Source organism: Cucumis sativus, chromosome 2 (genome assembly GCF_000004075.3).
Source record: "Cucumis sativus cultivar 9930 chromosome 2, Cucumber_9930_V3, whole genome shotgun sequence".
Lineage (NCBI taxonomy): Eukaryota > Viridiplantae > Streptophyta > Magnoliopsida > Cucurbitales > Cucurbitaceae > Cucumis > Cucumis sativus.
Window position 1 is genome coordinate 22,875,192 of NC_026656.2, and position 123,611 is coordinate 22,998,802.

At 31.5% G+C, this 123,611-nt stretch overlaps 10 protein-coding genes and 1 long non-coding RNA gene across 16 annotated transcripts; 4 read left to right on the forward strand and 7 right to left on the reverse strand.

The window, feature by feature from the left end:
- Positions 1 to 3,997: 3,997 nt before the first annotated feature.
- Positions 3,998 to 4,450, reverse strand: GRX6 (glutaredoxin-C9-like). Its single transcript, NM_001287209.1, has one exon. The coding sequence runs from the start codon at positions 4,448 to 4,450 to the stop codon at positions 3,998 to 4,000; it is 453 nt and encodes a 150-aa protein (NP_001274138.1).
- A 21,248-nt stretch (positions 4,451 to 25,698) lies between these two features.
- Positions 25,699 to 26,942, forward strand: LOC116402025. Its single transcript, XR_004214381.1, has 3 exons — positions 25,699 to 25,973; positions 26,053 to 26,099; positions 26,879 to 26,942. It is a non-coding gene; the product is annotated as an uncharacterized LOC116402025 (long non-coding RNA).
- An 8,597-nt stretch (positions 26,943 to 35,539) lies between these two features.
- On the forward strand, positions 35,540 to 37,435 carry LOC116402038. Its single transcript, XM_031880734.1, has 3 exons — positions 35,540 to 35,948; positions 36,934 to 37,066; positions 37,287 to 37,435. The coding sequence occupies exons 1-3, from the start codon at positions 35,701 to 35,703 to the stop codon at positions 37,368 to 37,370; spliced, it is 465 nt and encodes a 154-aa protein (XP_031736594.1). The 5' UTR covers positions 35,540 to 35,700; the 3' UTR covers positions 37,371 to 37,435.
- Positions 37,436 to 54,498: 17,063 nt separating this feature from the next.
- LOC101211712 (MLO-like protein 12) lies at positions 54,499 to 62,362 on the reverse strand. Of its 3 annotated transcripts, none has more exons than XM_011651909.2 (14): positions 62,220 to 62,362; positions 62,079 to 62,136; positions 61,764 to 61,999; positions 61,540 to 61,656; positions 61,044 to 61,104; positions 60,736 to 60,824; positions 60,552 to 60,626; positions 60,377 to 60,465; positions 60,230 to 60,279; positions 59,186 to 59,226; positions 58,436 to 58,609; positions 55,963 to 55,998; positions 55,732 to 55,860; positions 54,499 to 54,969 (listed from the first exon to the last, which is right to left on the reverse strand). In XM_011651909.2, exons 1-14 carry the CDS (start codon positions 62,352 to 62,354, stop codon positions 54,622 to 54,624), a joined length of 1,638 nt encoding a protein of 545 aa, XP_011650211.2. In that variant the 5' UTR covers positions 62,355 to 62,362; the 3' UTR covers positions 54,499 to 54,621. The 3 variants fall into 3 exon arrangements, 1 of the variants encoding a protein (XP_011650211.2); XR_004214377.1 differs by lacking the exon at positions 54,499 to 54,969 and adding an exon at positions 58,217 to 58,269 and having other exon boundaries at positions 55,787 to 55,860; XR_004214378.1 differs by lacking the exon at positions 54,499 to 54,969 and adding an exon at positions 58,217 to 58,269 and having other exon boundaries at positions 55,837 to 55,860; positions 55,947 to 55,998.
- A 4,128-nt stretch (positions 62,363 to 66,490) lies between these two features.
- Positions 66,491 to 68,624, reverse strand: LOC101220869 (trans-resveratrol di-O-methyltransferase). The gene is made up of 2 exons (XM_004151858.3): positions 67,775 to 68,624; positions 66,491 to 66,907 (listed from the first exon to the last, which is right to left on the reverse strand). Exons 1-2 carry the CDS (start codon positions 68,558 to 68,560, stop codon positions 66,602 to 66,604), a joined length of 1,092 nt encoding a protein of 363 aa, XP_004151906.1. The 5' UTR covers positions 68,561 to 68,624; the 3' UTR covers positions 66,491 to 66,601.
- Positions 68,625 to 80,652: 12,028 nt separating this feature from the next.
- LOC101211467 (transcription factor VOZ1) lies at positions 80,653 to 84,531 on the forward strand. Of its 4 annotated transcripts, none has more exons than XM_031880765.1 (6): positions 81,101 to 81,269; positions 81,534 to 81,636; positions 81,710 to 81,975; positions 82,071 to 82,220; positions 82,902 to 83,490; positions 83,658 to 84,531. In XM_031880765.1, the coding sequence occupies exons 3-6, from the start codon at positions 81,751 to 81,753 to the stop codon at positions 84,089 to 84,091; spliced, it is 1,398 nt and encodes a 465-aa protein (XP_031736625.1). In that variant the 5' UTR covers positions 81,101 to 81,269; positions 81,534 to 81,636; positions 81,710 to 81,750; the 3' UTR covers positions 84,092 to 84,531. The 4 variants fall into 4 exon arrangements, with proteins under 4 accessions (XP_011649983.2, XP_031736625.1, XP_031736626.1 ...); XM_031880766.1 differs by having other exon boundaries at positions 81,534 to 81,595; XM_011651681.2 differs by lacking the exons at positions 81,101 to 81,269; positions 81,534 to 81,636 and adding an exon at positions 80,653 to 81,094.
- A 151-nt stretch (positions 84,532 to 84,682) lies between these two features.
- On the reverse strand, positions 84,683 to 89,365 carry LOC101220632 (acyl-coenzyme A oxidase 3, peroxisomal). The gene is made up of 13 exons (XM_004151857.3): positions 88,673 to 89,365; positions 88,187 to 88,304; positions 87,951 to 88,058; positions 87,679 to 87,851; positions 87,478 to 87,577; positions 87,227 to 87,301; positions 86,978 to 87,108; positions 86,252 to 86,387; positions 86,050 to 86,169; positions 85,708 to 85,854; positions 85,527 to 85,631; positions 85,336 to 85,437; positions 84,683 to 85,209 (listed from the first exon to the last, which is right to left on the reverse strand). The coding sequence occupies exons 1-13, from the start codon at positions 89,125 to 89,127 to the stop codon at positions 84,934 to 84,936; spliced, it is 2,046 nt and encodes a 681-aa protein (XP_004151905.1). The 5' UTR covers positions 89,128 to 89,365; the 3' UTR covers positions 84,683 to 84,933.
- An 832-nt stretch (positions 89,366 to 90,197) lies between these two features.
- Positions 90,198 to 92,659, reverse strand: LOC101220401 (ras-related protein RABA1f). The gene is made up of 2 exons (XM_031880767.1): positions 92,081 to 92,659; positions 90,198 to 91,023 (listed from the first exon to the last, which is right to left on the reverse strand). The coding sequence occupies exons 1-2, from the start codon at positions 92,299 to 92,301 to the stop codon at positions 90,591 to 90,593; spliced, it is 654 nt and encodes a 217-aa protein (XP_031736627.1). The 5' UTR covers positions 92,302 to 92,659; the 3' UTR covers positions 90,198 to 90,590.
- Positions 92,660 to 96,789: 4,130 nt separating this feature from the next.
- On the reverse strand, positions 96,790 to 99,225 carry LOC101220160 (rac-like GTP-binding protein RAC2). Its single transcript, XM_004151855.3, has 7 exons — positions 98,679 to 99,225; positions 98,506 to 98,593; positions 97,842 to 97,951; positions 97,672 to 97,735; positions 97,491 to 97,555; positions 97,335 to 97,400; positions 96,790 to 97,095 (listed from the first exon to the last, which is right to left on the reverse strand). The coding sequence occupies exons 1-7, from the start codon at positions 98,775 to 98,777 to the stop codon at positions 96,997 to 96,999; spliced, it is 591 nt and encodes a 196-aa protein (XP_004151903.1). The 5' UTR covers positions 98,778 to 99,225; the 3' UTR covers positions 96,790 to 96,996.
- An 8,614-nt stretch (positions 99,226 to 107,839) lies between these two features.
- Positions 107,840 to 108,934, reverse strand: LOC101211216 (LOB domain-containing protein 2). Its single transcript, XM_031881340.1, has one exon. It carries the CDS (start codon positions 108,677 to 108,679, stop codon positions 107,972 to 107,974), a length of 708 nt encoding a protein of 235 aa, XP_031737200.1. The 5' UTR covers positions 108,680 to 108,934; the 3' UTR covers positions 107,840 to 107,971.
- A 7,317-nt stretch (positions 108,935 to 116,251) lies between these two features.
- On the forward strand, positions 116,252 to 118,400 carry LOC105434687 (basic leucine zipper 34). The gene is made up of 4 exons (XM_011651682.2): positions 116,252 to 116,786; positions 116,915 to 117,005; positions 117,129 to 117,255; positions 118,055 to 118,400. The coding sequence occupies exons 1-4, from the start codon at positions 116,329 to 116,331 to the stop codon at positions 118,204 to 118,206; spliced, it is 828 nt and encodes a 275-aa protein (XP_011649984.1). The 5' UTR covers positions 116,252 to 116,328; the 3' UTR covers positions 118,207 to 118,400.
- The last annotated feature ends 5,211 nt before the right edge of the window (positions 118,401 to 123,611 follow it).

The window sequence follows — 123,611 nt, forward strand, 5'->3', positions numbered from 1 at the left end:
GATAAGGTTTACATCTTGAAAGAATGTCTAATAGTCAGGTGACTGTTGGCTTACGTGTCAAGTTGGTTTTGGCTGAATGGTGCGGCAAGGTGGTAAGACAACATGTGTAAAGTTATAATTGGGACAGGTGGGAAAAAAAAGTAATCGATCCAAAGGATTAGTATAAATAGGGGTGAAGGCCTAATTAAGAGAAGTGTTTTTATTTGGAGTTTTTGCTCAAAGAGTGTAATAAGGAGTTGAGTTGCCGCTGAGAAACTTCTAGGCTAGGAGAGACGTTCAGGGAAGAAGGAGATTAGACATTGCGTGAGTGATTTTAATAACCTAAACACATCTGCAGACTGTGTGAGTGACTTTCCTAAACTAAACACTCCTGTGAAGGTGGTTTGTAAACTCAATGTTTTCTAATGTGTTCTAAATTGATTCATTCTGAATCTGAGTTATGCATAACGCGTTCTATATCTTTTCGTGTTGTCATTATTGTGTTATTGCTTGAAAAGAGAAAACTACTACTTTCTATGTGTCACATCCCGTCCTGAGCACCTGCTTGCTTGGCCCGAGACATGGTGGAAAGCCAATCGATATCACCCACTTCAAGAATGACACCAACTGACCTTTAACTTAACCTTAACCTTAACCCATAAAATAATGAACAACAGTGAAAGTTATAACATGTAACTTATAAACAAAACTGAAAGGAACTTTTCTTAAGTTTATACAAACAACATGAAACCTTATTTACATAACAAAACCCAACATCAAAAACCCAACCTAAAATTGAAGACTAACAATAGCATTATACATAACACATACGATAACGACTAAACACTTCAGCAGACGGATAAAAGTGATTCAAGCTTTGAAGACATGGTCTCTACCTGGAAAGTGAGAAAACATTTTGTAAACAGTGAATCGTAAACTGAAAGATTTAAACCTTAAAACATTTAGAATCAATTACACGAATCCTTGTTTTTCCTACACGAAATCCAATTAGTATCTCTGTTGTTTGGTTACTATTTGACGATGGTTGCTATCTAATTATTATTTTATTGTTATTTTCTATTGGTTAACATTGATACATTCGCTTACTATCTAATTATTGTAAAATGATTATCCATCCTATAGTTATCTTATCAACATTTGATGCTAATTATGAATGATATTTAAGTATATCACTTATCCATCCTTAAGCAATAGTAAAAAATTTATATACCTAATTAAAAGTAAATCAATATTATCATTAGTAACATCTTTTGAAGAAAGAAAATAACAAGAAAAGAAAATAAAACCTCATAAATTAAGCCAAAAAAGAAAGGCAAAAAGAAGAAAGGAAAAGAAAAATAAAGCTTATTAAGTCATAGTTTTCAATTATAGAGTTAGTTTTTAATTGACCGATCACCATAGTTAGAAGATAACTACTCGGTCCATTTGCTTCTTATAATTTTCTCAAAAGACAAAGCATCACTTTTTTTTGCAAGAAAAAGATAAATAAAGGAACATGTATTGTGATTTAAGAGAAATCATAAACAATTTTACTAGAAAAAAAAAAAAAAAGAGAAGGAAGTAGAGCCTATCGAATAATTAAGAGAAATCCTTGTTATTTGCACGCTAATGAGGCGAATAATTTACATTTTCGTCTTTTAACTTATGTAACCTTAATGCCAAGTTGTAATTAATGGTAAATTTTCTTTATATTTTTCTCGAGACTTAGTATAGGGTTTGATCGGTGAACGTTGTACTCAAATCTTTTCATCATTTGATAGCTACAACCACAAAATTCAATTTTCTTCTAGTGAGTGAATTATATTTTCTACTACATGCTCATTTATTTATTATCTCAACATATATCTTCGTTTCATTCATAATGTTGGCTTATAATTTGAAATTGATCAAACGATTCATTATCATCTAGAGTCGAGCCTTCTTGACTCGATCTACTTTAATCCTTTATAAGTATTTTTCAAACTTTTTCATGTCTAAATTGGAGCAGTTGCTCTATAAATCTTTTCAAAGTTCGAATGACCAATAGGGCTTTTTGGTCTTTATTTATTGTATTTTGTAAAGGTTTTTGTTTAGTTTGATTCAAAATTACTGTATTACTTTCTTGTTCTTCGTACCATTAACAACAATGTATTTTTAATTTAAAATACTCAAGTATTCTTCTCCACACACTTGTTTGCTTTAAACAAACAAAAACAATCCTTATTTATAGGATTATCAGTGGATAGTGCTAGATCCATTGTTGAAAATAACTTTGAATATAATATAAACTGAAAAATAAACAAACAAACAGATTACACCACAATTGGAAACAAATACGCTTAAGCTAGATGATATAATAAGAATTAGATATGAAAACAATCAAATCTTGAAAGAACCTCTAAGCCTTTATATAATCAAACTGTAGTTGAGGCAACTTCCGATAATTAGCATTGTTCTGATGACAATTATTCGCTCTATACGAGCTTACAACCATACTACAAACGCGAGATACAACAAATAATTCTAGTAGAACTGTATGCTTGAACTAGTTAAATATGAGAGGACTCTTCTATATTTGCTCTCAAACTCAACTCAAAAACAAATTTGAAAGAAAGAAGGAAGAAATAAGAGAACATTTCAATTTTGGAATGCAAAATGCTATTCATTTGCTAGCAACTTAGTAATTAATTAAAGTAAAAAAATAAATTCAAATAAATACAAAAATTGAAATATATGTGAAATGATTAAAATCAAATAACATAACTCATTCATGCAAATTAAAGAAACTATAAATTTAACTTTCTTTCTGAAATATCATCTTAATTTGATGATTTTTAATTCAATATTTGAAGTTTGTAACAAATGAATTTAATTTACATAATTAAATCAAAATTTATATTTCAATATTCACCAATTTTCACTTTCTTTCACTATATGTTGCACATATATATAACAACTAACACCCATTACCTTCACACTAAATACATGAACTCATGTTAACTTCCATATTTTAAATTCATGACAGTATATACTGAATTAACTCTCGTGCATACGTTACATAATTAATTCATATCCTTTAATTCATTTATAACACATCGAGCAAATTTTTATTGATGAAATAAGAGCAACAAAAAAAAAAAAAAAAGATAGTTGTCACCACAAACTTAGTTTAATGACACTTGTTTGAACATATACATATAGATAAAAGGTCTTGTGTTTAAATCATCTACCTCCAAGTTGTCTACGTAACCATTTGAAAAAAAAAATTAAGCGTTTAATCAACGAAGTTATCTTATAATCAAAATATTAACCATCACGTCAAACATTCCATTACATCAATTATTGGTTAACTAAAGCTAAATCTTTATGAACCAAACATACTAACCATTTCAATATACCAAAAGTATATTTTACTCCAAAATTCTTAGGTGTTTTTTTTTTTCAATGAAAGAAAATTATCTTCTAATGTTAATTTCCATGATTTTCCCCACTCAAATTTGAATGGGCGTTAACAAGTTTTTTCTTCCTCCATTTCCCTCTCTCTCTCTCTGAGTGACAGAACATCACAATATTATTTAATAACAATTTACTAAAAAAACAAATAAATTTTACTTATTTTTATTTTAGTAGGAGCAATTCAGTCAATTAATTTCAACAACTTTCCAAATTAGATTAATCTTCCTCTACAATAAGCTTACCTTTTTTAATATGCGAGAAACATTGACTTCACAAGACTGCACAAACAAATTAAAACAAGAAAAGAAAGAAAAAAAAAAAAAAGAAAACCAATTTGATATATGTAGTATTAACAAATATTTTCATCAATAGTTGAGGATTCCATTTACGAACTCTAACAAGAAAAAAAAAATCCCCTCATTGACAAACAGGAAAACAGATGCCACAACCAAAATTGATAGCAACAAAAAACATCCCTGTTTGATAGAAGGAAAAAATAATAAAACGAAAATTGAGGATTGAGGATTGAGGATTGAGGATTCATATAAAGAAAAAAGGAAAATTAAAGCCACAAGGCTCCAGCCTGTTTCAAAATAGGAACCAAATCCCCAGAAATATGAGTAGCCATGACTCTATCCAAACCCCCAAACAAGGTGCCTCCGATAAAGACAGCCGGCAATTGCAAATTAACATTAGAAGATTTAGCAAAAGCCTCCAATTCCTTGAGCACTCCAGATTCTTGTTCTTCATCCACTTCATACACCGCCGGATTGGCTCCCAGTCCTAATAGAAGACGCTTTACCACATGGCTCATACAGCATCCTCTTCTAGCAAACACTATCGCCGCACTCTCGGAAACTGACGCAACGACGTCCCTTCTTCTTCCTCCACCCTCGGAGGGCATGGACGCTGCTGATCCACCGACGACGGTGGCGGCCCATGGTGGTCTCATTGATAATGTGGTTTGTTTTGTGTCAATTGATTGCCATGATCGGTAAGGGATTGCTTGGTGCATGATTGTAGATTTGTAAAGAGTACAGGTGTCGTTTGGAGTAAATTGAATTTGGGGAAAATGGTGGGGTATTAAATGGAAGAAGAGATAGGGGAGGGGGTGGGGCGTCAACGGCAGTTAGGCAACAATGGAAGGTTACGCGGAGTCTCACTACTGTGGGCTCCACATTACGTTTATTATGACTCATTATTTTCTTTCTTTTTTTTCCCTTGTGTTTGGTTATGTGTATGTCTGACGTCTCTTTTGCCTCTTTTGCCTCTTTTTTCTTTTTTCTTTTTTTCATTTTGACTTTTATTATTACTTATTTTTCTTAATGCTTACTCTCTCCATTCCCAACTCTCCGACCCTCTTTTTAGTGCGAATGTACACCTTTACCCTTTCAGTTTTTTTTTTCTTTTCTTTTTCTATCATTTCAAATTGCTTCTAAATTATCAAATCTAATTAATTCCATTTCAAGGGGCGCCATTTAAGAATACATAAAACAAAAATTGTAAAAATAAAATAAAATTATTTAATCAAATACTTACCGCATATAATAAATTTTTTACAATAACTTGTATATATTTTAATTTATTTTATCATGCTTCCACTTAAAATTTAGATTTGGTAACTAATAAACCAATTATTATTAACTTTTGAAAATTTAATAATTTTAAGTCAAGTTTTGGTTATTTATTATATCGAAAACTATTGGATATAAAATTAAAAAATTTAAGTATATATTAAATAGGTTAATTTACTTTTAAAAATTCATCAAATTAATAAAATATTTTCATAATTTTATAATATTTTATTACAAATAATTCATCCTTTCTCTTTCTTTTCTTTTTTCTATGTAATTTCTCCTCTATATATAGAGGTATTTTTTGTATAGAGGACTATACGATTGTATATCATAATCAAGATGACAGTTTCTCATGATCTAGACGATCCTAGATCATTCATTTAGGATTGTAGTACACGATCGTTTAGAAATATTACTTGTGCATGTATAGATTGAAGTATTTTTTGTATTTTTTTTATTGTAGACCTATCTATGAGATTTTTCCATTTTACAGTGTATAAATATTTTAGGGTTTGTTATTTTATAAAAAAACCAAATTAAATACTTAAAAACAACTATGTATTAAATATGATGAGTGGCAAGAAATTATGATTTTTGGCTAGTTATTTGACTGTTGCTCCATGCAATTTCAAACCGTGTTTTCCTTAACTTTATTTATCATTTTCAATTAAAAGAGAATATTATATTATTTTAAGATACAAGAAAAACAAAGCGCAATAAAATAATGAGAGGAAGCAGTTAACAAGAAATTTACATATGGAAAATTGCGTTCTAGATCAACAAACAAACAAATTTCCTTGATTTATTTAAATAATAAAAAATTATTTGGTAGAACACAATAGTTTATAGCATAATAATTTGAAGACAAAGTCCTTCAACATGGTAGTCCAAAATCAATGTTTGCATTTCAACATTATCTTTAATTTGGAAATCATTTTGTAAATATAAAGTTTTCATTGTTTCCTACACACCATTTTTTACTTTGGTTGTGTTACAAATCCACCGATGATGCATTTAGATATTTGTGAAAAGAAGGATGAGAAATATATTATTATTAAAAAGGAGGAAGAGAAGAAAGAAAAGGACAAGAAAACGTGAAGATGAGGAGATGGGTTGTCAGTATTGAGCAGGGGCCCGCCACGTGGAAGGCAAAGAGGTCGTATTTATCATCTGTAGTAGTCGTCGTCGGCGGAGCAACATCAGCCACCCACTCCTATTTTTTTTGTTCGCCGTGTCCAAAGGATAACGATATACGTGTTTCCTATGACCTCACTATGACGCCACTTTTTTTTTCTAATTTTGATTATTTATTAAAGTCGGCCGCGTCACCGTATGCGCCTCTTCATTTTCCAAGTTGCAAAGAATTTTGATTTGCAGCCTCAGCCCTCGTGTTTTTTCCCCCACGCTTCCAACGGTTTCCTCGTGCTTCCTTTTCTTTTTTTAACGCACACTACTTGCCGACCACACTTTCCATTCCACTTCAAATCCATTTTCATTTTCCTTCCAACTTTCTACATCTAATATTCATCTCTCTCCCATAAACTTACCTTTTGCTTTTTGCTTTGCAAATTATCAAATTCATGTTTTCTTGTTCATTTTAACTTTACTTTTTTTTTTTTATTACAATTTGTTCCATTCATAGTATATATGTACATCTATCATATAAGACTACATTTTTACTCTTCTTTCTCTTCGTCAATCATTCAAGATAACCATTCAAGCTAGAGTTATACTTTACATTATTTTTACCACATTCACGAGTGACGAATCACCATTAACAAATTTTGTTGGAAGTAAATAACAATCACAAATCGAATCTATTAAAGTTCTAAGGAACATTTGAGTTTTGAAATAGTGATAAATGTAAGTAATTGAGGGGTATAAAATAATATTTTTTTGTAGTAAGAGATGATTAGTGGTAGAGCTACAATGAAGCCAGGAGACACGTGTCGATCCTCGACTTTTTGCTAGCTTTTTACAGTTTTGTATAAACTTTAAGTACATTTTAAAACCAAACACTTTCAAATACGAATTGTGAGAGCATTGTAGTGGTAGGTGCATGTTGGTATTAGGGGTGTAATCGGGTTGAGTTGGGTTTAGGGTTATTGCTTTTTTTTTTTTTTTTTTTAATTTCTAGAGATTTGAGATCGAAGACAAAGAGAGTCAAATACGACGAATAATTTTTATGCTTGACTAAGACGGAGAAGATCAGTGATTAGAGATGTCTAAGATTGGATGAGATGGAGGAGATGTTGAAGGAAATGGAGGAGATTTGAGATCAAATGAGACGGAGGAACTAAGATCTGAGATCGGCCTAACAGAGGAGAGACAGAGGAGATGTGGGAGGAGAGACTACAAAGACGAAGGAGGAGTGAGGGAGCTGAGACGAAGGAAACATCGAAGACGTTGCAGTGTGCAAGGGAAAGCTAGAGGTGAATTGCATGACAACGTGAGGATAAGATTTTCGTGTGACAACGTGTGAATCGTGTGGGCAAGTGAAACTGAGAAGTGAGAAAACCTAATCTAATTTCCTTTCTTATTATATAAACATTATATATATATATTATAATATTAATTCAGGTTAGGTTGGGTTGAACCGAACTTTTCAATCCCCAACCCGAGACCCAACCCAACCCAAAAAAATCTATTTTTTTAATCCAACTCAACCCACATTTTAACTTAACTCAACCTAACCCTTATAATATTGATTGGATAGTTCGAGGTATTAGGATTCAACTCATATTCTTACATCTCTAGTTGGTATTGTGTAGGCATGAGATTTAATCCTAGACCTAAAGTTTAAATTTCAATTTATTTTATAAATGATCCGTGTCAAATGGTGTGTGAACTCATCTACTTAAGAAAATATAATATTTAAATAAAATAAATAAACAATAATTTTTTTAAAAAAATTCACTAGTGTAACTTACAAAATCCACCAAATGTGATTACATATATGACCACAACAGTTGTTTAGTACAAATGTACTATTGAATGTTGAGGGCGTAATGACACTACAAATAATCATGTGCATCTATTTTACTAATATCTATAATTCCCTTATATGCCAATTGCATATATGAAATATGTCTTATTAAAACAAAAAAATCCAGTGAAGAAAAAAAAATACATATTTCATATAATTTATACACTTACATAAATAAAATTTATTTACCCTTAACTGAAAACATCTTGAAATCTCTAAGTTCACCGCATTTCAATGTTGAGCAACAATTTTTAAAAGGTTGTGGTTGGTAATAATTTTGTAAATAGGTTTGTCTAAAATTTGTTGTAAAGTGATTTCATCATTTTCTTCAAGAATGTAAAGAAGTTTTGGTGAAACAAGTTTTGTTTCAAATAAAAATTTAAAGCATTTCTCTGGCTAGCTTCTAATATCTTTGAAGACTGTTCTAAATTCCTTCAAAACTACCTCCTTATCTTTTCTTCAACGATTCATCTTTTTTCTCAATTCTCTCTTTTTTTTAGCAGCTTTCACTAAAAAACAACACTCCTTAAACTTTCATTCAAGACTGAAATCACTCAAATCACATGAAGGAGTTGAGATATTTTCTCGTCTAAAATTGGACTTAAATAGACTCTTTTGCATGAAAAAATCTTGGCACCTTCAACTTGCATGATGTTGATGTTAAATCTTAATAATCCTTTTTCAAGTCAATAAACTGACATATACACCCATTGTTCCCTTAAGCCTACCTGCTCACTTTGAGCGCCTAGTCTTACAAACCAAGCTCATTTAGACCCCTTTTGAGCATGTCACATAGGCCTCAACACATGGATATGTCGCCTAGCCATTATTCTTAATGCCTAGCTAACCTTCCTTGATGCTACCTAGACTGGCACTTGATATATGTTGGTTGGCTACATCTCTTTCTCAAGTTTTGGTCGCCTAAGACACTTTGCTCGCCTACACTTACAACAAAATTTTCTTCCATTTTTCCTTGGTCACCTATAACCACTCAAGTGGCCTAACCTTGCCACCTCACTCACACACCACCTTGATCGCCTAGAGGTTATCTTTGGCTTGTCAGAGCATGTACATAGCCACCTAACACAACATTTAGCCAAATTTGTCTTTCTTTTCTTTTGGCCAGCTAACAAAACACCTTAGGACCCTTAAATTAAACTTAGTTTAGGATACCTACCTAAAGCCAAATACACTTTTTGGTCACATACTTAACACCATAACTAAAAGTCAAATTGGGAGTGTTTGAAGTGAGGAGTGACTTATAATAGTTTAAATATTATAATAGCCTGTGTTCGGAGTATAAACTATTATAGTCTGTGTTATTATAGCCTGCGTTTGGGGTGTAGGCTTGAGGGAAGTGGAGTGGACTATTTTAGTCTAACTCCACGTATGGGACATGAATTAAGAAAAATTGGAATTAGTATTTTTTTACTCCCTTTATTTTACGCTGAAATCCTTTGCCACACACTGTTCTATTCTCTCTGCCAAGTGCATCTTATAATAATTGGAAATTTTGTTTTTCTCAGGGTCCTGAGATTTTTTTAAAATTTTAAAAACTCTTTGGAAGAAACTTCTTGGTCTCTCTTGAGGACATCTCGGGGCAACCTTAGCTTGAGATCATACTACATAATAATGATGTTTTGCTCGGAGTTATCTTGGGGCAACTTTGTAGGTATACTTATCTTGGGACTACGATGGCCCGAAATAGTTAACCTAATTGCTTATGTTTTCAACTCGTGGACTGTTGTGGAAAATTTGACCCGAGAAAAGTTAACCTCAAGTTCAAATTTTTAATAAAAAACGCACTATCTCAGTGACACACTCGTTTAAGAGAGACTGAGAAAATTTCTTCAAGGTTTTAAAAATTTGGGACGAATCTCTTGGTCGATCTCAACCAAGATTGACCCTAAGAAAAACAAAATTTTTCAGTGATCCTGAGATGCACCCGATCGAGAGAATGAAACAGTGCGTGGCAACGAGTAAAATAACTGTAATCTCCCTTTAGCTTAATCCATGCCCTAAATGTTAGCCCACTCCACTTCCGTCAAGTCTGAGGGCCAAACACTCCCTTAGGTTTTTTTCTCACCTCTTGGCCATAAAAAAAAAAAAAAAAAAAAACCCTCTTCCTTCTTTAATAGTTAACTAATCCTACGGGCCGCTACCATAAGTGACATAGCAACAAAAATACTTCAAATAAAGAGATAGCAAAGCTAGAGTTTTACCGTATACATAGTATTGTCGTTGTGCATATTTAAAAGATTGACGGTGTTCTTCCAGCTTGGGCCGTTTTGAGAAGAAAATAATTATTCAAGTTGTGATCATCTCGTGGATTCTACAATATCGACAAGTATATGCCAATTTTATAGTGGAGTTTATCTGTTGTAGATGAAACATACTTGAGATCATACATTGAGTGATCTTTGTACGACACAATTTAGAGCGAATCTAAGTTTTATTAAGTGGAGTCCTCTTCATATGAAGAGGTGGAGCCTAAAGTACCCTTCACTAATACACACACTTAAAGAGAGCCCTAAGATTATTAAGTGAGATTAGTCTCATACTTAGTATTTGGGAGAGGCAAAATATCTATTTTAGAAATTGAGCAATTGAGCTATTTGGGTGTTATTATATATACTTTTTGTGTAACTACAAATAAGTAAAGTTGTAGTCACTTGACAATATATTAGTGAACTTATCATGTCTAGGCACACTAACCACAATGCACAGAGGGGTATTTCACCAAACTTGGTTAACAAATTACGCAGTATGTGTTTATTCTCTTGTCTTCCTTTTGTATTTATATTTGATGTTTAACTCTTTTACTATATCCTAATTAATTTAGAGTATTGATAATGAAATGGATAGGTTGAAAATTGGTATATAATATTAGTGAGATGACATAAAGTATGACAATGGAAAGAATAAAATTTTAGAATGGGAGAGAATATATATGTGATGTAGCATTCTCATTTGTTGTCAAAGGCCCCCAAAACAAGGAAGTAGTCAATGAAATGAGATAGGCAAAAGATTGAGATATTAGGAATAATAGTCTATTCCTAGAGTAAATGGAAAACACACTTGATCATATAATATAGGTATGAAATGTCATGTCAAATTCCATTCAAATTAATCATAGCCCAATATGCCATACAACTAATCTCCAAAAGCCAAACGCCAAATCATAGTCTACTTCTCAAAGTACTAAAATATACAAATAAATTAATGCACATTTATTACTTTGAAAAAGAATTATATAGAAAAATAACACATTAACTTAACATTAAAAGTTTAATAGTTCAATCATAATTCTTTTTTCTGGAATGATTGCAAATTAACATCACATACAAATATTATTCTGTTACCTGTTGTTTATTTTGGTTATGATATGTTTATAATGTTGATTTTGAGTCTTCACATTTTAATTTTAAAAGTGACTATTTCAATTTGTAAGTATTGATTTATAGTTACGATCAAAATTATTGCATTCAAAAAGTTTAAAAACTCCTGCAGACAAAAATTAAAAATAGAAGAAAAAAGAACAAAACTTACGATCAAAACTATTTCGTTCAAAAAGTTTAAAAACTACCGCACACAACAATTAAAAATAGAAGGAAAAAAAACAAAACTTTTAAAAGTATTGTAAAACTTAAAAAAATGTATAGCAATAAAAAGAATATTTAAACAAAAAACATTTAAAATACTTATTTGTTCTTTTACTATAACACAAATGCTTATTTAAGGTGTTAGGTTTGAGTGACACGATGGATGAAGAATTTTTTAAAATAAAAAAGAATGAAGTATGAAGTTAGTATTTTGAAGTTAAAATAATGTGTATTTACGGAAATTTTGTTGAGATGAGATGTACGAACTTAAATAATAAATTGAATTATTTAACACTCAATAAATTATGAAGTTAAGTTATGGTTTTAAGAAAAGAAGAAACATAAAAGTGAACATATGATTTAGAATGAATGAATGATAGATATGTAAGGGTGGAAAGGTCAGAAGGCACGTTGGTTCCACCGTCCAGAGTGAATTTGGAAATATTCAAAAGAGCAAAAGATGGGGGAAGTGATGGTGTTTTAAATTTTAAAATAAGAGATTCAAAGAAAGGACCACGAGGCCAAGATTAAATTAGTTTAATGGAAAAGGGCTGGAAATTAAGGAGGACAATTAATTTCTCAATAATTTAGAGAGAGGGGATGAAGAGGTAAAAGAATACATCATCAATTCCGCCGCGAATGGAACAGTGCCTTTGATTTTTGTCTCATCTTTTTCCTTTTTCTTTCCCACTTTTGTTCACATCATGTTTTTGTTTTCTCCGATATGACATGATATTCCGAGTAGGATGACGTCTCCTTTTTCACTCCCTCTCTCCCCTCTCTCCCCTCACGGAACCATTTAATTCTCTTCCTCCAAAGGCGGTGCTACAAATTTAACGGTGGTGAGAGTATGAACTGAGAACCTGTCATTTCACTTACCCTTTCTACTTCTAAAAATCTTCTCTTTTTTCTCTCTTCCAAACGATAATTTATGTTGCAAATTTTAACTTACCTTCTTTAAGTGAATCTTGTTGGTACACAGCAACATACTCAATTTTTTTATTCACATGGATTTTATAGTTCACTGCAAATAGTTTTTAAAATATTTCAAAAATGTACTGGACTAGTTTACTAATTTTAATATTATTTCAACTTTATATTTATATTATATAAAAAGCATAAACTAATTAGAAGATACTAGAACTTCCCACCTTTACGATATCTGTCGATGTTGGCACTCTCTGTTCCAAAAAATTTCTCTTCTCAAGCTCTATTTTCCATCTAATTTTAGTAATTCTTTTATAACTTTTGGCCTCAACGTTATAGCAGGTTAAGAGTGTTTGAGATTAATAGTAGAGTGTGTGAGCTTGATATAGTTATGAAACTTGAGGAATAAAAAGTTGATGGTGTTGCAAAATTGAAGTTTTAAGAAGCTGGACCGATAAACTCTTTTTGTGCTGAACAATAAATGAAGTTCATAACTTCAATTCTCTTAACTCTCTCTTTCATTATCCTTAATATTTTGTGGCAAGGCTCCTTGACAAGTCTATTTAAGTCACTTTTTTACTCTATTTTAGTACAATAATTAGGTGGGAGAAAGATTTGAATATTTAATCTCTTGTTGAAGAGTGTAGATAATCTCTTGATGAAGAGGGTAGATATCGTACCAGTTAAAATATATTTATGTTAGTATAATTATATATTAAGCTAGGTGCATAAGAAGTAATACATTTGTAGATACATTTTAGATACATGCATTTCTAGGTACATGTAACTATGTAAGTGTTCAAGTACATGAATATTGTATCTGTAAGTAATGTCTCTCTAATATTATATAAAGGGACCATTTCTAATATTTTTAATAAGTTATAAATCGTTGAAGTAATAAAGAAATTGAGTTTACGGGAAGAGAAAACAATAATTCTTGTAGAGAAAGAACAAGATGTTATCAAAGTTAGTGTTGAGTCTTGTGGCACAAGTGGTTTAGATGTGAAGAGAGGTGGAAAATAGGTTGGATTTTGATTAGATGAGAAGGAACTGGATGCTTTGTTGGACGAGGATGAGAGGTACTGAAAGTCGAGATTTGAGGAAAGAGACAAGCTCATGTGAGAGAATAAAATTAGTAAACGGTTTCACTATAAAGCCTTCCATCGATAGAATTAGATTAATGCAATATCAGGAGGAAACGTCAAGAGGGTTGGGTGGCTATGAAGATGGATATTAGTAAAGCCTACGAATCGAACTGAATGCCCCTTTATTCGTGAAAATTATGGACAAGGTGGACTTGAGGAAGGATTGGATATCTCTCTCTCTCTCTCTTTTTCCTTTCTATGTGTTGGGTGATTTTTTTAAAAAATTGTATGCTTAATCTAGTATTAATGAATACACTAGGTTCTCGCATTTATTTATTTTTCTATGAGTATTTCAAAATTCTAAATTAAAACTGAGTTTTTGGTCTATGGGTATCACCCCTTCAATTAGATCATTTAGATAATTTGTAATTCTTTATAACACTTGTAATTAACAATTATAATGTGGGTCATATTTGTAGTGTTTTTAGAATAAAACACTCAACTTTATTCATATAGTACAAACATTTGGGTCATTGCTTAGACATAATCCACCTTTGTATGTCAACCATATAGATGTTTAAGTTTAAATAAGATAACCACATATCTTAATTTATTGGACTAAGTTGATGTAAAAAATATAAACTAACTCGTTGTTTTATTAAATAAATAATTCACGGGTAAGTTTACAAAATAACGAGAACCACGAGATTTATGAAACCAAACATATCAATTGTTGCATGGTCATCAGAGAGCTCTTAGTTTGGTAGAATTGGTTAGATTTTCAGGATTGGAATGGGAGCCTTCTTCAAGGTGAGTGCATTACTATATCTTATAGTTGGTCCGTCAAAGTCGAAGCAAAAGTCATTGTTGATGGCTTTAAAGCACATTCTGGATGCTTGGAATGAGCCGAATTCATCAATGTTAAGTAGAGTTAGATTATCAAGCTTCTAAATCATAAGATAATTTATGAGTTGTTTATGTATTTTTTAAAGATGCGAGTTTTTTTATCCATTAGATATTGTTTCAGTTTTTGTAAAATTAATACAAAGGAGAACGAAGCTACTCACAGTCTTGTAACTTTGGAATCTTTTAGGTTCGTCTCTTATTTTTCGAAGGATTGTGTTTTTTCCTCCCTATATTTTGTCTCTCATCCTCCGGACAATGTCAATTTAAAGAAGAGTAAGAAGGGCAGGTACTTCACAATTTTATATATAATGTATACAATTAGTTCTCGAGTTACTTCATATAATTAATTTTGGGCTCATAGACAATAACCCTGGTTCTTGCCACTACAATAAATTAGGGTTCTCTCCATACACAAAATTTTGTTGAGGTAAGAGACGTTACGAAAGAACACATACCCCAACATCGTAAGGGAAGTGTCGAAAACCTGAATCTTCCCAACGTTGGACTTCTAACATCGGGTAAAGCCATACCCATTTTCGATGCCATACACATAAACGTCGGGGAAAAGAAAATAATTAAATAATAATTTCCTTTTTCCCGACGCCATGCACATGTACGTCGGAAATGGGTTCACTATGCCCCCATTCATTTAAATAATAATTTCCTTTTCCCCAGATGTCAATTACATGGCGTCAGGAAAATGGATATTTATTCTCGACGCCATTACTAACGCATCAGGAATATGGGTATATATTCTCGACACATTACTAATGGCGTCAAGAATGTGTGGTTCTTTTCGACGTTTTCGTTATGTGTCGAGAGTTCCTGATAATGTGTATAATACTCGTTATTATAACATTTTTTATTAGAATAATGAGATCAAAATGCATAAAAAGAGAATTAAAGCACATGACTTGTGTTGCAAATACAAATATTTAGAAATACACTTACATAAGCATTATGCCTATTTTATGTGATTGACATGTCTAAACGCATAATGAGTAGAAAGAAAGAAACTAGTGAATCAAATGGGACCTCTCACACAAAGGCTACGTGATGAAAACTCATTTGGCGATTAACATCCTAGTCGAGGAGCCATGTCATCACGCGAGGAAGGTTCACTAGAAGAAAAGAATGGTAGTTGGAGTTGATGTGACTTCTAAGATTGCAATCGACACTGACAATCTTAGAAGAATAGAAGTTTCCTGTAGAAAGCTGTCTATAAAAAGACTTCATCCCCACCAAGCAAATTAGGCTTGTATGGGCCAGGAGAAGGTCTGAATAGACCATAAAAGAGAGTTTAGATGAACTACAAGTGTATAGGGTCTTTTTTTTCTTCTTCTTCTAAGGTCATATTATAAGTTGAGAGTTTAGAGTCTGAGTGGTTGAGAACCTAGCCGCCATTCCCCCTAACTTGTAACAGCTATCATTCTCTTTTTACTTTCCACTTTTGTATTCCTTTATAACATATGTGTTCATATTATACAATGGTCTAAGGCCTACATTCTTTGATATATTGCATTATTATACACTTTCAATCCATCTTGTCTTCACTCTCCTTCAGTCAATGTGTTATTTGTAATGTAGATGTGTGATAAGTTCTTGATAAGATGTTTTGCTTATAAGTCTTATCGCGTTAGTTGTGCTATTCTCATCGTCTGACTAGCATCAGTTGCACACTATCCAAGAGAGAAAGTAGCAAGGACCTAACTAACGCGCGAAAGGAAGAATTTCATCTTTCTTTGCGAGATCATTTCCAAAACTTGTATCTTGGAAGGAGAACAATTATGGATAGTAGGCATTGAGAGGATGTTGTCCTTAATAGCGAAGTCCTATAAGGTTTATAAGTGATACCTTCTAGCTATTTCTTGCTAAATCATACTTAGTCATATAGATCTCAAAAAGCGACCTTGTTTGGCGTATAATGACTTCGAGAGAAGCAAACCTTAATTAGAAGTATGATTCAATAAGTTCTATCGCATCAAGGTTATTGCACTACTTAATCGCATGATAATGCATAGACTTTCCTTCCTTTATTTCTCTAATACAAGTTGGTTTGCATTGCCATTTCGCTATATTATTCCCTCTTTACAGACTCTCGCGACTTAGTTTAGTAGTTGAGTTTAGTCTAACATTTCTTATATTTGTTATAATTCTTTAATTATTTTATACCGCCTAGATGATAAGTAATTCCTAGAACTAATGTCTTGAATCAATTTCCTGTGTTCGACCCTGAATCATCCAGGTAAATCTACTATTTTGCTTGCACTCAGGCAAGCAGTAGAAAATTTGTACTAAACAAGGACTCAGTAGTTTCACGATAAAGAAATATATAGTGACTACTACGTATGCAGTGATCATGACTAATGAATTATCACGTAGAATTAATTGTGTAATTAATCATCTCTAAGTTAGAACGAAACTCCACACAATATAGTTTCAACAACCAAGTTTTGGCGCAACTGATGGGAAATTGAATTTTCAGACTTTGATATTAGGCATAGCATGCGGTCTTGGTGAATCATGCGTTCAACTGAAGATTGCATGAAGAGGTTAAGGTACTGAAGTAATATATGATTGCTTGAACCGAGCCCAAGATCAGTCTATCTTTTGGTAAGTAGCCAAGAGGAATCTCAATGGATGTGTTCAATCGCAAATGAAGGTCAGAATCTCTATGAAGGCGGCACGAAAGCGTCCCAACGTAAAAGCTGGTGAGATTAGTATTTCACTTAGCTACGTGATAAGGACCAAGAAAGATCATTTGAACATTGAGATAAATGATTGGGAGCAGAGACTGATTGCAATGAACAATCATGAGGCAGAGAGTCATGATGCAAATGATCTATAGAGTTCAGGAATGGTGCGGTCAAGAAAGCTATGCAAAGCAAAAGCAATGATACCATAGTTCTTCCTCGCCGAAGAACCTAAACGCACATGTATAATTCTTCCATTTTTTTTACTAAGAATTGCATCCCTATACTTGTGTACATACTTATACTTTTATACCTTTGTAATTATTCTTATACTTGTAAATGAGTTTTGTATTCTAGTTTTGTATATCCTTTAGTCTTAAAATGGGGATCATGTGCTAGCTCGCAAAGTCATAGGCCAATAGGATAAGACAAATGCAATGAAGTTAGTCTATGAGAAGGATTGAGTTAAAGCACATCGAGCATTCTGACATCTCGTACGATAGGACTAAGAGAAGGTTTCATTGGGAAGCGTTAGGTTTTTTAGGGAGTTTAAAATGTCTCATTACTCTTTAAAGTTCTTAAACTTCCAAGAAGAAATGAATACGCCGTACCTCGAGCCACAAGTTATTTGTTGGGATAACATACGGTCAATATATTCAATCTCAAGTCTACTTCAAATTATATATATCATAACTGACATCCATTCTCAGTTTATGGATAACATACGGTCAACATATTCTATTTTATAGGTGAGTCCAGTAGTAGAAAATCCCTTACCTTAACTCAAAGTTTTATGCAAACCCCTTGGTCCAACTAACTTCAACAATTACAACCTAGACATAACAACTAGAAATCAACATCTTTCCAAGTAGCTTCAAGTATCTAAATTACCCATATGTGAATTTAGCACTTACCCATTTAGTGGAGGAACGAACCCACTCCAAACTAGAGAGAATTTCAAAGGATTCGCTCGTTGACTTCAATCGGTGCCTTCAACAATTAAGTATTACTCCAAATGATTAAATCCAACAATATCATTCATCAATATCCATGAAAACAACAAAAACCCACAATTCATTCTTACCAAACACAAACCGAATAGTTCACACCAAGGCACATGCGTCTTCGAAGACAATGCGAAAAAGAAAGTGCAATTGATTTGGGCGTGGGTCGAATTGTAACTAGCAGCTAGTAGAGAGTCAGTGCGGCTGGAAGAGAAACACACGCACGACTGCCTCACGGACGAAAATAGGTGCAGACGGCGATGGCTTCACGAACGGGATGAAAATCGTTGGATGCACTTAACGAACGAAGTTCGAACGTGGAAGAAGAACCACGAACGATTGGTAGCTTCGACTGGGCTTTGGTCGAACTCAAAGTGTGAGTGACACAGCGGCTTGAGGTGCAACAGTTGGAGACGAATCACGAACAAAGGATGCGACGGTTGGGTTTCGGCTTCAACGAACAGGAAACACGAAACACGAGCGACCAGTGATGCAGCGCTCGGGATGCGGTGCTTGAGTTGCCGAAGTCTGCAGGTGAATGGAAAAAAGAAAATGGTGGGAGGCGACGGCTGGATAGGGCTGGAAAGATTAAACCATATTAGACGTTGGAATTCAATGTTGATTATGAACTTTTTTCCTTTTTCTGTTACACTAAAACAAAATATTTTATTATTTCTCATTGCTTAGTGTCTGTGCTACATTATTTGCTCAAATGAGACACTCTGTTTTACTTGCTAGGCATAATTCATCTTCTTCTAAATCTTATACTTCAAATCCCACAACTTCAGAATCCATTTTTATTCAAAGGTTTTTTTTGTCTCCGTTTTTACTCTGCGCTATACCATCGTTTGATCATTTTTTTTGCCTCTAGCCAATTGATGCATTAAAGTAATGCTTAAATTTTTTTTATGAGTAATACATTTTAGATATCTTTTATTAATGAGGAGAGAAACCTTTTTACAGGCTGGAAGTTTAAAAAAGTTGTTAGAAGTTAGATTGTTTTAGAACTAAAATTCTCATAGACAATATGTCACACCCCGCCCCACAGACTTGCTTGCTTGTCTTGCAAGACGCGGTGTGACTTGAGCATCCTTGACGCGATCAAATGTCAAAGACACTCATCTTAACTTCCATTAATATGACCATTTTGTACATGCTCTCTAATAAAGTGATGCCTAATATCTATATGCTTAGTTCTAGAATGATGAATAGGATTCTTAGTCAAATTTATGGCACTAGTATTTTCACAAAATATAGGCACATTATCAAATTTTAATCCAAAATCACAAAGAGTTTGTTTCATCCAAAGAATTTGTGCACAACAACTAGCAACCGCAATATATTCCGCTTCGGTAGTGGATAAGGCAACCGAATTTTGCTTTTTACTAAACCAAGATACTAAGGAACTACCAAGAAATTGACAAGTCCCACTAGTACTTTTACGGTCAAGTAAACTACCGGCAAAGTCCGCATCGGAATATCCTACCAAATTAAACTCAACATTTCTAGGATACCATAATCCAACATCAATAGTTCCAAGCAAATATTTAAGTATCCTTTTAACGGCATGGAAATGTGATTCTTTAGGACAAGATTGAAATCTAGCACAAAGACATACACTAAACATGATATCGGGTCTACTAGCGGTCAAATAAAGTAAAGATCCGATCATACCTCGATAAGTCTTTATATCCACACACTTACCTTTTTCATCTTTGTCAAGCTTAGTGGTAGTGCTCATAGGAGTTTTTGCAACTTTACCTTTCATTTAATTTGAATTTCTTGAGCAAATCCCTTGTGTATTTTTCTTGACTTATGAAGATGCCATCCTTGAGTTGTTTGATTTGAAGACCAAGGAAGAAACTAAGTTCTCACATCATACTCATCTCAAACTCATTATGCATACACTTGGAAAATTCTTCACACAAAGATGAATTAGTAGAACCAAATATAATATCATCCACATAAATTTGTACTATAAGCATGTCATTATTTTTAACTTTAATAAATAGAGTATTATCAATTTTTCCCATCTTAAAGTCATTCTCAAGTAAAAACTTGCTAAGTCTATCATACCAAGCTCTTGGAGCTTGTTTTAAGCCATAAAGAGCCTTTTTCAACTTATAAACATGATTAGGTAAATCAAAACTTTCAAAGCCCGGAGGTTGTTCTACGTAAACTTCCTCCACAATATAACCGTTTAAAAAAGCACTTTTTACATCCATTTGATACAAAATGAAATTTTTATAAGAAGCAAAAGCAAGCAACATTCTAATAGCTTCTAATCTAGCAACCGGTGCAAAAGTCTCTTCATAATCTATACCTTCTTCTTGACAATAACCTTGAGCTACAAGTCTAGCTTTATTTCTAATGATATTTCCATTTTCATCCATCTTATTTCTAAAAACCCATTTAGTTCCGATTATAGATGCATTAGAAGGCCTAGGGACTAATTTCCAAACTTTGTTTCTTTCAAATTGATTTAATTCTTCTTGCATAGCTAAAATCCAAAACTCATCACATTCGGCATCTTTAAAACTTCTAGGTTCAATTTGAGACACAAAAGCAAGATTACTAAATAAATTAAGAGAAGAACGAGTTTTGACACCTTGTTCGGGATTGCCAAGAATTAGATCCTTGGGATGGGATAGAGCATATCTCCACTCTTTAGGCAAGGATGAAGAACCCTCTTCTTTCTTTTCTATGATGTTCACATCTTGCATACTTGGAACAATTTCTTTGCCTTTGTCATTAACAAGTAAATCTCCAAAATCTTTTTCTAAATCATCACTACAAATAGACTCATTAGAAACATTATTCCAAGATTCATCAAATACAACATGAATAGATTCCTCAATAACTAAAGTTTTCTTATTGAAAACTCTATAAGCTTTACTAGTAGAGGAATATCCTAGAAAAATACCAACATCCGTCTTAGAATCAAATTTTCCAAGTTTTTCTTTGTTATTCAAAATAAAACATTTACAACCGAAAACTTTGAAATACCCAATATTTGGAATTTTTCCATGCCAAAGTTCATAAGGAGTTTTATCTAAAGAGGGTCTAACTAAAACTCTATTTGAAACATAGCAAGCGGTGTTAACGGCTTCCGCCCAAAAATATTTAGGTAAACCATACTCATTCAACATTGATCTAGCAAATTCTTGCAAAGTACGATTTTTCCTTTCAACTACACCATTTTGTTGAGGAGTTCTTGGAGAGGAAAAATTATGGGAAAAACCATTTTCTTCACAAAAAGCTTTAAAAGCATCATTATCAAATTCTCCTCCGTGATCACTCCTAATTTTGGAAATAAAAAATCCTTTTTCATTTTGTACTCTTTTTGCAAAACTAATAAAACTTTTCAAAGCATCATCCTTATGTTTTATCATCAAAACCCAAGTAAATCTAGAAAAATCATCAACTATCACAAAAGCATAATAATTTCCTCCATAGCTAGCAATTCTAGAAGGGCCAAATAAGTCCATGTGTAATAGTTGTAAGGGTCTAGTAGTAGAGATCACATTTTTAGATTTGAAAGAGGACTTAGTTTGCTTACCCATTTGACAAGCATCACAAACTTTGTCTTTTTCAAATTTAAAACTAGGAAGACCTCTAACCAAACAATTTTTAGAAATATTTGAAATTAAGTGCATGCTAGCATGTCCTAGTCTTCTATGCCATAACCAAGAATCATTATGCAAAACCGAAAGACATTTATCAATAATAGGATAATCATTCAAATCAAGAGTGTACACATTTTCATCCCTATTTCCAACAAACAAAACTTTTCTATCACTAACATTTTCAATTATGCAATTTTTTTTTTTATCAAATATTACTCTAAATCCTTTATCACACAATTGACTAATACTAAGCAAATCATGCTTTAAACCATCAACCAAATGAACATTTTCAATCAAAGTAGATGAATCATTTCCTATATTACCCTTACCAATTATTTTACCTTTCTTGTTGTCACCAAAGGTTACCATGCCTCCATTCTTTTTGGAGAAAGAGATAAGCTTGGATCGGTCTCCCGTCATGTGTCTTGAGCAACCACTATCCAAGTACCATTTGTTTTTCTTGGAGGCTTTCAAACAAACCTAAAAACAACTAATTTCAAGTTTGATCCTTTGGTACCCATACTTGTTTGGGTCCTAGAATGTTAGCATTTACATATTTAGGGATCCATTTCATTTTTTCATAGACATTACAAGCACTAGATCTAGATAGGTAACAAGAATAAGCTTTATGTCCATACTTGCCACAAGAAAAACAAACAACATTATGCAAAGATTTATTTTTCATAACAAATTTATGTACTCTACTTTTATTGGAGAAATTCTTCCTTGGAGCAATGTAAAACTTTGCTCTTTGCGAAAAATTTCTTCTTGAATAAGTATTTTGAGCATACTTCAATTTAAAGCATTTAGGTCTAATGTGACCTTCAACACCACAATTATGACATATGGGTACAAAACTAGATTTAACATGATTAGACACATGATTAGACATGTTAAACTTAGGCACAATAGGTGATGCTTTAACGAATGTAGTTTTAGAACTTGAAGGAGTAGATGATTCATCAATATAGCCTAAACCTCTCTTATCACCATAAGATTTTCCTACTTCAATAATTTTGTCCAATCTTTGAGCACCTATTGTCAACTTTTTAATAGTTTCTTTAGCTTTATCAAGTTCTTGTAAAACACTTAGTTCATTTTCTTTAAGCACTTTAATCAAGTTATCTTTTTCACAACTATCATGCTCAAGAAATCTAACTTTATCAAGCAAAGCATCTTTCTCAATACAAACATGCTTATCACTAGAGACATTCAATTCTTCAATTTGCTCAAAATTTTCATTCTCTTTAAAGCAAGCAATTGTATCAAGTAAAGACTTATTTTCACTAATTAAAACATTGTATTTCTTCTTAAGCACAACATACTTAGAACTAAGTTTTTCTAGGTCATTTTGCATGCTTTCAAAATTTTCAAATAATTCATCAATAGAAAGAGGTTCTAGAGTTATCATCTTCATCATCTTTGTCACTATGAGCCATGAGACCAAGATTTGCCATTTCTTCAACTTCACTTTCACTTTCACTACTATCATCCCATGTAGCCTTCATTGCCTTCTTCTTGGATTTCTTAGATGATTTGAGGAGAGGACAATCCGTTCTTATATGACCCGATCTTTTGCATTCATAACAAATCACCTCATCCTTTTTGCTTTTCTCACCTTTTGACTCTTTTTGGGTTGATAGGTGTTTCTTGAAATATTTCTTTCTTTTTATGAAATTTTTGTACTTACGTGAGAAATAAGCAATGTCATCTTCATCAAGGCCATCCTCATCTTCGGGATCAACTTCCAAGGAGATAGTCTTTAATGCAATGCTCTTCTTCTTTTTGGACTCATCCTCCAAGTGCTCCTTCATGATGATCTCATGAGTCATGAGTGAGCCAATAAGCTCCTCTAGTGGAAGTTTGGTGAGATCCTTTGCTTCTTGAATCGCCGTTACCTTAGCTTCCCAAGTCTTAGGTAGAGACCTTAGAATTTTTCTAACATTTTCGGAAGTTGTATAAACTTTACCAAGACCCTTCAAAGCATTTATGATGTTAGTAAATCTAGTAAACATATCGGTGATAGTCTCATTAGCATCCATCTTAAACAATTCATAATTATGAACAAACATGCTAATTTTAGACTCTTTAACTTGATTTGTTCCTTCATGAGTAATTTCAAGAGTATTCCAAATTTCTTGAGCGGAAGAACACATGGATATTCTATTAAATTCATCTTTACTCAAGGCACAATACAAACAATTAATAGCCTTAGCATTAAAAGAACACTTTTTCATTTCATTTTCATCATACTCTTCTTCTAATTTAGGCGTATCAACACATTATCAACATTTTTCATGTGTACATAAGGACCTTTAGCAACAATTAACCACAAATTATAGTCAATAGATTGCAAATAAATTTTCATTCTAGCTTTCCAATATGCATAATTTGAACCATCAAAATAAGGAGGTCTAGAAGTAGATTGACCTTCAACAATCCCATTTGCCAATAGGTTTGCCATAATGCTCTAACAATAAAGTTTATCAAGAAATTAAAATTTCAAGATGAGCAACCTTGCTCTGATACCAATTGTTGGATCGGTATGACAACCCTAGAGGGGGTGAATAGGGTTTAAATAAACTTTTTTGACAAATAAAAAGTAAAATCAACTAATTAGATATTTTTTAAATTTAAATAAAGAACTTTGTAAACTTTGTTAAATAACAAAGATTGATAAAAAATATATGAATGGAAGTATGCAATCAAACTCAACCAATAAGAACATGTAACTAAAATTAAATTAAAAAATAATTAGAAAAAAGTTAGAGAAGAAGACACCGTAATTTTATAGTGGTTCGGTTAAACTCAACCTACATCCACTTTCCCAAGCACCTATTGGGATTTTGATTGAAAATCTTCTTTGGACTCTTTCCACGGATTTGAGAGAATAACAATGTTGGCTTTTTGCTTGAGGATTGTAAACATTTAATGATCTTGTCTTTTAAAATTTGGGAAAAGTGAAGTATTTAAAAAGAGAGGAAAGATAAATTCAAAATCATTTTGGGTCATTTGATATAAGTAAAAGAAAAATGAATGGTTGAGATTTAAACTTAATTAGTCGTTAGACACAATCCAAATAATAATATAATAATATGTTTTTTCAAAATATTTTGTTTAAAAAGAAACCAATAAAGCAACTTCACTATCTTTCAAAAAAACTAGCCGTTAGACACAAGGAAAAATAATAATATTAAAGTCATTTTCTTTTTGTAACGCCCCAAACTTGAAGGTAAATTATTTTGAGAGAAAGAAGATGTGAAATGTATTAATATAATTAAATATATATATATGTATTTAATTATATTTTATTAATATATTTATTTTACATTTTTATTTAAATAAAAGAAAAGAAAAAGAAAACTTTTTTTTCTTTTTCTTCTTCCTCCCGTGCGTCGCCGACTGTCCCTCTCTTCTCCTTCCGTTCGCCAGCAACCGCCGCCGGCCGTCTCCATTCCTCTTCTCCTTCCGTTCGTGCGCAGCCGCAGCCCAGCCGCCGATCCTTTCTCCTCCGTTTTCTTCCCGCCGCAGCCCAGCCGCCCCATCCGTTCGCACAGCAACCGCCGCCGGCCATCTCCATCTTCTCTTCTCCTCTCCGTTCCGTCCAAACCCAGCCGGACGTCGCTGCAACCATCGGCCAGTTCGCGAGGCAGCCGTACGCTTCACCTTGCGGCCGCCGTACGCGTCACCTTGCGACCGCCGTCCAGATCTGTACCGCAAGACCTTCCGCCGCTGTAGCCGTTGCTCTTCCGCCGCTGCCCAGCCGTCTCAGCCGGTTCTGTCTCCGTCGAAGCCAAGGCCGCCGCGTGAACCAGTAACCGCCACGCTCCCCGCTCACAACTGTCGCCTTCCACCTGCTATCGACGTCGGCCGACTAGTTGCTGTAACCGTTCAGATTTGCTGTAACCGTTCAGAATTGCTGTAACCATTCAGATTCGCGGTCTGTTCGCGACGGTCTCCATCCGTGAAGCCCAGCCGCCACGTCTCATTTGGCCGACCGCTGACCGACCCACACTTAGGATTTTGCCGCGAGTTCGACAGTCGTGCGTTGAGGTGTTGGGAGTAACATTAGGCTCCCTTACATTCACAACCAGATTGTGAATTGTTGAAGGTTCAGTTCGCCATTATATCAGTGAGTTGAAACTTACGTTGAGGAAAATAAGTGGGATATGTATCGTGAAAGTAATTGAATTTTGTGTTGTTATGCTTAGGATTGTTTCGAGGACGTTAGTGATTAAGGAGCTTCCCTAACTTTGAGGTAAGGGATTTTCTACTGGACTCACTTATGATTGTGAATTGTATGTCTGTAGGATTATCTCTGACTGAGTAAAGATGATGAGATGATATATATATATACACGTATGGATGTAGATTCGGTGTTGAATGTATATTGTGGATTGACTGAAAATATATATATGCATATGAATTGAAGTAGACTTAATGTTGAATGCATATTGTGATTGTCATGGAATATATATATGTGTGTGTGGATGTGGACAGGACGAAAATTGTAGATTGTGCTTGTATGAGATGCAGATGCGATCTTGTGATTGTCGTTTAGATTGGGTGTACGTTACGCTAAAGTATGACTGTGTGCTGGTGATCTGAGGGGTGTATTGACTGTATAGTTTTGATTGACTGACGTATTAGTATATTATTCACAGACATATGACTAAAGTGAGATAAGTTGAGAGAAAGAACTCTATGTTTTGAAGTAACTGAAAGATGGATTGAATGGAATGAGGGGATAAATTGTTAGATTGTATTGGGATGTTTACCTTGTAGGTGTCCCACGGGATCACCAATTTATTTTGCACCTTCGGGAGCATTTGACTGATATGTGTTTCTGCAGAACACTAGACTGATATGTACGTCCTCGGGGCGTTAGACTGAGATGTGTATCCTACGGGATCACAAGACTGCGACTGTACAGGGTGTCCCAATAGAACTTTAACAATTTATTTTCCCCTGACGAGACCAGTAGAGGGTCTCTTACTGAGTATTGTTATACTCACCCTTCTTATGTTTAATTTTCAGGCAAAGGAAATAAAGGTGGCAAACCGGCGAGGGACAGGAAGGAAGCGTGATTGCCATAGGGAATGTGTTATTTTGCTTCCGCTTATGATTTCTTTTAAGGTTTAAGATGTACTAAAACTTAGTTTACAAACTTTTATTTGTAAATAGTGTTATTGTTAAGTTTTCTTGAATATTTGAAAATCAGGCCTGACATGTTTTGTTTTTAAATTGACTTATGTTTCAATTTGTATCAACCAAAGTCTTTTATTAAAAATTAATGACCTCGACTTACCTAGAAAAGTTGGGTCGTTACACTTTTTAAATTCATTTTCTTTATAAAAGCCAATAAAACATAACAAAAAGCCACATTTGTTACTCGTTCATGGCTCCAAGTGGCTTTCTCTAATTGGTTCAAATTGAATGCTTGGTCGGCATGTCACCATCTCGGGTATTTTTCCGTTAAGGTTCTTTTAACAATATTTTTTTCATTTGAACTTCGATTTGGGTGATTCAAGAGGCGTTAGAATCATTTTTCCAAGTTCTACGATATGGTCTATTCAAATTAATAAAATTGTCAATAAAAAAAATCAGATTTGTTATAATCAAAACATAAATTAATTGAATAATTAAAATAAATTAATTTGAGATTAAGGGCAAAAAGCCAACAGGATAAGCTTGGTGATAAGAATGAACTACTACATTATTCTCGCCACTTGCTTAGCAAAGTGTATTTCCCACTTATTCATTGATTATGATCTATTCCCTTTCCTTCTTTCGAATAAACAAGGTTAAGAAACGCACGCTTAACTAAAACAAAACTCCTACTGCATTCATTATAACTCTCTAAGTATAAAAAATCATCATTCATTAGTATTTAGCTAACCAACTACGTTGACATGGAAGAGACAAGAAATATGGGAGAATGAAAGAAGAATTGCATTTCTTTCATGAATAACACATTAGGGCTTTCGGCCATGAGGTTTTGCTTACAAAACAATACAATATAGCAATTTAAAAATGGAAATATAACAGATGTGTCACAGCGAAAAGTTTGATCTCTAATACTCTTTTGCTTTGATTTTTGCATATAGATGAGGGGAAAAATGTACGATGTGGAGCTCACTTTTTTGGCCAAATGTGCTCACCTTTGTTCTAGAGTGAGAGACTATTTATATACGAGGAGTGATGTTGACAGGATGACACACGCCATTAAGAGCTCTAAAAAGTTGTAGCTATGTTGCGCAGTCTTTCTTATTTGTCATTTTCTAACATTTCCCCCAACTCTTTTGGTTGTTAGTGTCTTAATTGCCTAACTTGTACTTCTTCACACTAAGAAGGTTGGGTGGGTTTCCTCATATAAAACGTGCTATTCACTGATCTTCACTCTTCTTCGTCTAGAATCATGCGATAAGAGCACTGAAATATAGTAAAATAAGAGTGAAGTTCTTTGGCATTAAGCATTTTACAGTGTAATCAAATCGTCTACTTTTTTTCCCTCTATTTTTCTTATGTATTCATGCAATAAGACTTCATTGTTTTACTTTAAAGTCTACAATAACTTTTATTTCTACAGTTATCACATCCTCAAATGTATCATAATGTTTGTCCTCAAGCATCATCTTAGGATTCTAAACATGATTTCTTTAGTGATCACGCTACTCCTTTTAGAATGCTTTTCTAATCTCGTATGCACACCGATGTTTTTTCTTTTATTCGCCTACTCTAAACTTGAAAATAAATAAATTATTATTGAAAAATGTCTCACTTTTTGTTGTCTCTTTTAGTTTGAATAAACAATACAATAAATCAAGCTTTATGTGTTTATTTCTCTTGAGATTATTATTTTCCTTTTTTCTTATTTATTTATTTTTTCAAAAAAAAAAAAGAAAAAGAAATAAATATCTTGATTATGAATTTAAATATCAATATATTCCACTCCTAAAATAAAACCATCTAAAAAAATTAATAGGAAAAAAATTAATGTTTTTAGTTCTAACTTTACTAGTTTCAAAATTGCTTTGTCGATCGGTTGAATTGAGAAAGTTGGCAAAATATTAACCATTCCATTCAAACGTGTTCTTGTTGACTCATATTCCAAATATATAAACATGTGTGCAATAAGCAGCAAAACGCCTGCTACTAAAATAGTATTTAAATGTGTATAAATATCTTCACCCTTTAAAAGTCTTTGTCAATTGAAACTCTTTCACATTTCAAGTTTGTATAAGTTTTTGTCATAAAGGATGATCATGTCAAAGAGAATGACACTTGTTTTTATTGGGATTCTCTTGGTTAGCTTCGACATGATTATGATCACAAATGCAAGAAAATTCATTGATTACGGGTCTATTGTTGGAGGAGATGTTAGTCCTGGATGTAGCCCAACGCACCTCGAACTTTGTAGAGTAAAGATCGCAAATCCATACCAAAGAGGTTGCAATCAAATCTATCGTTGTAGAGGGGGAAATGATATTATTCATGCTGAAGAAGAACATGTTGAAGGGAATGCATGGATTAGCCCTTCAATAAGCCCTAATTAGAGAATTAAATCTTGATTGAATTGATATGATATAATATTTATTTATATATATCTGAAACAAAATTGTTTATGTCTAGTTATTTGATGAATGATTGAATAATGCAATCATTAGATGTCTGACAGAGCTTGAAAGCCATGTGTGATATGTAATTGGCAAGGTCGCTTAAAGGACAATTATGAAACAATATATGCTAATTTTTTATGGGGAATTGAAAAAATAGTTGCAAATGTAAGTAATTTCGAAAAGGGTAAAGACTGACCAATTCATCTTGACAATAAATTAGTTGTAAAAACCCTTGCATATTACAGTACTGTGGTGGCAAGTGAGGGTGTTGAACCCGGAGGAGTGGAGGTGATTCTTTCTTGAATTCGAACTAGGAAAGATTGTTCGAGAAACTAAGAAAGCGTTGATGGATTAATCAAGAAATTTAAAGAACCATGATGTAACAAGAATCAAAGTGAAGTTCCAAGTTGTTCCAACTCAAGATAATAGAATGTCTGAAAAGAGAGAAAAAAAAACTTAGAACATCCGGGACTTACCAAGTCACTTCTTAAGCTTGCTTTCCCATATTTATGTCACTTAAAATTAATCCTTTGAAGCTCTTGAGAACATCCATGTTCATTAGGGTTCAGAGTTTCAATGAGTGGTTCTAAGTTATAGACTAATAGACGATAAAATAGGCTTATGCGATGAAAGGTGCACTCCTATTCATGTGTTGCTAATATGATAATTAAATTTTGCCGTGCAAGTTTTCCTCTCTATTGTCCAAGTATAAGCGAACAAAGGTTTCCTTGTATGTCCAAGTTCGAAAACATGAAATTTAAGATCCTAATTTTTCTAATCCTTACTAAATCATGCGGTATACACTATGCAATAAAAACATATGAACAATATACTAATTATCCTAACTATTTACACTACTGTGCTTGGCGGTGCAAGGTGGACATGGTGGTATAAGTATTGAAACAGGAACTCAGTATAAATATGGCGAGGAAGGAAAATTGAATTAACCACATAAAACAACTAATGCTTCAATACTTGGAGGCGATACAACAATTTATTAACTAAGAATTGAGGCAAGCACACCCTCTCAATACGATGATATACTTTCTCGACTTTCGAGATGCAAATACACAAGTTAAGGTATGAGTTCTATCTAATCATCTTAAATGTAGAAAAAATAGCTAATATTTAATTAGGACGCATACTTTTTGGTGCTTTCGCCACAAACATTAACCTCTCAGGAGTGTATATAAAGGATAAACTTGGTGATAAGAATGCACTACTACATTCTTCTCTACATTTGCTTAGCTAAGTGTAGTTTTCACTTATTCATTGATTATGATCTATTCCCTTTCCTTCTTTCGAATAAACAAGGTTAAGAAACTCACGCTTAACTTAAACAAAACTCCTACTGCATTCATTATAACTCTCTGAGTATAAAAAAAACATCATTCATTAGTATTTAGCTAACCAACTACGTTGACATGGAAGAGACAAGAAATATGGGAGAATGAAAGAAGAATTGCATTTCTTTCATGAATAACACATTAGGGCTTTCGACCATGAGGTTTTGCTTACAAAATACTACAATATAGCAATTTAAAAATGGAAATATAACAGATGTGTCACGCTGCAGAGTTTGATCTCTCATACTCTTTGGCTTTGATTTTTGCATATAGATGAGGGGGAAAATGTAAGGGAGGAATATCTCTCTCTTTTGTTTTAAGCTCTCACCTAAGATTCAAGGGAATGGAGAAGAATGAACGATGTGAGGAGCTTACTCTTTTGGCCAAATGTGCTCACCTTTAATCTAGAGTGAGAGACTCTATTGTTATACGAGGAGTGATGTTGACAAGATGACACACGCCATTAAGTGCTCTGAAAAGTTGTAGCTATGTTGCGCAATCTTTCTTATTTGTCATTTTCTAACTTTTCCCCTAACCTCTTTTGGTTGTTAGTGTCTTAATTGCCTAACTTGTACTTCTTCACACTAAGAAGGTTGGCTGGGTTTCCTCATATAAAACGTGCTATTCACCTATCTTCACTCTTCTTCGTCTAGAATCATGCGATAAGAGCACTGAAACATAGTAAAATAAGAGTGAAGTTCTTTGGCATTAAGCATTTTGCAGTGTAATCAAATCGTCTACTTTTTTTTTTTCTGTCTATTTTTCTTATGTATTCATGCAATAAGACTTCATTGTTTTACTTCAAAGTCTACAATAACTTTTATTTCTACAAGTCATCACATCCTCAAATGTAACATAATGTTTGTCCTCAAGCATCATCTCAGGATTCTAAACATGATTTGTTTTGTGATCGCGCTAATCCGTTTAGAATGCTTTTCTAATTTCATCTGCACACTAATATTTTTTCTTTTCTTCGCCTACTCTAAACTTGAAAATATTTCTTGCTTCTAAACGTGGAAGCTTAAGTGTCAAAATACTCTTGTCCATTTTTAGAAAGTCTTATTTTTTTTTCTTTTTGGAAAATGGTCGTTGTTTTAAAAGATTCTGAATTCCTTTCTTTTTCTTACAAACATTTTATCAACCACGTCATTTATTTACATTTGGCATTGGTTTTCGACTTTAATTTCTTTAATTGCTCATGTTTAGATTGTGCGGGAAAGATTAAACCATATTAGACGTTGGAGTTCAATGCCGATTCTGAACTTTTTTCCTTTTTCAGTTAAACTAAAACGGAATATTTTGTTATTTCTTATTGCTTTGTGTCTGTGTTACATTATTTGCTCAAATGAGACACTCTGTTTTACTTGTTAGGCATAATTCATCTTCTTCTCAGTCTTATACTTCAAATCCCAGAACTTCAGAATCCATTTTCATTCAAAGGTTGTTTTTCTCTCCTTTTTTACTCTGTGCTATTGCAATTTTTTTGCTTCTAGCCAATTGATGCATTAAAGTAATGCTTAAATTTTTTTTTTTATGAGTAATACTTCTTAGATATCTTTTATTAATGAGGAGAGAAGCCTTTTTACAGGCTGGAAGTTTACAAAAGTTGTTAGAAGTTAGATTGTTTTAGAACTAAAATTCTCATAGACAATATGTCACACCCCGCCCCACAGACTTGTTTCCTTGTCTTGCAAGACGCGGTGTGACTTGAGCATCCTTGACGCGATCAAACGTCAAAGACACTCATCTTAACTTCCTTAACTTACCTCAATCGCCTAAATGCTTAACTTTACAATTATTCTTTAGGCGAAAAAAACATAATGCAGAAAGATAAAAACAACTTAAAACTTTTATTTATTAACAATGCATTTAGTACAATAACATAATGATACAACATTTAAGTAAAAGATAAAAACCAACTATTAAACTTAAACGTCTCTGGCAGCTTCCTCTCCTTTTTGGCCTCAATGTTTAAATCCTGGAAGGTAAATTTTTAAACATAAGTCTAAAAGACTTGGGGTGTGTTTGGTTGAGATTATGGAGTGTTTAATTTTGTCAAAAAACTATTTTGAAAAAAAATGTAGTGTACGGCAAATTAGAATAATACATTTTTTAGAAATTCATTTGAGAGAAAGCATTAAAAACCAAAATTTTAGAAAATGAAGTTTAGGTGATTGATTAGAAAATTGACAATTTTTTCTATCCTTTATGAAAATTACAAAACTGCCCTCCATACTACCATTTTCAATCTTATTAATTTTATGTTGTTGAAATATATAACTTATTATTGAAAAAATATCTCACTTTTTGTTTTCTCTTTTAGTTTGAATCATTACTGAAACAATACAATAAATCAAGATTTATGAGTTTATTTCTCGTGGGATTATTAACTTCCTTTTTTCTTATTTATTTATTTTTTCAAAAGAAAAGAAAAAGAAATAAATATCTTGATTATGAATTTAAATATCAATATACTTCCACTCCTAAAATAAAATTATCTAAAAAAATTAATAGGAAAACAAATTATGTTTTTAGTTCTAACTTTACTAGTTTCATAATTGCTTTGTCGATCGGTTGAATTTAGAAAGTTGGCAAAATATTAACCATTCCATTCAAACGTGTTCTTGTTGAATCATATTCTAAATATATAAACATGTGTGCAACAAAAAATAAAAAGCCTACTACTAAAATAGTATTTAAATATGTATAAATATCTTCACCCTTTAAAGTCTTTGTCAATTGAAACTGTTTCACATTTCAAGTTTGTATCAGTTTTTGTCATAAAGGATGATCATGTCAAAGAGAATGACACTTGTTTTTATTGGGATTCTCTTGGTTAGCTTCGACATGATTATGATCACAAATGCAAGAAAATTCATTGATTACGGTTCTATTGTTGGAGGAGATGTAAGTCCTGGATGTAGCCCAACGCACCTTGAACTTTGTAGAGTAAAGATCGCAAATCCATACCAAAGAGGTTGCAATCAAATCTATCGTTGTAGAGGGGGAAATGATATTATTCATGCTGAAGCAGAACATGTTGAAGCGAATGCATGGATTAGCCCTTCAATAAGCCCTAATTAGATAATTAAATCTTGATTGAATTGATCTGATATAATATTTATTTATATATATTTGAAACAAAATTGTTTATGTCTAGTTATTTGATGAATGATTGAATAATGCAATCATTAGATGTCTGACAGATCTTGAAAGCCATGTGTGATATGTAATTGGTAAGGTCGCTTAAAGGACAATTATGCAACAATATATGCTAATTTTTTATGGAGAATTGAAAAATAGTTGCAAATGTATGTAATTTGGAAAAGGGTAAAGACTGACCAATTCACCTTGACAAAAAATTATTTGTAAAAACTCTTGCTTATTACTGTACTGTGGTGGCAAGTGAAGGTGTTGAACCCGGAGGAGTGGAGGTGATTCTTTCTTGAATTCGAATTAGGAAAGATGGTTCGAGAAACTAAGAAAGCGTTGATGGATTAATTAAGAAATTTAAAGAACCATGATGTAACAAGAATCAAAGTGAAGTTCCAAGTTGTTCCAACTCAAGATAATAGAATGTCTGAAAAGAGAAAAAAAAAAAAACTAAACAATTAACAAAAGTGAGGCAAAATTAATTGGACGCTAAAAAGTTTTCTTTATCATTAGAGATCTAAAAATGCAAGGTAAAAATTGAGAGGCTTTACAGATTCTTGGCCAAATTAATGTTGGGATCAAACTGGTTGAACACCAAAGTTAATTTGTTCAAGACACACTTTTTTACATACCATGATTCAAACAAATATGCATCAAAGAAATTGCTTTATTCACACATCATTTGTTCAACAAAAAACTTTAGAGAACGGGTCTTTATTTGAAGAATTTAACAAAGTAAAGATTGCCCACTACTAGAAAAATGGGCTTTCTTGACGGTTGCTGTTTTCCTTTCTTGACGTTTTTTTCAAAAAACGTCAAGAAAGATTTCATTTTTAATAAAAAACGTCAAGAATTTTTCTGAAACATCATTCTTGACGTTTATTAAACGTCAAGAAGAAATCATTTTTTTCTTGACGTTTTTAAAACATCAAGAAATATCTATTAATTTTTTGACGTTCTTAAAACGTCAAGAAGCGTATAAATTCGACATGCTTGACGTTTCTTAAACGTCAAGAATTTAAAATTTTACTCGACGTTTTAAAAACGTCAAGAAATTTATAAAAAAATCCTTGACGTTTTGAAAAATGTCAAGAAATTTATAAAAAAAATCCTTGACGTTTTAAAAACGTCAAGAATTTAGTACTAAAACGACGTCGTTTCAATTAAGTCAGTTTTCTCTTTTCTAAAACCCTAGGATGAAAACACGTTCCTTCCCTTAATCAAAACGCACGAGGATGCAGAACTTGTCGTCTCAGCCGCTGCACTCTCAATCGCCGTCTCAGTCGTTGCCTTTTCAATTCGCATCTCCATCTCTCTCGGCTACACGCTCAATTTTCATCTCCATCTCTCTTTTGGTTCCTCTCAATCGCCATCTCCATCTCTGCTACACTCTCAATTTTCATCTCCATCTCTCTTTTGGTTCCTCTCAATCGTCATCTCCATCTCTGCTCTCTTATTGTCGCTCCTTCCAAGTCCGTCCATCGGATTTCTTCGACCTCTCGAACTCGGCTGGCGTCAAGGCATTGGAGCTTCGCCTTGGCTAGGGTGAAACCCCACTTGATGGAGATCGGATAATTTCATTTCAAAATCCAATTTAGGGTGATTTGTTCTAGTGGCTAGATTGAGTAATAGAAGGAGCAGAGCAGGAAGGGATGAGTTTTTTTTTTTTTTTTTTATAAATATTTTGTTGACCCTTTTTCTGGGTTTAGAGGCTTTCCAATTGATGAGGAATTAAATTCAGATGATGAAAAACAATCCGAAAAAGAAAGTAGAAATCATAAGAATTCATCCAAAACGCCTCTTGTTAAAAATTGATGCGTTGTTTTCTTACTACTTTACTTTAGGTTGGATCGGTTCTCGTTCGAAAATTCTCTTTTGTTTTCCATGGTTTGTCCATATATTTTTTGCATTCAATTTTTATATCATGCAATTTTTTTCCTGTACAATTTTTCAGGGTGGAGTCATCTTTCAGTATCCATTAAACGAAAGGTATTTTGTTTACTATATTGATATATTTTTGTTTATGATGTTGGGTTGATGAAACTTAACTTCCATTCTACTTCAATATCCATAATCAAACAAACCTATCAAAATGGCCATTACTCTACAGCTCATGGCAAAATGGCCATTACTCTACAGCTCATGGCCAATGTGAGGTATTTTTCTTCTCTCTTACAGAAATTGATCTTTCTCTTCAACTTAGAGTTTCCATTTTTCAAATGTATTTTTTATTGTGACTCAACTTACTGATATTTTGATGTATTTATGTGTTTTTGTTTTCCTTAGTGAACATGGGTTGCTATATTTTTAGAATTCAAGGACACACTAGTACAACATAAACAAATCCTATTCAAGTAAAAGTTGTAAATATAAGTTGTGCTTACAAAAGGTGTTAATTGAGCATCTTTTTTTATTTTTCATTATTTTTGTTTTCTTGTTTCTCATTACTTAGAAGTCAATTTGTTTATTTGTCTTATCCCTTTTCTCTTGTCCGAATTTTCCTTTGTCTTCATTGTACACATGAATCGAAAATCTCAATCGAGGATATTTCTTTGTCAGTTTTCGATGGAAAGTTTTGCAATTGGGATGTGAGTGTAACGTTAGTTCAATTTTGACTTGGTTCTTGATGTCATATTGCCTCATGATGTCTTGGATTGTTGGGTTAGAGTTTGTTTGATAGATAACAAGATTCTTAGGATTAAATGTGATATTAGTGGATGTAAAGAAACAAGACTCGTATGTTTAAGAGAAGTGTATATAATATGTAATTGGTCATTTGGATTACATCTTGTGAACTCTCTCGTATCATTTCTTAGTTGTAGTAGAAAAATGATTTGATGATTTCTATGGGAGCTCAAAAGCGTTGTAAAAGGGTGCTTGTAGTAGAAAAATGATTTGATGATTTCTTTATTTGTTGATTTCCTAACAATTTCTGTTTTGGGTTTGGAAAAATAACACACTAACTATTATGCAGGAGAGAATCTGTATATGGAAAAAGTGCAGGGCCACTTCCTCCTCCTCCTGAAGTCATCAATTATGACAATGCAGTTGCAAACCAAATTTTGGAGAATGCAAAAGCTGAAAAACATAGTTCCTCATCTGAATCGGTAACTTCGCTTTTATTTTATTTATGGAGTTTTCTAAGAATGAGAGAACCAAACATGTGTGGCTTTACAATTACTCTAGGAAAATTTTGTTGAAATCTGGGGTTTAAGATTGATTAAGGCAACAAGTTGTGAGAGCCTTGTCTACTGAAACAAAAGAAATTTCTCTTTCGTTTCATGACTTCATTAATATAAATTATTAATTAAATGTCTCTTGTTCAAGGTCTGCCCCATATGCCTCACAAACCCAAAGGACATGGCTTTTGCATGTGGTCATACAGTAAGTTCTCTACCTTTGAACTTCTAACAGTGCTAATGTTTGCTAATATTTTCTAATGGAATAAAAAATGTTTGAATGGTTTCATATTCGTATTACTTGGCCAAAACACTCATGAATGTTTGAATGGTTTCATATTCGTATTATTTGGTCATACAATAGGTTTTGCTGTTAAAGTATCTTTCTAATGTTTATTTTTCCAATATTCAACTGACCTTAATTATCCACTGATTTGAATTTTTAAGTTTGTTGATTTGATGGTGATTTTTTAGGCTGCTTCAACTATTTCACAAGCATTGCATGCTATTTTATTTTAGTCAGTATACTGAATCCATTTCTTTATGTCAACTTTTCTCTGTTATATGTTTAGAATATGTTGAAAAGAATAAATAGTACCCTAAATTTATCTTTTTGAACTTAATCTTTTAGTTGATATTTTAATGAACATTTATAATTTCACCAAGTGTTGGAGATTTTATTGGTACTTAATTTTATATTTTTATTTTTACAGACTCTGGTCTTATGTGTTTGAAGCTATTTTCTGATCGATCCATTGTAGTGATGAAGCTAAGAAGCAAGTGATTGATGTTTGGTTAGTGACAAGATTTATTGTAATTTTGTTATTCATGACAATATAACCTTGTTGTATTTAGTTTCTTTGTAAAAATATATTACCCACGTTCAGTTTCTATTTTGCTTGTATTTGTCCCTTCGGAAAATTTCAATAGATTTTCTACACTTAGTTTCTTTGTAAAAATGTTATCTATGAAATCTAATGTAAAGCCTATTTCATTATGTATATGTAAAGTCTTGGAATTGAATATATATGGTGAATGGTTTTATTTATATATGTTTGAGATTTGAAACTATATTTGATGAATATCAAATATCTATGAAACTGTTGCTGAACAATTACAGGACAATCATCTTTCCATTACAGCATAATTCAATTACAATTTCTTTTTTTTAAAAAAAAATTAAAAAATGCTTGATGGTTTTAAAATGTCATGAACAATTGCAAGCTTAACGGTTTTAAACTATCATGAACAATTGCATTTTTGACGGTTGACAAATGTCAAGAACAATTACATTCTTGACAGTTTTAAAATGTCATGAATATTAAAATTTTTGACGGGTTTAAAATGTCATAAATCAGTTCATCCTTGACGGTTTTAAAATGTCATAAACAATACAAGTCTTGACGGTTCTAAAACGTCATGAACACAAGTATACTTGACGTTTATAAAACGTCAACGTTCACTATTCTTGACGTTTAATCAACCGTCAAGAACTTTGCCTTTCTTGACGCTGGCTTCAACGACGGTTTTAAAACCGTCAAGAGAGCCTTCTCTTGACAGTTTAAAAACGTCAAGAGATCCTGTTTTTGTAGTAGTGGCCAAACACAATGCAAGACAATATGGCTAAAGAAAAGAAGAGTTCATCATTCAACAAAATTTACTTTAAATTCTCAAAAGAGGCATATTGCATACTTGTAAATCGAAGACAAATTGGGTACAAGAAAAATAATTTGGCCAAGAGAAAGGATATTATTGAACAAAATTTCAACAAAGTCTAAAGTAAATCTAGTCTTCTCAACTACAAATATGAACAAGATTTAACAAAGAATCAACAATTATCAAATATTCAAAAATTCTCAATTCCACCAGCCTCCTTAGATGAGACCTGCATTGATTTGTTCATGGTGGAGTTTCCTTTTTTGTATAGGCATAGTTTAAGTGGGAAATTAATTATACCATGCTGCACATCGGTCCTTGCATATACTGCACATTCGTCGTTGCCTACAAATGTCAACGTAGAAACAAATCATTTTTCTGGTCACTTTTCACCTATCAAGACATGCTTACCAAGTCACTTCTTAAGCTTGCTTTCCCATATTTATGTCACTTAAAATTAATCCTTTGAAGCTCTTGAGAGTATCCATGTACAATAGGGTTCAGGGTTTACATGAGTGGTTTTAAGTTATAGACTAATAGACGACAAAATAGGCTTATGCGATGAAAGGTGCACTCTTATTCACGTGTTGCTAATATGATAATTAAATTTTGTCATGCAAGTTTTCCTCTCTATTGTCCAAGTATAAGCGAACAAAGGTTTCCTCGTATGTCCAAGTTCGAAAACATGGAATTTAAGATCCTAATTTTTATAATCCTTAGTAAATCATGCGGTATACACTATACAATAAAAACATATGAACAATATACTAATTATCCTAACTATTTACACTACTGTGCTTGGTGGTGCAAGGTGGACATGTTGGTATGGAGTAATGAAATAGGAACTCAGTATAAATATGGCGAGGAAGGAAAATTGAATTAACTACATGCAACAACTAATGCTTCAATACTTGGAGGCGATACAACCATTTATTAACTAAGAATTGAGGCAAGCACACCCTCTCAATACGATGATATACTTTCTCGACTTTCGAGATGCAAATACACAAGTCAAGGTATGAGTTCTATCAAATCATTTTAAATGTAGAAACAATAGCTAATCTTTAATTAGAACGCATACTTTTTGGTGCTTTCGCCACAAACATTAACCTCTTAGCAGTGTACATAAAGGATAAACTTGGTGATAAGAATGCACTACTACATTCTTCACGCCACTTGCTTAGCTAAGTGTAGTTCTCACTTATTCATTCATTATGATCTATTCCCTTTCCTTCTTTCGAAAAACAAGGTTAAGAAACTCACGCTTATCTAAAACAAAACTCCTTTTGCATTCATTATAACTCTCTGAGTATAAAAAACCATCATTCATTAGTATTTAGCTAACCAACTACGTTGACATGGAAGAGACAAGAAATATGGCAGAATGAAACAAGAAATGCATTTCTTTCATGAATAACACATTAGGGCTTTCGTTCACGAGGTTTTGCTTACAAAACAATACAATAGAGTAATTTTAAAATGGAAATATAACAGATGTGTCATGCCAAAGAGTTTGATCTCTCATACTCTTTGGCTTTGATTTTTGCATATAGATGAGGGGAAAAATGTAAGGGAGGAATCTCTCTCTCTTTTGTTTTAACCTCTCACCTAAAATTCAAGGGAAGGGAGAAGAATGAACGATGTGAGGAGCTTACTTTTTTGGCCAAATGTGCTCACCTTTGTTCTAGAGTGAGAGACTCTATTTATATACGAGGAGTGATGTTGACAGGATGACACACGCCATTAAGAGCTCTAAAAAGTTGTAGCTATGTTGCGCAGTCTTTCTTATTTTTCCTTTTCTAACATTTCCCCCAACCTCTTTTGGTTGTTAGTGTCTTAATTGCCTAACTTGTACTTCTTCACACTAAGAAGGTTGGCTGGGTTTCCTCATATAAAACGTGCTATTCACCGATCTTCACTCTTCTTCGTCTAGAATCATGCGATAAGAGCACTGAAACATAGTAAAATAAGAGTGAAGTTCTTTGGCATTAAGCATTTTACAGTGTAATCAAATCGTCTACTTTTTTTTCGTCTATTTTTCTTATGTATTCATGCAATAAGACTTCATTGTTTTACTTTAAAGTCTACAATAACTTTTATTTCTACAAGTTATCACATCCTCAAATGTAACATAATGTTTGTCCTCAAGCATCATCTTAGGATTCTAAACATGATTTCTTTAGTGATCACGCTACTCCTTTTAGAATGCTTTTCTAATTTCATATGCACACCGATGTTTTTTATTTTATTCGCCTACTCTAAACTTGAAAATAAATAAATTATTATTGAAAAATATCTCACTTTTTTTTGTCTCTTTTAGTTTGAATAAACAATATAATAAATCAAGCTTTATGTGTTTATTTCTCTTGAGATTATTATTTTCCTTTTTTCTTATTTATTTATTTTTTCAGAAAAAAGAAAAAGAAATAAATATCTTGATTATGAATTTAAATATCAATATACTTCCACTCCTAAAATAAAACCATCTAAAAAAGATAATAGGAAAAAAATTAATGTTTTTAGTTCTAACTTTACTAGTTTCAAAATTGCTTTGTCGATCGGTTGAATTGAGAAAGTTGGCAAAATATTAACCATTCCATTCAAACGTGTTCTTGTTGACTCATATTCTAAATATATAAACATGTGTGCAATAAGCAGCAAAACGCCTGCTACTAAAATAGTATTTAAATGTGTATAAATATCTTCACCCTTTAAAAGTCTTTGTCAATTGAAACTCTTTCACATTTCAAGTTTGTATAAGTTTTTGTCATAAAGGATGATCATGTCAAAGAGAATGACACTTGTTTTTATTGGGATTCTCTTGGTTAGCTTCGACATGATTATGATCACAAATGCAAGAAAATTCATTGATTACGGGTCTATTGTTGGAGGAGATGTTAGTCCTGGATGTAGCCCAACGCACCTTGAACTTTGTAGAGTAAAGATCGCAAATCCATACCAAAGAGGTTGCAATCAAATCTATCGTTGTAGAGGGGGAAATGATATTATTCATGCTGAAGAAGAACATGTTGAAGGGAATGCATGGATTAGCCCTTCAATAAGCCCTAATTAGAGAATTAAATCTTGATTGAATTGATATGATATAATAGTTATTTATATATATCTGAAACAAAATTGTTTATGTCTAGTTATTTGATGAATGATTGAATAATGCAATCATTAGATGTATGACAGAGCTTGAAAGCCATGTGTGATATGTAATTGGTAAGGTCGCTTAAAGGACAATTATGAAACAATTTATGCTAATTTTTTTATGGAGAATTGAAAAAATAGTTGCAAATGTAAGTAATTTCGAAAAGGGTAAAGACTGACAAGTTCATCTTGACAATAAATTAGTTGTAAAAACCCTTGCATATTACAGTACTGTGGTGGCAAGTGAGGGTGTTGAACCCGGAGGAGTGGAGGTGATTCTTTCTTGAATTCGAACTAGGAAAGATTGTTCGAGAAACTAAGAAAGCGTTGATGGATTAATCAAGAAATTTAAAGAACCATGATGTAACAAGAATCAAAGTGAAGTTCCAAGTTGTTCCAACTCAAGATAATAGAATGTCTGAAAAGAGAAAAAAAAAAACTACTCAATTAACAAAAGTGAGGCAAAATTAATTGGACGCTAGAAAGTTTTCTTTATCATTAGAGATCTAAAAATGCAAGGTAAAAATTGAGAGGCTTCACAGATTCTTGGCCAAATTAATGTTGGGATCAAACTGGTTGAACACCAAAGTTAATTTGTTCAAGACTCACACTTTTTTACATACCAAGATTCAAACTAATATGCATCAAAGAAATTGCTTTATTCACACATCATTTGTTCAACAAAAAAGTTTAGAGAACGAGTCTCTATTCCAAAAATTTAACAAAGTAAAGATTGCAAAACACAATGCAAGACAATATGGCTAAAGAAAAGAAGAGTTCATCATTCAACAAAATTTACTTTAAATTCACAAAAGAGGCATATTGCATACTTGTAAATTGAAGACAAACTGGGTACAAGAAAAATAATTTGGCCAAGAGAAAGGATATTATTGAACAAAATTTCAACAAAGTCTAAAGTAAATCTAGTCTTCTCAACTAAAAATATGAACAAGATTTAACAAAGAATCAACAACTATCGAAAATTCAAAAATTCTCAATTCCACCAGCCTCCTTAGATGAGACCCGCACTGATTTGTTCATGGTGGAGATTCCTTTTTTGTATAGGCATAGTTTAAGTGGGAAATTAATTATGCCAGGTTGCACATCGGCCCTTGCATATACTGCACATTTGTCGTTGCCTACAAATGTCAACGTAGAAGCAAACCATTTTTTTGGTCACTTTTCAACTATCAAGACATGCTTACCAAGTCACTTCTTAAGCTTGCTTTCCCATATTTATGTCACTGAAAATTAATCCTTTGAAGCTCTTGGAAAGATCCATGTTCAATAGGGTTCAGAGTTTACATGAGTGGTTCTAAGTTATAGACTAATAGACGACAAAATAGGCTTATGCGATGAAAGGTGCACTCCTATTCATGTGTTGCTAATATGATAATTAAATTTTGTCGTGCAAGTTTTCCTCTCTATTGTCCAAGTACAAGCGAATAAAGGTTTCTTAGTATGTCCAAGTTCGAAAACATGGAATTTAAGATCCTAATTTTTCTAAACCTTACTAAATCATGCGGTATACACTATCCAATAAAAACATATGAACAATATACTAATTATCCTAACTATTTACACTACTGTGCTTGGCGGTGCAAGGTGGACATGGTGGTATGGAGTAATGAAATAGGAACTCAGTAAAAATATGGCAAGGAAGAAAAATTGAATTAACTACATGCAACAACTAATGCTTCAATATCTGGAGGCGATACAACCATTTATTAACTAAGAATTGAGGCAAGCACACCCTCTCAATACGATGATATACTTTTTCGACTTTCGAGATGAAAATACACAAGTTAAGGTATGAGTTCTATCTAATCATCTTAAATGTAGAAACAATGACTAATCTTTAATTAGTACGCATATTTTTTGGTGCTTTTTCACCACAAACATTAACCTCTCAGCAGTGTCTATGCATGAAGGATATGTTGGATCGGTATGACAACCCTAGAGGGGGTGAATAGGGTTTAAATAAACTTTTTTGACAAATAAAAGGTAAAATCAACTAATTAGATATTTTCTAAATTTAAATAAAAAAACTTTGTAAACTTTGTTAAATAACAAAATTGATAAAAAAAAATATATGAATGGAAGTATGCAATCAAACTCAACCAATAAGAATATGTAACTAAAATTAAATTAAAAAATAATTAGAAAAGAGTTAGAGAAGAAGACACCGTAATTTTATAGTGGTTCGGTTAAACTCAACCTACATCCACTTTCCCAAGCACCTCTTGGGATTTTGATTGAAAATCTTCTTTGGACTCTTTCCACGGATTTGAGCCGAACCGATTCTTGCTCCTTCTTCGGGTTCAAGGTTAAACTCGATTCTTTCCACGGGTTAGGATCCAACCGTTACAATATGTTGAAGTTTTTAAATCACACAAAAGAAAACTCTCTAAAAGAGTGAGTATACAATTTGAAGCTCACAAATTTAATCCTCACAATACAATAAGAAGCTCTCAAGAATAAGATGAAAAGAATAAAAATTGGAAGCTTTAGAGAGAATAACAATTTTGGCTTTTTGCACTTTTTGAGGATTGTAAAGATTTAATGATCTTGTCTTTTAAAATTTGGGAAAAGTGAAGTATTTAAAAAGAGAGGAAAGATAAATTCAAAATCATTTTGGATCATTAGATATAAGTAAAAGAAAAATGAATGGTTGAGATTTAAACTTAATTAGCCGTTAGACACAATACAAATAATAATATAATAATATGTCTTTTCAAAATATTTTGTTTAAAAAGAAACCAATAAAGCAACTTCACCATCTTTCAAAAAAACTAGTCGTTAGATACAAGGAAAAATAATAATATTAAAGTCATTTTCTTTTTAAATTCATTTTCTTTTTAAATTCATTTTCTTTATAAAAGTCAATAAAACATAACAAAAAGCCACATTTGTTAATCCTTCATTGCTCCAAGTGGCTTTCTCTAATTGGTTCAAATTGAATGCTTGGTCGACACGTCACCATCTCGGGTATTTTTCCGTTAAGGTTCTTTTAGCAATATTTTTTTCATTTGAACTTCGATTTGGGTGATTCAAGAGGCGTTAGAATCATTTTTCCAAGTTCTACGATATGGTCTATTCAAATTAATAAAATTGTCAATAAAAAAAATCAGATTTGTTATCATCAAAACATAAATTAATTGAATAATTAAAATAAATTAATTTGAGATTAAAGGCCAAAAAGCCAACAGGATAAGCTTGGTGATAAGAATGCACTACTACATTATTCTCGCCACTTGCTTAACTAAGTGTAGTTCCCACTTATTCTTTGATTATGATCTATTCCCTTTCCTTCTTTCGAATAAACAAGGTTAAGAAACGCACGCTTAACTAAAACAAAACTCCTACTGCATTCATTATAACTCTCTGAGTATAAAAAAACCATCATTCATTAGTATTTAGCTAACCAACTACGTTGACATGGAAGAGACAAGAAATATGGGAGAATGAAACAAGAAATGCATTTCTTTCATGAATAACACATTTTACAGTGTAATCAAATCGTCTACTATTTTTCCCTCTATTTTTTTTATGTATTCGTGCAATAAGACTTCATTGTTTTACTTTAAAATCTACAATAACTTTTATTTCTACAAGTTATCACATCCCAAATGTAACATAATGTTTGTCCTCAAGCATCATCTCAGGATTCTAAACATGATTTCTTTTGTGATCGCGCTAATCCTTTTAGAATGCTTTTCTAATTTCATCTGCACACCGATATTTTTTCATTTCTTCGCCTACTCTAAACTTGAAAATAAATAAATTATTATTGAAAAATATCTCACTTTTTGTTTTCTCTTTTAGTTTGAATAAACAATACAATAAATCAACCTTTATGTGTTTATTTCTCGTGGGATTATTAACTTCCTTTTTTCTTATTTATTTATTTTTTCAAAACAAAAGAAAAAGAAATAAATATCTTGATTATGAATTTAAATATCAATATACATCCACTCCTAAAATAAAACTATCTAAAAAAATTAATAGGAAAACAAATTATGTTTTTAGTTCTAACTTTACTAGTTTCATAATTGCTTTGTCGATCGGTTGAATTTAGAAAGTTGGCAAAATATTAACCATTCCATTCAAACGTGTTCTTGTTGACTCATATTCTAAATATATAAACATGTGTGCAACAAACAACAAAACGCCTACTACTAAAATAGTATTTAAATGTGTATAAATATCTTCACCCTTTTAAAGTGTTTGTCAATTGAAATTGTTTCACATTTCAAGTTTGTATAAGTTTTTGTCATACAGGATGATCATGTCAAAGAGAATGACACTTGTTTTTATTGGGATTCTCTTGGTTAGCTTCGACATGATTATGATCACAACTGCAAGAAAATTCATTGATTACGGTTCTATTGTTGGAGGAGATGTTAGTCCTGGATGTAGCCCAACGCACCCTGAACTTTGTAGAGTAAAGATCGCAAATCCATACCAAAGAGGTTGCAATCAAATCTATCGTTGTAGAGGGGGAAATGATATTATTCATGCTGAAGAAGAACATGTTGAAGGGAATGCATGGATTAGCCCTTCAATAAGTCCTAATTAGAGAATTAAATATTGATTGAATTGATATGATATAATATTTATTTATATATATCTGAAACAAAATTGTTTATGTCTAGTTATTTGATGAATGATTGAAAAATGCAATCATTAGATGTCTGACAGAGCTTGAAAGCCATGTGTGATATGTAATTGGTATGGTTGCTTAAAGGACAATTATGAAACAATATATGCTAATTTTTTATGGAGAATTGAAAAATAGTTGCAAATGTAAGTAATTTCGAAAAGGGTAAAGACTGACCAGTTCAACTTGACAAAAAATTAGTTGTAAAAACCCTTGCATATTACAGTACTGTGGTGGCAAGTGAGGGTGTTGAACCCGGAGGAGTGGAGGTGATTCTTTCTTGAATTCGAACTAGGAAAGATTGTTCGAGAAACTAAGAAAGCGTTGATGGATTAATCAAGAAATTTAAAGAACCATGATGTAACAAGAATCAAAGTGAAGTTCCAAGTTGTTCCAACTCAAGATAATAGAATGTCTGAAAAGAGAAAAAAAAAACTACTCAATTAACAAAAGTGAGGCAAAATTAATTGGACGCTAGAAAGTTTTCTTTATCATTAGAGATCTAAAAATACAAGGTAAAAATTGAGAGGCTTTACAGATTCTTGGCCAAATTAATGTTGGGATCAAACTGGTTGAACACCAAAGTTAATTTGTTCAAGACTCACACTTTTTTACATACCAAGATTCAAACAAATATGCATCAAAGAAATTGCTTTATTCACACATCATTTGTTCAACAAAAAAAGTTTAGAGAACGAGTCTTTATTCCAAGAATTTAACAAAGTAAAGATCGCCTAACACAATGCAAGACAATATGGCTAAAGAAGAAAAGAGTTCATCATTTAACAAAATTTACTTTAAATTCTCAAAAGATGCATATTGCATACTTGTAAATTGAAGACAAATTGGGTACAAGAAAAATAATTTTGCCAAGAGAAAGGATATTATTGAACAAAATTTCAACAAAGTCTAAACTAAATCTAGTCTTCTCAAGTAAAAATATGAACAAGATTTAACAAAGAATCAACAATTATCAAATATTATTCCACCAGACTCCTTAGATGAGACCCGCACTTATTTGTTCATGGTGGAGTTTCCGTTTTGTATAGGCATAGTTTAAGTGGGAAATATATTATGCCATGTTGCACATTTGTCCTTGCATATACTGCACATTCGCCGTTGCCTACAAATGTCAACGTAGAAACAAACTATTTTTTGGTCACTTTCCACCTATCAAGACATGCTTACCAAGTCACTTCCTAAGCTAACTTTTCCATATTTATTTCACTTAAAACTAATCCTTCCAAGTTCTTGAGAAGATCCAAGTTCAATAGGGTTCGGGGTTTACATGAGTGGTTCTAATTTATAGACTAATAGACCACGCAATAGGCTTATGCGATGAAAGGTGCACTCCTATTCATGCGTTGCTAACATGATAATTAAATTTTGTCGTGCAAGTTTTCCTCTATATTGCCCAAGTATAAGTGAATAAAGGTTTCCTGGTATGTCCAAGTTTGAGCAGACAAAACTTAAGATCCTAATTTTTCTAATCCTTACTAAATCATGCGGTATACACTATGCAATAAAAATATATGAACAATATACTAATTATCCTAACTATTTACACTACTGTGCTTGGCGGTGCAAGGTCGACACGGTGGTATGAAGTAATGAAAGAGGAACTCAGTATAAATATGGCAAGGAAGGAAAATTGAATTAACTACATGCAACAACTAATGCTTCAATACTTGGAGGCAATACAACCATTTATTAACTAAGAATTGATGCAAACACCCTCTCAATACGATAATATACTTTCTCGCCTTACGAGATGCTAATACACAAGTTAAGGTATGAGTTCTATCTAATCATCTTAAATGTAGTAACAATAGCTAATCCTTAATTAGGACGCATACTTTTTGGTGCTTTTGCCACAAACATTAACATCTCAGGAGTGTATATAAAGGATAAGCTTGGTGATAAGAATGCACTACTACATTCTTCGCGCCACTTGCTTAGCTAAATGTAGTTCTTAGTTATTCATTGATTACGATCTATACCCTTTCCTTCTTTCGAATGAACAAGATTAAGAAACTCATGCTTCACTGAAACCAAACTCCTAATGCATTCATTATAACTCTCTGAGTATAAAAAAACATCATTAATTATTATTTAGCCAACCAACTACGTTGACATGGAAGAGACAAGAAATATGGGAGAATGAAAGAAGAACTGCATTTCTTTCATGAATAACACATTAGGGCTTTCGGCCATGAGGTTTTGCTTACAAAACAATACAATATAGTAATTTAAAAATGGAAATATAATAGATGTGTCACGCCGTAGAGTTTGATCTCTCATACTCTTTGGCTTTGATTTTTGCATATAGATGAGGGAAAAATGTAATGGAGGAATCTCTCTCTCTTTTGTTTTAAGCACTCACCTAAAATTCAAGGGAAGGGAGAAGAATGGACGACGTGACTAGCTTACTTTTTTTGCCAAAAATGTGCTCACCTTTGTTCTAGAGTGAGAGACTCTATTTATATACTAGGGACGTCTCATGAGCCAGGCGTAAGGAGATTAGGCCTTTTGGCGAAGCCAAACTAATGGTTTGAAAACCATTTCATAGAATAGAAATCATAATCACCAAATCAAGCTTCCATATTATAACTCATGCTTGAACACATATAAACAGTTGATAGAAATCTCTTTTTGAAACACTTTCTCATTTGAAATCATCTTTCAAAATAGTAAAGTAGAATCACAAATTTTTTAAGAAGAAAACCACTCACAGATCATAGGTCAAACCCTTGACTAACATGCTTGTCCGATTCTTTCTTGTCGAAAACCTCTTTGATCCAACATGCCACACCCAACAACCTCCATTGCCCATAAACCCATTTTCTGCTAAAACCTTTCTTCAAATTTAGAGCTTAATAACATAAAATTTGAAACTCAAATGAAACTGTTTGCTTCTACAAAGTAGTTTCAACTTGACTTAATATTCTCACCTTAAAATTGCAGCTCCAGGTTCCAACGAATAAACTCTATATCCCTCTGGAAGTCCATACTGTTCAGAATCACACGAATTATGACCTTTCTTTCTTCCTTCAACTCAAACTTAGTCCTCTCTTACTCAATTTAAACCAACAGCTTCAACTTAAGAAATAGACTCAAAATGAAATTTTTTTGGAGTAATTTCATTCAAAATGCGCGAGTGTATTGTTATAAATTCAATATTCAAACTGGCCTAATTTTAAAGCCCATTGCATGAATTTACGTTGATACCTCACCCCTACTTAATGTCACCTTAAACCTTATTAAGACACCTTCTGCATACTTTTACACCTCAAAATTCATGCTAAGTCTTTGACACTTCACTTAATCCTTAAACCGCTTGTCTTAAACCTGTCACATAGTTGTCAAAAACGCATAGCTGGCTTCCAAGACCATCTTGCCTAGTTTCTCTTCCAAACGACATAACTCGACTTAGAAAAGTTATAACTTAAAATTCGTAACTCTTTTTATCAAAATTCATTCTACAAAGTTGCTCAAAAATGAGTTAACTTTCTTTTATCCAAATTTCAAAGGAAGACGCCTAACTAAACGTTTTTTAGCCTTCTGGGAGTGCATCTTACTCAGATTCACTCGCAAACTGACCTTCTTGCCTTCTCTTATTCAAAACGTCAACTTTCTCATATCCAAAATGCTCAGCCACCTTCTTAAAAAACTAGACTCCAATTATGAACTTTTAAGACCAATTTGAGTGCAATTTTCCAAGTGAGTTGTGAGAAACTTCTTTTTGAATTTAGCTAAAATGTCTAACCTCTACGATACTTCTTTCTCGCCAACCTTAATCATTCAAAATGTCTAACGTACTACTCCTTGATACTTAACCAAAAATTATCCTTCTTTCTAACCTCTTAAACTCTTTGGAAAATCTACATTATTTAAAGTTTGGGTCTTACACAATAAAACTCTAACAAAGAAATATTTTTGTACCGTAAACAATATGAACCAACATGAAAATGGCTTCTTGTACCAATGGCTTATTCAACCCCTTTACATGACTCATTACTTTAACTAAAATTCTGCTTCACATACACAAAATACTCATTAATGGCTCTCTGCATAGATCTTTTGAGGTTAATCGGAGAAGGGATGAAAGGGGAGACAAAGATTTTAGGGCTAATCGGAAAAGGGAGGACGACCGATGGAAAGGGCAAACAACTTCGATCACGAGTGGTGAGAGGTGCATTTGGCTGGTCGATGCTTAGTCGTAGAAGTTGTCGGCGTTGTCGATGGAGAGATGGAAAAAACATGGTTGAAATTGAAAAATGGGACTTTGCATTAAGACAACAAGAATGTTATTCTCATTTAGTAAAGGATTTAGTAAAGAATCTAGTGCTTCGTTCAAGAACAAAACATATGAGGGGGATCAAGTATCATTTTATTCAATCAATTGTGTGAAAGATAAATTTTGGTACCTTAAAAAGTTTTAGGAAGTAAGAATCAAACATATATGTTTACCAAAGTAGTTCTTTTTGACAAACTAAAGTTGTGTGCAACTTCAGTTGAACTTCTCTTCATGAGTAAAGAGAAGAGTTTCTACTGTTGTAGCGAAGACATGATAGTTATTCAGTCTCTAAGTGGGAGATTGTTAAGAAAGATAGAGCCCAAAATCAAGATCCATTTCATTTGCTTATTTCTTAACCTATAATCATTATCAAGGTGTAAGAATCCATTTGATTGGTTTGCATGAAGGTTTGTAATTAGTTAAAAAAGAATTAAGTTAATTTGTTGTTAATAGGGGTGGTGGATTTCTCACTACAACAAATTTGACCTTCTTTTATGTACAAAGCACATTAAAAAATGTCTTCCCTTTCGATGTTTTTTTGCCAGATTTTACTTTTCCTTTTTGTTTTCTAATTGGCATCTTCATGATATTGATTCCCTCCTCAATGATTCTTCTACTAAAAATTATAACATTGAAATCCAAATTTATAAACAACGTCTACAAAATTTTAATGTAGGAATGGGGATTGAACTCGATACCTTTTGTCCACGGGTACATACAGGTGTCAGTTGAGATAAACTCATGTTGGCCAACTTCTACAACTTCGACAAATTTTAAAAACCCTAAATAACAAACTTTCAATTCAGCTCAACTAAAGTTGAATACAATAACTAATTTAATTTTGATAAACTCACTTATTTCAATCTAATTATATTTACAATAGTTAACTTTTAAAAAGTCATATTGTATTATTGATGAATAGAAAGTAATAACTAAAAAAAATACTAAAGATTTAAGAATATTATTGATGAATATCGTGTGTTTTGAGCCCGTTAACAAGGGTCTGAATTTCGTGCTTCGTGAAAATAGTTTTTTCTTGATGTGCAATGTCCATCAAAATATCATATTTTTTATAGGTGTTGTTCATGATCTTATCCTAAACCCAAAATTATAAAAAAAAATTCTTGATGGGTAATGTCCATCAAGATATCATTTTTCTTGATGGATCTTGTTCATGATCTTGTTTTGGTCTTTGTCCATCAAGAAACCCTATAATCATAAAAAAAATTCTAAACCCATCAAGAAATCTAAAACAAATATATTAAATTTTTTTCAATGATGGCCATTGCAAATCTAGAAAAATTCATCCATGATGTCCATCAATGAAACCTAACTAACTTGATGGGCATTACCAGTCAATTAATACATTATCTTTGATGTTTATTGTTCATTGAGAAAAAGTTTTATTGACATTTGTGGAGCATCAACAAAACTAAGAAAACTTTGCCCATTAAGGAAATCAAGAATCCACATTTTTTAAATGTTTTTTCGTATTCCTTCAACAAAATAAGAAAACTTTTCTTGACGTACATAACTGTTAAGATAAATATTGTATCAAGAAAAATATTTTTCTTAATGATCTTTTGCCATGACCATCTAGAAATAAAAAATTGCATACATCAAGAATGACCAAATTTTTAGTAGTGTACGTATAAAATTAAACATTTGAAGCAAAATTAAGAGATCGTCATGAATATCAATTTGCAAGGAGAAATGAAAATGGTCGTGAGTTCCACTTGGTGAAAGAAGATATATTTTTTAGTTTATTATTATACCACTAGAAGAAATTTGTCAGCCTTTGGTGTCGATTCGAAACTAACATCTATGCTAGCGTTATTAAAGGTCTTTAATGTCGTTTTTGCTTTGGCATATCAAATGGGCATATAAAATATTAGGTTGACATCAAATCATCCACATAATTAATTATTTTGTTAAGACTTTTTGTAACGTTTTAAAGACTATAATTGAACTAATGTAATTAATTATGTGATGATATAGTAAAGTCATCATTTCGTCCCATTTTGGTTTTCTTGAAATTTCAATAAGTTTCAAATCAACACTCTTTATTTACCATTACATTTACATACCAATATGTTAATATCACGAATTCAGTTAAAAATGTCTCAAAAGTTAATCTTAAATTAAAGTGAGAAAAAGAGAAAAACGAATATTACGTTCCAAATTCCAAACAATACTAAACTAAATCTGTCTCTTTCTCTCATTTGTAGTTACCTTTTATACTTACCATTCACTATTTCATTTCTTCACTCTCTTTTGTACTTTTCTTCTTTACCTTTAAACCCCAATCTCCATTAACCCACTGCCCACTTCATCTTCATATTTTCCCAATCAAGTCTCTATTTACCATTACATTTTCTTACCAAACTAAATCCACAAAGCAGACTAGAGAAATCAAAACCTACTAAAGATTGATTCAATGATCTATTTTGATGCCTCCAAAAAAGAGTTGAAGGCGACTGGAAAAGTTGAAGGCGACTTGAAAAGTTGAAGAGTTGAAGGAAAAGAGTTGCGGCGGAAGCACGAAGAGTTGAAGGCGAAAGTGGCAGTGACTGAAAAAGAGTTGAAGGAAGAGTTCCGGCCACGACGGCGATTGGGATGAGTTCTGGCGCAAAGACGACGGTGAGTTTCAATTAGGTCACTGAATGAGAAGAGAAGGGAGAAGGAAACACTAAATGGGGAGAGAAGAAATTTTGATAGGAAAGGGTAAAGTAAGAGAGAGAGAGGGAAATGTAATTTCTTCGACTTAAAAAAATTAAAAAATAAATTAAAAAGGGAGAAGGTCATTAGTGTCACTTTTCATACAATAACTTTTTTTAAAAGAAATTAAAAATGGATAGATCATTAATGTTAGTTTAAAAAGACATTAAACCATTATCATTCACGTGGTTTAAAATGGACATTAATGATCCACCTTCTCAAAAACGACATTAAAGTCATATTTTCATTTTTTTTCACCTGACACTAAAACCCATATTTGTAATATTGCAATTTTCTTTGAACTTGTTAGCTTATTATTGTGCATTTTCTTTCCACTTTTATCAAGGGTTTTGTAAGTTTTGTTTGAGTAATTTGTGAGAATTTTTCTAAAGAAAGGTGAAAGAAATTTATTCGAACCATTATTCCAAACCTTTTTAGTATAGAAGTTGCATATATTGGTGGTAGAGAACTAAACTTGATTAGAGGACATTGGGTGAACCGATATAAGTCGGGTGTCATCTCTCGTTTCTTAAACTTATTTTTTTTATTGTTCTTGTTCCTAGAGAGCTTAGGTTAAGTTATCTATTCTCTTAAGCTAACGAGTTGCAAATTATATTTTTCACATAATTTGAAATACGAATTTGATCCAAGATTGTTGGATAAATTATCGTATGATTTTGGATGATTAATTTAAGTTGATGTACTATTATCACCCCATCACCTTCCAAATACAAGACATGTGTATAAAAGTTGATCAAGTTAATTACTCTTAAGTACCTCAATAATTCTGAACAAATGAATGAATGTGCAACTTTGCTTCAAAACAACAAAACCATACATTTTTTTCAAATAAAAAAAGGGCATCTTTTTATTTCATTTAATTGTAAAGACTAAGACATGCTTGATTTTTTATTTAACGATGATATATCTAATACATATATTATATACATTTAAGAAAGTAACTATAGAGAGGATTATGAGATTGTTCTCCAACCCAACTCAATTAATCTCTATTTGTTTCCAAGTGCTGGCAAAAGAGATCTCCCCATCATAGTTTGGTTTCATTCCTTCGCTAGGGTTTTCGTTTTGGGTGTTTCTTTGTGAAGTAGAAGAAAACTCACTAACGATGGCTTCATTAGAACCATCGTTCTTACATCCTCCTTGCTTTGATTTATTTGCTTCTTTGTCCTTCATTTGGTAATGACCGTCACCTTGAGAATGAAAATAATAAGTTGATTTTGAAGTGAATGCCTTTTTGGAAAGGCTTCGTTTTGACATTTTTTGCCACTTTTTTAGCCCTTCAACTATGCCGTCTGTGAATACTGTTCTCTTCGGCCTTGTTCCCATCTACCACAAATTATTATTATTCCACACATCAACATGGGATTTTGTATTTTATTTAAAGAAAAAAACCCTTCAAATAATCAGGCAATGTCATCCATTATTTTGTGTATAGTCCATAATGATAGTTTCTGTTTATTAAAACTAATCTAACAACACCAATTTGAAAATAATAATGATTTGATTTGATAAAAGCTATTTCATGGTTTTAGATAAATCCTCGGTGGAAGATTTAGATGTTTGCAACCAATCTAAATAATTGTTCAAACTATCTTTGATTATATATTTCTAAACCATAAAACTAGCTACCATTATCCAAAAACAATAGATTGAATTTAAACTATTATTAATTAATTTATAAACATATTTTACGTTTAAAAAATTATATCATACGATATATCATATAATTTATAATATATTGTATGATACACATTTCAATCCAACACAAAAGAAATGAGTTTAAAACATCAAAAGTGATATTTATTATAAAATAATCTAATTTAATATAATTCTATTTTTTAAAATTTCAAATAAATCTAGATACATTTAAGATGCAGAAATTTTAATGCATATTTGAATTACAAGTTCTAAAACAACTTTAAAAACTAAAATTTAGATTAGTGCTAACGAGCACACATTCGTTGAATTTAATAAATCTAAAAATATATAAAACAACATAATTCAAACTGTGTATTAAATAAGAGGTGGTGTGGGTTCTTGTTGCAAGTTAATAAACATAAGATATAGGGAAGATATATATATGCATACCTGAGTGACAAGAGCATAAAGAGGGAGGGTGACATATCCACAAAGCAACTGAACTCCAATGCCCATTCCAATCCTGATTGCAATATCGCCATTCCTTCTACTGAAGCATGATTTTATCCCAAACTCAAACTGTTCAATCAATATTTTATCATTTTAGAAAGTCATCTCTTTCAAACACTTTAACAAATATATATAACACTTTTGGTATGCTTTACTTTAATTTTTACGTACCCATGTCCACGTGAAAAATGCCACCTGAAATGAGTTCTGCCATTTATAATAAATTTGAGTTATAATTTCATCAGCCAGATGTATTTCTTATCATTTTATATAGATATGATATGCTAAGTTCAAAATGCGTGCCTGACAAGTTCAAGATATCTTTAGATGCAAATCATTTTGGTTTTGGTTTGATAACTACCAAAAATACAATCCATATTTTATTCAAGCATACATATGTAAAATTATTGAGTAAAATTTTTAAAAGGAAAAAATAGGTATAACAAACATATTATTTAAAAAAAAAAATTTAAAATTGCACCATATACCCTATCATATGATCTCAACTCTACACCGCAAACACAAACATATAAACTCATATAAACAACTCTGCACTTCAAAGACAGACATATGAACTCTAGACATCTTATCTCAACTCAGTGTCCCAAACAAATTCATTAACAACATCAGTTTGAGGGTTTAGTAAAAATGTTGTATTTTTCGTCACTTGCACTTTAGCAATCATTCCATCATGATTTTCTCTTATAAAAAAACTATAATCATTTATCGAAATATTATAGTCTTTCTCTAAGAGTTGTCCCAAACTCAAGATATTGTTATTCATATTCGACACATAAAAAACTTTAGAGATAAACTCGTTCTCCCCATTCTTTAACTTGAGCAAAGTATCTTTTTTACAATTGTCTTACCATATCTTGTCATTTCATTTATGACGGTTAGAAATCTTGAAGTACAATCGAAAATCGATTCAGACTCCTTCATATGCAGTGTTTCATAGTCACCTCTCAAATTTTGGAGGCAAACCTTTTTTACTCGATCTACTCCTTTATACGTATTCTCCAAAAGTTTCCATGCTTGATGTATAGTTGCTCCAAAAATCTTCTCAAAATTTGAATCATTAATGACTTGATGAATGATGTCGAGAGCTTTTTGTTTTTTCTTTCTTGTGTTTTGTAATGCTTGACTCAAAGTTGCATCACTTTTTTTATTCTTTTCATAACTATTATAACAAAGCCTCACACATCTTATGAACCAAGTAGAATTTTCATTAGAATAGACACCAATTGCTATAATTTTCTTTTGTAAGTTGACGCATTTGGAAGGGAACTAAATTGTTATTTGCTATTTGCAAAAGCAACTTTTTTCTTAAACTCTAAACTCAAGCTCTGATACCCATTTTTTGGAAGTATCTGATGAACACCCCAAATAAATAAGCACCAAAAAAAATATTTGTGAGAGAAAAAAAGCTTAGTGGAAAGAATCTTAAACTAACTCTCTTTGTGTGTATTGTTTTTCACACTTAAATGCAACATATTGATCCTATTCATAGGATTGTCTAGATCGATAACTTCATGTTATTAAATACATATAACAATTAACTTCCTACTTAATTCATCAATGTATCTAATTTTAAGTAAGCTTGACAACCATTCATCAATTAATATATAACTTTTATATGTCTTAGTTTTATATATAACTTATTTCAATTAAAAAATGCTTTAACTTTTCAACCCCACTTAATTTTAGTTTCTACATTTTGAAATTTAGTATAAAACCTTGCTTCCACCTATAGATTCTTTATTTTGTAGCAATGTGACAATTAAAAGCAAGAGTAGCTTTTAAAATGATCCATAAGTTGAAACGAATGGAATAAAGATAAATTTAATATTAATGACTTGAAACTAAGCACCAAAGTGATTAAAGTATTTCTTTCGTTTACAAAGTTTTTAGAGTAATAAAATTGGGGGAAATTAAACTTGCATTCATTTTAGAAACTAGAAAACTAAAAGTCATATTTGATAAGTATTATTTTTTAAAATTAAGCTGATACATGTGCCATTTCCAACCTATTGCTTTTTTCATCAGACTTTTAATTAAAATAATTTAAAAAACCAAACCAAAATTTGAAAATAGTTGTAAAATCTTGTTTTTGAATTTCTGAGTGTGAATTCATAATGAAAATCATGCTAACAAAAAAAAAAAAAGGTCAGTTCTAATAAACCCAATTTAAAAACAAAAAAAACAAAAGTGAAATGGTTATCTAACAAACTTTTGTTTTTCTTTAAATGATGTTTATAAATACGGTAAACATCATTTTCACCCATTAGATTTGGAATATGATGCAAGTACACTAATAATGTGTTAACTTAATTGAAATATTCAAACACGCCTCTTAATTCCATTGACATCCATTAGTTGTTTTTTAATTAGTAAAGAATTAGAAATTAGAGATGAATAGGTGTACCTAAGGAGTGATAGGGATACACATCCCTAAACGGCTAACACTCTCATCATGTCCTGGTTCAAAAGGATGTAAGAAGATCGGAAAGTACAATGGGTGATAGGAATGTAATTAAAGATATCTCTATCACCCATTAATTATCTTAGGTTAAAATTTAAAAACATAGATCAAATTAATTTAGAGCCAATACTGTTTTATTATGAAAACAAAGAGCATAATTACCTGAATTAGAACGAACTGAATTAGATAGAGAAGCCAGCTGGGTTTACTAAACCAAAATAGTCGATCATGAGGCTTCACTACAAATGCTCCACTGCTCACAGGCTTCCTTTTGCTACTTTCTACACACATTTTTGTTATAATCACTTCCAGCTTTGTTCCCACAGTTACTACAATCTTTTCAAATTTTCACAAAACAATGAGGCCTCAGGTATATAAAAATATAATACGAGCTAGTGATAATTTAAAAACAAAATATCTAAACTGCATCACAAAAATGATCAATATTGTGTAACAACTGTATTTCATATACATCGATAGTCTACCAATTATATTTTAGTACGTAGTGTATCAAATGTATCATGCATGCGTATCAAGTATATTCACACTTTTTTGACATTTCATCGGTTGACATTGAATGCTTATTGTTTATGTTAAAATAATAAATTTGGACTATAAATCTCATTTCTAAAACTCATGTTTTCAAATTTGAAAGAAGCTTACCAAATAATAATGTACTTTTCCATTACCGTTCTAAACGTATTTTCAAAAATAATAAAATATATATTAAAATATTTACAAGCTATTAACAAAATTTTGGATTTTATCATAGAAATAGATAGATTTCTAATAGATATTGAAAATTTTGTATATGTCATAAGTATTTTGTTAAATTGGTTAATTTTGACATTTTACTAATAGCAACTTTCTTTCCTTTCTCTTTTTTCTTCGTTGGGTGAGTTTAGTCCTTACCACTAATGGGATGAAAGGGAGCCAATAATAGTTGTAGAACTCTGCACAAAAATCAAATAAAAGTTTTGAATTATAAGATTGATGATGACATAGACTAATTGTGGTCAACTAATTTGACAGTAATTTTAAAATCCTTGAAATTAAATCACTTCTTCACATGTTTAAAGTCATTACCCTATACAACTTTAATCATTCAAAATTAGTTTGATACTTTTTAATTTAATAGTATTAAAGTTGATTTAAAAGTATAATAAAGCATATTCAAATGTTTTTTTAAATAAAAAACATGTATTTTAACGATTGTAGAATCATCCCTATTCAAATGTTATTAATTATAGAAAAGGCAGTATTATAGAGAGATTTAATTAAACATATACCGCTCTCAACTCTGAACTAAGAATACCATGTAATGTCACCTCTAAACAAAAAAAAAAAAAAAAAGAAAGGAAAACTAGAGTTTGAATTGAAAAACACACACATATATACATATAAACAGAGATAAATAGTTTTCTTTGATTTATTGAAAAATTAACAATACATTAATAGTATAGATTAATTTTTAAGATTTATCAGACAATATATATTTAAACATTGATTTGAAAGTATAAACTATAAAAAGAACAAGTGCCAAATACAAAATAGAAATAATATATATTTCAACATCTAAATCATAGTGAAAAGGACTTGATAATCATGTTAAATTTCCCCTTTAGCAAAAAGCTTAAGTTGATATGTTTGAGGAAAACTCAATCAGTTCGTCAATGTGATCCATTAAAATAAATTCATTGTTATTGAACTAAATAAATACGACGTTGGCCTTCATTCTTTTTCTCTTGAAATTAGATGGTCCAATTTGATTTATATAAAATTATATTTAAACCCACACTTGAAAATCTTTTCTTTTGAATTAATGGATTGATCAATTCATGAAATTTGAGATGAAGGAGAACCATTGAGAGGTTTGCATTATCATTATTATATATTTGCAAAGTCAAATTAACAATAAAGAAAGATGGTGATATAGAGAGTAGGATTTGATCTCACCATGTGCACTGAAGAATATTAACAGTATAGAGAAAATCCATATCCAGAATCTGCAATATCCCATTCATGACAACACAAAATCATGAGAGAAAATCATCCAAGATTTCACAAAAAAGAAAATTTTAATGAAATTTCTAGTAGCTTTACCTGATTTGAATAACTTGCACAAAATCATGATCAAAAGCTCTATGAAGAAACTTTTGGAAATTGAATTCAGATCCTCCAGCAATGTTGGACTGTGAAAAGAAATTAAAACTGAATTAGATTAATAAAATAAAAGGTTTTGAGTGGTGAAGTTTTGTAAGAAAAAACTGGAAATTACCACAATGAAGCCATTGCGTAGAGTGAAATAATCAGATTTTGAAACGGAGCCACTGAATTGCCTTATGAAGCAAACCTTATGAATTATATTATAAACAAAAATTGGATGAAATTAGTTAATGTTGAATAATAAAATAAAGATGAATATGAGAGTGAAGGTGAAGGTGAAGGTGAAGTGAAATTACAGGCCAAATTAGGAGTGGATGAGAGGCATAGAAATTTAGATGTCTTTTTCCAATAGATGTTTGACGTGTGAGTCTAAACCTCCTTGGATCTGCACATTTTCATTTCATTTTTAATCTCAATCCCAGCACTTTTTTTCTTTTTAATATTATATATATATATATATATATATAATATATGGAAATGTCTACAAATATTACTTAATAGTAATAAATGCAGGAAAGAAATTTCTTAGTTTTAACGTCAATTAAGACTTACTCCAACCTTTATACATTTAGAAATTAAAGAAAGAAAAAATAATGAAAGATACCATTGGTAATCTGATAATCAAGAGCTTGAGTCTCCTTCTCCCATGCTTTCCATTTTCTTATCTGCCCATAATGGAGTTTTCTCAATCCAACTATGAACTAATTATTCATAATACTTCAGCTAATTAACATGAAGATTTTTTACCATGATAAGGGTTTAGTCTTAAATTTTTTTTGTTTCAGTATATTATGCTTAATTTCGGAGGAAGAATTTTTTTTTTAAAAAGACGAAACTATATTTTTAGGTTTTCAAAATTTGATCTCAAATTTTGATAAAATTGTTGAAAATATTTATAAGAGTATAATAAAATTTATGAACTTAACAATGATATACACTTACATATAGATATCTACCTATCAATGTGATATAAAAGTCTCTATCAATTCTAGAATATATTTCGGAACGTGATCTAAAATTAAATAAAGCGAAACTAAAAACCATGGTTAAAAAATGATTTTTTTTATTTTTTTTATTTTTGTTATGTATTGAAGTGATACCTTGGCAATCCCTAAACACATTGTGAAGATACAATAGAGAACATGAGACACAGCCGATACAGAAATTAATAAATTCAGCTGCGAAATTCCTTCCCTTGACATCAAAGAGACCATTCCCTAAAACAAAATTTCCAAAAGGGTATCACTATTTTAGTTAACATCACTTTTATGTGATTCAAGAAGGTTCAAAATTAAACTAACCTTATAAATAATAATTGAAGTACCTTTGAGTCACAATGGTCAATTTCCTCTGAATTGAGTAGAGGAAGGTTTGTGGGTGAATCAAAACCTAAACTTTGATTTTTTAAAGTGAAAACAACTGGTTCCATGGACAAGTACTCCATAGCAATATCTTTACAAGGAAGAAATGATTTTGCCACCCTTTTGCTCACACATATATTTGGTATGGATGATTCCAAGAACTCAAGAAGCAACGACATAAACCCCATCTTCATCATTTCTGTAATGATTAAATTTATCATAACTCATAAGCCCTTGTAACTATTAAGCTTAAGTCAAGATTGTTTAATTTCTCTAACCTGTTTTGATCTTTCGCAAACCTTTCTCGAACGATTTGATTCTCTTCCTCGTGAGAAACTGAAGATCATAAACAATTATTCATGATAAATATGAAGAATTTTCATTGTATATAAGAAGTTTCAATGTGGAGTAGTATTTACCTGAGCAAGGTGGTGGAGAGAAGTTTCAATGATAAAAGCTAAGAAAAAGAAGAAGAAAACAAAAGTGGAGATAGCCCAAGTTGGTGTACTTTCAAGTGAACCACCACCGCCACTACTACTACTAATTTCTCCCATTACTTTTGGTGATTAAATCCTTAAATTATTTTGCTTTCGTTGGCTATGTATTCTTATATAGAAATTAGAATGACAAAAACGTAGATATGAAATATATGTGATTGGTCAAAGCAATCAACTATATCCTCAAGTTTGTACTTTCACTAAAAAGATTCGTACAGTACGGAAGAATTCAATTTTGCATTCCCATTGAAATTAAATGTGCTTCTATAGCTCACCAGCTCATATCAATAAAAAAAAATATAATACCCACAAATCAGTTTGCAACAAATTTCCCAACCGAATCAAATGGAAAACTTTCGATGTAAATAAATATAATAGCAAATCCAATCGAACCAAATGCTAGGTTATAAGTAAAAAACCAAATCTTTTGTTCAATTTCGTTTAGTTTGGTTTTGCTAATTACTAAAAATTATATCGGTTTTAATGATCACCCTATTATTAGCTGCCCTATTTTAATTACTACGATATACTATCTATTCAAATTGGCATACCTTTTATGAGTTATATATGTTCCTTTTAGCTTGCTTTGTTGACTTGTGTACATATGTTATCGAGCTCCTCTCTAGCTCACACTTGTATATTTATATTTAACACATGTTGCTTTAAGGAATTGTGAGAGTGTTAGACATGTGTTAATCTAGTAAAAGATAATTTAATGTGCATCCATTAATCTATCATAGTTTACCTCTAATCAAACCAATGGATCATGTTCTAAAAGGATCATTAGACTAGAAGAATAGGAAAAATTCAAATATTTGATTCTACAAAATTAAGAGTGTATATAATTTAATTGGTTAACACCAATAGAATTGACCACTATTTAAATCCAAAAACTTGCTTGGTTATTACACTATATGAATAAATTATTGTTTAGTGCAAGTTGAGGATTTGTATTATATATATATTGAACATTTGATTTAATATATTTGAAGATTATTATTAATACATCCTCAAAAGTGGCACGATCATTTTTTAGAAGAGATCCAAGCAAAATGAGAGAAATTTGAATTCTCCTTATTATCATTATTATAAAATTCAATAGATGAATCAAATGATTGACTTGATCTACATATTATACTCTTTTTAAATTGAGAAATGGAAGTCGATCGATCATTCTATATTTTTGTAGTGAGAAGAAAAAGGAGGGAGCATATAATTACCAATATACTTTCTTGAGAGATTTGTCAATTGATCTTCACTTGATCTCAAACCTTGTCCATACATCAAATAATTAATATTTCAAAAAAAAAGTCCACGATCATATGGTATGTAAGAAGAAAAGAGAATTAATAGATTGGAAGTTGATTGAATAATCATGTGACAAGTGCGGAAAACCTGCCTTCAAATACGACATCGTTGACTGCTAAAAACGCCAATAATCTCTTCACAAATTATTTAAACTCTAAAGTCTTAATGCTCTTATCAACATGATGTGTTTTTTCTTTTTGTTTATTAATTTTGTACGGTTGTTTACGCCATTGATCAGTGCTATATGATACGATCTTAAACCATGTAGGAAATATGCACATTTGTTATATTAATACAGTAAGTGGGTCATAGTATAATAGTGTTTTTCTTTTCCATTAATGCATGTGTTGCTATTTATTATTAAAAGTAGTTAAGAACATGAAGGTTTGAGAGAAAATAAAAGAAACCTAACAAAAAAAACAAGTTAAAGGGGGAGAAACGGGTGAAATTCGCGTTCTGAAGTTGATGAGTACTTGTAAAGAAAGAAGCTATAAAAAAAATAAAAGTATAGAGTGATGTGAAGGATGCGTTCTAGCTAGGGGACACGAGGAAGGGTAGTACACGTAATAAAGCTAGGCGATGCACTATGACAAGATAATGTGATAAGGGATGCATAGTAAACATTTTGAGTTAGACAAGGAAGAGTTAGGCGAAAAGAAAAGTTGAGAAGGTGAAAGGGTGGGGACTTGCTAATCAGGATATCGATTAATCAGTAAGATACGTGTTAAATTTATGTTAAGCATGATTAGAAAAGATATTAAACTTACACGTGTTACTAAGAATAAACTAACAACTTAAGATGAATTTAAGGATGACTAATCCGATATAGGATTAGTATAAATACACCTTGTAAGTTCAAATGAAGTATAAGGAAATTCTAAGTTATGAAACTCTACCAAAAAGACAACAGGCAACGAGGAGAAAAAGAAGGGAGTTAGGAGAAAACGTTTTAGATTTTGTGAGTGGCTCATCCAAAGAAAATAATAGAGGTTTAATTTCTAAAGCTTTTCTTTCAAAGTCATGATATATTATGTTATGTACACTGAAGTACATGTTATATATATATATTATGATTTATAAGAATAGAATGACCGTTTGAAAGTTTGTTTCCAAGTTAAGGTATTCATTTTATGCTATTTGAATATAATACTTATATGCATGTAAACAATTTTGCTAGATGTATTGAGAGGTTCGCATTAGAGTTGACTGCCTGAGCAACTAGAATTGAACATCAATTCTCTAGAGATGCTAATGGTGAAATGAATCATCACAATAGTCTATGCATGGAGTGGAGGGATAAAAGTCCTACACAACGGAAGAATTTAAACCGAACCATTAACTCAAATTAATTAGAAAAATAAAAATATTTTATGATTTGTTTATATACAAAGTATTTTACGATTTGTTTATATTTGTCTCTACTGTTTCTACTCAATGTTCTTCTTGTAGTAGGACAATTACTATATCTTATGATCGAGCCTAGAAAAATATTTTTTTTAAAAAAGTAAAAAGCAACCAATATTGGAAACCAATAAAGGTAAGTGTTAACATTATTATTTGTTAATTAAAAATATACAACATATGGGTTATTTGCACCGTTAAATATTTTGGTAATTTATATATTTATAATGGTCTATGCAAGTTGGAGTTGTTGAATGTGGGTACTATACGATGAGATACATGAGAGATATAATCACTAATGGGAGCATAGTAGTTACAGATTCGGTATGTTGTGTTTAAATGACTGATTGAATTATTTTATACAATTCAAGTAATCAAAGTATTAACTTCAATATTTTGAACTTCATATTAGATTGATATAAGAAGCTCATATAGTCAATTCGAGTTGGATGAAGTGTAAATGCAGCTAGCTAATTTCTTAGGTGGCCACATGTGATTATGGTGATTAGCTAAGTTTTTTTTCTTTTTTGGGTTAGGTAGACATATATATTTATTAGTTTTAGGTAAATCAATGATATTATTGGGTTAGCTTACACATGTATATTTTGTTGATATTGAATATAGGTGAATCTCAATATTGATATGGTACACCTTCGGACTAGACATATATTTTGTTTATATTAGACATAGAGTTAGGTAGAACAATTTCTTCATATAGTTAGAAGTTTGGGCTATTGTAATTAAATATGTAATGACCAAGTATATATGTATGATTTCATTGATATACGCAATTTGTTAAAGTATTAGTTATTTGATGGAAAGTTTGGTTTGATTTAATTGTTCAATTAATGTGTAGTTTAGGCTATTTGTGTAATCTCAAAGGCTTTACTTACGTGTGTCATAGTTGGACTTCAAAAAAAGATACAATATAATTATATAGATATTTTAAATTATACAATTTTTCACTTAAAAAAAAAACCTTGACATGAAAAACGTATCAAGAATTAACTATGTCAAATTTTTAGCATTTAGAAAATATTTATTTCACAGTTAATTCTTGACACTTATTATCTATCAAGAATAAACAAAGTATTGACCTGTAAAATATGTCAACTAATCTCATATACTTAAAAGTTTATAAACGTCAATTACTAAATGCATTGAAAAGTGTCAAGTAAACAAATACTTAACACTTTTCTAAGATTAGTGATCTTGAATAGGTAGAAATCATCAAGTAAAGTCATTTTTAAAGTAATAATCTTGAATAACTAATTATAATAAATAAAATATTAAGATCTTGTTTGGTAATCCAATGTCTTTTAAAATCAAGTCAAAGCTTTAAAAAAATAGTTTTAAAAAGTTATGCTTTGTTTTTTAAATTTAGCTAAGAATTCAACTATTAAAAAATGTAAATCGTTGTAAAGATACAGACATGAGTTAGATTTGATTAAGAAAAAAACTGATTAAAGAAGGAACCTAAAAGATATATTTTAAATGCATAGAACTTTAATATGATAAATAAATAGTAAAATTTTAAGATAATACAAACGGTAAAAGAACAACATTAAGTATATAATGAATGGGTTTAGGGTTAATTAGGCAGGGTAGACCTCAATAAGAGACCTTAAACCCAACTTAGAAATGATCTTGTAACCACTAAAACCTGCTTCCATAAATAGATTCTTCCATTCATTCTCATTTCTTTCCTTCCCATTTAGATTGACCATCATCAAAAGATCAAACAAAAGTTGAGTTTCAGTCGACTCTATGTCTTCCTTTTTTCTTTCCATCACCATGTCTATGATTATCAATTTTCCACCTTCATCTCTGCTTGGAATTGCATCTCTACACTTCTTCAATATCCTAATACTTTGTTCATCGTTCCAATTGTGTAGAATCCACTGGTTATAGTCAAAATCCAAAAATAAAAATCAATTTTAAAAACATATCATTTGATTTCTTAATTATATATACATATTTGTTCTGGAGGTAACCCATTCTAAACCCCCCACTTAACCTAAAATCATTTTTTCATATTTGAAATGACTCTAAAATATACTTATAATAACTTAATTTTACACATGATTTAAATTCAATTTTCATAGTATTAAAATTTATTTTTTAAACGAATAGTAATTTTGAAATATTTCAGAAAGTCAAAAAATGATTCAAGCTTCTAAACGTTAATTTTAGATGTGGAAAATATTAAGAGCCAATGCGTTTATGAATCCTTTTTTTTTTTTTTTTATGTTTTCAAATTTAAAAAAATGCAAAAAAAAAAAGAACTGAAATTATACATTTAATTTGATAATCTTACTTTTAGAAATAAAAGCATAGTTTAAAAAAAGTACCTGTTTTTTCTTCTAATTTTGTTTTGAAGGTACTATGGAAACAAAGAGATACAATTATATGTATAACAAACACCACGTATCAAACAACAAAAATTTTCCTTTCATCTTTTGAGATATACTTTTATGTCAAATATATATATAGTCCCTCCCCATCCAACAAAATTTCCTTTTTTCTACTTGATGAGATTAATGAAGTTTGTAAAAGTCAATATTCAATTAAATAACAAAATAATGAGTTCGAACATAAACAATAAAAAAATTGGTCCATATAATTTGGAGAATTCTTATAACTAATTTGATAAAATAGTTTGTATGATTTGATAACATAGAAACGAAAGTTTTATAGGGAAAAAATTCACAATTTAATATTAAACTAAAATTTTATATTTCTCCAAAAACACACACATATATGTGTACCTTGAGCAAAACTGCATTTGCTGGTGGGATTATTTCCTCAAACATATCTCCTTCAACAAACCTCAGATTTTTTGCATTTTGTAGTGGTTGGTTAGAAATCACTTGTGGGAGGTCAAATACAGTACAAGTAATATGTGGGAATGCCTCTACAATGGCCTTGCCCATAGCTCCTGTACCACCACCAACATCAACCAATGACTTCAACCCTTCAAACACTTCACTACACTCCTCCTTCACTATTTTACCAATCGTTTCAGAATCACACACCATTGTCTGTTGAAACAAATTCGCAAAACTTTGTTCTTGAGCAGCATAGTCCCATATGAGCTTCCCGTTTGCCATTTCAAAAGCATTTGAGTAATGTTGGCCATTGTTATTTGAGCTACAAAACCAACTACTCAAATTTTGAAATGAAGCTATTGTTGCTTTATCCAAAGAAAGAAACAAGAAGGGTGTGGCTTGGCTATTGTGAAGGAGAAGTTTAGAAGATGGGGTGAGACTGTACTTCACATCTTCAGCTTTGTCATGAGCTTCTGTTTGAGCAGCAGTAAAGAACCCAGAATGAACAAGCAGGTTCATAAGGCGGCTAAGGCATTGAGCTTTGGTTGGTTCAATATGGAGTGCTGCAACTAAACTAGGGAAGCTCATGGGTTGGCCATGGCTATGGATAATATCTGGGATTCCTAATTCAACAACACATTTTAGAGACATGGAGTTTATGAATTTACAAGCATGGTTCCAAACATGAGCTTGAGATTGAACCAATTCGTTCAAATTCTCTCCCATTTATCTGGTTTTGTTCATCTATGTGTGTGTTTCAGTATGATGCCTGACTTTACAAGAATAGAGAGGCAAACTTCCATCATACAATTAATATATAATAAATAATTTTCACTTCTTTCAAACAACTTGCATGGAAATAATGAATGGAGTATACACGATTTGGGAGTTAGAAAACTTCCCTTTTTTGTGTGTGTGGTTCCCCATTCATGATGGTGACAGTTCATGAATTAATACAATTATTATAAATCCTATAATCTAGGGATAGGGATAGAAAATAATAAAAAATAGTAAAGAATTGATCATAAAGAATAGATCAATTAGATGATATTTGACACGTTCACTGAAGAATAGGTGGAGCAGATTTCCTCAATTGCTCCTTATCTAACCGAGAGTTCTTAATTAGAAACTGATGGGAATGCTTGATGACTTGTTTCCTGCATAGTACTTTCATCTGACTTGGCTACCATGTCATATTTACAATCTTATCTAACATTTCCCTCAAACGAGAGGTAGGTTAAGTACTCCGAATTAGGTTTGGAATTGTGAATGAGTAAAAGGCTTGGTTAGGCAATCAGGTAACTGATCCAAAGAGGGAATATATCGTACATCAAGAGTAGACCACGGAGCACTTGATCCCGAATGAAATAAACATCAATCTCAATGTGTTTGGTTCGAGCATCAAAAACAGAATTCGACGCTAGAGCACCTATACACTGAGATTATCACAACGTAGTACCGGTTTCATGGAGGAGGAAATACGTAATCCTGACAGAAGCGGTTGTACCCAAATGATCTATGAGGTGACAAGGGCAAGAGCACAATAGACTCCCTTCATGTAGATCTATAAACTCTCACACTGAATTGAAGTACATAGACTCCATCTCAAAGGTCCATGACTTTGACCCATTTGTCCTTGTCTACATCATTCACTGTCTGTTTATAGGACAATAGATCATCAATGTCATCATCTGGTATTACAACCGGAGTTTCAGTTAAACTCATACAAGATCGTGTACCAAATATAAACGATCGTTTTTCAAATTTAAATGATCAAATATAAATAATCGTTTTCCAAAAAATCTTGAAAAAAAAAATCGTTGAGATTTGATAACCCAAATTTAAACTATCAACGAAAACGATCGTGTACCAAAAACTTATTAAAAATCATTTAGATTTAGATTTGGAGCATTTAGATTTGATCGTTTAGATTTGGCTCCAAATCTAAACTATGTCTAGGAAAGAATAGTCAAATCTAAAGATCATTTTTCAAAAACTAAACGATTATTATCCAAATATATTAGGCACGTTGGATGTCAATTAATCAGAACATTTTTTTAATTTTCCATTATGGGCTTGTGGGCTTTTTTCGTTTTCGAAATTGTTCTATACAGTGTAAATATTTTGTTGTTTTGTTATATTTTTTTTAAAAGACCCCTATTTAATTTTGAAATTAATTAATTGAAGAATTAGTTAACAATATAGTTTAATTTTATTTAATTAAATTAAAATTATAGGTTATGTGATAGATATTCATTTAAATAGTATTTAAATGAAATATTAATTAAATATGATTTAATTTGAATTAATTAATTTAAAGGGCATTTTTAAAAATAACAAAATAAATTAAAATATTTACAAGTTATAACAAAAAAATTTATTCTATCACTATAGTACATCAATCACTATCAGTGAGAGAATTTAGTATAAGTCGTAAATATTTTATAAATATTTTGTAAAATTTGCTATTTTTTAAAAAAAAAATTAAAATTTTCTTTAATTTAATCAATTTATTATTAATTTATTATATTTTATTTTAAATTAACGAAATAGGTATGTGGTGGTTCTCCTACATAACCCAAAATTTTCTAACTCCTACTTCTTCATCCCTAACAAAAGAGAGGTAGGCGTACAGTGGTAAAGTGAGTTTTCTTTGAAAAAGTACTCTAGTTCATTGCTTATTTTTCTCTCTCTCTCCAAAAATGTTTCTCTTTCAATTTTGGTTTTCACAAACCAAAATCTCAACTTAGAAAATAGGGAGTTCTCCAAGTGATGGTGCCCAATTTGGCGTTTGACAAATATAGAGTCGTCAACGAGAGTAAGTGTACTTTTTCTCTTCTCTATATTTTTTTAAAGCATGCTTAACCATAGAAATTAGTTTATGTAATTGTTTTTCCTATGCACTAGTATTTTAAACATCCCAATCAAATTTGAGTTAAGGTTCTGTTTAAATTTATTCCACTGCATAGGGTTCTTATCCCTTCATTTCTTTAGCGATTAATGTAATCAACGACCGACTCGTCTTTTCTTGGTTGTAGTTAGCTCTATCACACTTATAATACGCCAAGTGTTGTAGAAGCAATTCAGGAATTCCCTTTCAAACTGCTTCCAACTAGCAATAATTTCAGGTTCAACATCGGTGTATTAGTCCAAGGAATTTCCCTTTTAGAGTTTGAAAAAACTTTTTCACCATCCAATCTCCTCGAGTACAAATATTTTCACATGTTTTGATGAAGTGAGCAACATGTTGATTTGGGTTGCCATTTCCATCAAATAGTTGGAACTTAGGTGGCTGGTGTCCATTCTGCATTCTTAGGTTGTCAATCCTCTTTGTATATAGCTTGGAATACAAAAGGAAAGTTTGAGTAGATCAACCATATTGAGTTTTGATGGAGTTTACTATCATCTTCTACAACTGTTGAATAAGCAGTGTGTAACGACCCAACTATTCTATCTAAGTCGAGGTCATTAACTTTTGACAAAAGACCTTGATTGATACAAAATGAAATATAAGACATTTGAAAAACATATAATCGAGAAAAAACAACTTTAAGTCAGGCCCGGTTTCAAATATTCAAAACTTTAAAAGTACTGTTTATCAAAATAATAATTTGTAAGCTAAGCTCCATCACAATGTTTTAAACATCAAAAACATAAAGCAGAAGCAAAATAACATATTCCCTATGACAGTCACGCTTCCTTCCTACCCCTCGTCGGTTTGCCACCCTTGTTACCTTTGCCTGAAAATTTAACATAAAAGGGTGAGTATAAACATACTCAGTAAGAGATCCGCGACTGGTCCCGTTAGGGGAAAAATAAACTATTAGCTCCCTTGTGATCCCGTAGGATACACATAATCAATCTAACGCCCCGAAGGACGCAAAATCAGTCTAGTGTTTTGCAGAAACAAATATCAGTCTAGTGCTCCCAAAGGATGCACATATCAGTCGGGTGCTTCCGAAGGATGCACAAACGGGTGGTGATCCCGTAGGACACCCGTAAGGTAACTACCCAATAGGAAAACTAATAATTTACCCCTCAGTCCATTCTAAACATCTTAACAGTCGTTCACAGTTCAGTTAAACATTCTCATAACATAAACTCCTCAGTTAACCCCAACCAGTCGTCTTACTCTAGTTTAACCAAAGGTCAATCAGAAACATAACGACACATCAGTCCATAACTAAATATTCAAGTCTCCTCAGTTCACATGAACACAACCACAACAATATCATACATTTAGGCAAAAGCACAACACTGATTCAAAACTATCCTATATAGGAAAACGTCTACTCAGTCATTACACATCCACATCAATCCAACATATATTTATATATAAATTTTTCCCCGTCAACGCAGTAGACATTACACATTAAATTCACATCCAAACATATGTTATAACCGTCATCCAAATGCAGTTTAGACATAGCATTACAATACATACAGTCGATACATCTTAATTTTTATTGTTGAGTCCAGTAGAAAGTCCCCTACCTCAAGGTTGCTCAATTTCTCGAACAACTAAATCCCACGAACAACACCTAACCATAAGGATAAAGTAACTCAATTACTTTCACAACACATACTCCACTTAATTTTCTCAATGTAAGTTCTAACATACCAAGGTATTGGTGAACCGAACTCAAAGTTCACAAATTTGTTGTGAATTCAAGTGACCCAACGTTATTTCCAACTCCTTCAAGAATCAAACAACAAATTAATCAACCATTCCAACCATAACATTTGAGCATTAGAAACAATTACAACTCATACTTAAATTGTTACCAACAAGGCAACTTTGAAAAATCACTGTAAAACAGAGGCAGCGACACACCACGACGCACGACTGTTGGACGCACGAAAAATCCTTCACAAGTTTTGTTTATAGTTGCATTAACATGAATGGTCTAATTAGAAATATTATAAACCATTCACAAAATAAAATAATACATGTAATCAGATGGAGTTTACAAAATTAAGTTTGAGTTAAAAAACATTAAAAAAAGGTTTAATATGTTTCAAAATAAGGATAACAAGCCAACATGAATTTAGCTCAACTGACACTTGTATGTACGAACAAGAGGTTCTAGTTTCAAAACCTCACCTTTTGTTAAAAATATTGTTAGTTCATAATCAGTTTGTGGTTTGGTTCATCTTAATTTATTTATGATTTATGTGATTGTTTATGTTTAGTTCTTATTTCAATTATTTAAGATCTATGTATAGTTTATGGGTTCATATCTATAATTTAATTGTTTACTTTCTATAAGTATAGATTTTGTAATTGTTTTTATGATGTTTTTATCAATTTACCTAAACATGTTGTTTTAACATATTATGTATAAGTATGTTGTAAAATTAATATTTTTGGTGTGTATTGTTGTCACAATTTTTCATAATATGATATTTATCTAAGTTGTTTTATAACGAATGTTTAACATGTTTATTAAATTTATAATATAAGTAAATGTATTTGTTATAGTTTTACCATGTCAAGTCTTACCAAATTAGAATTTCTAGCTCTTGATATCAAAGATGATAATTATTTATCATGAGTGCTTGATGCTGAAATTCATTTGGATGTCATGAATCTTGGAGAAAGGATTAAAGAAGAAAACACGATTTCAAGTCAAGAAAAGGCAAAAATCATGATTTTCCTTCGACATCATCTTCATGAGGGATTAAAGATTGAATATCTTATAGTAAAAGATCCCTATAAACTATAGCAAAGTTTAAAAGAAAGGTATGATCATAAAAAAAGTGTGATTCTTTCTAAAGCTCGATATGATTGAATGCACTTGAGATTGCAAGATTTTAAATCAATAAGTGATTATAATTCCACATTATTTAAAATTTGTTCAAAATTATTGTTATGCGAAGAAAAAATTATCGATTAAGATATATTAAAGAAAACATTTTCCACATTTTATGTCTCAAATATGCTCCTGCAACAACAATATTGAGAAAGAGAGTTTAAAATGTATTTTGATCAACTCATATCATGCCTTCTTGTGGTTGAACAAAATAACGAGTTATTAATGAAAAACGATCGAGCAACACTATTCTTTGAAGTGAATGTTGTATTTTCCAACAATAATGGTCGAGGTCGAGGTCGAGGTCGTGGTCGTGGTCATGGCCGAGGTCGTGACCATGGTAAAGGAAGAAGTAATTATACTCTTCGTTGTAATAATCATTCAGATTTCAAGAAAACCATAAATGATGATCATAGAGGAAAAACTCCACAAAATAAGAATTAAAAAGTGGAGAAAATCAATGCTTTCATTGTGGTGTGAATGGTCATTGAACTCATGTTTGTCGTACATCCAAGCACTTAGTCGACCTCTATCAAGTCTCATTGAAGGAAAAAGGGAAGAATGTGGAAGTAAACTTTGCCTCTCAAGATGATGTCTATAACCCTTCCAATATGACACATTTGGATGTTGTTGACTTCTTTGAGTCTCCTAAAGAGAAAACTGATGTTAATGAAGAAGTAGCAAATACTTCATTCAATTATGATAATGTCTAAAATTGATATTTACATTATGTTTTGGTGTCTTCTCTATTCAACGTTTCCCAGTTTATTTAAATTATTTATATTTCAACGTTAGTTTTATTTTTTTACCGTGACACTTATTATAATCATTTTTTTATGAAGAGTTATGGACATTTTTCATATTTTGGCTGAGTCAAATATGAATAATGAAGACTTGTTTGGCAGATAGTGCAACTATGCATACAATACTTGAAAGTAAAAAGTATTTTTCTACACTGACAATGCTTGAACCAAATGTCAATACAATATCAGGTTCTACAAACTTGATTGAAGGTTTTGGGAAAGCAAATACACTATTAATAATGCTTTGTTCTCTAGTAAGTCAAAAAGAAACTTATTGGGTTTCAAAGATATACGTCAAAATGGTTATCATATTGAAACTAACTATAAAAATAATATAGAATATCTTTATATTACATTTATTGTTTCACATGAAAAGCGTATATTTGAAACACTGTCTGCTTTTTATTCTAGATTATATTATACTCATATACGAGTAATTGAAACATATTCAACCATGAATCCGAAGTTCATAAATTTAAATATGTTTACTGCTTGGCATGATTGATTAGGTCATCCGGGGTTAATAATGATGGAAAGAATTATTGAAAATTATCATGGACATCCTCTAAAGAACCAGAAGGTTCTTCAATCCAATGAATTATCATGTGTTGCTTGCTCTCAAGGAAAATTGATTATTAGGCCATCACCAGCCAAAGTGGAAGTTGAGTCACCTACATTTTAAGAATGAATCCATGGTGACATATGTGGACCTATTAATCCACCAAGTGGACCATTTAGATACTTCATGGTTTTAATTGACGCATCAAGTAGATGGTCACATATGTGTTTATTATCAAGTCAAAACCTTGCATTTGCAAGATTACTTGCTCAAATAATCAAATTAAGAATACAATTTCTTGATTATACAATAAAAAACATTTGACTTAATAATGTTGGTGAGTTTACATCCCAAGCATTTAATAATTATTGCATATCAATTGAGATAAATATTGAACATCTTGTAGCTCATGTTCATACAAAAAATGGTTTTGACATAATCATTTATCAGGCGTTTACAATTGATTGCCAGATCATTACTTATGAGAGCAAAACTTCCATTATCTGTATGGAGTCATGCTATTCTGCATACAACATCACTTATACGCATAAAACTGATATCTTATCATAAGTACTCCCCAATACAATTAGCTTATGGTCAGAAGCCAAATATTTCTCACTTGCGAATTTTTTGTTGTGCAGTATATGTTCAAATTTCCCCACTACAACGTATTAAAATGGGACCTCAAAGAAGATTAGGAATATATGTTGGATTTGAATTCCCATCAATTATTAGATATCGTGAACCTTTGACGGGTGATGTATTTATTGCACGATTTGTTGATTTTCATTTTAATGAGACAACTTTTCCAACATTAAGGGGAGGAACTAAGAAGTTGGAAAATAAAATTACCTGGAATATATCGTTATTGTCTTATTTAAATCCTCGTACAAGACAATGTGAACTAGAAGTTAAAAAGATAGTTCATTTACAAAGTGTAGCAAACCAAATGCTAGATGCATTTACAGATACTAAGAAAGTGATCAAGTCATATATTTCAGCTGCAAATACTCCATCTAAAATTGAAATCCCAATTCAGCAAGTTGTTGAATCTATGTTGAGGCAAAAACATGGTAAACCAATAGGTTCAAAGGATTAAAATCCTCAAAAAATAAAATTGATCAATAGTCGAAATGACTTAATTGACAATAGAAACATTCAAGAAGAAGTCCTAAACATAACTAATGGTAAAAATGTTGAAGAGACTCAAGTATATGAAGATAACAATGAGATTTCGATAAATTATACGAAGACAGGAAAAAAATGGAATAGAGCTAATGTAGTTGTGGAGAACATTTTTGCCTATAATGTTGCACATAATATTATTCATGAAAATGAGGATTCTGAACCTAAATCTGTTAACGAATGTTGTAATAGAAAGGATTGGTCCAAATAGAAAGAAGCTATCCAAGCATAATTGAATTCACTTTCGAAACGTGAAGTTTTTGGACTTATAGTTCATACACCTAAAAGTTAAAACTTGTGGGATTTAAATGGATATTTGTGCGTAAAAAAAAATGAAAATGATGAGGTCACTAGATATAAAGCACGCCTTATTACATAAGGATTTTTTCAAAGATCGAGCATTGATTATGAGAAAACATATTCTCCTATAGTGGATGCTATTACATTAAGATGTTTAATTAGTTTGACTATATGTGAAAACCTTGATATGCATCTTATGGATGTAGTTACAACATATTTGTATGGATCTTTGAAAAATGAAATCTATATGAAAATCCTTGAAGAATTTAAGATACATAAATCATATAATTCAAAATCTAGAGAATTATATTCAATCAGATTACAAAGATCATTATATGGATTGAAACAATCCAGACGGATGTGGTACAATCGCTTAAGTGAATATTTGTTGAAAGAAGGTTATCAAAATAATCCAATTTGTTCATGTATTTTTACTAAGAAATCATAGTCAGGATTTGCTATCATAGTTGTATATGTTGATGACTTAAATATAATTGGAACTCCTGAAGAACTTTCAAAGTCACTAGAATATCTCAAAAAGGAATTTGAGATGAAGGATCTTGGCAAAATAAAAATTTTCCTTGACTTACAAATTGAGCATTTACTCAATGAAATTTTTATTCATCAATCGACATATACAGAAAAGATTTTAAAAAGATTCTACATTGGACAAATCACACCCATTGAACATTCCAATGGTGGTTCGATCACTAGATGTGAAAAAAATATCTTTCGACCTTGAGAAGATAATGAAGAATTAGTTGGTCCTGAAGTACCATACCTTAGTGCAATAGGTGCAATAATGTATCTTGCTAATAACACGAGACTGGATATAGCAATTTCAATAAATTTATTAGCAAGATAGAGTTCTTCTCCAACAAAAAGACATTGGAGTGGAGTTAAGCAGGTACTTCGTTATCTTCGAGGGATGATTAATATGAGTTTATTTTATTCAAACAAATGAAACTTTGATCTAGTTGGTTATGCAGATGTTGGATATTTATCTGACCCACTCAAAACAATATCTCAAACAGGTTATCTGTTCACATGGGAGGAACTGTTATATCTTGGCGATCTATAAAGCAAACCGTTACATCCACTTCATCAAATCATGTAGAAATTCTTGTAATTTGTGAAGCTAGTACATAATGTGTATGGTTGAGATCAATTACTCACATCATATTCAAGAAACATGTGGTTTGTCTTTCAATAAAAATCTACGAACATTATTGCTTGAGGACAATACTAAATGTATAGCACAAATTAAATGAGGGTATATAAAAGGAGATAAAATAAAACATATCTCACCAAAACTTTTCTATACACATGACCTTAAAGAAAATGGTGACATTCGTGTTCAACAAATTTCTTCAAAAGACAACTTGGCGAACTTATTCACAAACGCATTACCCACACCAACATTTGAAAAGCTAGTGCACAACATTGGAATATCATGACTCAGAGAACTCAATTGATGTATTTATAAGGGGTTGTAGAAATATTGCCTCTTAGGAATAGAAATATTGCACTCTTTTTTCCTTGACATTGGTTTTCCCCATTGGGTTTTCCTGGAAGGGTTTTTAATGAGGCAGTTATTAATATATAAAATGATGTACTCTTTTTCCTTCACTAGAATTTTTTTTTCCATCTGGTTTTTTTCCTCGTAAGGTTTTAACGAGACATTTATTTTATATAATATAGATATCTAAGGGGGAGTATTGTAAATATAATTATGTAGATATTCATAACCTACAATATGTTACTAATAATATTCCTATAACTCTTCCTTTATTACATGTTGTAACATTCATCCCATTGAATTCCATAGTGTAACCTATACCATGAGATGTTCTATAAATAAAGGTATGTAGTGCATTTGTAAGAGACACCACAATTGAGTTCAATTGATCTCTACTTCCTCTCTTCTTCATTCTCTTCTTTGTGTTGTTTCATGGTTCTTATTTAGCCTCTTTATTCTTTATTTCATAACAGGAAAGACTAATTTTAAACAAAGAATAGAAAAAAGATAATTAAAAAAAATGACCTAATAATAATAATTATTAAAATAACTCGAAAAGAAAATAGAAGAATGAACAAATGCATATTTAAAAAAATATTATTGTGATTAAATCAAATGTTTGTATAGAATGACAAAATAATTTCAAAAATTCATTTTTATTACTTTTTCAAGGTTTGCAGCGCAGTTGCTGGAGTTGGTGGCTAGAAGTTTCCTGGCAGAGTTGTAAAAAATGACACCCAATGGTCGATTGACAATGGTCACCAGAGGTGGTGTTTGGAGTTCTGACAAATTTTCTATTCAAACCCATGAGAAAGAGTGTAGAAAGCCTTAGTGAAGGTCATCGTTGATCAATGGTGAAAAGGGTCAACGATCTGCAACGTTTAAGACAATTGGTTGGTCATCGACCATCATGACAACTGGTCACCAAGGATCATGGCTATTGGTCATTAACCATCACTACGATCATTTGTTAATAGGCCTGACTTTGATAGTTAACGACAATGATTGGTCATCGTCGATCAAGATGTTCACCCGACGACAGTAATGTCCAAAGTTGTAGGTCAGCAACGACCAAGATGATTGGTCACTGATGATCGATAATCAACGGTCAAGACTATCTAAAGGCGAAGATCAAGATGATTTGAAGGTGACGGTTAAGACGATCAATCGTCATGACTGTCATCGATCATCATGGTTGATCGTGAAATTGGCTAACATTTGTTGTCAATGGACATCAATGATTATTAATAAAAGATTGTCAAATTTTTTCTAAAACATATGACGTTAAAATATATATATATATATATATATATATATATTCCAAACCCATGGGTTTGGTTTCTTAATCCAGGAATTTTATTCCAACTATCCAAACATGAGTTTGGTTTCAAATGTCAAACCCCCCTAATTCTAAACTCATTGGCCAAACAACGCCTTAGGCTTTTCATCCTTAGCTCAACTATTTCACTCATCATCTTGTGCCATATAAAATTGTGATGTTGTCCTTGATAGTTCTTCAAAACTGAGATGTTCCCCTTAGCATTAAGGAGTGAAGTTCTTACCCATTGAATTCTTAAACCCAATATGGAAAGACATAGCTTGCTCGTTGCACAAGTTTACATAACAATCTACCTTTTCCTCCTTTACTTGGCTTCTACGCCTGATAGTCATTCTTTACTTAGCTTTAACTCCTGACAACCATATGAGAGAAAACTTAAAATGTAAGTCAAAGACTTAGTGAGTGATGGGTTTAGGAAATACCTTTATAAAGAATACAACAAGTTCAATAATAACAGACATTCTTAATCTCATAAACACGAGTATTCATCGCATCAACACAAATTCTCATTACATCAATTTACAATCACGACAATCACAAACAATCCCATGCGTTTCAGTTCATCAAACATTCACCATTCATTGTCGGGACCTGTGATTCTCTTATCCACATCCAATCGCCTATACCCTAGAATTCACTTCACCAGCGTCTCGCATTAAATATGGGATTGTCACCAGCGTCTCGTAGCACACATTCTCATTTCAGACCTGGAATTCGTTTTCACCAACATCTCATCACTTGGACTTGGGATTGACTTTCACCAGCGTCTCCTAAATCATTCCTCATCTAGATATGTGATTCACTTCACCAACATCTAGCTTTTAAGCACACAACTTATTCTCGCCCAAACTTGGGATTCATTTCACCAGCATTTACCTGCCTAGACATGAGATTCACTTCCACCAGCGTCTCACGTTAAACTTGGGATTTCCATCAACATCTTGCAATAGATCAACAATACCACACATCACACAATCATTTCGTTCAACAAATGAGAAACATTAGCTCAACAACTTACTTTCAATGCATAAACTGACAGCAATAACAATATCATACAATAAGCATCAACATAAGATCATAAAAGAACTTGTTTCATACAATCACAAAAGCAAACGTTATAATAGGATATTAAATAGCAAAGGTAAAAAGGTTAATTTGATGGATATTAAATAGCAAAGAGAACGATTATTTGTTATTTTAAAAGGAAAAGGAATAGGAATTATTAAGTAAAAAGGCAATAATAATAGTAATTATTATTATTATTATATTAAATAGGATATCGTTAAACGTGCACACCATATCTCTTCTTCCATTCTTTTGACCTAGCCGCCGCCTACCGTTCGCCGTCCTTCTTCGCCGACGACGTCTCTGTCTACATCGTCCCGTCGAAGTCGTTCAACGCCGCGCCCTCAGTCCCGTCGACTCCGTCCCCGTCTTCTTAACCATCCGAAACCGGCCCGCTTCTCCTCCGTCGAAGCCTCCGCCGGCCGTAGCTCTTCATCGCACAGCGTCACTGGCCGTCGCCTCCCATCCACGTTAGTGTAGCCTCCGTGTCCCTCCGGCCGAGCCTTTCGTTCCAGTTGAGACGCTAGCCGACGTCTCTGTCACCGAGCCGTTCTCTTCACGAGCCGCGCGTCCAAGCCAAGTTCCTTACCAGAGCCGTTTGAGAGCCGATTTCCTTGAAGTTGAGCTGAGCCCTTAATTTCTCCAAGCCATTTACTTTTTGAGCCATCATCTTTTCGGTTAGTATTTGATTTTTCGTCAACATTGAATTTTAGAGAATTGGTGTGACCTAAAAGATCTGAACGAAGAGCGAAAGCTACACTGATTACTTCTCTAAGGAAAAAACTAACCCCCTAATCTTCTTCCTCCAAGCTTTCCACTGATTTTCGACCCAAATATTCTTCAATTTGGCGGGTAACTATTCTTTGTTCATTTCTGTTTTTTTTTTCTTTTTCAATACGTAAATTAGGGTTGAATCGAACGACCTCTTACTGAGTCGAATCTTTGATAGTTTCTTTGATGGCACACAGAGATCATGCTGAATTAGTAAATGACAGAAAAACATGTTTAAGATTTTTCCGAAATTGTAAATAGAGTCCTGATGAATTAGCTTCGGTGAACTTTGTGATCATCTTATGATCGGTACAATGGTTACAATTTTACTTATTTCCAATGCAGTCTCCTATTTCCTGAACTGAGTAAGAGGGAGTGGAATAATATTGAACGGTAGCATTACAAATGTATTCATTTCAAAAGCCCATATGATTTTTTTTCCTTCTCGGTATGTTCTGTTTTGCAATCTGAACGGACTTTATATATAGGGTTGGTTCTTCATTGTGATTTCTTTTTTTCAGTTGCTGCTAAGATAGTTTTGGTGGAAGAAAAGAGACGATCAATGCCGAAGGGTTTGAAGAGTAAATGTCAATCTACTTCTCATCAGCTTTTGAAGGAAAAAGCAAAGAACCGTGTTAATGACCTTCAAGGGATATTTACTAATCTTCAAAATGCAAGAAAGGAGAGTCGTACTACTGACGTTGCTGTCTTGGAGGAGCAAGTCCATCAGATGCTCAGGGAGTGGAATGCTGAGCTTAATGAACCTTCACCTGCATCTTCATTAGTTGTAAGTATTTTTTAGAACTTTTTTCCCTCTTTGCAAAGAATGTTTTTCTCTTCCATCAATTTTGTGTAATCTAAATGCCCTAAACATTCAATTAGGAGGGTAGTCTTGGATCATTCTCACAAGAGTTAGCCCGTCTTCTTGAGCATTGTGATGAGCAAGATGATGCAACTAGTACATTGGCTGAACCAAAGGCTGAACCTGAACTCCACTGCATTCTTGGCAGCAATCCGTCAAATTTCGTACAGGTAGGCCTTTTCTTCATTTTCTGTTTTGGTCAACTCCATGTTTCAGCGGGTGAATAATGTATTTACTGGCCTCTCTTATTCACAAATTCTCTGCATGGAATCAATCTAATCCAGCTTCTACTGTAAAGGATTAATGGAGAAGTGTTGCCAATTAAAGAAAATCCACAAAGTTTCTTAACCATTTAATAAAGTTCTATTAACTATACTTGAGACCCAATCCTGTTGTGTTTTCTATTTTATGCCATTTGCTGAAAACTGGCTGGTTTCTCTTGGGACCCATGTCTACAAAGCCCAGCTTCTTCAAGCATGTGACTCTTTTTTATTGGATTAGTTGTTTGCTTCTTATTTGTGATGCCAGTATCTGCATAACAGTTGTGAGAATTAAGGCTTATCAATTAATCCAGCCTGATTTTTTTCTTCTTTTTTGTCATTATGGTATATGTGCTTCTATTTTTTTGTTTGTGATTTTCTGTTTAAAGAAATTGACTTGGGCCATGTTACTTTAAAATAAAATGGTTAAAATGTGGAAATTTTGATGTAACCTCACAGTTCTTACCAACAAATCACAGCACATGTCTGTCAAATGAGACTTTGAGCATCTGGTTTTCTGCCATCCTGAGAATGTATAATATATTTTGTAATCTAATAGATGCTAACTAGCTGAACTGATTCTGCCACCAGGATGGTTTTTGTATTCCAGAGCTCCAACACGAAAGTTTTTTCGGATTTGAGGAGTGCAAAGTGTCTCCTTTAGATATTCAGAATTATTCATTTTACAAATCGGACATGGCTACTCAGTCTAATTGTCAAAGTTTCAAATTAGATCAAAACTTAGAGCAGACCACGATGGTCAGTAAGGATGATATGTCTACTTTGAATTGCCATATATTGAATTCACAACCAGAGTTTGACTATGGGGTTCTTATTGGGGCATCGGATGTGGGAGACTTTATTCAGGACACAAAGCCCAGTATTCTCCCAAATATTGCACCCCGACCATCTGCTTTTATGGGCCCGATATGTGCTCTCTGGGATTGTTTCAGACCTGCTCAAGGATCCAAATGGTGTCAGGACTATTGCAGTAGCTGTCATTCTGTTCTTGCTATAAACGAAGGCCTTCCTGGAATGATTCCAATATTGCGTCCTGGGGGAATTGGGTTTAAGGATGGTCCTTTGTTTGCTGCTCTTCAGGCAAAGACACAAGCCAAAGAAGTTGGAATACCCATATGTGATGGTGCTGCAACAAGGAAATCTCCATGGAATGCTCCTGGTAAAACCTTTATGTTGCTTTCTAACTTTTTCCTGTTTTCCTGATTTTATTTTTCTTTTCTTGTTTTATTTATTATAATTACTCATTTTCCATTGATGCTCTTTATTCTGTCCTAGTGAGTTGTATCAATTGGTGTGTATTTATAGTGAGTATTTTCATTGTTGCAGAGCTTTTTGATATTACATTTCTTGAGGGGGAGACAATCAGGGAATGGCTCTACTTCGACAAGCCTAGACGAGCCTTTGAGAGTGGCAATCGAAAGCAAAGGTCATTGCCGGATTATAGTGGCCGTGGTTGGCATGAATCAAGGAAGCTAGTGATGAAGGAGTTTGGTGGTCAGAAGAAGTCTTATTACATGGATCCACAGCCATCAAGCACTCTTGAATGGCATTTGTATGAGTATGATATCACCAATTATGATTCATTCGCATTATATAGGCTGGAACTCAAACATGCTGATACAAAAAAGAGTCCAAAGGGAAAATTGGCAGCGGATCCTCTGGCCGATCTTCAGAAGAAGATGGGAAGGCTTACTGCAGAGGGCCCTGTTGAGCTTGGACAACAAGTTAAAGGCAAGATGACGATGAAGAGAAATAATTAAAGTCTGATACTGCAAATATCAACCTTGCTCCGCATCATCAGAATATGACGAGCACTAACTGATCAACCGATTCTTATAATGGCACATATTGGGATCTTGCCTGCTGCTGTATTTTCGTGGCAAGGTTACTGTCAGTTTTAGTCTCGAAGTGCCTGCTTTATGTTAATATATGCTCTTCGGTGCATTGTCTGGTGATCCATGGCATTTTGACCCCATTTTTTTTTATATATATATATAGAAGGGAGATTCTGAATGCTAAATTAATCTAGAGGGGTTCCTTGGAGTTTCATTCAATATGCAGGGAAATTCCTGTTTCCAAGTTTGCATTTGATCCAGAAAATTTGTGTTTCCGTTTGTGTATAATTAGTTTAAATGGTAACCTTTAGTTGCTAAAAAATTGTATAGAGGTTAGTCATTTGATGTTTTAGCCATTTGCATTATTTCCATCTCTCTTGGGAACACAGCCTTTGGGCTTGGCTAGATTTTATCCATATTTCATGAATGGGAAACGTAATTTGCATAACAATTGGTGGATGAAAATATTCTGCTTTTCTTCGTTGGTATGTTGTTTTAACACATGAAAAATGGTCATTGCAGTTTTACTATTCAATTAACATACTCTGGAGAAAGGGATTGTAAGCTTTAATATTTAATATTACATGTATCTACATTAGGTGTACATGCAACCCACCTTCCACTTGTGGTTTCTAATAATCCATAGCACCAAATAACTTCTAGTTTCTCAATGGTATAAAATTAAAAGGCACATTAGTCCACCCTATCCTTATGATTTCTTCTTTCCCTTCAATAAGTGTTCCTATGATAGTAGTCAGAAATGATCATTATGCAGAACCGTCTGCAGTGCCTTCCTTTTGCTGCACCGAAGACCAAGAATTGGACTCTACCCAGTTGTATGCTATAGGAGCCAGGAACGCGTCAGGTATGCCAAAAGAGTTGACAAGTGCTAGAGCATGAGGTCGTATTTCGCTGCATAGTTTCTTCACTTCCTGCCTCACCGCAGCTACATTTTCTGGTGATAAATAACCATAGCGGAGGAAGGAAGCATCTTCCTCCAAGCAAATCAAGGCATACATGGATCTTAGAAGACCTAAAACGTTCTGTAGGGTAGACCACATATTCAAATGTTCGTAATAGGCAAGATAATATCAATGGAAAGATACCAGATTTTCGTTCTTGTGTATGAAGAAATAGAAGGAATACAAAGTAGAGATGGAAACTTTTACCTTTATCGAACCGGAGGGTACACTATTTTCAACTTCGATAAAACAATGCAATATGGCTTTCTCAGAGAAAGCTCTGCCCAAGTCTTCTGCAAACAGAAAGCTCTAGAACACCAGAAAGGATAATGCAGGTTAGAGGGTCGTATAGTAAGAGTCTAGAGAAAAGTTGATAAATAAGAAGCAAATAATCTCACCTGAATGAAGGCATATTCTTTGCTGTTGCCCCGTGCTACATCTTGAGATACTTCAGCAGCTAAACGATTCAATAAATCTCTCTCTCTTAAGCAAAATGCATCGGTCTGACGCAAAAGTGGTAAGAATTAGCATTTAAAATTTGATATCACCGATCAGGTAAAAAAATAATGTTCATGTTACCTGGAATTGACAGCTCCTGAGGATAGAACTTGTAAGCTTAGAAGGAATGACAGGGCAGGCCTTATTCATGTGTTCTAATCCCAACCCTTTAAATGGCTTGTTTCTCTTCTTAGCTGCTATGAACTCAGCGAGGAGTGCCTTGCTCACCTGCAATGAAATATTTAACCTCCTAAATCCGACAGGTATAAGATCACAAATCGAATAAAACTCACAACAACCTATATGTTTGTTATCACTACAGCAGCACAGTTCCTATGCGGTGAATTTTCTTCCTCAACATTCTTTATGCTGAGAATTTTGTTTGAATTGTAATATACAAGTAATATGATGTAAACCACATACCTGCTGCATTAGGACGTTATTGTCACCTTCAAATGTAGACTGAACATCAAATTCAGATATCAGTTGGCCAATTCGATTTTCAGTCTTCAGGCCTTGGCCTCCACACGCTTCACGACATTCCTTGTACAGAAATTAAGAATATAATATTAATATCTTCAACCATTTGGATATCTAAAGCCAACAACAAAATTCAAACCCCAACCTGAAGTGATCTGATATTATGCCAGGTAAATGTTGCTTTAAATGCACTTGAAACAATGTGCAAAGTTTTGACAGATTCAGGTGTTCTCTTCACGTAGATATTTTTCAATTCAATTGCAGCAAAACTCATAGCATATCTGCACAATTAGCATCGTTCATAATCTATGCCAGCATGTACATCACTAAGATAATCATTATTCTTACTTTGATCACTTCTTTTTTCATTTTAAACATGCGGGTTCACATTTACCGAAAGAATGATGTTAATGTCCATATCCTCGAAACAACAAAGGGATTAAGATGCTTCCATAATTGCAAAACAGTTAGTGAACTAAACTATGCATTCCTGCAAATAATTAAGATCTTTTTTTACTCAAAACTAGGTAGACTATGCTTGCAATTTACTAGTCCACATGCATTCAGCAGAATCGCATTAAGTATTCAAAAATTTAGTACAGCTTATTTATAAATTTCACCCCAAATGGAATAGAAGCCACAACTAGACACGAATATAGTGCACGGCTAAAATGTCTAGTAGCTGTTGAAAGTATGAATAAATTCAATTTATCCTTCCATAAAATCAACAGAAAAATTTATAAACAATGTTAATCATAATTGCTTAATATGAGCTATCTCAAAAACGTTAGTCTCCAAGGGAAAGAAAGACAACGAGTTTTACGAAGAATAAAATTCTGGATGCAAGAGAACTTTAGTTTTGAAGACTCACGTCTTAGCAAGAAGAGGCAGCAATCGCTTTTGATGACTAGGGTAGTCTAGCAATTGGATTTCAGGCTCATTTGGTGTAAGTGAGAAGGCTCTCCTTGTTAATGAGTATCTTATAGCAATTGCTAAACCAATCTGGCAATTGAATGACGTGATGCTTATAAGTAAACGGCTATAAAATCTGAATGAGACCCATATAGTTCCAGATTCAACAATACTGATAAATGCAAGGTTATACATATAACCAACAAACCTTTGCTGAATAAATTGCAGAAACGGAAATGGTTACCCGACCAGATGTCAAAGGTGCCATAAATGCTGCAAATCTCTGAAAGTAGGTAGCAAAAGAATCATGAACACAGTACCACTTCAAGTAGAAGTATCAAATTTTAGGTAGCTTTCTATCAGAAGAGAAAATACAAAAAAATCAAACATTCGTACATGCATGCTTACACACACACGCACATACATATAAGTATACACTGAAATATTAGAAAAATTGACCTTGTCCGGGTCATCTGTAGCACTTATATATTTCCCTTCTACTGATACATCAGCTACTGAATTCAACAAATTTTCCCTTGGAACTCTCACATTGTCAAACCTGAAATACATTTTCAAAACTCCTAATTGTAGAATAGAATATGATTCTCCCTGCAGTTCAATAAAACTTATATTATCTTCAACACAACATAAGTTACTTACCAGATCCGCCCATTATCAACCCCATTCAAACAAAGTTTATGACCACAATCTGCTATACGTATGTTTGGAGAGATATTACCATCTGCATCCCTGATCTGGGCTATAAAAGCATGGACACCTTCATTTTTCCCATTTATGTCAAGCTGCGAAAAGACTATAGCATGTGTTGCATGCTAAAGATTAATCGAACATGTCAGGAAGATAAATTAATTTGATGGGTACATAGTAAATACAAATGACTGAGAAATTCGAGTTTAAAATATTGATTTTACATTGGCTGCCCCGCCAATCCAGTACTTCTGAGCTGACTCACAGGGGGTGTTAATAACAAATTCTCCAGTGCTTGAGTCATATTTGGTCACTGTTTCAATTCCTCGAACCTAAAATTATTTAGGTAGAAAGTTAATGTTGCTAACTTAGAAGGAGAATTGGGAAAATTTTAAAATGCACATATATATATATATAAATCAAGTGACTTGAAGCACATTATGGAACAATTTTCACATACATTACTTCCGTGACCGAGCTCAGACATTGCAAAGCAACCCCTGATCGCATAATTTTCTGTGTTCTTTAACCATGCATCATGATGACGCTTTGTCCCAAAGAATTGGATAGCTCCACCCCTAAAAAGAGTTGCACAGACAAGCCTTTAGATTTAGCAGTAATTTACATTCCTGTACTCAAACTGCGGCAATGGCCTTTCTTCTCCATTACTATTGACAATCATTAGCAAAATGTAGCACTAATTTTTAAACCCGCAAATGGACAAGAGGATTCAGATATGAATAATAGATTAACCCCATAGTAAGTAACTGAATTTAGTAATCATTTAGCATAGAAAAGAAGCAATAAGTTTCAATAAAAGAAGAAAAATCAAGCTGAAAGGAAACGTTAAATTAGTTGCTAAACAGACACAAATTGGGATAATGATTGACAGATTGTTAAAGAAGGAATAACATAATCATCTCGTCTATTCAGCATTATAACATACCATAGGTGGAAATGAACTCCAAGCTTAATAGCGAGAGAGTGATCATAAATCCCAATAGCCTCAAACAGCGCAAACTTCCTCCACGCAGCTTCAATTCCATTATCAGTAAGCCAACCCTTAAAAACGCCATTATCCAATAAGTACTCAATCCGCTTCATCGTCATCTCCCTCTGCTGCTGCATGGATTGATTATAATCAGGTGAAACAAAGACTCGACCGCCAGATTGCAAGGGATTGAACAGCTTGCTCTGCACCATGAGCCCAAAAATCCAGTCCCGGTCCGGAAGATTATGCGCATCGAGGAGGTTCCGCATCTCTACGATGTCGAAGGAAAAGCGTTCGGAAAGCTCCGGGGGGGAGAATTGGAGACATGGATTAGGGGTAAGAAGAGAAGCTGATTGGTGAGGAAGAAGATGATTGGAGAGGACCTGAGTTCTCCAAGAAACACGCTCCATTGGAGAGAAATGAAGAGAGGAAGATGAAATTGGCAATGGCGAAATTCAAGTGCTCGGGTAAGATCAAGATCAGGCAATATATAACATATTCAATAATTCAACCAAACAAACGCAATGGTAGTTGAAGTTTGGAGAGAGAGAAAAGGAAATTGATAGGGGAGTGGATGATTTCAAGTTGAAAGATAAAACCGATGCGGTTTACGGGGCCAAATTATTTGGAGCTAAAAAATGTATTTGAAAGATAAAATGAAAATAGTGTAATAGAATATGAATTAGTAATTCCGATGAGAACTGGGGAGGCACCAAATGGCGTCGTTTTGTGTTAAACTATTTATTTACTTTTCTTCGGTTAATCATATAAAAAGTGTTCCTTTATTTCTCTAGAGATGCGTGTAAGAATCAATCAACTGTGCTCCTACGATCCTTATCCAGAAATCAAATACTCTTCCTATCAATTCATATTTTTAAATAAAATGTGTATCATCTAAATCTATTATAAATCATAATTATACAAATTTTTAGATGAAGTTACAAATTTCATCTCAATAATTTTTTTTTATTTAATATTTATAACACCTTAAAGATGATCAATTTGGTTTTTGAACGTTTTAGCTCAGACCGAACATTTTCAAATTTAGAACGCATCAAGGTTCTCATTGTTAAAAGTGAATGATAAGTCTACTTAAAAAAAACCTTACAAAAGAAAGCTTGCTCGCCTAATGAACTCAATTTTTAAAAAAATATATTTTCTAAGTAGATTTTCTTACCAAATTGAACGCCTAAATGATAAATAAAGTTTGTGCTCGCATGATTATATCGTCGTTGAAGTTTTCCTCAAGGAACTCAAAGGAAAATAAAGAACTTGAATAGGAAAGCTAAACCAAACTATAAGTACAGCAAAACTATAGATAATTGCATCAAAATGAAAATGTGTAATTAAGTTGTAAAGAATATAATTACAAAGAGAATATATTACAAATTATATAAACGATAAGGAAGCTTTGAGAGAGATTTTAAAAATGAAGTATTATTAATTAGAGAGAGATGCGAATCATAATTAGAAGACAAAATTATATGCATTATAGCTTAGCATTGTCAATGAATAAATAATATAATCAAATTACACAAAAAGATTATCAAGAAAATCATAAGTATATTTGGGCACATTTTCTTCTGCATATATATATTTTCCTCCCAATAATTCTTCTTCCTCTTCTTCTTTCTAAGCATAAAATGGATCAAATTCATAGGTACAACCTACCCCTAAAAAGAGCACTAGAAGTTTTGCATGAACATCCCACTCTCCAAAGAAAGCACCAACAATTCTTTCCCCAACAAAAAAAGAGAAAAAAAAAAAGCACAACACAATACAAAGACCAAATCAGAAAAGAAAAAAGAAAAAAAAAACTTTTTTATAAAAAACAAAAACAAAAGAATATATTCTGTAGGGATTTTTGGTATAGTTATGAAGAACAACAACCAGCTTTCTTAACAGCAGAGACATCATCTTTAGAGCCAATGTCAATGGTCTGTCCCTTAGGAAGAACAGTTGGATCATCTCCAATGTCAAGAATTTTCCTGCTTACAACTCGGTAGGTTTGTGTTAGAACTTCTGTAAATGAATTCTCAACGTTGAATGACTCTAGTGCTGAAGTTTCCATGAAATATGTTCTCTCTCTCTCTGCAAATGCTTGTGCATCTTCTGTTGATACTGCTCTTAGGTGCCTTAAATCTGCCTTGTTCCCTACGAGCATTATCACTATGTTGTGATCTGTGTGACTTCTTAGCTCCTTCAACCATCTCTCTACGTTCTCGAATGTCACGTGTCGTGTAACGTCGTACACTATTAACGCCCCTACTGCTCCCCTATAGTATGCACTCGTGATTGCTCTGTACCTATGTTCATCACCACAATGATAGTCAAACATTTACAAAAGAGTAATGGTCAAGTACAATCTAAAAAGAAAAATCTTCTAAAACTGGGAGGTTCTTTGAACCTTTAAAAGCAGTAAGTTTTCAAATTTTTAACGTGTTTATTAGTTCCTTCAACTTTAAATTTTGTTTTCAGTCTTGAATTTTGAATTGAGTCTAATACGACATCGATCTAGGTAGAATCAATTGACTTTTTTAAAAAAAAATAAAAAATCAAAGGTGGCAAAAATATATTAACACAAATTGAAATTTTCAATAGTTTATTGAACATTTTTATAAATTTTATAAACCTATTAGACCAAAATTTACAGACGTTGGCTTACAAATACAAATTTGCTGACACTTCTTTAAAATACAAACACGTCTGAGACCAAACCATTTAACATTCTTTTACTTTTTTAAAAAAAAGAAAAATCCATTCATCATTTATAAAACGATAAAAGGGAGAAATAGTTAATTAGTCAATGTATATATTTTCTTAATTCGGCATAACTTAATTACCTTCTTTTGAATTCAAATTAAATAAGGTTGAAAAAGGAGAAAGATAGAAAATGAATATATTTAAAACTTCGTGTTTGAACAGTAATCGAAAAGAACTTTAATCTATAATGTGTTAACTAAAATTTTAAAAATGACGAGATCAATTAATAATTTATTTTTAAATTCTATAAAATCCTACATTTTGGCCACGAAGGTTTTGGAGTAAAAAGAAGATTTATTGCTTTCAATTTTAAAATCATTCCCTTTCATAGTGGAATTTGAAAAATGACTCCTCTCTAAGACAACCACATCCAAGATCAAATTTTCATTGTTGGTTAACGTAAACAAATATGTAAAACATGGTTGATGTTAAAAGGCATGATCACATTGGATGAACTTTTTGGTAAAGATCGATTACCCACATGATGATCCGTTATTCCATATATCCTGTCTGTATATATCTATCGATGAATTTGTCATAAGAATGAAAAGTAAAGAGATGAAACCAAAAGAAAAACAAATGGAAAGAGAAAGAAAAAACCTTTCTTGGCCGGCGGTGTCCCAAATCTGAGCCTTAACGATCTTATCATCGACACGAATACTACGAGTAGCGAACTCAACGCCGATGGTGGATTTGGTCTCGAGGCTGAATTCATTTCTGGTGAAACGCGACAAGAGATTGGATTTTCCGACGCCGGAGTCCCCAATCAGCACCACCTTGAACAGATAATCGTAATCATCATCGGCTCTGTACGCACCCATTTGATGAACACAACAAGAATAATCTCCCCAAATTAATATTAAGAAAAAAAGGTATAGGTGTGAGGTATGAACTTTTCTTGAGTTGTTTAATTTTGGATGAATATAAATAATAAAAACAGAGATCCCGACAGTCTCTGAAGGAAGAGAGAGAGAGAAGGAGAGAGAGAGAGAGAGAGAGAGAGAAAGAGAAAGAGAGAGATGGGAGGAGGCTGCCGGAGGAAGAGAAGAGATTGAAAGGGAAGACAATTCAAAAACCGTATCCTTCCTTACAATGCTTTTCTTTTTCTTTTTTTTTCTCCTTTTCTTTTCGATTTTCTATTTGCTAAAAAACATCTTCAAATTTTGTCTCCCTACCAATCAGATCCAAAGTTCTATCTCAATTGTTTGGCCTTTTCAATAATAGGTAAATTTAAAATAAATAAAGAAAAAAAGAAAAAAAGAAGTTTTAATTTTGGTAAGACCAATTCCTTTTTTTGGGAAATCATTAATTATAAGTCAAATGAATATAATAAAAGGAACGTAAATCAATCTTCGATCGGCTGAAGTTGTTGTAGCGCTCAATTTGGACTATGTTTATATTTAATATTTTTTTCAGTTAATAATTTCCTTTATTCAAATTTAATTCCCTCTTGCTTAATTCCTTTACCTCACCCTCTATTAACAAAATCAAAACTATACTAAAATAACGTATCCCTCTTGCCTTTTTTTTAAAAAAAATTCCCTATCGCTATTTATAGCTTTAGCATTTACGTAATTTCTCAATATTATTTTTTGTTCTCAATACATTCACAATAGTTTAAACTAGAGTTAGAGATTTCTTGATGTGATATCAAACACAATAGCTTCAAACATACCAACAACTTTTTTAAAAAAAAAATTATTCATAAATTTCCCTTTTTCTTTTATATGAAATAGATCACTTTTTTTTTTTAATATAACAAAAAATGAGAAAATTTGAACAAAGGTAGCATATTAAATGTCAATTACAATCAATTGATTTTTTTTTTAACATTGGAGACATTGATTTTTTAAGAAAGTATACTTATGGAGGCTCAAATAAATATTAGAAGCAACATGCTACAAGTAACTTATTTTCTATGAAAATGCTAAAATGTAATGAAAATATTATTATATGTATATCGTGAGTTAATTGTGACACTTTTCCAACTATAATAATAATAGTAAACTGTAATTTTAAATATTATGTTTACCATATTTTTCTTTATATATTTCAATTATCTGAATTTTCAAATATTAATTCTACAAAAAAAAATTTAAAACTGAAAAAGAAGTCTTAATTTTTTTTAAAACATCAAATTTCTTTTATTTTTTTAATTTAACAAATATTAAGTATGAACTATAAACATACTTTCAATTTTGTTAGAAAAACAAAATATATTATTGAAAATTTAAGCAACAATTCAAAGGAATGAGTAAATGTTTTAATTGATTAACTAATGAGCCCTTATTGACTTGAAAAATAGTATTATTTAATTCTTATAGCTATCCTTTGTTACCAATTCTCAACTATTTATTGTTAACATCATCATTCCAAAATATTAATCCAACTTTGTCTCTACGATGTTCAACATGTAATTAAGTTAGATTAAGATATACGTTGATGTCAAAATTTCGTTAAGAAAAGACACGTATGATCTCGTGTGATAATTAATAAATTTAAGAAAAAGGTTATTTAAAAAGAAAAGAAAAATTATTATGATGCTCGAGTAGAAATCAATAATAGAGAAGAAGACAAAAGATATCTCATATGAAGTCATAATCATTTATTTATATCTTAATCCAACAAGGATTATAATATTAATTTCCATATCGACCCAAGATAAGTTAGGTTATATCTCAAGCTAAATGGTCCAAGGCGAGTATAACATGCTCTGATCATGAAATTTTGAGGCTCAACCTTGAACTCATCTAAGGCCGAGGTCGAGGTTGAGGAGATTGAATTTACTTTTGACTTACTCCAATCATGTATTATTTTGTTTTTACTTGATAGCTTATTATGTTTGTGATGTGGCTCTACTCTTTATTCCGCAATATTATATATTACAATTCATTTGTTATGAATGAATGTTCAACCAACTTATTAAACGTACATCATTTAATTTGATGGAACAATTGGTGTGGGCAGCAACGTTATTAAGGATGTGATGAGGAAGGAGCAAAATATTGGTATCTTATTTTAGGTTCCCAACGCAAAGGGAAGTTACAAAGAATGTGAAGAGTCTGCCCATTAAGAATGTGAACGGCGAACGTTGGAAAATAGTTTTATTTTGACGGACTTCATTTAATTTTATGTTCATTTTGAAAACTCAAATCTCGAAGGAAGTTGAATGGACATTCCTTGCATGTTGTAAATCTAAATTATTATTTCTAATTTTTATTTTCATTTGGACAAGTTCTACTTTGACCATCAATCTATTTGCTACCTTAAACCTTTTTTTTCTTAATACATAGTTCAATTTGGTATATTAAATCAATATTTATTACCCAACTATATAGTATATGAAAGTGATGTTATTAGTATATGCTAAATATATATAATGACCAAAAATAAACAATGCAATAAATTGTATATGAAAATGATGATATCGATGTTTTTACATAGAAATGGTAAATTTATATTTTCATTAGAACGTATACAAATTCATAAAACACGTAACATAAACATAAAAAACACTAATATAAACCATAGACATATTTAATTACTTCAAATAATAAAATGTTTATTTACTAATTTAAATTTATTTTATTTAATTTTTTTCTTCATGATTTTTGTAGAAATATTCCTCAAAATCGATCATCCATATTTCTACTAAAATTAATTTTCGATAAGTTGAAGATCTCTATATTTAATTTTGGAACATTTTTAAAAATAGAAAAATAAATAAAAATATCCAAATTCTAATAAAATTTTGAATTTTATCCGCGATAATTTTCTATCATTATAACATATCAATGACTATCGGTGATAAAATTTGTTATAAGTTATAAATATTTTGTAAAATCTACTGCTTTTAAAATTTTTCTTTTAATTTTGATGTACGTCAATATGTTAAACATGGGTATACTCTGTTGATGTTTATTTAATAGATGATGGAGCTTGTATTTTGAATTTATTTTATTTCAAATGTTTGTATATGTTTGAATATCATAAAAAATATTGATCATAACCATTTGAATTTTTATCCACTACTCTTGATTTCTAATTCCTATTAAATATTTAAACACTAATCTTTACCAATTTTTTCAACAATTGTTCGACCTTCCCTACTTTAAGGCCATGTTTATTAAACTATAAATTAAAATTGGTGCTATTGAAATTAGACTTCAATCATAAATGAGTTATAACAAATTTAAATTACAAACATAATTGTATTGCCTTTATCTACACTTACGAATTTGATACATTTTATTGTTTGAGTTATTGGAATGAATGATAATAGTAAAAATAAAATGTGAGATTTATAATTTACATATACAGTAACCAATCTTAGTAGCTTTCAAACACAATTAGATGGATCACTCTCAATTTCTCAATTAGATTGTATATCTTTGGATGGGAAACAAGTTAGATTTTAAATGGATTATCATTCCCTTGAGTAAAGGCAGTCTAAATTCAATTATTTCACTAATAGTTTTCTGGGAAAAAAAAACAATCATTTTTCACTAATATTTCTCATATTTTAAGCCAAGATTCTTATCCTTATGAATAAGTTAGAAACATTTTTTTAAAACAAAGTAGTTTTATTTCAAATTGAAAGTAGAAAACGTCACCATATATGTGAATAAAATTGAATTGAACTGGTTGAGTTATTAATATTCAAAAGCTCAAGATGGATTACTTCAAAAGAAACAATCTTGAGAGGGAGAAAAAAAAATGGTTACACGTTTAATCTTCAAATGGTAAGATTTGTGTTTATCTATATACTCTCAGAAAGTGTTTTAATAAATCTTTATATGCTTAATTATGTATTTGATAGGTACACTGACTTTTTATTCTGTATCCTATAGATTTTTAGCTTTTTAATTTTGTATTAAATACCACATTTACTTATTCCATATATTTTTTCAAAAAGAAAAAGATTCAAATTTCATTATGAACCTTGCCATCTATTTCTAAGAAATTTTCAAGATTTCAAAGCTTATTAGAAACAAAAATGAAAGTTGGAAAACTTATGAAATTCTTTTGAAAATTCAAACACCGAATAAAAAGATTAAATAAGCACAAAAACTCTTCACTCAAACTTGTAATTTATATTTTGGTATTTATTTTTATCCCTTACTCTATTTCATGGAGTCAGTTATAGAATCCACTCTGATGTGTATTTTTCTTTCTTTCTTGAGAAGTTTCAAAACTACCCAAAATTTTCTTCATCAATAACGAGAAATTATTAGATTTTCCAAAATCAATTTTCCTTGGAACAAGTGCGTTTTCAAGTGCATATGTGCTCTTTTCCAATGGCCGGAACAGAGGTAAAACCATTTTGACAATGGAAACTTCATGTATTTATATATTATATATTCTTTGGAGGTATACAAGCATCAGCTCTTGCATATTAAACAAGAAGATTAATATAAAAAGCAAGTACAATGAGCAAGATCAGAAGTGACTAAGCGTCATAATTTGGAAGAGGCCAAGTTGGCCTCGAGAAAAATCAGTCTGACATGAAATCCAACTCAAAGAAACACACATTTTCTGGCCTTTCTTCGCTTTCGCTTTGGTTTCGGTGGCTGTAGAACAACCTTGATAGCAGCATCAAACACAGCCTTGACATTCTGCAAATTAAACACAGTTGATCAAAACTGTTAGAATTGGGTTGGGGGCATGGTTAAATTTTCCATAACTCGATTTAAGTTAGTAGCATAGCATTAGCCAACTCTGTTTTGGTTACTTGCAGAGCCTAAATCTTAAAACCGAATAAGTGGTCATGATACTTGCAGCTTAAGTATCACGACCACTTACTTGTGTGCAAACCATCAGATTATTGTAAAGTAACATATTTTGTTTCATTTACCTGCTGAGTTTTGGAGCTGCATTCTATGTAAACAGCAGCACCAATTGATTTCTTCAGTTCTTCACCCTGTCAAATAAGGCCATCAAGAACTTTTACCCCATTAGAATCATGAACTTGAAAACCATCACTAGAACTGGTTCGATTTAATAGCAATACCTGGGCCGTCGTTATCGGTACAGCACCAGGATGGCTAGTCAGAAATTGCTTGTCGTCCCTTAAATCTGCAAACAAGGAAAAAAATATACATCAAGTGGCCCATAAATTTCTTCTATCAGCTTTTTTCCCCCTTTTCTTCTTGATATGTTTGAAGTTCAACATAATTCTAATTTCTCATTACCAAGTTTGGTTCCGACGAGAACAATTGGCACAGTCGGGGCATAATGTCGCAGCTCTGGGATCCACTGTGAATTGGAAAATTAAATAAGAAACCTGATATATATTCTAATAGCAAGAACTTAATTAGACTTGATTACTTAAAAAGTTAAACGAGAGCAGATGATAACCAACCTTCTTGGAGATATTTTCATAGCTAGCTTTGCTGATTAGAGAAAATGCCAACAGAAACACATCTGCACCTCTATAACTCAAAGGCCTCAGCCTATTGTAATCTTCCTGTCCTGCATTTACCAAATAAACCCCAACAACGAAGGGCTTCATTTTCTTGAAAAGAACATGACTTCACTCATTAACCAATCAGCCTATATTTCTATTACTGAAGTTCATTTGAAAAAAACGACCACGAAAGCCTCCCCTCAAATAGTTATGGAGTGGCTATTCCCTATCTATTAGCTCAACCACCGATCACAATGACTATGTCATCAAGGCACATCGACCTGATTAAGTATAAGGGGCATAGCTTTGATACCGGTAGTTTGAGACAACCAACCCTTCAATATATCTCCACAATGGTATGATATTGTCCACTTTGGACATAACCCTCGGAACTTTTCTAGGTCTCGTAATCATACAATTGGAGATAGTTGTCCATGCTTAAATATCATGATCTTCCCCTTACCTAGTCAATATATACATCTGAAATCAAAACCTAATCTAATGGTTTACAATAAATTTAACTATATCAATTACACTAGTTCCAAGTTGACAATGCCAAACAATCCTAAAAAACAGAAACCCCAAATGCAAAAGTGGATACAAAGTAAAGTTTACTGACCAGCAGTGTCCCAAAGCCCCAGGTTGACGGTGCTGCCATCCACCACCACATTAGCACTGAAATTATCAAAAACTGTGGGCACATAGTCCTACAAGAATTTCCAGCAAATCAAAGAGGGAAAATCAGCTTCTAAGCTTCCATGTGAAACTAAAAATGGAGTAAGAGAAACATACAGTTGGGAAAGTGTTGCTAGTGTAAGAAATGAGCATACACGTCTTCCCCACAGCCCCATCTCCAACAGTAACGCACTTGATGAACCTGGCCGTACTCATTTCGAAAACCCCTTTTGAGTATTAATTATCTTTACACCCTTCACAAATTGCAACAGCAACAATCTGTCAACTCAGAAAATTACCCACTTCTCCGAATTTCGTTTCTCAATCTCCATTTGTAAAAGAAAAGCAAGTGACTGAAAGGATTGTATAGAGAGAAAAAGAAAAAAGGGAAGAAAGAAGATAACGAAAGGTATGAAGAAGAAGAAGTGGGATACTGGGTTTGAAATTTGAATAAAAATGGAGGGGGTGGAGAAGGGCATTTAATAATGTGAACAAACTCAGAATCTGGGTTCCACTTTCGGGATATGGGTGTGTGTTCTTTTAGGACTTTACCATTGATTGCTACCAAAAGCTTTCTGTTTCTTTAAGCGGACGGCCAAAAACCCAAAAAGGAATACAGCCGAATTGAGGGCGTTTGGTTGGGTGATAGTGTTGGTTGGGGTTAAGTGTTAGACAAGGGAGAGATTAATATGATGAGGATTAACATCTCCTCAATTACACAAGAACTTACGTATTTATCATCTTTTCTATTAACCGAACAGCCACTACACGTGAAAATGTTAAAAGTTTAAAGTTAATCTTTTAAAACAGTATTTAAGAATTTTAAAAAATGCAAACACAAATTCATAATATGGCATGTACAAATGTTTTTTATTTTTCTACCATGCATCAATCATTACTTCAATTTATGGAATTTGAAATCCTACATTGTCCTACCTAGTTTAGGAACGCATGTGAATTCTCCTACTCTTCACTAAAATTTTCAAATATAAGAATTTTTATCATGTAATAAGAATTATATAATTTTTTATAATTAGTGTTTTCATACTATTCTCTTTTCATACATCAATAAATAAGCATAAAGTTTAAAATATTAAAATTATCCAATAAATATACAGATGTTATGATTTTTGACATTGTAATATAAATTAAGGTGTAATGTAACCTTTTTTAATTATCATGTTTTCTCATATATTTACCGTCAAACGATGAGTTTTTATTTGAAATTTTGATTTAAATATCTATCAAGAAAGCACAGCAATAAACGATATTTGTAATAAATGCATAAGTGAGAAGTTGAACTTGAAATCTTTTGTCCACAGGTACATACATGTGTCATGTTGAGCTAAGCTCATGTTTAAAAGAAAACAAATGCATGCCTAAACATTTTGTATATTTAACTCAAGTAACTAAAATGCTTAAGTTTTTTTAAAATTAATTATTTCATAAATAGATATTTTTATTTAAACATTGTTTTCATAATAAAAAACATGTTGTATTTAAAATATTAAAACAATTTCGAAAACGGACAAAGTCCACAGGTCTATGATGAAAAAAATACCAAAAATGGTCTAAGATGCGATTAATTAGTCACTCAAGCACGTAATCCTTCTTCTAAATGATTATGATACACGATTGTAAAGGAAATGGTACATATTTACATACCAAATCTAAACGATCTTGATTTAAGAACGGGTACCAAGATCTTTTGTATTTGGTACACGAATACTAAAATCTAAACAATTGTGTATCAATATCCAATGATTTTTTTTAATATATTTTATCTACACGATTATCAATATTCAAACAATTTTTTTTCAAGATAGTGTACCAAAATTTTTTATATTTGATACACGATCTTGAACCAAATAACATTTTGAAAAAAAATAATATAAGATTTATGATTAGCCGAATACAAATATCATGATTTCAAAAAAATATAAAAGAAAAATTGAAGAGAAGAAAGAAGATGGAAAGGAAAAGAAAAATCGGAGAAAAAGAGAGAAAATAAAATGAAAAATGGATGAAAAGAAGAAGAGAAAGAAGATGGAAAGGATGGTCAAACGTGGAATATTAAAAAAATGGGTGGTTTCGACTTTTTGATTTTGTTAGGAAAGTGGTAAATATTTTGATGTTATGTTATATTTATGAAAATTAACATAAATTATTTGATAAAGAAAAAAAGTAAAATTTGTTTTTCTTTCCAAATTATATGAAATTGATATTTTTAAAATCAAAATATTGTAATTGACCAAATATTTACAATTTTATCTTTTGATGATTTTGTTGTATGAAACGTAAATAATAGTTTTATTTTTTGAAAAGCTCCTTTAAAAAGCTTAGATTGTATGTTTTTTCCTTTTAAAAGAATATTATCCTTATTCTTACTGTTTTTTAGTGAATATCGTTTTTATTTTCAAAAACCTAATTTTAGTTATATTTTAAAAGTTTTCGAACAAATTTCCTTTCTATCAAAATTTTAAAAATTTAAAATTAGAGCATTTGCAAAAATAGTAAAAAAATTTATGATAATAAAGCTCATGTCACTTCATTTTCTAAATTATAAAAGTAGTAAATTTAAAAGTCGATAACCGTTTAATAGCCCTCCAATAACCATTTGATAGTCGTTTGATAACACTAATTACTTGTCATATTTGTTATAGAAAAATTACATTAGATGACAAAAAAAGTTTTTAAAAAAACAGCTCATAACATATATTTTTTTTGCATATTGCAAATTTGACAAATATAACTAGTAATTGATGCTATCAAACGGTAATTTATTTTTAAATTTACTATTTTTGCAATTTAGAAAATATAGGTGACATAGACTCTACTATCATAATTTTTGTTTTGCTATTTTTGCAAACTCTCATTTGTAATATTCGCAATATGAAAAAAAATAGATTGATTTTATTTTTTCTAGATGTTTTTGTCATCTACAAAATTTTCAAACCTTCGTGCGATGAATTCCAAGCTTCGACAACAAACTCTTACAACCATCTGCAAGATCGCTTGCGTGCAACCAACCTCTACCTTCGACAACCATCAACGACTACAAACTTTAGCGAAAATCACCTTTGATAATCAACCTTGACAACCACCTTCAACTTCAGGCTCCAACAACTAGCTCTCTACAATAAACTTTAACAAAAATCACATTTGATAATCAACTTCAATGACAAGTGAGAACCGCCACCTTGAACAATCAATACCAACATTCATCTTAGGCAATCAAGAACGACAAAGACCACCTCAAATGATTAACTTCAACAACGTTCACATTTTGCGGCCAACTCCGAGATCATCTTAAGCAACTAACTCCAACCACCAACTTTGTTGTTCATTTTTAACAATTATCTCGACCAACAATATAATATAAAAAGATAAAAGAACTTGGCTGGCAAAAGTACCTTTAAGTACAAAATTGAAATTACTAGTTTATAATGTCTAATAGTCGTCTCCTTTTATAGTAATTTGATATTGAGAAGTTGTCTAAGGATGATCAGATTATCCTTGTAGACTTATTTGTCACAAGCATCTAGGAGACTTCTTCTTAACAACGTCACCACAATCAATAAAGATGTATTGTTTGTGCTTACTTGGTAGGACTAACCAATTTAACTATTTCGAAGAACAAAATTTCTTGAATGCATGAAATTGGTGTTTTTTGTTAATTCTATATATACGTGTGTATGTATCTATATAATTGAATTCACATATCAAATGAGTGTTAAGAATTTGGAAGGTATGTATGTACTTGAAATGGTGAAACAAAAAACAAAGCAAAAACAAACAAAAATAACAATTAACAAAAAAAAAAAAAAAACCTATATATGTATATATATATATATACATGTTCTTTGATGATTCTCCAAATTTGAAGGAATTAAATGCACAATTGTTGAAGAAATACGGTTGCAATTTCATTGACTGCCAAGATGGTGAGTGAGATTCAAATATTAAAAGAAATCATGAGAGGAAAAATACAAAGTAACGATAGGAAGAAAAATAAAATGATGAAATTTATCGATAAAAAAATAGGAATCAAAAGTTTTGATTTCTCTTTTGTTTCACATTTTGTTTATCTATGTTAGTACAAAAAAATATAGTGGTTTAATTGTTGTTCATTGCCAAAAAGAAAAAAAAAAACATGAGAATTATTAAATAAAAAATTGTAAAAACAAAAATAGATATAAAAGGGAGAATTTTAAAAAATTACAAATTTTACACAATATTTACAACCTATAGCAAATTCTATCACTGATAGTCATTGGTATGCTATAGTGATAGAAGACTGTCAGTGATAGAATCCAATTTTGCTATAACTTGTAAATTTTTTTAATTTATTTTGTTATTTTTTAAAAATGCGCTTATAAAAAATAAATTATTTAAAATTCAAAAGATTGCATCAGCTGATACCCCTAACATATGAACTCGACTGTGCACCTCAAACTCAGACGTATATGAACTCTGCAGACATATGAACTCCACAGACATATGAATTGCAAACATCCCATCTCAACTTAGTGCCCAAAACATGCCCTTAGTGTTTAATGATACGTTAATAAATCTCTCTAACTTGTGTAATACATAAAATTATCAAAATATATATAAAGCCTCAAACTAGGGATTTAGACACGAATTTGGAATTAAAATTCGAAAACTGATGGCCCCGACACTCCCTTCGTCCTCTGTGATTGGAGAAGATCATCCTTACTTGTCTTAAAGGCTTTCAAGAACAAAAGTAGTCCTCACAAACAAGCATAGGTCCTTCGAACATGTTTTGTTATCCTCATGCATCCTTAAAAAAAGTTCCAAGAGGGGTCAACCAACGTAAGATTGCTCCAAGCTAAGCATGCTTAATTTTAGAGTTTGTATATGATTCAATTCTTTTAAACTTTTCTTAACAGTTATGCTTTCATGTTCTTATGATTCCTCTCATTCAGATGTGATATGTTCATTTATGTTTCCCTCCTAAATTCGAGGGATTCCAATATCATCTCTTGTCCTAGCCTACCAATTCCATCATAGTTGTTGTGGATGACAATCACCCACCTTTAACGACCTCTCAGATAACCATATTCGACAAAGAACTATGGGTGACACACTGTAATCTAGCGGCCACCTTCAACAACCAGTTTTGGTAGCCACTTTTGACGATCCCCTCTAACAACCGACCCCGATGGCAACCACACTTGTGATGCCCAACTATGGCAATCAACTTCGTAAACTATTTGCATCAATCATCTCTAATGACCAACTCGTAATGGCTTATTCTCATGACTAATTAGATCGATTATCGTATGTTAATTAAAAAACACTTGGACAATGAAAGTATTTTTAAGTAGAAATTTAAAACTGTTAACTAATAATGTTTAATAGTTGTTGTTTATAATAATATTTTTAACATTAATAGAAACAATTTAATATATAGCAAACCAAAAACAAACTTATATCCAAAAACATTTTTTAGAAACTATAACCCACTTGAATGACTTATTTTAATCTAAACCATTCAAATAAAAACTGTTAAAATGAAAGTGACATTCAAATTTTTGTTTTTTAATCTTTCAACTCAAACCTGCCATAAATTAAGACAATTAAGAACTAAATGAACAAAATGGACTGAAATCCAAAACACATAGACCACAATCATAATTTAATCATTTTTATAATTACGGCTATATTTTGTAGTCTGTGAGAATTTATTTGTAGGACTTTGCAAGTTCCATTAATTATGACGTCTACAATATAGTGTATTTAAAAGAATGTGGACAATCAAAATCATAGCCTAATATTTCTATTTTAAAAAATTACATAGTAAAATTATACATCATATTATATATTTTAATGAATATAGAAGTTAAAAAAATATATAAAAGCAACAATAATGTTTAATTATCATAGCCTAATATTTCTAATGGTTAGTTTTCTTTATACCAAACTAAATATCTGTTTGTTTGAGAAATACAAAAGCAACAATAATGTTTAATTAAAACACATCCTTAATCGAGAAAACAAGGGAAAGATGTAGATATAATCAATGAGAATTAATTAACAATCTTTTACGTAGGACCATGATCATTGAGAGGGAAATCATTAATCATACATAGGTAATAATCAATGTGAAATGAGGGAGAGAGTGGGGTTTGATGGGGTGGGAGTTGGTGGAGAGTTCAATATATATGAAAAAGAGAATGATTAATTAATATTCAACAAAGTTTGTTTAATAGGGTCCAATTTGCATTTTTATTAAAGCAACTTTTGTGAGGCACACACATTTACAGCTGATCCCCATCATTTGCACTCTGCAATTCTTTTGATTGCAACCCATAATCAAATTTGAGAAGTGGATAATCATTTAGCACTGCTTTTGGGGGAGAGGAATCAATAATCCAAAGAGGAATCATTTAACATTTTTTATAAAATTTTCTCTCTTTTTAGGAAATTAATTAAGATGTGGGGGACACATTTTTAAATTCTATGCAATTATATTCATGTCCTTGATTCCATGTGTGTATATATAGGTCCATTTTTTAAATCTCTTTTGTGTGGCTGTCATGTGTAAAAAGCAATATACATCATATCTAATTTGCTCTGACCAAGCTAATATATATATATATTTTTTGTAATTTCAAATATTCAAGGAAAAAGGTTAAATTAATGATTGGATCATAGCCAAGCTCAACAGTTAAAGAAATATATACTTTCAGCTTTTCAATGAATGGAAGAGAAGAAAAAACTCAAAAATGGGTTTGATATATAGTAAAAAGGAAAAGGTGATAAAAAAATTTATAATTAATAGGATGCATTATTTCCACGTTATTATTGATAACTAGGTTTCCTCTCCAATAAATAGATAAATAAATAGAGGGGTGTAATGCTTCAAGAGAGGAAGAGTGTATGAATGAGTAGAAACTATATATCCGAGTGAGAAGAACCCTATGATTAGAAATGTGGTATTTGAAAAAGGTTTAAAAGAATCATTATATAATAGGCTACTCCCTTTTTTGGTTCAATTTTAACAACTAAGTGCAGTTTGGCTTAGTTACAAGAGAATTTCAAGGTCATCAAATTAGGATTATCCATTGGCTTCATCAACCATTGCCTTCTCTATGCTGGTAAGAGATAATAGCATCTTTGGGGTTGTTTGCCCCTCTGATTTGAGGGGAATGAAGTAGGACATTCTAGCCCATTCTACGTTTGAGGCCCAAACTTGGATAATCCTAGGATTAGGTTCCTAATTCTCTCTCTCCCTCCTAGTCCGCCACCAATCCATCTCCCTTACTCTTCAATAATCCTTCTCTCTTCCTCTTCGTCACTGTTTCCTCACTCCGAGTTCCCTACTCCCATCTTCAGTCTGAGCATGGTTCAGGGGTAGCGAGCTGAGGTTGATTTTCTGAAATTTTTTATTTTCTTTTGTTATACAAAATGTTTGTTCTGTTGATGAGTTTCTTTTCTGAAAAACTTTCTGATCTTTTTTTTTTTTTTTTTTTTAATCTTTCGTTAAAGTTTCTATGTTATGCTTATTGTGTTGTCGATGCCGATGATGAGTTTGATTTCAAATATTTTCTGTGATGTCTTCTGTTATAGTTTCTTTTTCTTTTTCTTTCTTGTTGGTTGTTCTTTTGTGTTCTAATGTCGATCAACCTATTTTCTCTTAAAAAAAACCCTTCATTTTTCTCATTTTTGTTAATTATATTTTCGGTGAATGTCTTCTATTATAATTTCTTTTTCTCTTTGTTGGTTTAGTTTCTGTGTTCCGATGCCCATGAACATGTTTTCTGCGATTATGATGATGAGTTCATTTCGATTTTAACTAGTCCTTTACTTCAATTCTTTCATTAGTAGTAGAAAACTGTTTTCAACTTTAGGTTTAGGTTCGAATTCATGTATGATCATTGCTACAAATTTTGTTGACTTTCTGTTGAATTCATATATCGTATTTAGTCCTTGTTTATATTTGTATGATCTTCCAATTCTGTCCAAGGATCTATGATTTGGGGTACAAAAAGTTTTTAACTTGTTTGACCCTTTCCTATAAATATGCTATGTCATTTGCTGTTTACTTCTGTCACACTAACTGTCATATCCATTCTTCTTGGGATGTTTGGGTTCTCTAAACTATCATATACCTTCTTTCTTGGGATTTTTTTATTCTTTACATGCATAGACGGTCATATCCCTTCTTCTTTCGGATTTTTGGGTTCTCTATTGTACATAATCTCTAGTTTTACGCTTATTATTTGGTAGGTTAATTACTATATATCATCATAATAAATTAACCTCGCCTATGTATTATAAAAAAGATTGCTTTACATAAAAACAATATATATATATATATATATATATATATATATATATATATATATATATATATATATATATATATATATATATATATTTGCATATTGCGAATATGACAAGTAGTTATTAAATACTTTCTTTACTCTCTCTATCTTATGTTTTTTGTTCATTGTTTCATTCTAATGTACGGTTGCACTTTCGATGATAGAATTGATATACTTTCGTTCTTTCAATTTTTCTATTCCTTTTTATTCATTTGAATTTGCGTAATTTTATTTATTTTTAATCTTTTGAGGGTTTTCCATTTCATAACTCTTAATATGGTTGCAAAGTATTATTTGTTTGCTATGTTTCAATGCTTGTAGTTTTAGTAATATTATAAGAATTAGGCAGTTATGTATTTAAGAAACTTTGTGCTTGAACGGTTTATTTGAACATTTTTTTGTACCACCGTATTAATTTTTTTCACCGAATATATTACTCTAGTTTTCATTGATGTTTCTAACTGTGAACATTTTTTTTTGTGTGCCATTGAGTGTGAAATGTGCCATAAGTTTTAAAAAATGTGTTTGAAAAAATATGTTAGGATAAACAAGTTTGCAAAAATAACTTAGTAATAGAAAGAGTAGGAAAAATAACTTTGCAAAAATAAATTAGGAAGAATAACTATTTGCAAAAATAACTTGGGAAAAATTACTTAGGAAAAGAGTTGAGAAACTAGAGAAAATTTGAAGAACTCCATGTTTTTAATGATTGTTTAGCTCTTTTTTCCTCTTTTTTGAGCGATGCTTATCTGTATGTCTTGTTGGAGCACAAATAGGAAACTCAGCGACCTATTGTATAATTATTAAATTCAAAAATTATAAATATAAACACAAAATGAACTTAATTAGAAGTTTATGAACTAACAAATTTCAATCTTATGTAAAATTGTGTCCTAATCTAGAGCTCTAGATTTCCACCAGACACAAGATATAACATCTAAAATTTAGAAGAAGAAAAAAAAACGAAAGAAGGTTTACATCAACTCAAGTAAAGATTAAAAAGATAAGTTGATCATCATTAAAAATGCAAAAATGTAACAAATTAGAGAAAGTTGGTTAAAAACAATGGTGAAAGGTTGGATGCTGCTGCTGCTGAAGTGGCACAACCATGTTTGAACTAATCTCTTTATCTTGTTGCAATCTCATCAATTTCTCATGACTTTGTAAATTATAAGCGGAAGAATTGCTGTAAGGACTTGAATCAACTATGGCACTTACATAATTATCATGAAAGTAATTAAGTAAATGGCTGCTATTAACTCCTCCATTGATTATCCCCATAATCCCATTTCCATTATTAATCAAATTACCATTTCCATTTCCATTATTATTATTATTATCATTACTATTATTATTGTTATTATTGTTCCACGCTCCCAAACATGGTATTATTGGTTTATAACCCAATCCCACTTGCCCTCCATTCATAATGCTTTGGTTTTGAGTCAATAATTTACACACTTTTACCTCTTCCAAAACCCTTTTGTATTCACCATAGGGCCCTAAAACGGGGTCGTTTTGCCTACAAACAGCTTCCCAAATCAAAGAATCCACAGCCTTTCTCTTGTCTTCTTCTCTCACGTTTTTCACCATTTTGGTCACATTGCTCACTCCAAACACCTTGTGAACGGCTTGGAATTCCCTGTTCCGTTCTGCAGGAAAGTAAGGTGCCAACGGACACGTCTCGTGGCATTTCTTCCTCTGGTGTTTGCAGGCTGCACAAGCGGGTGTTCCCTGCAAAACTCCGTTATTGTGCTTTTGCATCTTTGAGAGAAAAAGAAACAAAGATGAAAATTTGGTGTTCTTGTTGTTGGGGAAAGAAGCATATATGAATATGCATAGAAAAAAAAAAAAAGAATTAATGCATGGTGGAGGAGAATTGATGAATTTATATTATAAATGGGTTCGGAATGTTTTCTTACAAATTTTTAAAATTTTAACACTTAATATATATGTGAAGTTGTTAATGGTTAATGGAAATTAAAAGGGAGTGTATGATTTTAATAATGAACAAAACAAGATAAGAAGGACAACCAAATTGGTTTGTAAATGAAAAGATGCATGGCTATTGCTTGTTTAATAATATGGTGAAAAAGGAAAGGGCATTCTTTTAATGTTTAAATTAGGGTTTAGGTAGCTCATTGGGAAGGAAGATCAGTTATCTATCTTCATCCTATATCATGTGGAGTTCAATATTTTAATATATGTATTGTGATAATTAATGCGTGAATTTTATTTAACTGGTTATTTATCATCAGGATTAAAAGAAACCCCAACTAATTCTATTCTTTTTGTGAACAAAAAAATAATGGTAAAAAAACATTACATTCAAATATCTCAATTAGCATTTCATATCTTGTCAATTTTTTCAAAAGAATATGCTATTATTGCTAATTGAAACTATAATATTTTTGTAAATTTGACATTTGTATATTTGTGCTATAATCAATACTAATTAGACTAATTATTTTTTACATAATTTTCTTTGTGAAACCAAATTGATCAGTTTGGTCTCCCCAAGTAGCAATTCAAGCCTAGGTTTAATTTCCAAACTAAAGTAGTTTCTAAGCATGGAAGAACATTAGATTACCCCAAGAATCAATAAAACCCAACATGAATTCAGAATAAACAAGTCTCAATTAGAATTTAGAACGACTTTATATATATGTTCGTTTGAGAAATGACTAATTAGAATTTTGTTAATACAAGGGTTTGATATATAAACTTATACCCCATAACTTTGACTAAATAATTACAGGCAAGAAAATTAATAAATGTTAAGTGGGAGTACTTTTTATCATATTTTATATTGATGTCTAATTACTCATTATGAATAAAGTAAAATTTCAAATATATAAGTTTTGACTGCCTAACTATTTTCAAATGAATAATTTGGAATGTTGTTAACTATTATAGAGATTTTAAGGACGCACTTTAAACTTGTTTCAAGCATATTACATTTACAATTTTTTGTTTCTGAAATGTTTGATACATTAGCTTTAGATAGAATGATAATATATCGTTTTAAAGGAAAGTTGACAAAGTCTAAGAAAAACATTTTATTAACACTCATGAAAACCGATAACCCTATGGTACCATGAGCTGCTTTTTCTAAAAGAATTTGTCATTTGATGCAATTTCCCTACTTTTTAATACTTTCTCTTGTCTACTAACAATTTTTTCTCATTAGTTTTGATTTCAAGAAAAGTTCTCTGACTCAACATCTCGCGTTTAAACTATTGTGATGTTTTTTTCACGAACAACATCCAAAAATTTTCTTGGTTCATTTATCGCTGCTTAGGCCACTAAGCTCAATACTCCTTTCATGCATTGGCTAACTTCACTCTACCATGCAGTTCTTTTCTACATGGTTCCCTCTACTCCTTATGTGTACATAATGGTTAGCTTTTTTTTTTTTTTTATAGGAATATGATACTAATGGTTTACTTACTCTTAATCAAAACATACAATACAATCAATATGTTGGATCGGTATGGCAACCCTAGAGGGGGGTGAATAGGGTTTAAATAAACTTTTTGACAAATAAAAAGTAAAATCAACTAATTAGATACTTTTTAAATTTAAAGAAATAACTTTGTAAACTTTGTAAAATAACAAAATTGATAAAAATATATGAATGGAAGTATGCAATCAAACTCAACCAATAAGAGTATGTAACTAAAATTAAATTAAAAAATAATTAGAAAAGAGTTAGAGAAGAAGACACCATAATTTTATAGTGGTTAGGTTAAACTCAACCTACATCCACTTTCCCAAGCACTTCTTGGGATTTTGATTGAAAATCTTATTTGGACTCTTTCCACGGATTTGAGCCGAACCGATTCTTGCTCCTTTTTCAGGTTCAAGAGTAAACCCGATCCTTTCCACGGGTTAGGATCCAATCGTTATAATATGTTAAAGTTTTTAAATCACACAAAAGAAAACTCTCTAAAAGAGTGAGTATACAATTTGAAGCTCACAAATTTAATCCTCACAATACAATAAGAAGCTCTCAAGAATAAGATGAAAAGAATAAAAATTGGAAGCTTTAGAGAGAATAACAATGTTGGCTTTTTGCTCGAGGATTGTAAAGATTTAATGATCTTGTCTTTTAAAATTTGGAAAAAGTGAAGTATTTAAAAAGAGAGGAAAGATAAATTCAAAATCATTTTGGGTCATTAGATATAAGTAAAAGAAAAATGAATGGTTGAGATTTAAACTTAATTAGCCGTTAGACACAATACAAATAATAATATAATAATATGTCTTTTCAAAATATTTTGTTTAAAAAGAAAACAATAAAGCAACTTCACAATCTTTTAAAAAAACTAGCCGTTAGACATAAGGAAAAATAATTTTTTAAATTCATTTTCTTTATAAAAGCCAATAAAACATAACAAAAAGCCACATTTGTTACTCCTTCATTGCTCCAAGTGGCTTTCTCTAATTGGTTCAAATTGAATGTTTGGTCGCCACGTCACCATCTCGGGTATTTTTCCGTTAACCTTCTTTTAGCAATATTTTCTTCATTTGAACTTCGATTTGAGTGATTCAAGAGGCGTTAGAATCATTTTTCCAAGCTCTACGATATGATCTACTCAAATGAATAAAATTGTCAAAAAAAAAAATCACATTTGTTATCCTCAAAACATAAATTAATTGAATAATTAAAATAAATTAATTTGAGATTAAAGGCCAAAAAGCCAACAATCTCCCCCTTTTTTATGATGACAAATCATTGAAGAAAAATAACTTGAAAACAATTGATAAGAGAACCTTCTTTGTCCTTAATTAATTTTTCTCTAAAAAAAATATGCATTATTCAATAGAAACAATTATGCAACAAATTGATAAAAACATATTTTTCTTATACTTCTCCCCCTTTGGAATCATCAAAAACAATACCAAGGAAGTTAGCTCTCCCAAAAAATATGAACACATACAAAATGTCTAATTCTCCCCGTATCAATATGCATTAGGGTAACGATATCAAGTAAGATATAAAATCAAGATGCATCACAACAAATAATTCCAAGCTCAAGCCTATTTTTACAAAAGCTTTCTTCACTCAAAGGTTTGGTAAATATATCCGCTAATTGATTATTGGAACTTACAAACTCAAGATAATATGACCATTTTGTACATGCTCTCTAATAAAGTGATGCCTAATATCTATATGCTTAGTTCTAGAATGATGAATAGGATTCTTAGTCAAATTTATGGCACTAGTATTATCACAAAATATAGGCACATTATCAAATTTTAATCCAAAATCACAAAGAGTTTGTTTCATCCAAAGAATTTGTGCACAACAACTAGCAACCGCAATATATTCCGCTTCGGTAGTGGATAAGGCAACCGAATTTTGCTTTTTACTAAACCAATACAAGATACTAAGGAACTACCAAGAAATTGACAAGTCCCACTAGTACTTTTACGGTCAAGTAAACTACCGGCAAAGTCCGCATCGGAATATCCTACCAAATTAAACTCAACATTTCTAGGATACCATAATCCAACATCAATAGTTCCAAGCAAATATTTAAGTATCCTTTTAATGGCATGGAAATGTGATTTTTTAGGACAAGATCATTGAAATCTAGCACAAAGACATACACTAAATATGATATCGGGTCTACTAGCGGTCAAATAAAGTAAAGATTCGATCATACCTCGATAAGTCTTTATATTCACACACTTACCTTTTTCATCTTTGTCAAGCTTAGTGGTAGTGCTCATAGGAGTTTTTGCAACTTTACCTTCATTTAATTTGAATTTCTTGAGCAAATCCCTTGTGTATTTTTCTTGACTTATGAAGATGCCATCCTTGATGTTGTTTGATTTGAAGACCAAGGAAGAAACTAAGTTCTCCCATCATACTCATCTCAAACTCATTATGCATACACTTGGAAAATTCTTCACACAAAGATGAATTAGTAGAACCAAATATAATATCATCCACATAAATTTGTACTATAAGCATGTCATTATTTTTAACTTTAATAAATAGAGTATTATCAATTTTTCCCATCTTAAAGTCATTCTCAAGTAAAAACTTGCTAAGTCTATCATACCAAGCTCTTGGAGCTTGTTTTAAGCCATAAAGAGCCTTTTTCAACTTATAAACATGATTAGGTAAATCAAAACTTTCAAAGCCCGGAGGTTGTTCTACGTAAACTTCCTCCACAATATAACTGTTTAAAAAAGCACTTTTTACATCCATTTGATACAAAATGAAATTTTTATAAGAAGCAAAAGCAAGCAACATTCTAATAGCTTCTAATCTAGCAACCGGTGCAAAAGTCTCTTCATAATCTATACTTTCTTCTTGACAATAACCTTGAGCTACAAGTCTAGCTTTATTTCTAATGATATTTCCATTTTCATCCATCTTATTTCTAAAAACCCATTTAGTTCCGATTATAGATGCATTAGAAGGCCTAGGGACTAATTTCCAAACTTTGTTTCTTTCAAATTGATTTAATTCTTCTTGCATAGCTAAAATCCAAAACTCATCACATTCGGCATCTTTAAAACTTCTAGGTTCAATTTGAGACACAAAAGCAAGATTACTAAATAAATTAAGAGAAGAACGAGTTTTGACACCTTGTTCGGGATTGCCAAGAATTAGATCCTTGGGATGGGATAGAGCATATCTCCACTCTTTAGGCAAGGATGAAGAACCCTCTTCTTTCTTTTCTATGATGTTCACATCTTGCATACTTGGAACAATTTCTTTGCCTTTGTCATTAACAAGTAAATCTCCAAAATCTTTTTCTAAATCATCACTACAAATAGACTCATTAGAAACATTATTCCAAGATTCATCAAATACAACATGAATAGATTCCTCGATAACTAAAGTTTTCTTATTGAAAACTCTATAAGCTTTACTAGTAGAAGAATATCCTAGAAAAATACCAACATCCGTCTTAGAATCAAATTTTCCAATATTCTAAGATTTGGTCTTCCACCTTTTTAATAAAGTCTAAAAAATATTAGGTTTATATTTTTAACTTCTAATAAAGATCCCGTTTTTTTTATATTTTGATTTACCAACTCGAAGATTTAATTTGTTTAAAGTATCGAAATATCTCATTAGTTAACTTTTACAAAAGAAAAAGAAAAAAGGTAAAGATTTGGTTTGTTTCACTTGTTTGTTTTCTTTAAAATATCAAGATAACTAAAACATATAATTCATGTAACATGTATCGTATTGTCGTATATAAAGTAATTTAATAGAAGAGGTGTAATTTGATGCCATTTCAGTAATATCTAAGTTTTTTAAATAAGATTTCTTCCCATAAAGTTCTTGAGATTTGAAATATATTTTTTTTCAAATAAGGTATTTTGATATATTATAGAATTTTCAAATCAAGTGATGAAACTCACTCTTCCACATCTCTTCAATTCATTGAGTGACATTTGTCACTAATATGGCTTACATAACACCATTTACATTTTTTTTTTCTCTCTCCCATGTTTAATTTACACTTTTTTATTAGTAACAACTTTCTCTCTCATATTTTGTATATATATATTTTTTATAACATTACAAAATATTTTTTAAATGGTAAGTTTGTATATCATAGATTAAAAAAACAAAGGTTCTTTTAAACCATTTGTTAATTTTTTAAAAAAGAAATTATGCACATGATGTTGAGGTTCCAACACATTCTTTGTTTTTGAAGATTGTCATTGTTTGCTTTCACAAGGTTGGAGATTCTATCTTTCATCTTTAAGGTCTTTTTTGTTCTTCATCGCCTTCACGATTTCATGGATTTCGATCCGACAATTTCTTCTTTTACCAAGAGAATTTTGAATAAACGAATAGTGAAAAACTTCACGGCTTCACGAATTTCAATTGAAGGATTTTTTCTCCACCACGAAGATTTCTAATGAACAAACAATGGAAAGCTTCTTGTTTTCATAGATTTTGACCGAAGAGCTTCTTCATGCACTATGGTTCTTTTCTTTGTGGAATAGGATGAAGGTGGACAAAAGAAAGAAAAACGGTTTCTTCTTGGTTTACACATGAAGAGGGAGAGAGAATTTTGAGTTTTGTATTGGGATCCTAATCTATCAATTAGGGTTGATTTGAGGCTTCACACATAAACATAAATTACTTACCTTGGTATGTGTTTTATTACCGTGTATTTTATTGAGTTTTAAATTTTTGTTAAGCTTTATTTGAACATTGTGTTTTTATTTTAAGTGAGGTTATTTTTGTCAATCCATATTATTTATTTTTAATTAATATTTTTGATTTTTTTCATTTACATAATTATTTATTTATTTTGCTATTTATCCAAAATAAAGTATTTATTTTTCTATTTTCTAGTTGCCCCTAATTTCTACAAAAAAAAAAAAAAATTGAAGTTTGGTGTTGTTTAGACGAATGAGTTTTGTCTCCACTCTTTTCCTAACACACATTCATTTATATCTCACATGAATTCTCAACAAGTGGTATAAGAGCTATATTTGGGTGTGGAGCAGTAGAGCAAAAAATATTCGAAGGATATCATAAAATTTGTTATTTTTCCTTACAACCCTTAAAAAATCTTTAAAAAAGTCCAATTTCTCTTTATTTCCATCTCTTTCTCTCTCTCCTTTATCCAACAGGTCCCACAACTCGATTATGAGTGCAGAGGATAGCAGGTTAACCTTAATGGTAGTTCAAGAAAGAATTTGAGCTTCAAATGTAAGTGTCCTTAAAACTTTAATTTTAATTTAATTTAGGGTTTATATCTATGCATGTAATTTTAGAGTAAAATTTAGATCTAGTTTCCACTTATGAATGTGTCTATTTTCTATCAATCATATTATTCTACAAATACGTCTTGGAGGGGCATTCTGTTGATCTTAATCGTACTAGCTTGTAGGTTTGTTCTAACCCTTGATAAGAGTGAGGTGTGATAGGCAATGGGGGTAGAAAAATGAAGGGAAATGGGAGACTGAAAGTTATACTTTATTCCATGGTTGCTAGGTGCCATGTACAGAGAAGAATGATTAATATTATACAAGTGAAAACAATTTGATACAAGAGTTAAGTAGATAAAAGGTTTTTTTTGGGAAGAAGAATAACAATGATTGTAATGGGACAAAGAGGGAGGGATCCCACTAAATTGGTGTGGTCAGGGAAGGCACGTGGTGACTGATTTTTCCTATCCTAATTTGTTTTTAAAATAAGCCATTGGCCACTTTCTCTTGAGTCCCTTAACCAACTGGAGATAGCTGTCCATGTGCCAATCACTGCACAAACATATCACATTATTCTGATACCCAATTTTCGATATCTCTCCTTTATTAATTATTTCTCTTTTTTACTCACACCCTCAATATAATATATGATCTCACAAACTTACGTTTCATTTTGAGTTTCATTTTCTCTATTTTTTCCCACTCTCACAATCATGCCAAATTTGCCTCCTAAAATCCCAAACTTGACCACTCCACACCACTTCCCTCAACACAACAATCACTTCCTTTCCTTCTCTTCCTCTAAACAGAGTTTCCACCGCCGCTCTGTCAGCGACTCGATAGCCTTCCTCGACTCACCCACAATGATGAGTCAAAGCTTCTTAGGTTCGCCTGCATCGATATCCAACAGTAATAACGCATTTGATGGGTTCGATGAGGAGCAATTTAGATCGATGTTGAGTGATGAAATTCACTCTAATAATGAAGATGATGAACCCACTTCATCAGATCACAACAGCAATGAGAAGTCAGAAGGGACAACAAATGATGATCCAAAGCATTCGGTTAGAAATGAGCCTAAAGAAGAGGTTGAAAGTCGCCAATGGGAAGACAATGTGGTTCCAACAAACATCTCCAATGATCGAGTCACTGATCCCAAAAGAGTCAAGAGGTAAGTCTTTCATAAAAAATTAATTTAAAACTTCTAAAATTAAATGTGAAATAAGTTCACTTTTTTTTTTCTTGATAGCATCTTTTTTTTTTTTTAATAATTTACAAATTTGGCAAAAAAAAATGTAGAATATTGGCAAATAGACAATCTGCACGAAGATCAAGGGTCAAGAAATTACAATACATATCAGAATTGGAAAGAAGTGTGACTACATTACAGGTCTTGGATTATTATAATTTAATTTTGAGAATTAATCTCTCTTCCTCTTGTAATTAATTAATTTGATGAAATGTTTATTATTCTTTTAACTTATATATTGTTTAATAATGTAACAATGAAAAGGCCGAAGTTTCAATGTTATCACCAAGAGTTGCATTTCTAGACCAACAGCGACTACTTCTAAATGTGGACAATAGTGCTTTGAAGCAAAGAATCGCCACTCTCTCCCAAGATAAGATTTTCAAAGATGGTAACCAAACTAAAATAAACTCTTTTTTTTTCTTATTATTCTTTTCAGATTCATTTTTATATACTGCAAAAGGATTAAAATCATTTTATTATACAGTTTTAAAACCATTTCATTATATGTATTGATTGCTAACATAAACGAAACTGAACTGACATATACAAACAAAATGTGTTAGATTCAAATCTTTCCGCCTTCAATTATATTACAATATATTTTAAAAAAGGATGATGTTATTATTTAAAATTCATTTTCAAATATGGTTTTGGTGTAAGATTATATTTAATGTTCATTGAAAATGTTTAGTAATATATTTATAATGTGTGAACACCCAGTTTTGAATATCAATTCTCAAGCTTTATTGGCGATTAAATTACTCGACGTATTTTGTATCATGAATGTTGTTTTGTATATTTTATTTTTATTTTAACAACTGTGAAACTATTTTATTTATTATAACGTTTTCTGCTGTAATTCGGCAAAAGAAATAAAATAAAAATAATGAAACAAATCGCGAATGATTCAAGTCTTATTTTCAGTTTTGTTTTGTTTTTTTTGTTTTTGAAAGGTAAGTCTATTTCTTTTGTATTTTTCTAAACATAATTTAAATACAAAATTAAAGTTGTAATAACAACTTTTTTTTTTTTTTTTTTTTTAAAGTTTGGAGTACATAAACTTAAAATTTTAAAAAATACAAAACCAAGAACGAAATGATTATGAAAGGGATTAAATGAGACAATACTAAAATTTAAACAGTGAATATTAATAATGATACTAATGTGTTGAACAAATTATATTGCAGCTCATGAAGAAGCATTGAAGAGAGAAATAGAGAGATTAGGGCAATTGTATCATCGACAACAAAAGAGTAAGAGAATGGAATGTAACGAATCATCTCCAACAGAACCACCCACATCTTCTGGAGATCAAAAACATAAGCTTCTGTATGTTTGAGTTTTAGGGACAAAAAATAATCTTTTTCTACTTTTTTTACCCATCTTTTTTCTTTTTTTCTTCTTATTGATTGTATGTTGAGTCAAAACTCAACATGCTAAACGTTCAGTTGAACTAACTATTTTGGTGTAATAAATATTTGTTCAAAGGATATTGAATGAATTTGACTTAGAATAATGTATATATTATGATTATCAGCTTCGTTTGATTAAGAGAAGAAATAAACCAATGGAAAAATGTACCCAAAAAATAAAATCAAATAACTATTGCACAAAGCCATGGTTTATCCTATATATTCTTATTTGGATTGGAATAACTTTGGAAAAATGTATCCTTTCATAGGTAATAAAATGAGGTAAAAAAATAAATAGCTCTAACATTTGTACTTTATTCAAAAATAATATTTAAAAAATTCATACATTTTATTAATTTAATACTCTTAAACTTTGAAAAGCAAAATTCCAAAATACACTTAACATTAGTTTTTAACCAAAATGTAACCATTAGCTTCTTGTTTTAAAATGATCCTAAACTTTTAAGGATCTATAAATCCTTACACTTCTTAAAAAACTAGAATGAAGAAAATATTGTTATTGTTATATATATGGAGAATGAGATGGAATTGATTTGTATTGTAAACCATATCTTTAATCTAAAAGGCAGAAATTTTGTAGGGATTGTGGGCGACTTTTTTGCTTGAACACTTTCATCATTCATGTAACAATCTAATTTGAGATGATGTAAAAGAAGTAACCAATTGAAATTGAGCAAACGCAACTGAGGAGATTGAACAGAAACCAAATGATACCCATGAAAGAGAATGGATTTCAACCCCGAATTCCCACCAAGCTTTACAGAGTTAAATGGATGGAAAACGCTGTTGAAAGGTTTATGGGTTTGAACTCGCAAATCTAAACTCCTTACACTATGGGTGATCTGGTTTGAGGCAAATGGACAGTGGATAGCCTTTTCATAAAACTCAATTTATTGCATGAACTATTGATGGGTGTCAAAGTCTCGTGGGGTTGAGGCCACAACCACAACCGCCGCAAAATCAGGTCAGAGGGGTTTGTGTACAAGTTCTTTTCCTAACAGGTCGTGCATGGAAGAGTGAACAATTTAGATTGCATGCTAAGGCATTCTTCATTCATTCTTTCTTACTTAGGCATTAGTGATGCTACCTTGGTAGTGATGTTTGAGAGAATGTTGACCTTTGTTGAGGATTTCAACATTCGATTTCATATTGTTTTATTATAGCATGGACTACTCTCCTTGTCAATTTATTTTACAATGAAACGTCATGTTATCTAATATGATATCAAAGTTCATAAAACCCAAATGAGTGTTCAATATATATATATATATAAAAGAATTGAAATATGATCTAAAGAAGGTGAACCCAAAAAAAAGGTGTCATTTTGATAGGGCATGTTGAAGACCTACATTGAAAAAATTAAGGGACCTCACAATGTTTATAAGAAATATCATAGATTACTCTCATTGACAACTAGTTTGTTGGAGAAGTTGAGAGTTTCACGTTGGAAAAACCAAGGAGACTCATACTCCATATAAGATAGATAGGTTACTTTTCTCATTATCAATTGGTTATGGAATCACATACTATCAAATTTAACATAGTTTTGTGATAGAACAATATATACATGTTATCTAGTAACCTTATGCTTTAGAGTTGTTTCCCTTTTGTAAGGAGAGTGGCACTATTCTCTAGGTCATTTCTTTTTCTTTTTTTCTTTTTTGGATATTTGGCTCGAGAAGAATGCTACATTTGTTAGATGTGTGCATAGAATGCCAACATCTTGTCAATCTTAAATGCATGGTAACTCTCAAAAAGCCTTCTCAACAGTTCGTAAATTCTTCAATCCTTACTTAGCTCGGAGTTTTTGATTCCATGCTAAGATTATTCACAAACCCTTACTTAGCTCAAAGTTTTTGATTTCATAATATTATGAGATTTATTAAAATAAAACAATAAATTCATGTAAACTAATTCTCAAATAAATCATAATGTTTGTTTAACTAATACTCCAATATCTTCTCGTGGAAGAATATTATATTATGTAACAAAATTATGAAAAATACTACAAGTGTTCTAATCATGAAACCAATATTATTGAAGAATATTTAGCCATTAAGGCTCGTTTGATAACGTTCCTGTTTTTTGTTTCTCATTATTTTAAGAAACAAACATGCTTGATGATCATTCTTGTTTCTCATTCTTAAAATTTAAGGAATGTTTCTAAACATTCGACAAAAGTTGAGAAACTATGAAAAGTGATTTCTTTCCGTTCTGCTTCCATTTTATTTGATTCTATTTCTTTTGTATTTTAAAATCTCTGGTTGGTTCATTATCGGAGAGACATGCCTAAAATCACCTATGACCAAAAGGTATTTGGGTTCCATTCTTAACTTTTAATGATTTTTTTATTTCTTTCTTTTTTATATATTTATTAACTTGTTTTTATTTTTTCTTCATTTATTAATTTTTCATTTTTACAGGTCTAATATTTCTTAATTTATTTCTTTTCCTTTCTTTATTAATGTTTCGTGTGTACGTGTGTTTTTAATATTCGGTTAATTTATATATATAGGACAAAATTAAAAATATTTATGGCTCGTATAACAAAAAAAATAAATGAATAAATGAAAACCCATAAAGCCCAAAAAACTTAAGTTTTATTTTTTATAAATTTTATATTTACACTTAGAGAATTTCCTCATCTCCTCTTCCATAATTTATTCTTTGTATGGCATCTCTCATTTTCAGCATATTTTTTTTTCGAATTGATAGGGATAATATTTTTTTTCGTATTATTTTTTTTTATTATCAAGTATTGTGTGTCCTTCTTCTTTTTTTTTTTCCTACATGATTGTGTACCAATATCTAGACAATCGGTTGTTTATCTCAGATAGACAAAAATAGACCACTATCACTAATAGAGTCATTTAAATTTTGTAACATCCAAGATTAGGAGGGAGACATAAATGATTTTGTATCACATCTGAATGAGAGTGATTCTAAGGACATGAAAGTAATGTTAATAAAGACTTAAAAAGATTTAAAAGTTAATACCTTTCCTTTTCGGTGCCTCGATCATAGGAGCTCCAAAATTAAATGTGCCTAGCTTGAAGTTTTTTTTATGTTATATTACAGTGACTAATTTCGCATTACAACTTAGGTGTATTTGTAATGTCAATGTTTTATAACTCTTTTTTATATTTTAATTAATTTCATATATTTTTATTTTACATAATTAAATTATATTTAAACAATAAAAATAAGAAAAATGTTTGGGAAAATAACACAACAAATGAAAAAAAAAAATATTAGTAAACAAATTTCTGTTTTTTTTTTCAAAAAATTAAACGAAAAACAAGAATGGTTATCAAATATAGTTTTATTTCTTATTTTAAAATATAAGATTAAAGAAGGAACAAGAAACCGAAAATGAAAACGTTACGAAATGAGTTTATCTTATCTTTACAAATAAGTGGATTTGACGTGTAAGGTTACCTTTTTACGCCCAAAACTTTTGAAAATACAATTATAAAAGGTCCTTCAAATAATTATTTTATTTCTCTAGTTAGTTATATGGCATTTTAAAATAGAAAATTCATTTAAAAAAAATTATCACGTCTCTTTTTATAAAAATACATTGGAAATATTATACAGTAATCATAAGAACAATTGGTCATGAACAATGTCTTTGTCGTTTTTTCTTCTTTTTTTTCTTTACAACTTTGAATTGAGAAAAATCTATTTTTAGGTTAGCGTGATTATAAGATCAAGATTTGACTGTTTTTTCCCACCATCCAAACATTCCCAACTTGTCCAAACATTCTTGAACTCGATGATTTTACAAGGATCGATATTGAGTTTTATGTTTTAAAACTCATTATTTGTAGATGATAAACATGATTTATTTTGCAATAAATATGTTATTGAGGTATTGTTCGATAAAGTTGTTGGAATAGGTGACTTGTTTGATATTATCCAAAATCCAATAAATTAAGATCTCGTGACTATAATTTGTATACTTGACCTTTATGTACTGACATAAAAGTGGATCGAGTTTAAGGTAATAGCCTAAACGGTCTATAGTATAGTACTTGATACAAACAATATCATCATAAATTGTTCATGTGTAGACATGTGAGTGGGAACGTCCTATGCAAAAAGATCGTATAAAATTGGAACTATAAAATAGTCACTTTTACTTTATAACACTATTTATGGTTAAATTGACTATTTCGAATTCAATGACCTAAGTACTTTATCTTAATTCGGAGTTGACTATGAAATTTTGTTTATTCGGGATTATATTTATATTTGCATGGGTGAGAACAACTCAACAATGCGAAGCTCAATAGGCCTCCCATTTTCAAGGGTATGATTAGGTAGATAGCTCAAGACATTAGGAACAGGATGGAATTCTCTCCCACCAGCTTCTACGGGTAGTAGAAATGTAGTTCTCTTAAGTGTTGACTGCGAATCTTGAGCAAGATACTCATTAATTCTCTCCCACATTGGACGGAGAGGAACTTGATTTAGTGTTTGGACCATAAACCAACTGTTTCATTAGAGAATTAGTGGAAACTTAAGAAAGAGTAAGTAATTTTGAGGACAAAACGATAATTTTTACCTCGTCTAATTATGAACATGTAAAGTATTGACTTATTGATCATGGTTATATCAAGTAGGCAAAAATATATATCTACAGTAAGAATAAAAGATTTTTAATTATAGATTGATTTTAATTCATTAAACCATATAATCTAATTAATAAATATTATATTAGTTATGAAATTTGATAATTAGAAACCGTCAACCTATCTTTATCCTTACTATATCATTATTCTTATCCAACTTAAAAAATTAACAATATTATCGCTACGAATTAATGTTTTCAATAAACGCTTCTACCCATTTTCAAATTTTAAATTTATAATATTGTCCTATATATGGTAAATTTATAACTTCTATTTACCAAATTCTAAACATGCTCTCAATTTAAAAATTTGTCACCTTCACGTATTTCTTTCATTTTCTTATTATCAAATTATTTATTATAAACACTCAATATTAATATATAACAAATTTACTATTGTAAATTACTATTAAATAGATTATTTTATAAACACATATTTTAGTAAAATTACTATTAAATAGATTATTTTATAAACACATATTTTAGTAAAATTACTATTAAATAGATTAATTATAGGGACATTTTTAAAAATAGTAAAATAAATTAAAATATTTCCAAGTTATAGCAAAATTTTGAATTCTCCCTGATAGTCTTCCATCAGTATACCATATTCATGACTATCAGTAATAGAATTTGCTATAGGTTATAAATATTTTGTAAAGTCTACTATTTTTTAAA

Bases quoted from the DNA above. Each gene is read 5' to 3' on its own strand.
- LOC101211216 (XM_031881340.1), bottom strand. From the start codon at position 108,679: ATGCAAAAGCACAATAACGGAGTTTTGCAGGGAACACCCGCTTGTGCA.
- LOC105434687 (XM_011651682.2), top strand. From the start codon at position 116,329: ATGCCAAATTTGCCTCCTAAAATCCCAAACTTGACCACTCCACACCAC. The intron at 117,006-117,128 runs GTCTTGGATTAT...AACAATGAAAAG, and splicing joins GAAGTGTGACTACATTACAG to GCCGAAGTTTCAATGTTATC. The intron at 117,256-118,054 runs GTAACCAAACTA...ATTATATTGCAG, and splicing joins AGATAAGATTTTCAAAGATG to CTCATGAAGAAGCATTGAAG.
- LOC101220632 (XM_004151857.3), bottom strand. From the start codon at position 89,127: ATGGAGCGTGTTTCTTGGAGAACTCAGGTCCTCTCCAATCATCTTCTT. The intron at 87,109-87,226 runs GTTTGTTGGTTA...TTCAATTGCCAG, and splicing joins CTGCAATTTATTCAGCAAAG to ATTGGTTTAGCAATTGCTAT. The intron at 86,170-86,251 runs GTTGGGGTTTGA...TTTCTGTACAAG, and splicing joins ATAATATCAGATCACTTCAG to GAATGTCGTGAAGCGTGTGG.
- LOC101220160 (XM_004151855.3), bottom strand. From the start codon at position 98,777: ATGAGTACGGCCAGGTTCATCAAGTGCGTTACTGTTGGAGATGGGGCT. The intron at 97,556-97,671 runs GTAATGAGAAAT...CCTTGTTTGCAG, and splicing joins TCTCGTCGGAACCAAACTTG to ATTTAAGGGACGACAAGCAA. The intron at 97,096-97,334 runs GTAAATGAAACA...TTTAATTTGCAG, and splicing joins GCAGCTCCAAAACTCAGCAG to AATGTCAAGGCTGTGTTTGA.
- LOC101211467 (XM_011651681.2), top strand. From the start codon at position 81,751: ATGCCGAAGGGTTTGAAGAGTAAATGTCAATCTACTTCTCATCAGCTT. The intron at 81,976-82,070 runs GTAAGTATTTTT...ACATTCAATTAG, and splicing joins CACCTGCATCTTCATTAGTT to GAGGGTAGTCTTGGATCATT. The intron at 82,221-82,901 runs GTAGGCCTTTTC...TTCTGCCACCAG, and splicing joins ATCCGTCAAATTTCGTACAG to GATGGTTTTTGTATTCCAGA.
- GRX6 (NM_001287209.1), bottom strand. From the start codon at position 4,450: ATGCACCAAGCAATCCCTTACCGATCATGGCAATCAATTGACACAAAA.
- LOC101211712 (XM_011651909.2), bottom strand. From the start codon at position 62,354: ATGGGAGAAATTAGTAGTAGTAGTGGCGGTGGTGGTTCACTTGAAAGT. The intron at 61,657-61,763 runs GTACTTCAATTA...ATTTTGTTTTAG, and splicing joins TTGACCATTGTGACTCAAAG to GGAATGGTCTCTTTGATGTC. The intron at 58,610-59,185 runs GTAAGGACTAAA...AAATTTGAAAAG, and splicing joins TCCCTTTCATCCCATTAGTG to ATTGTAGTAACTGTGGGAAC.
- LOC101220869 (XM_004151858.3), bottom strand. From the start codon at position 68,560: ATGGGAGAGAATTTGAACGAATTGGTTCAATCTCAAGCTCATGTTTGG. The intron at 66,908-67,774 runs GTACACATATAT...GACTATAACCAG, and splicing joins CAAATGCAGTTTTGCTCAAG to TGGATTCTACACAATTGGAA.
- LOC101220401 (XM_031880767.1), bottom strand. From the start codon at position 92,301: ATGGGTGCGTACAGAGCCGATGATGATTACGATTATCTGTTCAAGGTG. The intron at 91,024-92,080 runs GTTTTTTCTTTC...TGATGAACATAG, and splicing joins GACACCGCCGGCCAAGAAAG to GTACAGAGCAATCACGAGTG.
- LOC116402038 (XM_031880734.1), top strand. From the start codon at position 35,701: ATGATGAAAAACAATCCGAAAAAGAAAGTAGAAATCATAAGAATTCAT. The intron at 35,949-36,933 runs GTATTTTGTTTA...ACTATTATGCAG, and splicing joins CAGTATCCATTAAACGAAAG to GAGAGAATCTGTATATGGAA. The intron at 37,067-37,286 runs GTAACTTCGCTT...CTCTTGTTCAAG, and splicing joins ATAGTTCCTCATCTGAATCG to GTCTGCCCCATATGCCTCAC.